This window comes from Rosa rugosa, chromosome 1, assembly GCF_958449725.1.
Source record: "Rosa rugosa chromosome 1, drRosRugo1.1, whole genome shotgun sequence".
In the NCBI taxonomy this organism is placed as follows: Eukaryota; Viridiplantae; Streptophyta; class Magnoliopsida; order Rosales; family Rosaceae; genus Rosa; species Rosa rugosa.
Window position 1 is genome coordinate 30,583,114 of NC_084820.1, and position 144,179 is coordinate 30,727,292.

Below are 144,179 nucleotides of genomic sequence, written 5' to 3' on the forward strand. Positions count from 1 at the left end.
ATTGAAGGAGAGGGCAAAAAAGTCCCAAAAATTAATTTAAAAAAATTAATTGGGTATTAGGGAAATAATCTCTTAGAGTTTTTTGGGTAAACAGGGTTAAAAAACAGTTAGTGGAGCAAGTGGGCAAATTTTAAGTTAAAATTGGGTAAATGAGCATTTCCCTTTTTTTTTTTTTGGATTGGGTCAATAGCCCAACTGGAAATGGACCCAAAACGGGTCAAGTGCAGCAAACGGGTCGTCCAGCCGAGTTGTCGGTGCAGATGAGTGCAGCAAGAAGCAAGTCTAGCCGGAGAGAGTTCCTGCGTCTGGTTCGTCGTCGGCGTCGAACGTGACGTCGGTGTCCGGTTCTCTGATCTGTGTAATCGAAGATCGAGACGGTCAGATTTTGAAAAAGAAGCCGGTGTGGATTTTTCCTATCTCTGAAGCTCCGGTAGGATGCTTCCGATGCTTGACGTTGGGCGGTGGTGCATGCAGGTCTGGGCAGTGGTGCGCAGCAGTGCGCTGGGCAAGGTGCAAGCATAAGGCGCTAGCGAGAGGGTTGGCGGCAGAAAGGAAAAAAAAATTCTCCCTGGCCTGCACAACCTCCAGCAGCCTCAGCCTCTGTTTTTTTTTCCTTTCTGCCGCCAACCCTCTCGCTAGCCTCGCTAGCGCCTTATGCTTGCACCTTGCCCGGCGCACTGCTGCGCACCACCGCCCAGACCGGCATGCACCACCGCCCAACGTCAAGCATCGGAAGCGTCCTACCGGAGCTTCACAGATTAGAAAAATCCACACCGGCTTCTTCTTCGAAATCCGACCGTCTCGATCTTCTATTACACATATCAGAGAACCAGACACTGACGTCATGCTCGACGCAGACGACGAACCGGACGTGTAAAAGTGAATTGAAATTGGTCTACTCATTTCATTTCATAGTCCCTTTATATAGGGATAGAATTACAACAGAAATATCAATTACAATAATGATACTAAATGCTGATTGAGTTGTGATTGTAATTCCTTGATTCCCTCCTCGTCAGTTGCTTTGACGAAGGCACATAATGTGCTTTTCCTTTAACAAATTACTGTTTTTTTTTTTTTATATTTATAGAGGTTATCCCCAATTTTTAATTATTCAATGACATATGTATCCTTATACAAAAATACCGTTAAAGATAGCAAACTAATAAGGAAAAAAAAATTTCTCTACAACGATTTATAATAATGGAAACACATTTACAGTACTTTAATTATTCATTTCCATTTTAGTTCTCATTTTATATTTCTCATTTTCTTTGTTGGGTGGTTCTAGTTAGACCTCCAAATTTGCTATTTGGACCTCTCATACTTAGTACACCTCTACTTTACTTTTTAGAATACTTAAAAAGCTAAGTAGACCTCCTAATTTTTACCAAAACACCCTTGAACATGAGATACAACAATCAATTACTCTACTTTTTATCTCTATCTTCAACCATGAGAAGAATAATGAATCAAAATCACATGATATTCTCTTATGAGTAGGTCTCTCATCTACCAAAATTAATCAGAGGGTTGGTCATCAATCTCGATATGTTTCTGGAATCCCTCTGAATTTGCTAAAAGAAGGATTTCAAGGGTTTTGGGTTTGAAGATCGAGTAATAACTATATCAAATCATTCAATGAATTTAGTTTAAAGAAATTACAAATCAGATTGTTTTGAATTTATTTTTGTATTAAATTATGGACCATGTATAGAAATAATTATTTTTACTTTATTATTTTAGGTAAATTATAAAACTATATGGCAATATAAGGAAATTCTGGAAAAAAAAAACAAAGTAATTTAATTGAATGTTATATTTGGGGAGGTAAGAACTTTTTTTTTTCTTTTCGTTTTGCTCTCTTTGTCCTTATTTGTCTTTTCACACGACTTGACAAAGTCTATTAATAATGGAAAAAAGTTGGAGGTCCAAATAGCAAATTTAGAGGTCCAAATAGCAAATTTGGAGGTCCAACTAGAACCACCCTTCTTTGTTTATAAAAGCTTTTAAAAAAGAAAAAATCAAGAGTAAATGCATTAAAAATTACTTGGCAAATTATATAAAAATAAAACTATGATATAAAGGTGTTTCTCTTGAGGATCATGAAACGGGGATAGAGAGCCCTCATGTAAACTAACCAAATAAGTTTGTGAAGCGGCATATAAGACAAAAATAAATAATAAAAGAAGAGCGTGAACAAATTTAATATTGCAACCTATCTAAATTCCAACATGCAACCATAAACCATAAAAATTAAGCTTTGAAAATTCATAATTAAGCATGAAATAGTAGGCTTAAAAACCCCTGATAAATTTATGTTGATTAGTTACACTATCTTTTTCAATAATTATCTCAGATTTTTTTTTTGAACAATGTCAAGTTTATTTTGTGGTAAATAAATAATTATGGGAGCACTAACTCATCTTTTTTTTTTTTTTGAAAAGGCACTAACTCATCTTTAATGTTCCCAAATTTTTTTTTTTATGAGTAAGGTTAAGTTAGGTATATGAAAGAGGTTTACTCAGCCAATTTTACTTTTTAAAAAGTAAATAGGAGGTGTAAAGAGATGAGAGGTCAAATGAGCAAATATGGAGGTTCTAGTAGAAAAACTCCTCCAAATTCAACGCTATTGAAAGCTAACGAGCAGTATAAAAAAATTATACAAACTACCTAATTAAAACTTGTACACTATTATTGAACCCACCATATTTGACTTTTTCTTTATATTTTGACTAAGAGCATCTTTAGCAGACTCTCTATTTTAGCTCCTTAGCTATTTTAGAGAGTTCTTGATTGGGGTGAGCAATGAGTGCAAAATCACTATTTTCTTGATTTTGTGAGTTGTATGCAATTTTATTGAGCGTTAATAATAAGTGTAAAATCACAATTTTCTTGTTTTTGTGAGTTGTAGGCAGTTTTATTAAATATCAATAATGAGTGCAAGAGATGCAGGCAGTTTCATTGAGGGTGAATAATAAGTGCAAAATCACTATTTTCTTGTTTTTGTGAGTTCTAGAAAATTTTATTGAGGGTCAATAATGAGTGCAAGATCAATATTTTCTTATTTTGAGTTGTAGAAAGTTTTATTGAGGGTTAATATTGAGGGTTAATATTGAGTGCAAGAGCTGTTATTGACGGTCAATAATTTATTTATTTATTGAGGATCATAACCAAAGCCCCAAAATCACCTCTAAATTTGGGTTTCTTCTCATCTTCTTCCTCAATAAAATTTTGATTGACCCTCAATAAAAAAAACAACAAACGATCCATCCAAATTCAAGCCCAGATCCGAGATCATATCCACTATTTTTCATCAGATGCAGCTCCCATATCCCCGTTAATCTCCTTCACCAGAATTGATTCTTGGAGTTGTAGGCTTCTCAACCCTAGACAAATGTTTCTGCACCCCAGTAAAGGAGCCCACAACATGGAATATCAAGTCAAATTCTTACAACATCTTGCTAGGTTTTCAAAGTTCAAAGAAGCAAGAGATCTCCTCCGCCACTCCGAGTGCAATCTTCGGAACCTTTTTTAAAAATATCATAGGGTACCATAACCCAAATTTCCCTCTTGTGGTTGAACAATTTTTCATCCCAATCCAGTGGTTTACCTACAATAGTGGCTACATTGAAAATAGTTTGCTTGACTTCAAAGGTAGGAGGGATGTTGGTTGTTAATGTTAGGATCCGTGGGGGTCTAGTTAACGTTAGAAAAGAGAGAGAGAGAGAGAGAGAGAGAGAGAGTAAGCAAGACACAAGAAGTATAGTGGTTCATCTCCCACTTTGGGGGAGACTACAGTTCATCTCCCACTTTGGGGGAGACTACATCCACTTTAACTTTTTACTATGTGTTTGGGCCTTACGGCCCAACAAAATTACAAGAGTTGTAATAGGATGATTTCTAAGTGGGAGGAGTGGTCCCTTTACATTTTCTTCAATGTGGGACAAGAAGTCCTTCTTCTAGTCTTCAAAGCATGTTGTGAAGGCATATTGACATGGTTGGGAAGTTGGCTTCCCGACAAGCTTTTGAGCACTTCCGACTACCATGGCGTAAGTTGGACATCGGGCTACGGGATGCATATCATGGTTGGGTCTCACCATGGCTTGTGGGCCTCCCAAAGAGGGTGTTACATATGCTTGGTGACATAGTTATTTCTCCATACTAATGGAGGTATCTACGAGTCCCCGAAGTCCCCAAGTAAGAGGAGCTTCTTGGTTGGGGAGTTATAAACATGATGTCATCAAGAATAAGTGACGTCCGGGCGACGCCTAGCCCCTACACGTCCTCGAACTCCGTAAGCAAGAAGGGACTCTTTAACCTGCAAAACAAAGATAGAAGCACGCGCATGTAGAATGCTTGTTGTATTGGGCCACGTATGTGACTTGCACTGATATGCATTAGTATATATGAATGTACGAGGTGCATGATACATGATTATATATATATATGTGAATGGTGCCGAGTATGATCGATTATGAGCTCGAGCATGCACATGGTTGTGTGAGCATACAACAAATGAGCATATGAAGTGTATATGATGCATAAATGTGTGATGTGCGCAAGAAAGTGAACGAGGTGGAGTTGACGAGGTTTCGCCTGTGAGGTGTAAGTTGCATGAGTGTTGTGAAGGCAAAAGTTTGTAACTCATGAACAATGAATATGCAAACGTTTGTGTTAGTTTAGTTTTCGCTCGTATTAATGGAACGTGAAAAGAATTTGATTGTTGCAAACGACAAATGGTAAAAGAATTCAATGTTCCATTAATGTGTATTATGTCAGGGAGACATAAGTGTAAAGCTGAGGAATGCTGGGAAGGCGTGAGCATAAAGCTCAAGGTTGCCCGGAAGGCATGAGTGTGAAGCTCCAGGATGCTGGAAGGGCAAGAGCGTGAAAGCTTGGGGTTGTCGGGAAGGCAAGAGCGTGAAAGCTCGGGGATGCCGAGAAGGCAAGAGCGTGGAGCTCGGGGTTGTCGGGAAGGCAAGAGTGTGAAAGTTTGGGGATGCCCGGAAGGCAAGAGTTTAGCTCGGGGATGCCATAAGGCATTAACGTGTAGCTCGAAGGTGATGTCCTGAGGCATGAGCGTAACCATTGTTAACTAGGCTGGGCTGTATGTATAAGTCCCCAAAGTCCCCAGTGAAGGAGGGTTTTCTTGCGGGGTTGATACCAAAGAGTGGCTTTGTGCTGTATATTGAGCATAATTAGCGCAAGTACGTTGTCAATCTAGAATTTTGTTAGAGCGAACGCTTTTGCCCTTTCGGATGGGCCCCTGCTAAGGCCTCCAAGGAGTCCCCCATTCCTGACTATAGACCTCCATATGGTCAGAAAATTGTTTGATGATGGGAGCTGCGTATAAGCAGTGGGCATTAGGTAGCAAACCTAATCTTTTGATACTCAAGCGTTGGGGGTTAACTGCAGGATCAATGGCTGTCGTGGGTTGCGTTAACCGGTCCCTTTACTCTTTCTCAGAGGAGAAAAGCTTGATTGCAATGCCGCTCAGCGATCATTGTCATTATGAGGAGTTGCCTTACCGCTTGGCGACTGGTCGTGGACCATAGACTCGTGGAGTCTAGACCGGTTTAGGTCTTTTTCCCGTAGGGAGAGTTTGACAAAGTATGGTGCCGAGAGGTTAGACAAAATATTTACATATAGAGTACATGTAAAATTTGCTAATTGTATGAACAATGACAAATAAGCATAGCAAGTAATATTAAGTAGATCTTATGGCCATGTAATATGCATAATAGATAGCGGCAAGTGTAATGGGTGTCCATATAAAATTTTGGGAGTAGCTTCGAGTGAATAGTATGAAGCATTGTGAATTTGGGGCTTAACTAAAGCATGTTGGATATGTTCAAGCAAGTTGGGTTATGGTCGAGCAAGTTGGGTTATGTTCGAGCAAGTTGGGTGTAGTTGAGGGGATAGGCGTTGTGCAAGCATGCAGGGCTTGGACCAAGCAAGTCGTGGTCATGCTCGATACCCAAGCGAGTCGTACCCCAAACAAGTTTAACTAAGTCATAAGTGTCACAATGTTTCAAGCATGACATAGTTTGTTTAAGTGAGTATCACATTAAATTGACTTAAGCATGGCATGTGTATAGCATGTACTTGTAGTAAAGCTGTTGATAACATTTTTGCATTGTTGTAAACATGCTTAAGGATCATGGAGACATTTGAAGCATGGCTTTGAGCATAGTATGTGTACTACTTAAATTGATACAAGTTGGAAGCATGCTTTAAAAGTTATTTGAAACATACAAGGTGTGGCCTTGGCATGACAATAGCTCTAAGTGCAAGAGCATAAAAATGAGATATAGTTACTTATCTTTGTATCGATCGGAGGAATTTCAAGATTGTAAAGATGCAAATACCCAAATCATGTTGGAGTTGTCCAAGCATGATGTTCCATTGTTTTGGAGGTGCCCCTTAGTAAGAGAATAATGATTTCGTTGATTGAAACGATGCTCGTGTCTCCTTAACATAAGATAAGATAAATGATTAGCACCCTATCCATACAATTTAAGGAATCATTTCTCAAATGATTTGTTTGTATATGTATGCCTCAATTACTCCAAACAGTGTGATATTACAGCATAGTAGTTACAAAGAATATGGTATAAATTAAATTGTGACATGCTCTGTGTAAAGCAAAGAATGCCTTTAATTTATTTTTGAATGTGTTTAGTTGCATGGTGAACAATGATAACATGCTGGGTGTAAGTGATTCATTTGATACATTTTGCCCTGTTTACAACAAGTGTAGGCTTATTGCCTGGGGCCTATATGTGGCAAATAATTCATGAGTAGGCTAATCATAGACAATATGTCTTGCTCATTGTTTGAATAGTATGTATGTTGTGCTAAAATGCAATTGTCGCTCCACTAAGAGCATGTTATGAATGTACATGGCATTAATTGACAATTAGAAAGAGGTTGGAGCATCTTGAAGCTAGTTGTAAATATATCCACTAAGTAGCCTAAGTTGTATTTTGCTATTTTTTTTTACTTGCATTACCCTCATTCTGTCTCTACTTGAGAGCAGCTTGCTCTTACATAGAGCTTTTGCACTGTAGCTAGTGCTTCCTTCGTTTCATATATTCCAGATCCCTTTTCGACACTCTATTCTCTTAGTTCTTCTTCAATTTCAAGTTTCCACTCCTTTCCTCTAGAATTCTCCATTTCCTATCCTAATTCCCCCTTCCCCAATGTAATCATTGTTAGGATTACTTGGCTTCACCCGGTTTCATTTTGTAATACCCTTGTTAAATCACAACAACACCTGTTTAACATGCATAATCTCCTTCATCTTTGCCATCTCTAATCAAAACACATGTTCCCTCTTCCTACCACCGCAGTAAACCCATATTAATTTCCTTCTGTTCTTTCTTACGCATGGCCTTCTCTGTCGGATTACATGGTCTTTAAATCTCCTTCTCATGCAGAACGATATTCATCGAAGCGGTTTCAACATATTTTCCACAACATGGTTGCCTCACCACCAAATTCTCCCACCTCAGTCTGATCCCCCCTGCTTCTCCTTCCAAACCCCCTTCAACCTCTATTCCTTTAAATCCAGCTCTTCCTCCTGCTACGGAGGTTCCTGAGGGGGAGCTTTTTATTCAATTTCCACCTCCAGCCCAAGATTAGGTCTGAGATGTTCATTTGGTGGGTGCGATCATTACTGATCGTACGCTTCATGCTCCTTTGGTGATCCGTAATCTCCTATCTGCATGGACTGAGATAAGACAGTTTCGCGTAGAGTTGATAGGCGGGAAGTCTATCTTTGCTATTATAGCTCCTTCTGAGGTTGCTGAGGACCAAATACTGGAGAGAGGTCCCTGGTTCGTTATGGGTTATACTATGTCCATCCCTCCTTGGCCTTTGTTGAGCAGACTGGAGGATTATCTCTTTGCATTTGGTTACTTTTTGGGTGCATGTTCATGGTCTTCAACGTGGTCATATGATGAAGGATGTGGCTCGTATGCTTGGAGCCCAGATTGTTACGGTGGTAGCCGTTGATGATCCTAACTCTCATGTTGGAAATCCAGGGGTACCTGCATGTTCGAGTTCAGGTAGATTCCTGGTATCCTCTATCTCCGGGGTTCTGGTTAGATACTCTCCTACAGAAACAACTTGGGCTGAGTTTCGGTAAGAACGTCTTTCAGATTTTTGTTACCGCTGTGGCAGGTTGGGTCATATCATTAGCACTTGTACTTTCTGTCGTCACCCTTCTTCAGATTAGTTGGGCTCTTGGATGGCGGTTTGCACTCCTCGTCATCTTCCTCCAGATGGTTAGCACAATTGGGATCGTGTCCAGCATCAGAGTTTTGAAAATCGTCGCAGTCGTTATGTGGATCGGCATTACCAGCAGAATGGGACTTATTGTTCTACGTCGTGGTCCTCACACCCTGGTCCTTCTGTTGGTCCAAGTTTGGTTACAAGCAATCCCTTGCTGGCTCCAGGACCCTAATTCTCGCCCATCTGAGGCAGGGCTTCTGGTGTCCATCTGTTTCAGCTGCAGTCGCCACTTCATCAGGGGAGGGTCCCTCCAACACTAAACCCCTTGATAAGGGTAAGGCTAAGGTGGCTGACTGGTCATCCACGTCACCTTCAGAATCACATCCTTTGCCAGTTTCTCCTGACGTGGAGGACATGCAGATGGCGATTTCTCTATCCCTGGCTGATCTAGCAATGCAATCTCAAGGTCAGCAAGATTTTGTTCATGAAAGGGTGGGATCTCAAGCTATGAGTTTGGGCCATTTTCTTCAATTGGGCCATAACCAGGACCCGCTTGCTCTCCAAGCCATCCTGGTCCATCATGAGGTCCTCCTAGACCCAACTATTTTATACCTAACCCACCTGACCCACTCCCTCTCCCCCCATCCCAACCTTATCTTGACCATTTTCTCATTCAGCCAAACTTACTCTATCCTCATCCCATTCACATCCCCACATACCACCCACCCCAACCATTCCTTCCCATTTTACCAGATGTACTGTCGGCTTTACCCACAGTGGCTCCGCCTTTGATTCCTCCTCTGGGATCTTTGGCTCTTCTAGCCACCCAATTCCAACATCTTTAAGAGAGGAAAAGGTTACAGGAGGCTTTACAGGAAAATTCAAGGCAACTGAAACGGCACCGGACTATGATCCCAGATCTGGAGGTTTCTGTTCCTCCTGTTCGGTGTTCTGAAGCAGCAACTAAACCTAGGCGGGGCCGTCCCCCATTAGCTTATGCTTCTGGGAAGGCTACAGGTCGCCGTGGTCATCCCAAGAAGGTTCTGGTTTCTCAAATTGCAGCCACAATTGAAGTAACACCTAATTTACCAACTTTGGTGGGTACAACTTTTGACTCTGTTTCTTCAACTGATATGGAACTATCTGCTTTGGTCCAATCTGATGTTTCTATGGTATTAATTAATCCAGAGACTTCATCCTTTGGTGATCTCAATTCGTCCTCTATCTCCTCTGGTAGTAAGGGTGATGGCATAGGTAGCTGGCCAGGTGCAGCTACATGTTCTGAATGAGGCTCATCTCTTGGAACTGTCAGGGACTAGGGTCGGCCTTGACAGCAAAATCTCTACGAAGACTTTGGAGAAAATACGACCCAAAAGTTGTCTTTCTAATGGAAACACTTCAAAAGGAGCAGACAATTTCCTCTTGGCAACATCAGCTTCGGTTCGATAAGTATTTTGTAGTTAACCTTGTAAATACTAGTTCTGGGGGTTTGGCTCTTTTGTGGAAATCTTCAGTTAATGTGTCTGTTGTAGAATATAACCAGAATGTTATAGACACCTTGGTGTACTTTGCTCAAGAACATTTCAGTTGTAAGATTATCTTGGGTGTATGGAACCCCAGGAGAAAATAAAAAGAAGCTCTTTTGGAGTTATATGAATCGTTATTTCACTACTCAGTCAATTCCTTGGTTTTGTTTCGGTGATTTTAATGATTTGTTGCATGTAAATGAGATATGGGGGGGGGGGGGGGGGGGGGTTCTCCTCATCCTTTGTGGAGAATGACTCTTTTATGTGATTTTGTCCATCACTGTGCTTTGACAGACTTACCAGCTCAAGGTCCTTTTTATACCTGGTATCGGTATCATAATAAGATGGTGGTTCTCAAGGAACGTTTAGATCATTGTTTGGCCAATGTGGAGTGGTGCTCTGCTTTTCCTCATTCACAGGTCTTTACCCTTCCCATAATTGGGTCTGATCACGGTCCTTTGCTTCTGGATTCTAGGCCTAAAGAATCATATATTCTCCAAAGATTTTTCGATTTGAGCATATTTGGACAACTGCGGAATCTTGTGAGCATGTCATAGTGAATGCCTGGCTGGATGCATCTTTAAACATAGCTATGCCAACCTGGATTGCTAATTTGAAGTCATGTAAACAGCCCTTGCTAAGTTGGAGTGAGAAGACTTTTCCTAACTCCCACAAGAAAGTGGAAGATCTCCTGACTACCTTGAATCTTCTACATAACTCCACCTCTCAAATAAGGGCTATTACGTTGGAAATTGAACAACTATGGATTTTAGAGGAAAAGTTTTGGCATCAACGGTCTCGTGTTTCGTGGCTCAAATTGGGAGACAATAACTCCAACTTTTTCCATCAGAGTGCAACACAGCGCCATCAACGTAACAGAATACTTCGTCTTTGTAATGCAGCTGGAGTTTGGATGGAATCTGACATTGAAATTGTTGAGGTGTTCCTCTCATATTTTTAAGAGTTGTTCTCTTCTTCTGGTTCACGAGATTGGTCTGATGTCCTTCGTTTGGTGGATCTTGTTATCACAGTTGAAATGAATGCTTTTCTTCTTTCTGAAGTAAGTCTAGAAGAGATTTGGGCTGTAATTTTTCAGTTGGGGGCTTTAAAATCTCTAGGACCAGATGGCTTTCCTGGAGTTTTCTATAAGAAATATTGGCACATCTTCAACTATCTAATTGTTCGATCTACTTCCTCTTTCTTTTCTACTGCTCACATCCTCCCTGAGTTGAATCAGACTCATATAGCCTTGCTTCGGAAAGTTCAACATCCGGAATATGCTTCTCAGTTCCGACTAATAGGTTTATGTAATTTCTCTTACAAGGTTATTTTGAAGGTGCTTGCCAATCGGCTCAAACCCATCATGCCAGTTATTATTTCTGAAAACCAGTCGGCCTTCGTAACTGGTCGACAAATCCAGGACAATGTTACCATAGCTCATGATATGGTCCATCATCTAAAGCTCCTTCGCACTGTTGGCGGAGCAGCTTTTGGTTTGAAGCTTGATGTTAACAAAGCATATGATTCAGTGGAATGGGATTTTCTAGAAGCGGTTCTTCACAAGTTAGGATTTCATACTCATTGGGTCCTGTTAATAATGACTTGTGTTCGATCTGTTTCTCTTTCGGTCTTGATTAATGGTAAGCCTTCGGCTTTCTTCAATCCAACTCGAGGTCTGAGGCAAGGGGATCCACTTTCCCCTTACCTTTTTCTGTTTGTTAGCGATGTTCTCTCATCCATGATCCAAAATGCATGCCTACTTCGATGGTTATCTCCAGTCCGCATCTCTCAGAATGGTTCTGCAATCAGTCATCTTTTGTTCACCGATGATTCTCTCCTTTTCTTTGAAGCAACCATCTCTAATGCTTTCAATCTTACATATCTTCTAAGAAGCTACAGTGATGCCTCAGGTCAACAAATAAGCTACCCCAAGTCTTCCTTATTCTTCAGTCCTAATACTTCATCTGCATTGCGTACCGTTCTGTTTGCTCAATTTGGGATTGCCTCAGTTGCTAACCTGAGTAAGTATTTGGGATTCCAACTGTCTGGGGACGATCGAAACGTGCTGTATTGGCTTATGTTCGTGACTCAATTTCTCATAAACTTCAAGGGTGGAAACAAAAGATGTTAACTCAAGCGGGAAAAGAAGTTTTAATCAAATTTGTGGCGACAACAATCCCGGCTTACCCGATGACCTGTTTTCGCTTTCCAAAATCCCTTTATGATCAGATTACTTCTGATATTGTTCGCTTTTGGTGGAGCAATAATTCTGCAAAAGGAATCCATTGGAAGAGCTGGCAGATGCTCACTCATCCTAAATTTAAAGGAGGAATCGGTTTCCTTAAGTTGGAAGATTTCGACCAGGCTCTTTTAGCGAGACAAGGATGGAAGATTCTTACCTCTTCGTTAGCGTTATGGGTGCAGCTTCTTAAAAACCGTTATTTCCCTTCTTCATGCTTGGAGGCTACAATCGGGCCTTCTCCTTCGTGCTTGGAGGCTACAATCGGGCCTTCTCCCTCTTGGTTGTGGGCTAGTCTCCTTCATGGTCGTGAGTTGTTAAATCCCAATTGCTTTGAATGGTTGGTAATGGTCTTCAGGTTTCGGTGTGGCATTCAAATTGGATCCCGCAGCTACAGGCTTCCACTTTGACTCCTTTGGTGTCGTCTGACCTCTCTCTTACTGTTTCTTCTCTCATTGATTGCTCTTCTCTTTCATGGAACCTTACCCCTATCCAGGGAGTCTTTTCTCTGCTGCAAGCTCAAGCTATTCAGACAGTTCCTCTAATCAACTCAACAATATCTGATAAGCTTGTTTGGACACTGACTAAGTCTGGGAGTTATACTGTCAAGTCAGGTTATTATGTAGCCTATTTGTCCTCCTTTGGAGGTGTGGTGCCTCATCCTTATAGCTCTCATATTCCAAATTCAGTTTTTTGGGATCGTTTATGGAAATTGCATACCCTTCCTAAAATTAAGAATTTCATTTAATTTGGAGAGCCCTTTCAAATGCTTTGGCCACCAAGGCAAATCTGTTTCTCAGAAAGTTGGCCCATGATCCATTATGTTCTTTTTGTTATAAGGCTCCAGAGACAATTGAGCACATTCTCTTTGTTTGTCCTTGGGTGCAAAAGGCTTGGCGTACCCATCAGATTGGATATCGTCCTCAGCTTCATCATCTCTCCACTTTGGATGCTTGGTTTCAACACCTTACCTTCCCTTCCTCCTCTTTGAAGTCCCAAAGACAAGAACTTCTCACTCATCTTAGTTTCATTTTATGGTATATATGGAAACATCGGTGTAGCTGTGTGTTCACCCATTCCAGCCCAAATTCTAGTATGGTGGCTTCGTTGTCTCATGACGCGGCTGTGGAGTATCTTGCTTCTAGTTTGCCTCATCCTCAGCTTTCTGACGACTCCACTCCTCATTTGCGACCTCCCCCTAAGCCAAAATGGTCTCCTCCACCTCTTCATCACATCAAGATTAACTGTGCAGCATCCTGGTCCGACTCAATTGTCGGGATTGCTTCAGTTGCTCGAAACTGTAATGGAGATGTGATCGGGGGTTCACATCTTTCTGCGTCAGCTCCGTCTTTACTCTATGCTGAAGCTTTGGCTTCCAGTTTAGGTGTCTTTGTGGCTCATAAACTTGTAGCTCTTTCTCTTACTGGTGTTTCCTTTTTGTTCAAATCAGATTCACTCCATCTTGTCCATCTCTTTAAGGATTTCTCTCTATCTTCAGATTGGTTAGTGTCGCCTCTGATAGATCTTATTCGGGATTGGACAGTTGTTTTACCCTCATCAAGCTAGTCTTCGGTCAGCAGATTTGCAAATCAGGCTGCTCAACATCTAGCCTATTTAGCTCGCAAAGGGATGTGTCCAGATGATTGGTATAATCATCCTCCTTCCTCTTTATCTAATATCCTGTATTTAGATGCTGTTTCTGTTTTAAGTTAGTTCTCCTTTCTGTTTCTGTTTCTGTTATTCGGGCATGACTTTTGCTTTGTATTTCGTTGTTCGTGTTTTAATGAATTTAATCTTGTCAAAAAAAAATGCAATTACATATCAATATGTGGCGTTTGCATATAGTCCAAAGATCACGCATAAGAACAATTATGTTAACCAGTTACTCATTATTGCACTATGACTTGGTTAGCCAAGAGAATAAACATGCGTATATTAATCTCAACAATGTATGTATATGTGTCGAGAGTAATAGAAACGGTGCATGCAGTCTATTAGGTATCAAATGTCATTTGTTCATTGGTTATCAGAATTAGCATGTGTGAGGAAGTAAGGGACTTAAATCAATTATTTGATCAGCATATGATCGTAGTAGTGTGAAGAAACTTATCTCTCAAGCCCAGAAGCAGCAATGATAGGAGTGTGAAGTCGGAGAGTTTATTTCGAGAAGAAGATCAGTAGCGTGTGGCTAGTGCCTGAAGAACATCACCTAGATAATTGAAAGGGAGAGACAACTTGCTGGGTCAGAGATGGCTGAGTGGGTCGATGACCATCGGTGGCCTGGAATGATCGATAGACTGTGCCCGGAGGGTGATAACGGGTGATGATTGATGGACCTGTGCCCGGATTATGGTTCAACGAAGAAGGAGAGTGGGTTGTCAAACAAGTCTTTGCAGGATCTTCGAGCGTTTGATGGTGAGTGGTGGCTGACGTTGACGAAGCATACATGCTTGCGTCGGCTGTGCTAGCGTTAGAGCGATTGTGCTTGGAGCTTGGCGCTAGCGCTGCTGTGATTAGAGCTTGGTACTACTCGTAGACGAATTGCCGCTTGTCGGTGGATTTTCTTGTTGGCAGATCTCGTCAAGACTTTGGGCCGCAATGTTGAGGATCTCGTCATGTTTGGTGCTATGTTTCTCGTTGCAATAAAGTTGAAGTCTGAATGCAAAATAAGCCTTCCACTACTCTTGTGCCCAGAGTGATGTTGGCGGGGTGCATTAGCTTGACGGAGCACTCCAAGGAGGATAACGCAAGGCGGGGGAGGTTAGCGGAGCTCTTGTTGTTAACGGAGCAGTGATCGATGACGGAGTTGTGATTGATGACAGATGACGGAGTTTGACGGACCGACACTTGGCGTTGCTTTGCTTGGAGGATGGCGCTGAGTATTATTGAAGGAGTATACGAAGCTTGGAGCTTTGGAGGCCGTCAACCAATATTGATAGAGGAGGCGAAGCTTGGAGTTTTGACGGCCATCATCCGATATTGACGGAGGAGTTTGGTGGTCATCAACCCGTATTGACAGAGTAGAGGAAGTTTTGGCTTCCGTCAAGTTGGTGCATTGTTGCCCTTAAGGGATGATTCTTGGCAGATTCTTTGGTTGGCGGAGGTGCTAGCTTTTGGGCAGCAGGCTGATTGACTGGCATTGCTCTTGTTGTGATTGCTTGAAGCTTGGCCGAGCAGTGGTCGATGACGGAGTTTGATCGATGGCAGGTGATGACCTCGTTAAGTGTGGTAGGCATTGAAGATGATCATAGTTGGCTACTTTGGCTTCGTGGAGCATGACGCTGACTGGAGGGTGAAACTTGTCGTTGACGGGCCAACAACAAAAGAGTAGTTTGACGCCACCAAGAGACTTGGAATAGTTTGATCACTTGATGCCAGCAAGAGACTCATGGGTGTCCAGAGTATATACGGCGGTGGTTCTTGTGTTGGCAATGCGACAAGAAGCAGGGCTGCATCAAATTTTGAGTGTTGGAGCTCGTTAAGTTTGCTCCGTCAATGTAATTTTTTTTTTTTAACAACCAAGACTTGGGCACAAGTTGCCACCAAGAAGTGATTGGGCACAAGTTGCTGCCAAGAAGTGACTGGGCACAAGTTGTCGGGAAAAAGATTGATCAAAGTTGACGATTGCATTGGGAGTTAATGATCATCTAAGATTGTGTGATGACTAAAGAAAACTGATTGCTCACTGAGCGACAGATTAGATAACTGAAAGAAGAAGAGAAAAAATTATTTGAGCTCCGTTAAGCTGACTTAACATATGGTAAGTGACGAAGCCATTGTGAGCTCCAATGTTAACGTTAGGATCCGCTGGGGTCTAGTTAACGTTAGAAAAGAGAGAGAGAGAGAGAGAGAGCAAGACACAAGAAGTATAGTGGTTCATCTCCCACTTTAGGAGAGACTACATCCACTTTAAGCTTTTACTATGTGTTTGGGCCTTGCGGCCCAACAAAATTACAAGAGTTGTAATGGGATGGTTTCTAAGTGGGATGAGTGGTCCCTTTTATAAGGAAGGGAGCCACTCTCCTTTACATTTTCTTCAATGTGGGACAAGAAATCCTTCTTCTAGTCTTCAAAGCATGTTATGAAGGCATATTGACATGGTTGGGAAGTTGGCTTCTCGGCAAGCTCTTGAGCACTTCCGACTACCACAGCGTAGCTTGGACATCGGGCTACGAGATGCATATTGCGGTTAGGTCCCATCATGACTTGTGTCCCCCCCCCCAAAGAGGGTGTTACATATGTTTGGTGACATAGTTATTTCTCCATACTAATGAAGGTATCTACATTGGTAATTCTGACCAAATAGAAGAGATCAGAGAGTCGTACATTATCCATCAGTGTTAAACCACCATACTCCTGAAAGATCATCAGAGCCCTAGCATAATTCCAAGGTCCTCCATGCAGAATTCTGTTCCTATTGCCGTGTTTATAAAACTAGCAGGTCATTTGGCTTCTCCTAAAGCTCAAAGTTTATTTATTTATTTTTAAATCCTACAAAAATGGTGTTGTAGATCTATCACATCCATTTTTTTTGTGAGTTAGAAGGAAGGATTGGGTGCTGACGTCTTTGCGTGGAGCAATTATAATTATATGTAAAATAGTGTAAACCATATGCAACGTTTCCTTTATTTGATAATTGATATTATTGGATTACTAGAAAATAATCTCTACTTTGACAACCTACGATCCTAGAGGTGATTTGAAATTCAAAACACCCACACAAAGCGGGAAATTCTTTTCTCGAAATTACCTCATAATTAAATTAAAAATTGAAATCTTTTTGCAAACTTTCTGTCTCCCACTAAATATATATATATGGTCAGTCTTGTAGACGCTCTCCCAATTTGATATTATTGGATTTGAAAAATGGCGGAGAGGAAGAGCAGCAAGAAGCCCCAAAGCCTCAACGACAGTCACTATCGCCTCCTCCAAGACCTCAGTTCTGCTCCTCCCAAGCCCTCCGGTACTGCAACCCTAAATCCAACTCAATCGCTTTTGCTCTCTCTCTGTTTATTTTTGGGGATTTTCATTTTTTAGGGTTTTTTTTTTTCCTTATGAGGTTTTTGTTTCGTTTGTGGATTTGGATTTGGATGGAATCGCAGAGCAGGGAAAGGCGACTAAGGTGAGGATTGAAGGCGCGCGCCGTCTCTGTAAGATTCGAGTGGCTTCGGATGATGACAATGATCATGGCGAGGGCTTTAATGACGACGACGCGCCCAGTTTCTCCGGGATTGCTGATTTTGAGTCGCCGCCGCAGCCGCAGCCGCAGCCGCAGAGGAGTGAGGTTGGAAATGGCGGTGGAAATGAGATTAGGGGAATTTTAGATGACTTGAGCTCCAGGCTTGAGTTTTTGTCAATCGAGAGGAAGGGAGCCAGAAAATCTAATAAGGTTGAAATTTCGGGGATTTCGAAGGAAGTTGATGGTGTAAAGAAAGAGAAAGTTGAGTATAAGGATGCGGCGCCTTCGTTTTCGATTGCTTCTGACTTGTCTGATTCCTCTGCTGAGACCACTAAGACCGGTGGAAAGGGAGTTGAGAGTGTGGTGGATGAGCATGAAGAGAAAAGTTGTTTTCAATGCAAGTTCGAAGAGGCTGATGATGACAGAGATTGTGTGGTTGTGAGGGCTAAGAAGACAGATAGACAAGTGGAGAGGCGGGGTGGTGGTAGCTATAAAGAGTACTATGATTGTGATGAGGATAACGTGGTTGATGATTCTAGGGATGATTCTGTTCCGGAGGATGATGGTTCTATCACTCTGAGTGGTCTCACATATACTTACAAATTACCTGGGAAGATTGCAAAGATGTTGTTTCCGCATCAGCGCGAAGGCTTGAAGTGGCTATGGGCTCTGCATTGCCAGGGTAAGGGAGGAATCTTAGGAGATGACATGGGCTTGGGTAAAACAATGCAGGTAACGGATGGTTTCCTGGTTATTTTAGTTTGGGAGAATTTTCTGGTATAGTTTCTGAACACTGGTTTATGTCAAATTGCAGATTTGTGGCTATTTAGCTGGATTATTTCATTCACGCTTGATTAAAAGGGTAATGGTTGTGGCTCCTAAAACACTACTTTCTCATTGGATAAAAGAATTATCAGCTGTGGGTCTCTCAGACAAGATAAGAGAGTGAGGCTGCTTGATCTTTTCCTTCATATGTTTTTATAATTATCTATCCAGGAAAATTAACAAAATAGTAATCATCATATACCTGTTCTTTAATGTAGATACTATGGGACATGTACAAAAGCTCGGAAGTATGAGCTTCAGTATGTACTTCAGGTAATTCCCAAGAGTAAACTTTTAATTCTGATTAAGTTATAGTGAATAAGCTGATTTAATTATCAAAGTTTACTTTTAATTCATTTATCTGAAATACATTTTTCTAGGATGTTAAAGCATCCATATGATGTATGCAATCTTAGTTTGACTCTAATTGTTTGTTCTTTAGTATTAGAACTATAGGGAGATTCCCATTTCATTTTCTGGTGCCATCCACATGATATAAGCGATCTTAGTTTGAGTAAAGTTGTAGTATGCGTCTGGCTGCTTCTGTTCTTTATTATTAAAATTATTTTTGGATGCTCATATCATTTCCCCTACTTTGCATTACTTCTCTTGTAGGACAAAGGCATTCTTCTGACGACTTATGATATTGTGCGAGTCAACTCAAAATCTCTAAAAGGGAGTGACTATATTCTCGATGATGGAAGTGAGGATATGATATGGGATTATATGATACTTGATGAGGTAAGAGTGTGTAGGAATTCAGTTTTTCTGTAAATGGCATTTATTAGTTTATGTAATGGAACAATGTGGACTGGTTTACTGTGAAAAATGAATTTAAAGGTCTTTTGTTTAATATCTCTCATATTATAGATCGTTAGTAATTCTTATCAAAACCTCTCCCTCTGACATGTGAGAACAGACACACACACACACACACACACACAATATCCTCACATGTTTATGTGCTCACACATGTCTGTGAGGTTCCTTTATAAGGTCACCACAGTATTTACATCCTTATAAATGTTTTTTATATAATAAACAAATGAACTTCTATTATTCAGCTAATAATTATCAATTGAAGTTTCACAACCAAGTGTTAGGAACCATCCACTTGTCTCAAATAAACACACACACACACACCCCTACTCACACCCATCCATGGATCATTTTTACTTGAAAGGAACTTGGTTGCCTGTTCAAGTGAACAACACTGCATTCTGAAAGATGTGTCAAACAACCCATTGGATTGGTGTAAGAAGAGTAGAACTTGCTGTACTTTAATACGAGAACTTCATGCTACCATGCCCGTGTTATAAAATGTTCATTTTTGTTTGACTGTCCTTTCTGCAATTCCAGGGTCATCTCATAAAGAATCCCAGTACACAAAGAGCCAAAAGTTTGCTAGACATACCCTGTTCACATCGCATTATAGTAAGTGGCACGCCATTGCAAAACAATCTGAAGGTACTGTGTGGTTTTCTTGAAGGCAAATTTTGTATTTCTGGTCCATGATTTTGTGCATTCCAAACAAACCTCCTCATAATTTGTACTTTTCTGTCCTTTTGATTTTCATAATAGGAGTTGTGGGCCTTATTTAACTTCTGTTGCCCTGAGCTACTGGGTGATAAGAACTGGTAAGAATCTTCTTCACACTCTGGTTGTCTTGGGTTAAGTTATGCTTCTGTATGAAACTCTGGATGATGTTCAGGTTCAAGGAAAGATTCGAGTCACGCATTTGTCGTGGAAATGAGAAAAATGCTTCAGATAGGGAGAAGCGTATTGGTTCCACGGTAGCACAGGTAATGATATCATCTATTTTTCAATAAGGTTTGTGCCTCTGATTTTTCAATAAGATTTGTGCCTCTGGTTTGATATAGTTTCTTTCTGGGGTTTGATAATTTATCATTTATGCCTCTTGTATCCAGTCTACAAGCAGCATGGCTGGTGTAGACAGTTATGGATATTCCTTGACTGTCTAATTTTTTTGCTAGCTCAATAGAAATGAGTGCACAACAGCCATCAAGTCTGACACTCTTGAAGGTTTGATATTCTGGTGACAGGAATTAGTGTCAATGGGACTAACTCAAGTTTTAGGTTTAAATTGGTCGAAAGTTATAATCAATCAGTCTTGCTGGTACTCTAGCATTAGGTCTCTTAAATAATAACTCTGATGCCAACTTTGGCTTTAGCTTAAATTATGATCTGGTTTTCAGTGAGGTCCTGAGAATAAATTTTAGAAATAACCAAAGTTTAATTGCAAGGTTGCAACTTCCAAGATGTGAGGTATCTATAGTTGTGTGTGATGGAGTGTCTGTATTTATGTATTGAAATGCAAAGTATTGTTATACTTGTAAATATTTTGAACTGTTGGCTTTTCATAACTCCTTTTGTTATTATGGCTGCAACCTATGTTCTTTATTGCATGACAACGTTATTAATAGAACCTTGGTACTCCTTGTAACAGGAGCTTAGAGACCGTATTCAACCTTTTTTCCTGCGTCGCCTGAAGAATGAGGTGTTTAAGGAGGATAATGACCAAACAAATGCCACACTTTCTAAAAAGAATGAGATCATTGTTTGGCTAAGATTAACCAGCTGTCAGGTTGACAATTTTTTTGAATCTTGTAAAGCAGTTTCACATATTATTACTATGTTTCTCAAGTATAATCTCTTATTTTATGTAGCGGAAACTTTATGAAGCATATTTAAAGAGTGAGCTGGTTCTTTCTGCTTTTGATGGGTCACCATTGGCTGCACTTACGGTACAATTTGTTATTTAGTTCCTTGCTCTTTTGCTGCTTATTTGTTTCCAAAGAGAGTTACTAACTAGTTAACAAACAATAGTTTTTTTTTTTCTTGGTTCAGTTTTAGATCGAATTATCAGTTAAGTATCCTATTCTCAAATCATTCCCATTGTTTGCATATCATACTGAAAAGATAACAAATTGCTCTGGATCTTAAGTCTTATACATTTATTAAACTTTTAGAGTGATAAATAGGGCGGTTGAAATTTTTTAGATCATTTGCAGATCTTTGATTTTCTCACGTAATACTGAAGTCAAGTATATTTAATCACATAAATAATTTATTGATGATCCAACCGAAAATCCAAAAAACAAATGCCTGATTTCTTTCATTTGTTTTCCATTAACAGTTTCAGATTTTATTTTGGTGTTTCATGGGGTAGCTGAATATATTAGAATGAAAATGGATAAGGGTTATAATATGATAACATATGAACTTATTGGAGTAACTTTTGACAAAGTATGGTTTAAATGTTAAACCAGGCTATTCTTAGCTAGGCATGGAACTTCTTGATATTTAAACATTAGTTACCTCTATTTGTACATAGAATTCTTTTTTGTTCCATGTTATTTCTTTTCAAATCTGTACATCTTTTTAGAAATTCTAGAAGAAACAATATGCACTCAATGGAACTATAATGATATTTAGTCAGAGTAAAAGAAAAACGAAATATTGGTTATAGCTTCCTCATTTGTATTTCAACCGGATGATGATCCTTGACTGTTTGATGTGATGCAGATTCTGAAGAAAATATGTGATCATCCACTTCTATTGACAAAGCGAGCTGCTGAAGATGTACTAGAAGAGTTGGATTCATTGCTTAAGCCAGATGATGCTTGTATGGCAGAAAAACTAGCAATGCATATAGCAGATGTTGCTGAGAAAGAGGAGTTTGATGAGAACCATGCAAATCTCTCTTGCAAAATATCTTTTATAATGTCATTGTTGGTATGGATTCTGGGCTCTGATAGATTTGATGCTTTCACTTTTTTATGTAATTCCTTGACATTGTATTAAAATCTGTTCTGTGTCTTTAACAGGATAACTTGATTCCTGAGGGGCATAATGTTCTCATCTTTTCCCAAACTAGAAAGATGCTTAATCTTATTCAGGTTAGTCACTTAAACTTATGTGTTAAAATAATGAAAACTGAATTTCTGGGAGATTTAATTACATGGTCTTCTCGGGGCACTTACTGCTTTACTTGGTTGCAAATCTGGATGACTATGCATGCTGCCTAAGTTCTTACAAAGGTCACCCTGTAATGCATTAACCCTCATTACATGACTTTTGATTAATTTTTCATAATCACATGCTTGCTGGATATATTGTACTATTAAATGAGTTGAATTGGTGCAAAGGAGAACATAGAAATTGTTTAATAAAAAATATTGAAGTTCAAAATGAGGAGGTGTTTGGGATCATAGAAGGAATTAAATAGAACAAAGCCAGAGGAGTCTTCTAAAGTAGTGAATTAGTGACAGGCTTGGATTATTCCTTTACTTAGGGAGTGAAACAGAAATTGCAAGCCTGAGGTTTATGGAGTAGCTTTCAGAGAAGAGACTGAATATGGCCAGTTGTGATTTGCCAAAAGTATCAAACTGTCTGATCATTTGCTATTAGAGAAGCATATCTTTTCATAACCAGTGAATTAAGTTGAGGCAAGGGTCAATTAAACATTGTACATAATTCTAAAAGCTGTTAAGATCAAAGTAGGTTTGTATGCAGTTGTTTTTGAAGCTTTTAAATGATATGTACACTGAATGTGGCCAGTTGTCATTTGCCAAAAGTTATCAACACTATCTGATCATTTGCTATTAGAGAGCATATCTTTTCATAACCAGCGAATTAAGTTGAGACAAGGGTCATTTAAACATTGTACCTAATTCCAAAAGCTGTTAAGATCAAAGTATGTTTGTATGCAGTTGTTTTTGAAGCTTTTAAATGATATGTACGAAAGTAGTTGTTTTGAAATAAAGATATGTAGACAGGAATTATTCATGGATAACCTTTTCTCTACAGGAAACACTAATATCCAGCGGTTACAAGTTCCAACGCATTGATGGTACCACAAAAGCTACTGAAAGAATTAGGATTGTTAATGTAAGTACTCAAAGCAACAAAGTAGGTAAAAATCATCGGTTTGGAATGTAATTTAAATTCATGTTCATTTTTTTTCCTTCTAGGATTTCCAAGAAGGTATTGGGGCTCCCATATTTCTCCTGACTTCTCAAGTTGGTGGTTTGGGTCTTACACTTACAAGAGCTGATCGTGTGATAGTGGTTGATCCTGCTTGGAACCCGAGGTGATATATTGAGACTTATTATTTTAATTCTTTTGTTTCATTTGTTGTTTGATTAAACTCACTGTGTTCAGGATACAAAAGATACTATCCCTATCTGATCTTTTGGGCTGTGGTAATGTTTCCTTATTGGCAATATTGTTTTTTTAAGCCGTAATAAATAATCTCTGGAGCATACAAAAGGAGCCTACTTAATTGAATTGAAGAACAAATTCTTGATACAAGATCAATAAGTACCTTCGGATATTCATCTAATGTTTTTTTTTTTTTTTTTTGGGTTTCTTTTTTAATGTGTCCCATTTACCATATAATTTGTGCGATACCAGTCACTTGAACTTTCAGAATAGTGCGTCTAGGCCTATGATAATTGAGGTTTTTTACTGTTTGACATGTGAATTCTAAAAAACTTGGGAGAGAATTGACAAGTTAGATTAAGACAAAGTGCTTTGTCAAGTTCAGGAAATATTCAGTACAAATATAATTCTTGCTGTTTATACTGCATGATAATGGAGAAATGAAACTGTTTTCACTGTGTTTCCTTTTCTTTTGTCTGAAAAAGCTCTTGCTCATGTTACAACTTACAATGGATAAAACAAAATAATATGTTGCCAGAGATAATATTTTCAAGGTTGCCTTGCTGAATATAACATTACTATTGTTTTTTTTTTGGCCTGAAAGTTAAAGGTTTGATTTACTTGGAACAATGCCTGTTTCTTTTTCATTCCTTGTTTGTGATTTTTCATATGCCTCCATTCTATTCTTTAAATCTGCAATCTTCTGCATATGTTTGGCTGTTATGTATGTGCACTTTCTTTTGAATTTTTAATCCACTATTTACTAGTTCTTTTTTAGTTTAACAATGATATAATGGTCTCATTTGTGGTTCATGCTATGTTTCTTATATTTGCAGTACTGATAGCCAGAGTGTGGATCGTGCATATCGAATTGGGCAGAATAAGGATGTCATTGTATATAGGTTAATGACTTGTGCGACTGTTGAAGAAAAGATATACAGAAAACAGGTGACGGATTGCTTTTTCCCTCTATTTATACTGAGTGGATATATATAGTACTTTCCATTTCTTAGATTATTAACTTTGGGGCCTGGGGTCTCTGTAGATTGCTGCAACTGTAAGTTGTGAAAATTTCAATTTATATCTGATCACTTAAATGCTTTTTGTCTCTGTGTTTGACACAACAAACATTCCTGCCCTTCTGCTTTGCTGTGCTATCTTGGCTGGTTGTTCTGTTTCAGTTTATTCTATAGCATGTGTGGATCCATTCTACTTCATATTTTGAAAAGATTATGTATAACAACATTGGATTAACTCATCAAATTATATGGTTAGATTTACAAAGGAGGGTTGTTTAGAACTGCAACTGAGCAAAAAGAGCAGATTCGGTACTTTAGTCAACAGGTAAATGCTTACAAAGTTGTAATTGGTTCTATAGCTAGTGTAAGGATCCCTACCACTATACAAAGATCGGGTTGTATAATGCTATTTTTTAACTTTTCAGGATCTTCGTGAACTTTTCAGTCTCCCACAACAAGGTTTTGATGTTTCCCTTACTCAGAAGCAGCTAAATGAGGAGCATGATCAACAGCACACAATGTACGGAATCAATAGCTGCCAACATTTGTGATATGTAGCCATGGCATCTTTATGATTAATATCCCCATATATCTATTTCCTAATGTGCATTTTTCAGATTATCTTGTGTTTTGCTACCAGGAAAATAGCAAACGTAGACTAGGTAAACCAATATTAATTCTCTATTGCCTCAAACCTGGGCGGTAATTATTGAAAATGAGGCTATTGTGTATATGGGTATGGTTTTATTATTACGGGTTCATAATGAAAATGAGTTTTCATAGTTTGAACTATATTCATTCAGTTATTTTTCGATTCTACTATTTACTGCAGGGAAGAGTCTTTACAAGCCCATATAGAATTCTTGGAAACTCAAGGGATAGCTGGTGTTAGTAACCACAGTTTACTCTTCTCCAAGACAGCACCACCTCTGCCAGAGGTAGACGCGGAGCAGGAGGAAGTTGAAAGGTGAAGATTTATTTATTCTTTATATTTAGGTGCAAGAGCGTGGTTTGTTTAGAGGATTGGCCTTCTTCGCTCTTGGATGCAGTTACTAATGATTTCATTATAAACTCTAATTCCTGCAACAAAATGATGTAGGGCTTTGTATTTTCAGTTGATAATATTGGGGCATTGTCCTTTATCTGGTTGCCTTTATTTTCTGGGCGCAGGATTAGGCGAACTTTACTTGCGAGAAGCTCAATTTCAAGTTCGGCACCCGAATGTAATGTAAATGGGTAAGAGCTCTATGAATCATGGTATTTCTCAAATTTGTCAACAGCAACAGTGGTTTATATTATTGCATGCGGTGAAACATCTGGTTTGCATTATTGGCAGGGCTGAATATGCTTTCAAGCCTAAGGATGTAATATTAAATAAGAAGATGCCTTCTTCACCAGCTGATGCAGGAAAAATGACAAAATCAGAGATTAAAGAGAACATCAATAGGCTGTCACAAACTCTTGCAAATAAGGTATTCCGAACACATCATCTTCTCTGATTTTCATTTCAGAACTGGTGATCTTGCTACTTTGCTAGCTCAATCATGTTCATAATTGATTATAATGCCCTAATAGTCAGCTAGGGAAACAAAGTGAATAGACTAGAGATATTCTGTAATCCTTAATTGATCCACGATTGTTGTTAATTTTTTTCAAAATTGCTTTGCAGGCTTTAGTTTCAAGATTACCTGATAAGGGACAGAAAATACAGAGGCAAATTTCTGAATTGAATGCTGAGCTTCGTAGACTAGAGAAGGACGTAATTGACTTGGATGATGTGTCTGAGGAGCTTAAAGGAGTGGTGATATAAGACCATGATAATGTTGCTGAAGAAGGAAACAAGCATGGAAAAAGCTAGGCACGCTGTTTTCATTATAATTTTGGTCGAAACTGTCAATTGAAAATATAATGCTGTATATAGTATCAGCTTACTAGCTCGTAGTCTCACTAAAGGAGCAGTGAGCATTTTGTTCTCTGTCCATGTATGTTGAACTTGAAAGCATTTATCAAGATGAGTTTTACTCTGAAAGCCATCTCTTAACCACGCTTTCATCTTTTAAAAGTGCACAGCATATTTGCAGGCAGTAGTCCCCAATCGCAACATATTCACATAAATAATATGTAGACGTCAATGGCAATGGGCATGGAAAAAGAGTTTCCACATTCTCTTGTCTAATAAGGTTTTGACAGATCCACTAGTTCATGGTAGATGTAATCATGTAAATAATTGAAACGAGATGATCTCTGGAATCTCATAAAGTCCATTATTTTCTTTGGAGGTGCTGCAGTACTAGTGCCTTGTCCACTTATGCTAACTTGCTTAACAAGAGAATAGCATCTTTTTTCCGGTAGTCTCCTTCGTGTGTGATCTGTAATGAGATTTCTAAAACAATGGAGCATGTATATGCTTTTGATCATGGACATTGGGTGTGTTTTTGGGTCTAGCTTCGATTGAATTACGTTAATCCTGTCGAAATCAGTAGAGTGCTGGCTAGCTTTTTCTCAGCTTGGATCATGTAAGAAAGGCTAGGAAAGAAGTTGGTGCATGCTAGCTTTTACTCTGGATAATATGAAAGGTAGTTTATTCCATGTACCAGGGACTCCAGGCGTAGAATTCTTCTTCCAAGTAACTAACCAAGAAAAGGTTTCAAACTATGGAGGAATCTTCAACCTCCGAATTATCTGAAGGTCTTGATTACTCTACTACCTATACTTGCAAAGCAAGCAAAATATAAAAACATATCTACCTGGAAGCTCCCATCTTCACAACAATGAAGAGTAGAGTGCCGAGGAAGCTATGTACTGTATGAACCAAAATAAGCTCTCTCTCTGTTGTTTTTTGTTCTATATATCCTAACTTTCTGCGTAAAGCATTGAGAATATTGTTTCTTTAAGAAAATGGTTGTTGTTTTTTGTTCTATATACTCCACTTTCTGCGTAAAGCACGAGAACATTGTTTCTTAAAGAAAATGGCAACAGATGCTTTTAGTCATGGGGATGGTAATACTTTTAAAGAAAGGGAATCGACAAAAGAGAAACAAAGAGGAAAGAAAGTCTAAACACAAAGAAAGGAATCCAACCTTTCCTCATTTCCAATAAAGGTACCTAATGAGCAGTAATCTTAAAGAATTACATTGAAAAAAAAAAAAAAAAAAAAAACCAACCAGCCACCTCAGGGAATTTTAAACGATCCTACCATCCGCAGCTGAAGTAGTTCGTTTAAATCTGTTTTTCTCATGCAATCTCCTGATTTCCAATACCTCTTCATATACAACATACAGAGCGAGGATTACTATGCTCACCTAAACAGAACAACAGTTCTCAGCGCCCCTCCTACATTTTCTCTAATCTAATTTCCTCATGAAGAATAAGAGTTGAGACCTAAGGATGCAATGGAAAACCAGCCTCAGCCGTTTTCCAGTTTGCAATACAACTCTCCTAGTCAAGGAGGAGGTCAAACCTTATGACAACCTCTCTTCCGGGACCTGGTCCAAGAGCATTAAAAATGAACAAATACAGAGGAATTTACAAAAGAACCTTCTAATAGAGCACAATGTGTTCTAATATCAGGATCCCGTCATACCGAAAGTATCGGCTAGTCAAAGCTTGTTGAGCGACTCCATCTACCTTGCAAGTAATCTTCTACTGAGATGCTTTGTTCACCACTACTCGTAGAAAGGGAATCATCTTCCAAGTCTAGCAACGCCATGTTAAGATGGGATTTGATATTTGTAGGAACAGCTTCTCCATCCAGTGCGTCAAGTTCATCTGATGCACTGACTTCTTGCCTTGCCCACCTTGTAATTTCCTCATCACCTTGAAGAAGCTTCAGAACCTGTGATGAACCAGAATCACCAACAAATAAATAAATATGGAAAAAATATATAAAACCAACAAACTGAGTGAGATTCAATTTCAAAATAGAAGCAAAAAGTAAAACTTACAATGCTGATCCCGGGCCGAAGTCCAGGAGCATATCTAAGGCAAAGGTTAGCAGCCAAAACCATTCTCTCAATTTGGTCATGATCATAGTCACTTCCCAGGCTTGGATCTAGCAGTTGGGCAACCTCCCCACCCTTCAGTATTGGCTTTGCCTGGAATCCACCACCATTTATGGACATAAATCAATTAAGTTCAGACTTTTACACAATCACACAATAGTTGTGATGAAACCATATTGGACAGCAAAAACAGAAAATGCGCTTAAGAATTTACAAGAGAAGATTCAGGAAGATTACACACACAAGTAGGACATTACAAGTTTGTACACAGATGGGAGCTTACCCACATCACCAGACTTTCCTGGTCCTTTGCACATTTGCTGTAGATTGGTTGTCTACCAGAAAGAAGCTCAAGGAGTACAACACCAAAGGCATAGACATCAATTTTATCACTAACTTTGCCATGCATGAAGTATTCTGGAGCCAAGTAACTGCCATATGGAGTGTCAGAAAATATCTAAATTTAGTGGGAACATAGATACTAAAGAAGACGTTACACACCCAAATGTTCCAGCAACATCCGTGCAATCAATATGCGTTGACGTCGATGCCAAGCTTGCAAGTCCAAAATCTGAGAGCTGAATATATAGTACAAATGTGATAAGCATAGACACTTCAAATAATTAACCAGAAATACTTAAGTTACGCACAGTACCTGTGGCTCAAAATCATCTGAAAGAAGGATGTTGGAAGACTTTACATCCTTATGGATCACAGGTTCTTCACAGCCATTGTGTAGATAGTTGAGTGCCTCCGCTACACCTAAGGCCACATTATATCTATCCTTCCAACCAAATGAATTCCCATCTTTCTTATTACCTGTATCAGAAATTACCCTTTATGAGTTGAGAAAACTGAAATAGATAAGAAAACTTGTGTTCTTTATTCCAAAGAGATAGACGTGAATAGACTATTATTTACCATGTAGGTTGTCTTCTAAGCTTCCTCTTGAGATAAAATCATACACCAAAACTAAATTGTTGTCGAAACATAATCCATATAGAGAGATTATGTTCTTGTGATTTAAAGTTGTGATGATCTCAACTTCATGAACAAACTCTTTCAATATATCTGCAGATGGCTTCAGGATTTTCACTGCCAACTCCTTCCCGTCTAAAAGATGGCCTCTATAAACATGACTACTGCCACCTTTTCCAACCATGTTCTCTGAATATTGGAATTCAAAAGTTGTTAGAATAACATCCAAACAGAGTCAAGTCAAAACCGGGATCACAAGTTTAGGAAAAGAGACGGACCAGGTAAGAAGTTTGATGTTGCCAACAAAAGTTCCTCGTAGCTAAACAGTCTACAGCTGGATGAATATTTCTTACATAAATCTAAAAATTCTTCAGGAAGGGTCTCCATGCCATGGTTAGGGGTTAGAGGAGGGAAGATTTCATTAGAGCCAAGTGACACAGTTGTACTACTTACTCCATCAGGCATGGAAGAATGATCTCCATCCTGGCTAGAATTACTGTGTTTCTGATCAGGATAAACAACAGCCGAAGTATGGGAACTCAATGGTTTCGACACCCGTACCAAAACAGATGTCTTTTCATCAGATTTCTTCTTGTGTTGCTGTCTTCTTAAAAATCTCCAGCGAAGAATGGACCAACCGGGTTTAAAACAGTGCGGATTTTGAGCCTTGATAGAGTTCATCCTTTGGAATGGAACCAAAGCCAATGAATTGTCCTCATTTCCATCGCCAGGCAACTCAGCCGTCAATTGGGTCCCAGAATTATCCAATAAAACTGAATCCCCTTCACAGTTCTGGCATTTTGTCTTGAGGCTTTTCTTCTTGCATTGATTTAGTTTGACATCTTCAAGAACCTCTACGTTCTTCGGAGATGACTTATGATTAGTATCTGTTCAATGGAAAAGCAAACAAGCTAAATACTCACTTGTACCAAAATCAAATGGTCAAACACTGAACTAAAATAATCAAAACCCAGAAGACGGAAATGAAAACAAGACCTTGTGATTGATGTGCACAGTTATCAGCCTCTTCCCTCTTGAACACAACCTTGCCATTGTCGACAGCGAAAACAGAGAAACTTTTGGGCAATTTCCAGGCACAGTACTTGGCAACAGAAACGGATGATCGAATTCTATGGTGGGTTTTGGAAGTTCCAACAATTAGAGTATCAGCATGAAATGCCTTTGCTTCCCTTACTAAAACTTTTCTGATCGGATTGCCTCTACACACCTTTAGCTTCAGATCAATCTGCCCACAATTCACATGCTCTAAAATCTCAATCCCCAAAAGACCCAAAATTGAAACTAATTGACCACTCACATACATGTCTCAGCACCCACAATTCACAACACACAAAGAAACAAAATTGAAGTCACTGACCTGCTTCAAGCTACAGAAACCTTCATAGGCAGAGAGCACAGAATCGAATGTCTTGACCATCGAGAGCAAACAGGAAGTCTCCTCTGCAAAAAACCCAAAACTCAACAAAAAAAGCCCAAAACTTTCCCATCAATCAATCACAAAAACAATGAGGAAAAATCGAGAGAGCAGACCAGAGGTGGAGTCGAGGACATGAATGGCAATGACATGGTCACCAGGCTCGGCCACTTTGACGAGGGCCCACGTCAGCAGTTCCTTGCTGTGCGAGTCTAGCTTGACACCGACGACCACCGTCTTGCCTGCTTCTCCGGTCATCTCCGGCGTCGTTTCTGTGAAGAAAGGCGGTTACTTTGGGTGCATAGAAGGAGGTAATGGGTAGTGGGAATAATCTGGGTGTGGTTGGGCGGTTGAGGAGGTAATGGGTGTAAAAAAATAAACTGGAAACTGAAAATGGGTGAAGGGTTTTATGCGTTTTTGTTTCTACTTGTATTGGTTAGCAGCTTGAGTCATCTCTTTGGTTTGCTAAGCTATGCTAGGCCTGCCTTGCCTGCCCTTTCACTCTCTCTCTCTCTGTCAAAATGTACGACTACTGCTCCTGACTTTACAGGAGTCACATCTCTCCAATTATTGCATCATTGATAAGCACAAATGACATGACCCCAAATGTTTCCTTTTTGGTGAACCAAAAAAAAAATCAAGAAAAGAAAAAATTTTCTTTTTTTTTGTTGAGAATATAGATATGGAAGCTCTTGAATTTTGATTATCGGTTTCGTTGAAACGGTAAAGCAATAACTCTCTCATAAGCTTCTTTTTTTTTTTTTCAATGACAAGATCTGATTTAGAAAAAAAAAAAAAAGTATGAATGTAGAACAAAATGTAGGCCAAGAATAATCCAACTAAAAATCTCTCATGTGCAGGGTCATCCATGTGCTGGGGACTTTACAACTTCTGTAATTTATTGTGGACTAATTTGTCTAGTCATTTGCGAAGCAATCTTTTAATGAATTTTATTAGGATAAGAGATGTATTCTTTTTCGATTTTGGTATAAACTAAGCTACAACGTGAAATTCATAAAATAATCAAGGTGTAAAATATAAATGGTAGTTTCATTTTTAGACCTCCACTTAAACATCCTCTAAATTTGTAAAATTTTGTTAAATGACTATGAAAAAAGCAAAAATATTACTATATAAGAGCAGATACGTTAGACAATATTGTTCTCCATTTCTCTTTTCCTCTCTCACTCATAAATCAATCTAATATGCCATCAAAGTGAGGAGGTGTGCGGTGTGGAACTGGAAGAATGACGTTGTCAAACCCCGCTTTAGGAAGCTGCCCTGATTCCCTATGAAGCTGCCCTGATTATTGTGTTGTTTGAAGTTTACTTGATGATCTGCCACAAGTAAACTGCTATCTTTTGTTTTGTTAAGAGTTAATCACTATTTCTAAACAAGAACGTTACTGGCCTTTGATGGAGACTTTTCAATTTTCATTTTACATTGTTGAGAAGATCGAAGATTATCTTAGTTTTTGATAGAAAGAGTTAAAAAAATAAATGATTGATTTGGAGAATTAATAGTTTAATAACCGGCATGTTACGATATATACAAAACTAGATTCGTGCATGACTCCATCAACCATTGTATTAACAAGATATTAAACAATATGGATTAACTTCATTTTCAATTTTGACATAATGAGAATGGAGCGGGACGTGAAGCTGGAAAATAAAACTAAAAGAATGACACAAATGACAAAGCAATAAAACAAGTAGAATGGCATGAAGTCATGAATAAAGCTTTGCCTTCTTAATTTTGGACACCATTTTAGTTAAATATTGCATATGTTACTTTGAAGGTCGTTTTTCTTATTTTCCATGATTGAGATTGGATGAGACCATCAACAGTTAGGGAAGGCCAAATTACATTGTATTTGTGGTTGAGCCGTTGAGGCCACTATCACTTGAGTAAACGCTTTCAACTTGTCAAGTCCTCTGTTCTTATTTATTTGGTTTTTGATTTATTTAAAATAGGAGGAAAAAAGGTTGCGTGTTATTTTTGAGTTCATGGAATGAAATTTCGAGCATTATCGGTTTTCTTCTTCCTTTTTTTTTTTTCCCCCAAGACTTTATTATTTAGGTTCAAATTAATATTGTGCAGGCAAGTACTTGGAACTCACTCACATATGAGATAAGTGAAATGGGTGAGATGAGGATGAAAAAAGAAAAGAAAATCCAAATCATTAACATCGGTAACAAAATTAAGATCAAGAAAGTGCTGAAAAGGAATCATATTCACCTGCCATCTCCAGATCTCCTCTACCAAATCAGATACAAATTTAACCTTAAGTTTGTTAGTTGTCATGGTCTAAAGATTTGGGCAGATAATTAGAAAGCTAGCAACGTAAATGATTGAAATTGACAAAAACGGAAAACATATCTCAATTGTTTGAAGGGAAGCAAGTACTCTTACACTAGCTAGATCATTACCTTTTTTATATTTTTTTGAGCCAAAAAAGAAGTTATTTTATGAAGAGAATAGTGATCGCCTACTCAATTGCTATTGAGCATGTTCTATCCACTTGAGAATTCACATGTTTTCACTTTTTTCCTCTAGAAACATAAAAGATGGAGATACTTTAATTGCAAACTCTCATCACCTTATCCATTTAAAAGCAAGACAACATCTCACTTTATTGTCTAAATTTCTATAGTGCTCCAAAATACTGAAATTTTAGAATAAAAAAAACAGCTAAATTGTAAATTATTTACAGTGTACCTCACTCGATAAGCTAACCTCATAGCTTTCGGGTCTCAAAATTCCAAAATTTCTATTAATATTCCATATTTTTTATTCACCTTGGCTTGGAGAAGTGTTGATGAAGAAAATATGATTTCTTGCCATAATGCTATAGCATGACGCCATTTTTGTTTTAAAAAAGTAGAATAGAATACAGGTGCTTGCATTGCTTTTGATTCATGGTCTCCTTATTAAAAGGAGGGAAATGCGACAGCAACTCAACAAGGCATGTTACGTGACGTTTGGGGCCATGTGTTGTTAGCGTCTGTGAATAGAGATTTGTCATTTGTCACTATTCAGAATATTCTCAAACCATTTCTATGTTTCTTTTTGGCTTTTGTGCTTTTGTGAACCCAGACCCAGTTTCCAAGATACTAAAAGAAAAAGTAACAATGTACTTCGAACAAAGGTAAAAATCTATGGAAAAAATGGTGTGTAAATTATTAATATCTGAAGCATGAATATGGGTAAAGTCTTAATTCAACACATAGATAGAATAGTCTCAACTCTCAAACTAATCTATCAATACATGAAGACAATTTTATATCTAAATCAACTAGTTTACTTCATGCATCTATCTTTTTATGTGAAAAGACACTTGCATAATCTAGACTATTTCTCCACGAGGTGTGTTCTCAGTTTATACATATAAAGGAAAATTATTTGCTTCTAGTCATTCTTCTATTATTGGTTGTGGAAAATTATAGAAATTATCTCTAGTGTTTAGTAGTTGTGACATAAACTCTACGAGAGACATACTGCTTTGAATTGTAATACATTGGTCAGGAAGGTTGCCGGAATTTGCATTGCTTGTTGTTTTGCTTTACTTGCTTTGCTTGTAGATAAAAGTATACCAAACTTGTAACCAAAAACAAAAAAAAAAAGAGTATACCAAACTAATTAATGCAATATAAATAATTAACTGAAATTTAGCAATTTTTTTGAAGTTACTCTAGGAAGTGAAAAGAGAAAATGTGCAACTAAAACTGTATTCATGAACAATATCGGAAAGATAGTTTACAACCTGAACCTGTCAAAAGATAGATTACAATATAAACTTGTCAATAACCGAATGTTGAGGATGTTATGTGTTAGAGCAAATCACTCTCCTACATTGATTTCCTCTCCACAATCAAAACTGATTGTGTAACCTCTCCACAATCTATCCTGAAAGTTTGGAAAAAGAGTAGCTGCTAGATGATCAGCCTTCACTAACAAACATAATGCTTAACCCGAAAGCTAAAGAACCACATTTTCTTTATTAATCCACCCTGAATGGTTCATAGAAACAAAAAGTTAGGGAAGTGATGCAGAAATTCAAAATTGAAAAACAGAAACCAGATTTGGAAAAAGCTGTCAAGGGATAAACATTTCAGCTTGTTAGCAGAAATCATTTAGTGTATGCTTAACAGAAAACATTCGGTGGGTGCTCGTGTAGATTAAATCAACAGATCAGACAATAAGAATAAAAGATTTATGTCAAACAAATTAATCTTAGAATAACACCCTCCTCCTGACAAAAGTGAGCTTCAGAAGTGAAGCTAATGTCACAAGGTTACACTACAACTGCAAATAAATTTAACGCCTACCAGCAAATAAAGGATCCATTCATAAAGATCAAAAGATCCATTCAATCTTACAACTCTTAGAACCCCTTTGGAGTTTTGAACATTTTTGCCAGAACTCCACCACCGAGTCTTCCCAGAAATCACTAGTATAAATTGTTACCTTATTCAAAACCTGACCGTGCTTCAACAAGTACTCTGTCACACCAATCTCACCTTTTTGTGGTATGCAAATTCTCTCCAGGCATGACGACAGAAAAATAGGCACAACCTCGGGTGGATACCAGTCATGTATGATGAGCAGCAGGACATTTGATGTTCTACAAATAAAAAAAAGAAAGTTCAATTACATCTTTGAAAATTATATATATTAATCCCATTTTGCATGGATGTATGACAATGTAGTTACATTTTGATAAACACTGCTAATATCTGGAAAAAACTTGTGTATTCGATCAGCAAAGTCATTGCCAATGGGTTTCCGATGATAACCATCCAATTCAACCTTGGCACTGTTAAGGGATTTTGCATTCAAAGAGTTGAAGTAGATAGCTAAACAGTGCCCCTTTAGATCCAAATTTTCAAGATTTGGAACATTAGCCTTGATGAAAATCGTGTACCTGTCTCTGTACAAAAGATAGGCACTCAAACTTGTAAAACCATAGTTACATGCTCACAACATATGCACAACAATCATAAAAGGATTAAGGCTTACCTTCAGCAATAACAGGCATGGATTCCATCTTATGCAACTGCTTAACTCGATCACTGAATGTGGTCTTCTGTTACTTACCAACTTGCTTCTCAATGGACAGAACTTATGCAATAGTCGTGGTAGTAATCAGGGACCAATTCATCTGTATATATATGAGACTTAAACCTCAAGAAGCTTCCCATTAAAGCATTCCTTGTCGGTTTAGGTTTCACTATTAGATTCCTAATGTATCACAACTTATAGCCTTTCTTGTCGACTAAGCAATGGATTACTATCCTTAATGAATTGATACACTACTTCATTAAGTCACTAGTATTGATTCACTGTTTGTATCCATGTTAAACTAGGATTGATATTAAGCTAATCATCAATTACTTTATGATGATATGTGTTATGTCCATATTTGATCTTACAATCTCCCCCTTGGACTCACACATATCATGCTCGATGATTTGCACCAGAGAACATCAAAACCTACTTAACTTACTGAAGTGCGCGCCAGATAACAAACTCAAATCGAAAATCCATTCCAACATGGTCAGATCACAGTTACTTATGTAGAGCAAGAAACAGTATACATTTTAACAAAAATGCAGAGTTTCAAAACCACTAACACAAGCTTCTGCAATCTACATATGTTCAACCAGAAGTGATACAATATATGTTAATGTGTATCAACAAGTAAACATATATTAGGTCCTACTTTATGTTTCTAAAACCAGAAACTCAAGCAAATTCACTGAACACTGATGGCTTAAAAATATTGCTTGAACCTTAACATCATGCTTCACATGATTTAAGCCATCTGATAGCAAGTATAACTTTAAACACAAAATCGATAATTTTCAGAACATTCAACAAAAAACTGCAGCAATAACCAAAATCTGAAAATACCTCAAAATTTATAAATAATAAAATCTGTCATTACAAACAAGTTGTGATAAATAAAGTCAAAAGATCACAACTAAAAATACAAGAACTCAAAAACCTTAGAAATTTAAATTGCTCCAACTAGATTAACTCTCTACTGAACCTAAGCATCTAGATTAGCTAAAACTCCAATGTTGGCTGTATGCTTCTGGAATGCTGCTACTGACAATGCCTTGGTGAAGGGGTCTGCTAGCTGTGAATTCGTGTCAATGCTCAAAACAGCTATCTCACCATGCTTAACCCTTTCTCTAACACTGTAATACTTTAAATCAATGTGTTTAGAATTATTTGATCTTTTACTGTTCTTGCTAAAGAAAACAGCTGCTTCATTATCACAATAAATCACAAGTGTGTCTGCCACAATGTGACTCAACACTTTGGTCTGCATCAAGAAATTCCTGATCCAAAGTCCTTCACACACAGTTTCATATACTGCAATAAATTCAGCTTGCATGGTGGAGGTTGAAACTAGAGTTTGCTTCATGGTTTTCCAAGCAACTGCACCTCCTGCTAGCATGTACACGTATCCACAAGTTGACTTCTTGGAGTCTGGATAGTTCCCTGCGAAATCAGAATCTGAAAATCCAACGAGTTTTAGATCCTCCACTTGCCTATAAACTAGCATGTGACTTTTAGTTTTCTGCAGGTATCTCAACACTTTCTTCCCAGCTACCCAATGTTCATGGCCTGGATTAGATTGAAATCTTGATAAAATCCCTACTGCAAAAGACAAGTCTGGCCTAGTGCAGACTTGTGCATACATGAGACTTCCTACAAGTCTAGCATAAGGCTTTGACTCCATATTTTCTTTCTCAACATCACTTTTGGAACTTTGCTTCTTGGTTAGTTTATCTCCTTTGGGCATGGGGACTTCTCCAGCTGCATACTTCTCCATACCAAATCTCTTCAAAACTTTGGTAATATAATTCTGTTGAGACAAACCAAGTAGTCTCTGTGCTCTATCTCTTTTAATCTCAATGCCTAGTACATAGGATGCTTCTCCTAAGTCTTTCATGTCAAAATTCTTTGACAGAAAGCTCTTGGTGTCTTTAAGCAGTTTAATGTTACTGCTAGCCAAAAGTATATCATCGACATAGAGTACTAGGAAAATAAAATTGTTCCCAACTGTCTTCAAGTAAACACACTCATCAACAAGATTCTCTGTAAATCCAAAAGTAGAAATCACAGAATCAAATTTCTTGTACCACTGTCTAGAAGCTTGTTTAAGGCCATAAATTGATTTTCTTAACCTGCATACTAAGTTTTCACTTCCATCTTGCACAAAACCTTCTGGCTGCTTCATATAAATCACTTCATCTAGTTCACCATTCAAAAATGCTGTCTTAACATCCATTTGGTGTAGCTCCATATCAAAGTGAGCAACTAAAGCCATGATTATTCTAAACGAGTCTTTTGTAGAAACTGGAGAAAAAGTCTCAGTAAAGTTAATGCCCTCCTTCTGTGTAAAAACCCTTGGCAACTAATCTTGCTTTATGTCTCTCTACATTGCCATTTGCATCTCTTTTGGTTTTGAAACCCATTTACAACCTATACGCTTCTGGTTGGGATCAGGTTCAATTAATTCCCAAACCGCATTTTGACTCATGGAATTAATTTCTGCTTCCATTGCTAGCTGCCATCGATGAGATTCACTACTTTCAATGGCCTGGTTAAAAGTAGTTGGATCATTGTCCTCTGCACAGTCCATTTCAATTTCTGCTTCTTGCAGATAAACAATGTAGTCACTATCTTCCCCCCCCCCCCCCCCATAAGTTGGTTTTCTTGCTCTCTGTGATCTTCTAGGCTGAGGATTGTCAGTTACTTGACCAGTGACAGTTACTTGGTCAGTTACTTGACCAGTTACTTGGTCAGTGACATGACTAGTTACAGGTACTTGACTAGTTACATGGTCTACATGTACTCGATCAGTGACTTGGTCAGATACTTGACCAGTTACATGGTCAGTGACTTGTCCAGTGACAGTTACTTGGTCAGTGACATGGTCAGTTGCTTGACTAGTTATAGGTACGTGATCAGTTACTTGGTCAGTTACTCGACCAGTGACTTGATCAGTTACTTCTTGTTCTAAAGGCAATGCTACACTTATATTCTCATCCGACACAATTTCCTCAAAATCTGAGGATATATAAATCCTCAAGGTTTGTATTGTGAACTTTTTCACTTAGAAACTTTACTTGATGTGTTTCAAAAATTCTAAATGGACTGTGCAGAGGACAATGAGATTCACTACTTTCAATGGCCTGGTTAAAAGTAGTTGGATCATTGTCCTCTGCACAGTCCATTTCAATTTCTGCTTCTTGCAGATAAACAATGTAGTCACTATCTTCCCCCCCCCCCCATAAGTTGGTTTTCTTGCTCTCTGTGATCTTCTAGGCTGAGGATTGTCAGTTACTTGGTCAGTTACTTGACCAGTTACTTGGTCAGTGACATGACTAGTTACAGGTACTTGACCAGTTACATGGTCTACATGTACTCGATCAGTGACTTGGTCAGATACTTGACCAGTTACATGGTCAGTGACTTGTCCAGTAACAGTTACTTGGTCAGTGACATGGTCAGTTGCTTGACTAGTTATAGGTACGTGATCAGTTACTTGGTCAGTTACTCGACCAGTGACTTGATCAGTTACTTCTTGTTCTAAAGGCAATGCTACACTTATATTCTCATCCGACACAATTTCCTCAAAATCTGAGGATATATAAATCCTCAAGGTTTGTATTGTGAACTTTTTCACTTAGAAACTTTACTTGATGTGTTTCAAAAATTCTAGGTGAATGATAAACAGAATATAATTTATAGCCTTTAGATTTATCTGGATAACTTATAAAATAGCAACTAACTGTCTTAGGATCAAGTTTATTCAAGCTTGGATTATAAATCCTAGCTTCTGCATGGCATCCCCAAACATGGCAGTGATGAAGACTAGGTTTCCTGCCACACCAAAGCTCAAAAGCAGTATTTTCTATGGCTTTGCTAGGTGTTCTGTTGCAAATATAATTTGCAGTTTTTAAAGCCTCACCCCACAGAAATTTAGGCAAACCTGTTGTACACATCATACATCTAACCATGTTCAAAAGAGTCCTATTCTTTCTCTCTGCAACACCATTCTGTTGTGGGTTATAGGGTGTTGTATATTGAGCTTTAATTCCATTGTCTTGCAAAAACAAGGCAAATGGACCCTTTTGTTGGCCGGATTCAGTGTACTTGCCATAGAAATCACCCCCTCTATCTGATCTTACTGTTTTGATTTTCTTTTCTAGTTGATTTTCTACCTCAGACTTAAAGATTTGAAAGCTTTCAATGCTTGTGCCTTTTCTGAAAGTAGATAAACAGAACTGTATCTAGAAAAATCATCAATAAATGTGATAAAATACACATTCCCACAGATAGTTTGATGCCTAAATGGTCCACATATATCAGTGTGTATGAGTTCTAATAAATTTTGGCTTCTATATGCAGTCTTCTTTCTAGTATTAGTTATTTTTCCCTTAAAGCATTCAACACAGTCTGTTAGATCAGAAAAATCAAGTTCATTTAGGATGTTGTTTTTCACCAAAATTTTCAGTCTCTCTTTTGAAACATGGCCGAGTCTTCCATGCCATAAAAATGCAGACTTTTCATTTAGTTTGGTTCTTTTAACACCTGTTAAAGTGCTAGTACTGTTGGTGTTATTTTCAACAAGTAAAATTTCTTGTTGAGCCATTGAACAATTTAACTGTAAATAATCATTCATAATAACACCAGAATCAATTTGAACAGAATTTTTAGAAATAAGAATTCCATTACTATCCATAACAAGTCTACAACCAGATTTTACTAAAAGAGAAACTGAAACCAAATTCCTTCTCATGGAAGGTACATAAAAAACATTGTCCAGAACTAATAATTTTCCTAATCCTAAATCGAGCTTTAAGGTTCCAATAGCCTTGACTGCCACTCTCATGTCATTGCCTACACACAGGTTCACTTCATCACTTTTTGGGATTCTCCTCCTTATGAATCCCTGCAAAGAATTAGTAATATGAATAGGTGAGCCTGAATCTATCCACCAAGACTGTGGTTCAACATTTATAAGATTAATTTCTAAGGAAAAAAATGTATTAGAAAAAATCTTACCCTTTTTGGCTAACCAGTTCTTATAGCCAGTGCAGTCCTTTTTCATGTGTCCTACTCTTTTGCAAAAGTAGCACTTGAACCTGAATGACCTGTTTTCCTTGGCCACTGCAGCTGTTGAACTCTTAGTTATGGCTTTGGTAGGCTTGAGCTTATTCTGGGGCTTTTTCCTTTTAAGCTTCTTAATGAGGTTAATGGTTGTAGCAGTTTCCTTTTCTTCCTTGATCCTAGATTCCTCATCCACACAGATGGATATTAGTTCATCTAGAGTCCAGTTTCCCTTTTGAGAGTTGTAACTGGTCCTAAGATGACTAAAACTGTTAGGCAAGGAATGTAGTGCATAATGCACTACCTGCTCATCCCTAACCCCCATCAAGAGTTCCCTGAGTCTGCCATTTATATTGATCATCTTCATAATATGCTCTCTAACTCCCCCTGAACCCATGTACTTCAAATCATGAAACTCTTTAGTCAGCCTAGCTGCTTCTGCTTTTTCACTTTCTTTAAACTTAGCACCTATGTGTTCCAGAAAATCTGATGCTAGCTCAGGCTCTTCAATACTTCCCCTGACAGTCTTAGACATAGAGGTTCAAATGAGGTTCTTAGCCATTCTATTGGATCTATGCCACTTCTTGTAAAGATCAGTTTCCTTCTTAGTGCTCTTTTCAGTTAACTCTTCAGGTTTGTCCTCAGTGAAGCAATAGTCTATGTTTTCATGCATTCCCATGTAGTTTTCTACGGAGTCTAGCCAAGCTCTATAATTTGTTCCAGTTAACATCAAGACACTGTTCAAGTTCATGTAAGAGTTACCGAAGGAGCAAAACAAAATTCATGTGAGTTCTCAATTTTGTAAAGAAAATAACTTTAAGTTTTCTGTGTTTTATTTAGCTTTAAGCAATCAAAACAAGAACATACAGAAAACCTAAACAAACCATACTTGCATTCATGTCAGTCCATAACAAAAAACAATGTTAAGCAACACTTTTGAGCAGAAGCATAACATCCTGGAGTTCTTTATCAATATGCCATGTTCAATGAAAACAAGTTAATTATCCAAAGAAATTTATCCACATCTTTAGACAGAAGAAAAATTTCTAAGTATCCGTATTTATTTTCATCAAGCATGCATACTGCTATTTTGTATTCTAAAACCATACTTAACCACTTCTTTGGAAGATAAAACTGAAGCATAGTTTTAAAACACAAAACACAATTTCAGTTTTGTTACTCGATCAGGTACAGTTACTTGGTCAGTTACTTGACCAGTTACACGTACCTGATCAATGTTTTCTGCCAACATCAATGAAGGATGCTTTGTGCATCATAATCACTTATGCCAACAGAAAACCACAAAACATATGAGCTCTTTTACTTTACATTTTATCCAGATTCATCCTTGTAAGAAAATTAAGCTCTTGTATCTGTCAACTTTAACAACGTGTAAACAGAATCTGGGAGATTTTTGTTCTTCATACAATTTTACACAATCACAGATACAATACCATATTATCAATCAATTCAACATGCATATTCAAGCATAACCAAAATTGATTCGATTCCAAGAAACCACAGAACAATCAAGAAATTGTAAATTTCATCCGGTCACCATCTACTCTAGCCTAACGCACGCCGGGAATGCAACTAGGGTTCTTGAGCACAATCAAAAACTTATCATGCTATGAATCGAAATCAATTTCACAGAAAAACCTGTTTTTGCTTTTTCCCCAATTTGCTGCTAAAAAAAATCATAGCGGAAGCGTGAATTTTATAATTAACCAGATGCAGCAGTCGACTTAAGTAACTTACCTTGATCAGGTACCTGACCAGTTACATGGTCAGTTACCTGGTCAGTTACTTACTTGGTCAGGTACCTGATCAGTTACATGACCAGTGACTTGGTCAGTAACCTGATCAGTTACTTGACCCGTAAAGCAAAAACCCTTAAAAAAATTTATGTTTGTTTTGCAAAACCCTAAAACGATTTTTCATATTTGTGAGCCTATGCTCTGATACCAATTGTAAAACCATAGTTACATGCTCACAACATATGCACAACAATCATAAAAGGATTAAGGCTTACCTTCAGCAATAACAGGCATGGATTCCATCTTATGCAACTGCTTAACTCGATCACTGAATGTGGTCTTCTGTTACTTACCAACTTGCTTCTCAATGGACAGAACTTATGCAATAGTCGTGGTAGTAATCAGGGACCAATTCATCTGTATATATATGAGACTTAAACCTCAAGAAGCTTCCCATTAAAGCATTCCTTGTCGGTTTAGGTTTCACTATTAGATTCCTAATGTATCACAACTTATAGCCTTTCTTGTCGACTAAGCAATGGATTACTATCCTTAATGAATTGATACACTACTTCATTAAGTCACTAGTATTGATTCACTGTTTGTATCCATGTTAAACTAGGATTGATATTAAGCTAATCATCAATTACTTTATGATGATATGTGTTATGTCCATATTTGATCTTACAAAACTTAATTTTAATCTTCTAAGTTTAGGTGCAGAGATAGTTATATATGTTCAAAACTGAACCATCAAGTACCCAAGAAGTTCCATATATAATCAAGTCTTCAAGTTCAGGACAAGCAGCAAATAACTTCTCCATCGAGAGAAGTCGTCTGGGACGATCAAGTGTCACATGTAGGTACTTGAGACTAGGAAAATAATTCGAGGTAGGAGCAGTGGCAATGACATTAGGTCCCAGTTTCAGCTTCAAGACAAGCAATGTTTTGCAAACGAAAATGCTCCTAGGTAACTCAAAACAGGCAGAACCAACTCACGCCCGAATTTGGAAACATCAAGGTCAAGTTCAACAACGTCACACCTAGTGGCAATGTTGATCCAAAGATCAATACGGGCAAAAGAATTCTTGAATCCCTTACATTTTAAGGCGGAATTTATGAATATTTGTTGAGCCACGAAAGAAAAGTACTCTATCAACAAACCCAGCAGACCAACCGTGGCGTGATGAAGATACAGATAGGTCTAAATTTGGAACAGAAACCCACGCATTCTTCCATGTATGGGATAAAACACAGGTCTTTACAGCATCTGTTGTTGGCATAAAAGAAAAGTATGTGACTATGAATTACATCCGGCAATGCACTGATCCTATCTTCAATGTATTCTTTGGCACGCTTTGAGTTGGAACCCATTTAATCCCACAAGGAGTTTGGACTTTGGAGTGTGATTGAGAGAGTTGTGGTTTAGATTAAAAAAATATATATATAAAAATTTGATAAAATAATATAAGAAACTTGCTTCATAGCTTCATATATTGCAATTTTTGATCGCCAACAAATGCAATATTATATGTAACAGAACACAGAAGTTATGTAACAGAACACTTGGAATCTAACCTGAAATATTACCTACCTATCTGTCTATCTATATACATAACTCAACGTGAAGATGTCCTCCATGTAATATGATAGGAGGTGCATCAGTTTCCACGGTTTGGGCAAACATTTGCAAAGTGTGATGGATCTCCACAAACAAAACACCTTCTACCAGAATTGGGATCACCAGTTGCGGACACAAAAGTCCCACCAGCAGCATGTCCTGCTCCTGCACCCCGGGCACCTCTGCCGCGGGCACCACTCCCACTGCTAATGTTGGCACGTTGAAAACCTCTTCCGCCATTCCCATTGCTGACGTTATCCTCCCATCTACACACCAGCAAATGAATATAGCTTTCTGTGAAAATGCAGACTTGAAAATTGAACTGAATAATTTCGGACCCAATTTGCAGCACTGAATATAAGGTAAGTCCGTCTAAAGTATTGGAAATCAGAATCAGTAATTCTATTGTAATAGAAGAAAAGTTCAAAAATGGAGGCATTTTCCACCAATATGTTTCATTTGGTCATCTGAGATCTAATCTCAAGTCCTTTCCAGATTTGTTTCCAAGGAAATATAAGTATCTAGAAACACACACTTCTCTGTTGTAATTACAGTTAAATAAATTTTTAGTTAATGTGATGCACATACACAAAGAAGTTGCACTCCTGCGACGGGCATGAGTAGAATTTTCTTCCTCTATTCTGTGTGGTATTAGCAGTTCGTAGAGCACAAGGTGCACCACATGTAGTACATGAGACTGATATTTGCCCTGCTAAAAAAAACACATTATAAGAGAACATATAGTTGGACCAAGTGAGGGTAGAAGAGATTCATAAAAATAAAGAATGCACAGAGTACAACGTAAGGATCAAACAAGACAAATATCATCCGTTGTGCTTCATAAAAGTGAGTACCTTTTGTCTTTGTTTTTCGGTCTTCTTGAAGGAAAGTAAATCTTCATTTCCATAATATTTCACATTCCACATGATATGGTCATACTTAATATAGGGGTAGTGCACAAATAAATTACTATCAAACCCTGGAAGGTATTCCTGAAAACCTATCACTACTATAGGATATCTTGAATGTTCATGTCGACTTAGTTACTGCACACTGGTAATACTCCAAAAACTGGCACACTTTTTAATCTGATAATAGCGCCTAAACATATCATTAGTCAATTTTTTTTTTCTTTTCTAAAATTTCAGAAACTATCATTTTGGTTACAAGTCCACAAATCCATAGAAATGGTAATATAATACCTTTGATAGTACATTATTACCTGCTCCTATCCCCCAGAGGATAAAATTTGTAGAATAAGCCATGCTATACTTCTCAAAATTTTGAAATTAACAAATATATACATAGAAGTTGAGCAATCATACCACTTTGTGCATTCATAGTTCGAGGCCTAACACTTCGATGGCCTGAAGATTGGGAAGGGCAATCGCCTGAAGAATGCCCTGACTGGTGGCAGTATATGCAAGCACCCTGCCTGGTATTACTTCGTGGAACATTGCTGGATGTTGCGGGTCCTCTCCCTCTTGCTGAACATAAAAAATGGTCATTTTGAAAAGAGAAAACAAAAATATGTGTAATATTGTTTAAATTGAAACAATTACTCAAGAAATGCAAACCTGCTGACCGAGAACCAGTTCCGCAGATTTCTATTAACTGTCCAAGAATCTCATCACACCCACCAATACAACCTGTATTTGTGTATGGAATTCCATGTTAGACCAACTATAACTTCCAAAAACTTGAAGAAAGAACATTACTTGGACCAATGAATGATCTGTGGTGTTTGGGTGCACCATCTTGTCTATTGGGTTTAGGACTTTAGGCATATATATGTTGGAATTCTCTAATAAATGGGGTGCACATAAGATGAGATATAGGAGCTAATCTGTTGGATGTCTGAAAATACGGGGCAGAAAGAAAAGGCAGGTAATATATTGAGGCATTCCCCATCTTACTATAGACTTGCACTTACCCAAATGGTTGGTACTATAGTTCGGTGGTATTTCCAGCCGGCGAAATGTAAATTGAATCAAGTAAACAGGACCTATGAAGTCAAGATTACCAAGAAACCTATGAGATTAAACGTGCAGAATTGAGCACAATATTAGTGAACAAAGCATTTAATGAGATTTTTTATTTGAACTTGTGCCAGATGGATGCTTTAAATAAGGTAAAAGAACATGAACCATGCACACCTTTATGTGAGAACTGGGGAAAACATGAACCACTCACACTTTATTAGGAAGATTAGTAGTGGTTAATTAGATGCACTATATGATTTGACAGACTATAAATGATATTTGCCCAAGTATGCTGGGTTAGTTCAGGTGAAACGGTCATAAATAAAGCAAATCCCTCGTTGTGCAAGATACAATGGCTGCACCAAAAATTAGGAATGGTTAACAAAAACCTATAAATCTGTGGATTTGAAAAAGTTGATGAAGGATAAAGGCTTGATGATGAAGGATTAAGGCCAAATCCCACAAACAATGGTGATGCACATTCTGATTGTTTATCACCACCCGATGACCAGATTTTGAAACAACACAACTGCGGTTTGAACTACTATTTTTTGTGCATTCCTTGACAGCTAAAGCTTTTGAGGCCAATAGTTGTCTAACATGGTATATAGCCCTGCTTACAGGAGACCGTGGGGTCGAAACATCCAACCCCATATGAGGAATGTTGTTAGCTTGATATAGATTGTTGGCCCATTGCTTGACAGCTTAAGCTTTTAGGGCCAGTCATCGTCTAATACCAAGGTGCATGTATAGGACACATAATCAGAGTTACACGAACAGATGTGTTTATCAAGTTATTCCTTGTCAGAAGAATATTAGCAATGAATTCAATTTAACAGATATTATAAGAGCTTCTATAGGTTCCTAGTTCAGGGTACAAGTGAAATAACCTGGACAGCCAATGAAATAACATCTAGATGATAGTTGAATTCCACCTAAGTACATCTTCACATATTCGTAGTTAAGCACATATTTGAATAGCATTTATATCATTATTTAGGAAACTTCCGAGCAATACAATAATAGAGAGAAACCTGGAGTGCATGAGTTGCAAACGTTAGTTGTTACAGCTGCTTCTGATACAGATCCAGGGAGCCAGATAGCATTCCTACACTAAAAAGGTGTAGCAAACAAGCATTATAAAATCAAGACCAAAGTGATGCTATAAATATATAGTTTCATACAGTTTCACACTTCCTAATTTTACATAAACGAATAGTAGGAATCTCGAAGAGCAAGAAATTGTTATATATTGCCAACTATGTAGCATGTAAGACTAATTCTATAATTTTAATACATCTTCATCAACTAACTTTAAAGAGGAAGTATTGGGAGCGAAAAGTAAAGATATGTAAAATAAAAACTATGTAGCATCGCTAAACGCATATAAAGATGAATACTAACAATCAAGAAAATGACAAAAAGGATTTGAGGAGGCAAACTAATTGACTCAGGCCGAACAATTGCATAAAACCTGAGATATTGCCAATACATTAGTAGATGTGACATTTCTTTTAGACATTGTAGTTTCCTTTAGTTGTGGACAGATTGTTAAAACCATGCAAAACATTACTAGTTGAAACATACAAAATAAAAAAATGTATCTACTGTAGGCATAAAAATATTGAATTATTCTATAATGCAACAGATACATGTATCATAGGCAAAGAAACAAACCTGAGGATAACCCATGCATCCCACCATAAAATTTCCATCCTGTATAAAGGAAGCATAACAACATTAGAGGGAAAAACAAAACCTTGAAATCTGAACGGATAGTTGTAGATTATAAATAAGCAATATGAAGCTATGAACCCCAAGCCATAAAGGAAATAAAATACTATACAATAAAGCAGAGCCACATAATTGCCACAAGTGGGTAAGAGCACATTCTCCAAAGACCTGTCTGGTTATGCTTGAGATTTCACACAGATGAGGTGCTTTCAATCAATTAGATGTGCAGTATTGGTGTGTAGGTATGACAATCACCAAGTTGTAGTTGAATTTTACGTATGAACTATTACTGATTACTTTCCTACTTGGTATGCCATTGTCTAGCTAATAGAAAATTCTACAGAGAGAAGATAATGCATCAGAATTTTATCCCTGAAATATTTTCTACAGGGAGGAGCTAGCAGAAACCACCCCTGCAGCTAGCGTTTTGGTTCAGAACCAGAAAGCATGGTTTGGACCTTAATGGTGTTATAACTATTTATAAAGGACCCACTGGAAACAGTTTTGAATTAGAGATACTTATATCACATTACCCGATTTTTCCTAAGCACCATATCCGCTTCCTGGCAGTGTCCACATCGTCGAATGAACTCTCCAGATGCATGCTGCTCATCTCCACCAGGTCTATTTGATCTGTATAAAAGGCAATAACACATTATCAAAGCAAAATATATATAGTCAAGAAACAGAAGTAAATTAAATTTACCTCTCAAAGAACACTCCCATGGCTTCAAAAAGTTTGACTTTGTTCAGCCTCGCCTGCAAACATTTCCAGATTTTGTGAGCAGTGTTTACATCCATCGCCAAACCTAAATTTTAATTGTTGAAGCCACCAACATGGTATGAAGTGCGGCAACTCAGCAGTATATGAAGTTGTTGAGATACTTTAATAAGTTCTTTTCGTGGAAATTATTCCACATTAATCTAATGGTTAAATGGATTGGTTTCTGGAAAGCATAAAACAAACTTGGTAGCAGGAATGCTAGCTATGGGCACTTAACAATTTATTTCCACTACAGTTTGTTCAGTAGACAAAACCATGTAGGATGTTGTTATTAACATCTACACCCACCCTCATTTTTCTATTCTTTCAAGTTAATTTCCATAATACCCCCTCGCAAGGAACTGCAAACTATGATAAATTTAATCGAATGAGGTATTACAAACAGTATTATCAATTCAGATCAAAAGAATTAAATTAAAAAAATGAAGAGGGGTATAGATCGACTCTTAGGGTGTGTACTAAAGCGTGATAGTTGTGCCTGTCTGTCAAAGTGCAATATGAATAAGAAAGAAATCAAGACATGAAAAGGTAAACTACAAGCTTACATCAACGAAGCAGCCTTTCATTTGCTGCAAGCAAGTTTCCAAAACTTCAGCTTTGCTCTTATTACCTTCGCTAACTGCTTTCATGTCACGCTCCATAACAGCTCTAAGGTAGGGTTTCCAGAGTTTATACCTAAGGAAAAAGTTCCAGTAAATAATAAAGATTCCCTTAAACCACATGTACAAGAAAGTAGCGTCAAATTAATTGCAAAGACATGCATCAACTAACAAATATTGTTTTTTCCCAGAGGCAAAAGTGCTGAAGTGTATAAGGTTGTTTGTGTTCTGGTTGTATTTATGCTTAACTTGAATGGACTTGTAGAGGGATTCAGGTTTGAGAGCTTTTGGGAGAGAGTAAAGTTTTGGTCTTCATTATTGGCTCTTTATTCCATAATGCTAGATTTGAGGGCAGCTGTAATGTCTATTCAGTGTGTCTTTTTGTTACATACAGAAGCCCATGAATTGGTTGTTCGAGACACTTTATATGGATCTTTGAAGCTTCAGACTTGTAAACATATAACAATAATTAAAAGAAAACATTTGACACATTGTAAAACACAAAACAAAACTTCAGATATGGGGTGTTACAAAATAAACTGTAATCATAGGAACAAGTGCAATAACCAAGTGAGTACAGATGACACATTTTCTGGCTGACGGGAATCAGTGTATCATAAACTGATCTGACAGGGTATCATAATCTCTAAGATGTTCTATCCTGGGTACTTTTAAACAAAACATTGTGTTTAACCTTCTAGTTTATTTTGTAGATTGCATGACTATTATGACCATTATAATATCATAGACTATTTGAAATTCAAGACGAATTCAGGTTACTTACCCCATGTCATCATATCCCATCACCAATGCTTCACCCTGAAAATTATGACATTTATCAGTAGAAGATCAATTTCATTTTCACTTATGATAACAGATAAATTGTATAATATAAGTCCATTTTCCTTAGTTATAGATTTTAAAGTTCACCAATATTTAAAAGAACTCGAAAGAAACATAGTTCCATTTTCAGAACTGGAATACTAAGGATTTGATCGGTGCTCCCATGCTTTGATAATTTTTGTAATGACAATTCTCACCTTACTCGAAATGGCCTAAAATTACAATATTTCAAATAATGAGGGGAAAAACTACACCTATATTCCATGTACTTTGTTATCCATTCTACCCCCCACTCTCAATTCTAATAATATCTAGCTGTCCTTCCTATCAGTTGGACAAGAATTAGGAAACTCAAGAATACCAAAAGAAATAGAGATGAAGGAATAATTAGGAAGAGTTATCAAAGAAGACTAATAAGTAGCAAGCAAATAATATCTCAAAAAGTTATTATAGCCAAAAACAGGTTACCAGATTGGTCGGTGAGAAACGTGTATTTGAGTCCTTGGTTGCATAAAAACGATCAAGCAGTTTTTTAATGTGATCATGCATTGTTGCATCTGTACCAATGCCCTCCTGTAAAATTGATGAAAAAGTTGGGAAATGTTTTATCGATAAAGTATATACATACTGCTGTACTACATATGTTATGCAGTGCAACTGCCTAAGAAAGAAAGATACTATATAGGGGGAAAAAATTAAATCAAAATCTATATTTTATTGACCTTGTCCATACAACCCAGCAAATCAGCTTCACTCAAAAGTGGTGGAGGCCTAGTGACTCCTGAATCAAGAGTCAACGTTGTTGGGATAAACTGCAACATAAATCATTAATGTAATATATATCAAATTTGCTAGCTTATATGCAGTCAACAACATAAAGTAGAAAGAAACCATAAAGCTCAAAACATGAAAAACTCTGAATTTATGAACAATTGGAGTAGGACGGCACACTCTTCAAGGAAGAAAGCTTTATCAAAATAAAGGATCCCAGAAACAAACTCAATTATCCACACCATAATGAAAGCATGATCTCAGGGAGACTTCATAAAGGCAGTTTATCACATTTCCAGTTCCTTTTAACCATTATATGTAAAATAACACTGCCAAGCTTCTGATTTCTTTCTTGATAATTTGGGCAACGCTGGCTTTATCACTTGATCTTGCAGTTTCCCCACACAATTACTATTGAAAGCATTACTAAGAGGTAAGATGGATATAATGATATAAGAATTTGTCTTTCTGACATAAAACAATTAAAGGCTTGTGAAAAGTGACGGAGTAGATCAGATCTACATGAATGTGGGTTGCTACTGCTCTGTTTGTGTTTCAATTTGAATGAATGAGATTATATTATTTCATTTTCCTTCTAAACAAGAAAAATAAAAGGGGAATTTAGATGCATAGCTTAGTTGCATGATCAATAGCAAACCTGTTGTCCACCAGCATATGTTGGTAGCAGTGAACCTCCCCATGATTCAAAGCGATACACATCTAAGTAATTTTTCTGATACAAAAGCAGTAGCAATGGTTCAGATAAAATTTTAAACACTACAATTATTTGCCAACCACATAAACATTATATGTAGTATGTAGTGTCAGACCCTCACAGATAGACAGATACTGCAGCAGTTGTATTGACACAATGAATGCATATCAAAGACATAACATAACAGATAAGATAGCAAGAAGCAACAGAAAGCAATTGAGTCGTATAAAATCTGAAGCACTCGACTTATTTGTCAACGACTTATTTGTCAAGCAGATCAAGACTATAGATTATGTAGTGTCAAACCCACACATAAAGACAGAAGTTAGTATATTGCATGCAGTTGTGCACTTGTATGGACACGGTGGAAGCATATCAAACATACAGCAAGAAAGACAAGAAAGCTAGTCGCAACAATGATGGTACTCAACTTCTCAGTCTAGAGTTGGTACCACCGACACAGATTTACTAGGAAGAAAATAGAAGAGAGAGAACAACAATAAATGAAATAACTTTCATTGGAACTGGACCATTACTTGGGTCCCTGTCTCCAAACTAGTATAAGCTTCAAAGGGCACCAGCATACAATTGAAATTAATTATAGCCTCAAAAAAGGTATTGCCAGCCGAATCACTAGAGAAAAGTTTCCAAAGAATGTAATGGTTACATATTTTCAACATTTGCATCTAATCCATAACACCATTTTGACCACAAATACCATAACACCTAGCCAGCGACCTAAGAAAAATATAAGACTCTTTAGCAATTCAATAAAAATTACCATCACGAATTTGACTCCAAACAGTGAAGGGAGAGCGCATAAGAACACAATGGAAAACTCACCGCCAGTATCACTCTCCCAGATGCAGAGAACATTTCGCCAGCAATATCTATTTCAACAGTAGTTTCAGCCCCTACAGCTGGCTGTGAGACACATGCCAGAAAATGGCGAACAACCAGCTCATACAGTCGCTGAAAACAAAAATGAACATAAAATTTAAGAAAGCAACAAACAGAAAATAGATCTCAACTTATATCAAATGAAACTACAATTGAAGAACATGCAATGACCATTATAACACCATTGAATGCTTAGACTACTTACATTGTGATCTTGACTCCATCCTGATTCTCCAGAAGAAAATTTGGTTGGGTGAATAGGTGGATGGGCCTTGTCATCATGTCCACCACTACTAGGGTTTCTCCAAAGCCCAGAAGCAGGGTCCAACAATCGCTGTGCATATGATCCCCATCCAGGATGCCCTTGTTGTTCTTGTACAATTGCCTACATCAAAGAAATACCGATCCATTACTCACAAAGCTAATAATATATTACTAACATAAGGCAGATAATTAAGATAAAGATTATATGGTGTCAAATATAAGGCATAAATTTATAAACCTCAAGAGCAAAGGCAATAAAAATTGAAAAGTATGCTTATGTGGGACAAAAAAAGTTTATAAAGAAGAAATTACTAACATGCAAATCAGTATTTGGAGAGAAGCCATCGGTCTCTGTGCGAGGATAACTGATGAAACCAGATTGGTAAAGCTCTTCTGCTACCTACAATCAGTAAAAGTGATTCAGTGTACGACCGAGGAAATAATTGAAGACCAACCCAATTAGACATATAATTGAAGATAAAGCTTTAGAAAGTGTAGAACTCCACTCTCCAAAACCAAGTGCTAATATTATGATCCAGGGCATTGTACATTTTAAGGCAAGGCTTAACATTACCATCGAAGGGTATATACTCCAACAATTCCCACCTTCATAGTATGTTCAGAACTCATTCGAAAGTATCTTGACGCACGCTTTTCAAGCTCAATGGTATTCAAAGGATATGGAGGATACTTCAGCTTCTCCTGTTGTCTGACCTTTGTGACCTATAATGTATTAAAAATGTTGAAGCCAAGAGTGCAAGATCTCATATAATTAGCAACATATAGTTATATATAAAGAAATTGAACACAACTTACAGTTGCGGTAGGCTCCTCAACACACATCTCATAGATTATGACAGCACAAGCATGATCAAAAAAATGGCCACGCCTGCAGAAAATAGACCATCATTGAATTCTAAATGGTTTCAGAAGCTAAGAGAAGAACAGTTAATGGTCACAACGCACGCCTTACATCCAACTGAATGTCGCAATTCCTTCATCTGATCTATGTGAACAGTTAATGGTCCAAAATTCCTCGGGCTCATGTGACTGTATCTCCCAATACCGTTCCACAATAAAGCCAAGTGTAGGGAACTGTATTGAAAGGGAGGGGTGAGGCAAATGATAATTGCATAGAATTGAATACTTTTTTAACAGTTAAAAAATGGTCATTTGTGGTAGGGAATCAGTTCAATACCTGACAAGGACCATAACTTAGAACAAGGTTTCTGTCATCCGTAGCAGAATCAATAACAAACGCATCTCTCAGGAGCATAGTCTGAAACCTGGTAAATGAAGCACCAATCCGTAGATCTATTTCCTGTCATAAACTCATAGGAGGTATGTTATATATTGGAGATACAGGAACATGACCATAGCGTGATGAAAACAATGATACTAAGAGGATATGACTGACAGTTGTCCTTCAGTTAGCAATCAACACCAGATGGAAAAGTTTAACATGTTTTTCAGTACCTATGAGTATATAGTTTGATGTATCTTGTAAAGAAAATGAGAATTGACCATAAAGTCACCAAAAATGTCTGGAGATGAAAGGTACTAACTTGCCTAGCATCCACCGCATCAGCAAAGTATTTGTTTGCATTGTCAAGATTTTGCACTGCGCGATGGATATCCCTGAAAACACAATAAGTAAATACTACAGAAGCTGAATCCCAAGAGAAGTGACAATTTGGAATTTCAAGAAAGAAGAAAGTGTATAGAGCGGACCTGTCAATCAATGCTGAGAAACGAGCCCTCTTAATGGTAAGATGACGATTTACAGATGTGCAGACATCTATGACTTCAAATGCAATGTTCTCTCCTTCTCTATCACAGTCAAGCCATAATACAAGCCACTGGCACATCCTAGCTTCCTCCTCTAATGTCCTTTTGATATCCAACTTGTCCTACATTATTTGAAACCCGAGAAAAAAGTAACAATGTCAGTAAAAACACGGCATTGTTGCACAGGCAATTGGAGTTCAACAAACTATGTCATATCCAACAATAAACTTCCTCATAACTCCAAAGCTCATCCGACAGCATAATAAACTGATATTAAGTAATGTTACCAGTACGTCGAGAGTATTTTGATTCCCTACTATTCATGAATTTGTCTCTACCTTTGTTACATTACTCTCAAACAGTCATAACCACATAAAAGTTAACCCTAATGATCAAAAGCACACTAATAAATCTCCTCTTTCAACAATCATGACCAATTGACAGTAAACCTCCGCTGTAATCATCGAAAGCACCCTAGTAAGTCCCGATTTCGAGCCAAAATTGATCAGTCTGTTTCACTAGACATCAGCATTTCCATAATCATGGCAAATAGAGTAGAAATTCCTTATCAAAACCACAAACAACATCAACTCCTTTCGGTTGAAGACGAATAGCCCTACTACATCAAAATTGAATTCACAAACACAGAGAGAGAGAGAGAGAGGACCTCAGGGACGAACTTGCGGACGGGAGCCTGGAAGAGAATGACGGGATCGCAGGAGTGCCACTTGCGGTAGCGGTCTTCGAATTCGAGCTCCATGAGGTGGCCGGTGACGGAGGTGAAGAGCATCTGGCAAGGGCAGCCATTGATGGAGTAGTTGAACTCGTAGATTTTGTTGTAGCGGGATCGGCCTTCTCTCATTCGAAGCCCTTGGCCCCGAGACAGTATGTTCGCCACCGACTTCGCCACCGACGGCTTCTCCGCCACGTTCAGCACCCTCACGCCGCGAGACATCGGCTCTTCTGCTCCGAATGAGTCACCACAAAATTAGAGAGAGAGGGAGGGAAAACTGGATTTTCCCGCCCTTCTAGAAAAAGAAAATCTGAGAGAAAAGGATTTGTCTGTAGGGGTGGGTTCGGTACGGTACCGGATGTTGAAGCCCAATACCACGTACCGTACCAAACTAAGTTGGTACACCAAAAAGCCTACCATTACCGGCCACAGAAGTCGGTATACCAACTTTTCGGTATACCGATATCTCGGTTCGGTTTCGGTTGGTTGGGCCTAGTACCGAGTTTAAAATTGGGCCAGATTTCAGCTAAGGCCCAACTAAAATTTTAAAAGCCCAAACCTGTCAACAAATGAAAAAAATGCAATCCTCACATCAATTTGAAGGGCCAACCTGGAAATGAAAAATAAGCTAAAAACTCTCATAGATCAACTTCACTACTTGAGTTCATCACTTATTCACTCATACATCAACTCCCTTCATCACTCCATAGTTCATACAAATTTTAAGTCAATAATTCACAGTTCACAATTCATCCAAAGTGTGGTACATTTCAAGGTCATCTTCACTGGGATCTTTGCTCCAGGTTTAATGAGGCCTTGATTAGTTGATTCTGCAAATTCAGTTGAGTACCTATAGCTGCAAAAAAGAAGAAGATAGAAACAAAACATACAAACATCAAACATATATATAACAGTTCACAAAAACATTTTCATCATATAACATATAACATTTTCATCATCTAAATTTGCAAAAAGCCAGACCTCTTCCTCCAAACCGACCATTAGGAGCTGCTCCAAAATTACTCCAGGTTTAAGCCTCCCTCGATTAGCAGATTCCACAACCTTTCTCACAAATTCAAAAATTTTGATGCATTACAAAGCAGGAAACGAAAAAAAATAAAAGAACAAGCTTTACCAACAAAAAAAAAGCACATACCCAGAGTTGAGGCTTCACTCATCTGAGAGCTCCTCACATCTCTCCTTCTCCATCAGCCTAAAACAACCGACAGCAAAAAGAGCACATAAAATTAGTAAAACTATTAGAGAATCCATAAACAACCGGGTGCTCAAGCAAAAATCCAAAAGGGTATTCCAATTCACAACACCCACCAAGCAGAATCAAGAAAAACAAATCCTGAATCTAGAATTGAATAAAAAAGATCAAGTCTTTGGATATCAAACTGGTATAAAGGGGACAAAAAAACACAAAAAACCCAGAAAAATGAAACGTATTACTAGCATCTGCATGAGTCAAACAAAGATCTGAGCAGCAGCACTGACCAAAAAGAGAGTACGAGGACATGAATCGAATGTATTGATACTAGATTTTCTGGGTTTGATTCGAATCGAACTTCAAAGGAGAGGTCCAGAGGCGGAGAGTTCTGGGTTTGAATCGAATCGAACTACAAAGGAGAGGTCGAGAGGGCGGAGAGGCGGAGATTTCTGGGTTTGAATCGAAACGAGAGGCAGAGAGAGGGCGGAGCCGCGGAGAGGCGGAGATCGGGAGATGTCTGGGTTCGAGCCTTCGAGGCCTCGTGGGAAAGAGTGGCTGAGGGAAAGAGTGAGGGAACTATATTAGGTTAATAGGTTCTGTACTCTAATCAACGGTTATAATAAGATTTGAAATCAAATCAACGGTTCAGAACGATAGATATAAAATATATTTAAATAAATAAATAATATATATAATATACGGTACGGTACGGTATACCGTATTTATCTGAAAATCAGTACCAGTACCGTACCATTATCTGGAAATCGGTTCGGTACTACCGTACCAAAGTCTCGGTAACCGACATAGTTGGTTACCAACATTGTTGGTTCGGGTGGTAATCGGTTGGTTGGTTTGGATCGGTAGAATTTGCCAGCCCTATTTGTCTGTGTCGACCTCCAAATATAGAAATACATTTCCTAATTATTATTTTTTTTCCTTTGAGAAATATGAATTGCATTAATAAGCAATCTAAATAGTTATATCAGAAATAAGTACACGTGGCTACGTGAGAGCCATTGTACCTCCTCCTCAACTCAAACTTGAAATGCAGGAAACAAAAGCGCATTTTTAGCTAAAGCATATATGCGGCAGCCTGATTACATCTCCTAAGGCTATATGTACATGTAACTTAAGAGACGAAGTGGAAGAGATTTCGCACTTCCTCAACCAAAGCACCTTCAAGTCTTCAACCGACCAATCAATATCTGTTGCATTCAAATCATTAATTACTCCCAAAGCATCCATTTCCATAATGATTTGTGTCTATTGCTTGGACAATAGTCTGAATGCCCAAGACTGCTGCATATAGTTCTGTAGCCTTTACAGAAAACCACCCAGCATCCCTTTTGAAACCGCCCTATGGCCTATGGAATCCAATTCGGCGATTCCATCATGTCGTCCATTCTTTTCTCTCTGTAAGGATAGAACAAGCGTAAATCTATCGTATCTTTTAAGTATCGAAAAATCGTCCTTACACCAATTCAATGGCGTCACGTTGGCGCAGAACTATATCTAGCTAACAAGCTTACAACAAATGAGATATTCGGTCTTGCATTGCGCTAACTACAATAGTACACCTATTGCACTCAGGTAAGGCACTCCTGCCACTAACACGTCTTCGTCATCATCCCTAGGATGAAACGGATCCCTCTTAGGGTGCAGACTATGGACAACCATTGGAGTGCTTACAGGCTTGACTGTATCAAAAATGCCTAAGCATCTATTGACACAGTGCCTAAGTTCTAAATCGAGACAAACACGTGTTCTCCCAAGGTCTTTCATCTCAAACTCGGCTTTCAGGTGTTTAGCGGTTTCCCTAAACTCATCAAGGGTAATTATGTTCATCAACATAAACTGCAACAATTCCAAATTCGAAACTTATCATGGAAACGCACGGGCAACCGGGCATAGTTCATAATTGAGATATCCCTTTTCAATCAAGTAGTCACTCGGTCAGCATTTCAACCTCATTGCAAACGCGCTCCGTAGTCTAGAGCCACTTAATTTGGGTAAATGAAGTTCATTAGGAACCTTCATGTATATTTTCAAATCTAGATCCCCATAAAGATACGTAGTAACTGCATTTATAAGCTGCATGTTCAGTTATTTGAAAACTACCAAACTAAAAAGGTAGCGGAACGTAATAACGTCCGTTACGGGAGAATATATCTCCTTGTAGTCGATTCCAAGGCGTTTGTGAGAAGCCTTACGCCATGAGGCAAGTCTACAATCTCTTTTTTCTCATCACGCTTTCTAACAAAGACCATTTATGTCAACAGGTTTTATGTTAGGAGATGCTGGTATGTTAGGCCCGAAATCGTTACTCTTCGTTAGTGAATCCAATTTAACCTGGATCACATCTTTCTATTTAGGCCAATTTTCTCTACATTGGCATTCTTCAACAGAGCGAGGTTCGATATCATCAGTTTTAAAATCTCTCGCGCTACAAAATACGTGAATACATTATCAAGGATGATGGAGATTTTATCCCACGTCCCATGTACACTAGTATAGTTTGTAGAGATCTCTATATTCTCTGGAATGGGTGTCCCCCAACGATGTCTCTTGGACATAACCATAATCCAAAACATTCTTATGAGACAGATTTTGAGTATCAATGATCAATGGATCAAGTTGTGCCAAACTTGGTCCATCGAACCTATAGGTCGCTCATGCTTCCTAGTGGAACCCACTACCTGTGACACCATCATGCCATCATTCATGGCAGCGGGGCCGTGCTCATTTTGATGCGCTGCGGCTGCGCAATTGGCACAATATGCATAAATACAATATGTCAGACTCACACCCAGTCACTAGCTATAACGTAAAGAAAGGTTGAGTGGTGGTGGGTTGTAGACGAATTAGCAAAGCTGCATGCAATATTGCATAACCACAAGCGGAAATATTAATGGTATGCATTAACAATGTCTGGGCTACCATCATAGTCATTTAATGGTGGCTTTAGCGAGACCATTTGGGTGTGTACATCGGAATATGATGCCCAACGTCAACCTTCAATGATATGCAATAGTTATCGAAAGTCTTCGATGTAAACACTCCAGTATTATTAAGTTGAATTGACTGAATGGGATGATCCAGGTAGTGGGTCAGTAGCCATATGATATGAGCCAGGAGTTTATCATAAGCAACATTACGAATGGATGATAGCGCAGACATATGACCAGCATGTCTACGCGTCAACCAACACCATAAAATATCTAAACGGTCTGCAAGTTGGTTGAATTGGTCCACAGAATCCCCTAGGATTCTATGTAAGAAGGTAATGAGAACTCTTGTGTCATTTGCATAGGACGGTCTAGGTCCTAATTTCTCTAAGGAACAGGCTTTGCGAATCATGCAATGGGCCTTAGAAGCAACCAATAAGGATTTTGGTTGTGCCATGAAGTTGCAGTTGACCTCAGAAGTGGAGGAGGGGAGCATGGCGCCACTTATGGTGTCATGACCATGTGCACGCCGTAGGGGGATGACGGCGGTGCCAGTTTCATACCGGCGGAGGATGATAGCCAAGTAGCGCGGTGGCGGTTCAGATTCTCCTCAAATTAATTTTTGATTCATGCTTCTTTTAGCTCTAAAGAAAAGGATATCCGTGTGAAGTCTTCAACATACAGATCATCATATCATGACTAAGATGTCCCAACCTATCGCGTCAAAGCCTATCTATGTCTGAATCCTAAAGGTCATCTCTTATGACGTTGGATTTGATCATTCGAATGGTGGTTACATATAAACTACTAGAGCGACACATAAATTTCTCTATTATGCATTTACGCCCGCAGTCATTAGAGGTAATGCAAAAGAATTCATTCTCATTTTCTGCATGTTGGCTCGAATATCTCAAAAGCCAATGATTACATCAAAGTTTCTTAACCAAAGAAAATCTAATCCAAATAATCATGATCAAAACTTGACTAATGGTTGTTACTCAATCCTTTTGGTAACTCCAATTAGCCACGACTAGGTAAGGTAATGCGAGAGTTTGGTGGACCTAGACTCACTTGAAAACGCTTATCTCGAATTTAACCTTGCCTAGACATCGCGTTTAATTGAATGGGCCTAATTGTGGAAGAGTTATAACCATTATCTTTATTGATAATTACTGAGGTAAATGCGATTACATAATTTCTTGGAAAATAAAGATTGTCTAATCGAAATTTGCGGCATCCATATTTCCATCGCCAGATTTGAAGTCTTCAATTGCGAGATTGACGTCATTGCGATCTCCCTCTTCTCCTTCAGCTGCGAGATAAGCCTCTTGCTCTCTCTTATCTTTATACACCTTGAATTGTGCAGCTAGTTTTTCACTTGCGTTTACAACACTTAAACCAATGCTCAGAGGATCCACATTTGTAGCATATCTCACTATGATTGACTCCCTTTAATTGAGATGCACATCATGCATGTGAACTACCCCTAGAGGCGTTGCGGCTCTTCCTCTCCCACGCTGGCCAATGTTGCCACGTGGACGTGCATCATTCTGGCGGTTAATTCCTTCCTTTGTAGGGCAGTTATATGGATCCACACGTCCGGATTGATTTTCCTTTACTTTAGGGTTCCGCTCTTTGGGCCCTCCTTTAGGTGCACCACTATAATTCACCTCATGAATGCTCTTACTTCCAACCGGCCTTGAATTAGAGTTCTTCACAAGTATGTTATCATGTTTCTCAGCAATTGACATAGCAATAATAAGTTGATGAAAACTCATGATCCGATTAGCATTATATTCAAGCCTATATTGCTTTGATACCAATAATGCATAAACGGGGATGGTTGGGAGGGTTTTCTCAATAAAATCCTGTTCTATGAGCTCTACTACACAGAATCCCATTGGCAGTGAGGTGATTCTCGACGTCATTCACCCATCGGTGATAACCAACGCCATTTGAATCTAGTTTAGTGAAGTCGAGTTTTTGCATATTCGCATTCGACATTCTAAAAAACAAAGGAGAATGAATTAGTTTTGGAGTATTAAATACTTCCACGACAACTAATATTTTCCAAGAAATTTGGATTAGACCTAAACAATGATGTTTTGAATGGTTGCCGAATTTCGATGCTCGCGAAACTCTTGTTCGTAGCTAATTCAATTTCTCAACGAACCTCTTGTTCGGAGAAGCACGAACCCCCACAGTTCGACTCAATCCCACGTTACAAGAAAGGTGGGAGGTAGAAGAAGGGATATTAGAATCTCCAAATGCACGAAAGCATAAATTTAAATTAAAGCAACAACTTTTAGAAAAGTTTACCTTTTGGGATTGCAGATGCTTTTCGATCCTAAAATAGGATTGTTGTTGAGCTTTAATCCAAGTTTCGTGCAGGTGGGGCAGGTGCTGAGAGGGTAGGCAAAAGCAAATGGGGCAGGGGTGCTGTGCTTGGAAAAGGCGGGTGCGCAGCGAAAGGGTATTTAGGGTTTTTGGGTTTTGGCTTCTTGAAGCTACGGCTAGGGCTCGTGCTGATCACGTATTTAAGGAAAACTAAATTGCAGAGAGAAATAGTATGTAGAGAGAATAGTTGTATCTTTCATTGATAATAGAAGCCTCTATATATAGAGGGTAGGGTACAAGTACAAAACCTGTGAGTACAAGGAATCATATTCTAATCAAGACTAGAAATCTAGCTAGAACAATGTTCTCTTATTACAACAATGGAAAGTAGTCCTAGTTTGGTAAGGCACACATAAATAGAATATCCTTCAACAAGTAAAATATTATACATTTTTTGTATTTCTCATTAAACCTTCTTTTTTTGTTATTTCAAAATTAAATCTTCCATTTTCTCTTTGAAATACGATATATATTTCCTTTCATATTTTTTACAAATCAGTCCCAACGTACACAACACTGGTACTCAGCTGGCATAAGATCTATGTACTAAACCCTAATTCTAGACAAAGTGAATTTATTGTAGAAGACTAGAACCCTCGATCTGTCTCTTGTATAAATAGAATCTAAAGTATTTACCCATTACACTCAGCCAAATTCTTTCGTGATTGTTGTGTGCCTATATTTACTTAAGCTGTTATATTAGTATAAAACGTCAACACTATTGATAATATAGAATGTGCATGGTTTACTCTTATTCTTGATATGTAAGCAGTAAACTAGTTTGTACCTATATATGCTTGCGTTAGTTTATGTTTCTCAAACGAAAGAACAACGAATTATATATCTTATTTCTTTTTCTCATTCGACCTTCTTTTTTTGTTATTTCAGCATTGAATTTTCCATTATCTTGAGAATACGATATATTTCCTTGTATATTTATTTACAAATTAGCCCAAGGTACAAAGAATTTATGGCATAAGATCCACACACTAAACCATAATTTCAAAAAGAGAAAGTCAATTCATTTTAGGAGACTAGAATGGAGTCAAATGTTCAAAGGTCGTGCAACGATCCAAACTGTACTAATAGAACCGATGAAACAAAGATCATGAAAAATGGTGATGGGTGGAGGAAGGTGTTGGAGAACCAAACCAATTTGGACGAACGATTTACCATATGTGTTATGTTTAGAGTTTAAGATTTAATTAACTTAATCAAACCATTATTAAAGTTATCCAATTAAAGAATGAAACCCAAATTTGTTAACATTGCATGTAGGAAACTCCATTCAAGCCTATCATAGGCCTTACTAATATCAAGCTTTAGAGAGGAAAAATCCGCTTCTTGATTGCTCAATTGATGATGAAGTATGCTACCTCCGTTGCTATTAAAGTATTGTCTGATATTAATATCCCTGGAACATAGGCACTTTGCAGAGGAGATATAATTTCTGCCAACCATTTTTTCAATCTGTTTGCTACAAACTTGGAGCTGATTCTAAAGATGACAATGTTTAAAGTGAGTAGCATCTATAGGGTCTTTTATTTTTGGAATAAGGCACAAGTACTGTTTGAAGTTTGAATTCTCCCAAACTTCTCCACCATCTAAAAAATTATGAATAGTAGTACAAACATCCATACTTACCACATGCAAATATTTTTAAAAAAAGAAAGGCGACATACCATCAAGTTAATCTCATCCTCTGGTTAAGGTTTGATTAAATCCTTATTCACACTTGTAGTAACTTTGGTTGGAGTTGTATTCAAGACCTCCAAAATAGCATCAGTGTTAGCATCCTCAGTTGTAAAAATACTTGTGAAGTAACCAGTGAGCAACTATTTCATTTGCTCTGGTTCAATGTGCCAACCCTTGCCTCATGACTGAATCCCTTGATTGTGTTTCTACTTTTTCTCTTGCTCACTCTATGGTGGAAAACGTACGAGCTTCAGTTTCCATCTTTGAGCCAAACAGCTCTCGATCTCTGTCTAAAATACTAGCTTTTCCTATTGAGTAAGCAATTGACTATACTTAACATGGAGTTATCTCTGCTCTTCATATTGCAAAGGAGAGAAAGGCTGTCTCGTTATATCATTCAGCTTCTCTTGTATAACACACATCTCAACTTTCAGCTTGTTAAATTTAATGTGGTGCCAATTCATAAGTTTTTGACCAATACCATTTATCTTGTGCCTCAATTGTTGAATTTCATTACCTGTTAAGAGCAGCTCCCATTCCTTCTGTATGATTGCAGCACATCGTTCACTTCCGTGCCACATCTCCTCAAAATGAAAGAGCTTTTGCACCTTTCTTTTATGCATTCTTTCAGTACGCATCTCTACCAATAAAGGACAATGATCTGATTCGAATGATTCAGGGTTAATACTCTACTGAACGGAAATCTTTATCTTCATTGCAATATTTGGAAACCTCTATCCAACCTTTCCTTGGTGAATTTATTCGACCACGTGAATCTATTGCTGACATATAGCGTATCAATCAGATCATAACTTGCCATTGTTCTCCTAAAACACTCCATAGGCGCTACAACTCGTGGAACCTTTCCAGGCTTATCAGCATGACACATGACTTCATTGAAGTCCCTCGCCATCATCCACGGTAAGGAAAAAGTTGCAGCTAGGGACTCAATCAAAGCATACGTTCTATTTCTTCCTTCACGCACAGTAACACCATAGATTCCACTGAAGCGCCAGATATCCGTGGAGCTTGGAAATCCAATTTCTGTGTCAATGTGATTGGGAGAGTACGTATGCAAGTTGGCATGTGTTTCTGCATTCCATAGCAGGGCGACTCCTTGTGAGTCTTCTTGACGGGCAAAATAGATATTCCCTATAAATTCTAATCGGTTTGTGAGCGAGTCTATATTGTGCTGTTTGGCTAGAATTTCAGCGAGAAATATAAGACAAGACCGCTTTACTTGTACCAGATCAACCAAAGCCCTTTGCGTCTGGTGGTTCACTATACCACGCCAATTCCATACTAATACATTGCCTTAAAGCATGTTCGATAGGCTAAATTGTTGCAGCTGCAAACTCAAGGAGTTGCAAGGAGACAACAACGCTTAGGGTTTTTCAAACTTCAACAACAAGAGTACGTAGATAAACTACGACAGCTGAGAAAAGGCAACCAGACTGTCGCCTATGAGCAAAGATGCAGAAACAAGCACGGCTTGAAAACAACCAAATTGACTAGAGGCTCACTTGTCAAGATAACTTAGTGACCACAGACAACAATCACCTTCGAGATAGAAGTGTTGCGTCGATGTCAAAGTGACCGTTGGAGTCGCGATTACAACGGGCTGAGGCCCGATTTAGGGTTTCCTAAAAAAAAAAAATCTCAGTCGCAGGTTTCTATTAATTTTTTTCATCTAATTCATGTAAAATCGAACTTATTGATTTTATAGACTTCTATATAGAGAAAGCAGATGAAATTAGAACATTCACAGACTAAAATTATCGCGTCAGTTAATGCTCACGCTAATTGATGTATCTCAAACAAAATAAAGTAAAATTATATATATTGTTTATATTTCTCATTAAACTTTTTTTTTTTTTGTTATTTCAGCATTATATCTTCAATTTTTTCTTGGAAGTACGATATATTTCTTTTTATAATTATGTACAAATCAGCTCCAACGTATACAACACTTGGTACTCGGGCAGTCAGACATAAGATTGATGTACTAAGAGCATCTCCAACAGTGTTTGTTATAAACATAGCTAAAAATTGCTAAAAGTTAAATATAGCTATCCAATTTGAGAGTTGTCCTCCAGCAAGGATAGCTATTCTTGAGTTAATTTAAATTTTGAAACGTTGAGGATCTTACGTGAAGTTATTTTCTCTCTCCTCTCTAGCTATATTTAGCTAGAGTTTTTAGCTAAAGCTAAATTTAGCTTTTAAATAGGTATTCTGCTGGAGATAAAACTTATCCCAAAATTTGTTGAATTTCAATTTTTTTTAAAAAAAATAGGTATTCTGTTGGAGATGCCCTACACCCTACACTATACCACAAAGTTAATCAGACGACAGTTCATTAACTGTCGTCTGAATGAAAAAGCTGCTGTTGTCTAGTAGCCTGTCGTCTGATTGACCTCATTCAGACGACAGTTAAAAACTATTGTCTGTTCAAAATTCACACAACACATATAGCTAAGTATGTGTCGTCTGAATATTTCCAAATTAAAATAATTAGGTTTAACTGTTGTCTGTTACAAACTCACACGACAGTTCGTTTATTAACTGTTGAGAAAAGCTATATTACCTCAACAGTTTTAGTAAAACTGTGTTGTGTGTGATGAATCTCAGACAACAGCAACACAACTACATGATGTCTGAAATGAATTTCACACCACACAGTTATAGTGACACTGTTGTCTGAAATGAATCTCCAACAACCGTCATTGTTGTTTTAGTTGTGTCTTATGGAGATCACACAACATCAATTTGTTATTTCTGTCGTCTGAAATGAATCTTAGTCAACATATTATTGTTATATCTGTTGTCTGATTTCAATTTCAGACGACAGTAACTTTATTATACATGTTATCAGAATGGAGATCACACAACATCAATTTGTTATTTCTGTCGTCTGAAATGAATCTTAGTCAACATATTATTGTTATTTCTGTTGTCTGATTTGAATATCAAACGACAGTAACTTTACTATACATGTTACCAGAATGGAGATCACACGACATCAATTTGTTATTTCTGTTGTCTGAAATGAAGTTCAAACAACATGTATTATTTGCTGTTTTTAGATGTGTTGTATGAGTGGATCTCAGACAATGGTTTTGTGAACCCTTCAGTTGTGTGATACGTTTGAAAACTACAGTTATTTGACCTATATATGTTGTCTGAATTAACTTTGCACAATTGTTGCAAATATGAACATTCATATCCTGAACAAATCCAAAATATAACATTGTCATATATCAATGCCATCTGTTCTTACATTGCCAATCCAAAACATTTCCAAAAGTACGTATCCATATCCAGATATGATCAAATCCAGCAATCCTAACCAAAAGTAACCTCAATCTAGCAAGTAATATTGTCTATCTTGTACAATCAAGGAGGTTACCAAAATAAGTCACCAACTACTAGATACGATAGTACTATTTACGCACAGCAACTAAGCCAGCAGTGTGGTCAAGGCAAGCTTTCTCCGTATGCCTTTATTATTATCTCCGCATACCAACCTTCTTGATCCTAATTTTTAAGCAAAGCCCACCTTGATACCCAATCTTGATGAAGAAACAATGCAAAGTGCCTTTCAGTATTTGCATGGCCTGCAATAAAAACGTTGTGCTCTCAAAATGCAGCTACGGGAAGAATGCAGCTCTTTTTTCTGCCCCTTAGTTTGAGATAGGCTTCCACTAAGTCACATTAAAAAGAGCTAAACTGAGAAACAATTTCAATCAGTAAATTTCAGGTCTAATGAAGCAGGCTGAGCTTCATAATCCAATTAATCGTCCAGATTTGAAAGTGGTAAAGAAACAAAGCTTGTAAAAAAATAAATACTCATGTGAATTCAAAATCAACAATAACAAAAAGCCCAATCAAAAACTGCAGCAGATAAAAAGTAAGAAAAACTATAGTTGTGAAAAAGTTTAAATCTTGAATCTTCATCATTGCTTAAGAGACGGAAAGCATAAATTGATGATGCAGTCAAATCAACTGAGCAATACAGATCAATTGAATACACCAAAAACACTCACAGAATTCGATGATGGAGTCAAATCAACTGAGCAATACAGATCAATTGAATACACCAAAAACACTCACAGAATTCGATGATGCAGTCAAATCAACTGTAGCAAGCCAGATCAATTGAATACCTAAGCCGATCAAAGAAATGAACTTGGGCACAATTTAAAGCAATCAAAGGAACCCGGAAAGAGAAAAGGCTGAATTACCTCAACAGTGATTAGAATCAGAAGCTACAGATGACACCTGAGAAAGGAGACCCGATGAAGTACCTCAACAGTGATTAGAATCAGAAGCTACAGACGACAATCTGAGAAAAGCAAGACCCGATTGTTATGCCTATCCAACACTGAGAAAAGCAAGGACGAAAAGCGACTTACTGTTGCTGGCCCCAACTTGCTTACTTGCATTCTACCCAGACAATTCTCAGGTTAGCCCACTTGTGGTCAATCATCACCTTCTGCAAAGCATAGTATGCATCTTTGCATGCCGCAAAAATTTGATCTACAAATGCATTTTTTTTTTTGGTCTGTCAACAACTGAACCAAGTAATGAAAATTGTTAAATGGTGTCTGCCAGAAGTTTTGGTAAGTAGATTAGCAGTGCTCCAGTAAATTAAAAGACAGATCTGCATGAAACTGATATAAATGAACCTCACAGGGCATATAGCAATGCACTATCTTTTCCTTGGGATATATAATAGCAGAGAGGACCCTGGCATACTCAAGACCTTCAGAATTCAGAAAATGCATTAATGGAAGGAATCACCAGTTGAAATGAATATCTGAATTAGCAAAAAGGATTTTGTGGCAAAAAGATGTTCTGCACTTGATTATGATAAAATCCATAGGTGAGTTCAAGGGTGGACTTTTGAATACACAACCAGATATTCAATCATGGCAAAGAGCAGGTAAAATCCTATTGTCAACTAATACAAAAACTAAAGTTTATGGTGAGATATTAATGTTAAAGCAACTTTAGGTGAAAAGAGTTGTTTCATAACTAATTAAGGTTTAGGCCTTTAAAAAGATTGCTTCTGAGGAATTTAGGAGTGTCTCAGATTATCAATAGAAAGAAAGGAAAGGGATAGAGAAATAATGGAAGGAAATAGCTCCAGGAGACTTGTGCATGTTCTTATGGTCCTGATGATCGTGATTTTGGTGACTGAAGTGCAAGCTCAGTCACCTTTCTGCATAATTAAATGTACACTCAAATGTGCAGGTTCTAAAACCAGCCCAATCTGTACTGCAGAATGCTTGAAAAATTGCAAGAAGTTGCTGCCGGAGCCTCTCTACTACTGCAGCCTTGGTTGCACAACTTCCATGTGCACCAACATCAACTCTGGTATATGTGTTACATGCATATCAAATTATTGACCAAGAATTCAAAACCTTAATTAGATAGCAATATACTAATCTATAGCCAAGGAAGTTCTAAATTCTACACAGTATCAAAGAAGGCTAGGGTATGATAGGGGATCAATCTCCACTCATGATAAATTGGTTTCGGTTTGGATGCTATTATTCTACAAAACCATTGGTCCTTCTACCATTTAGCTCTCATATTCAAAATCACAGCTGTTAGATGTTTTTTGCAGATTATGTAGTAACTAACCTACTTAAATGGTCTTTGAGAAACATAACCCAGGATTTGCAGACATGCATATCTTGTGTTCATTGTTTTTTGCATCTTATTTCCTAATTTTCTAATTATGTTAAACTTAAAAGTAGTCTTAAATTGCTGATTTGCACTTGCAGGAGAAGCAGAAGGTTGCGCAGGTTTATGCTCCAAAAAATGCAGCAAATATTATGCTCTCAAGTCTCAACTAGTAGAATTGCATGAGTAAATAGATCACAGAATACAACTGGTATTTGCAACTGCAAAAAGCAACAATCATGTATGATGATTTCATGTGTGCCGATAGACACCTTTGTGTTATATGTATATTGTAACATGAACAAGCGCTGGATCAATTGATAGATATACGCACACAATTCAATGAATTACAAACACACACACACACACACAACATAGGGAATAGAATAATGTTCATACCTGAAGGATCCATGAAGTCAGCAAAATGAACAATCGCCCTCTGCAGATCTCTAAGTATGAACTCCTTGTTTATGGGGAAGGACTGAATGTTCTATTTCAACGTAGAGAATGCAGGGACTAGAGTGCTTGAACACTCGACTATTCCCATAGTAGAAGTCATAAGCAACTCGATCACTTCTATTTACCACACGTTTCATATCAGATAAGTAACCAAAAGTTATCATTAATATATTTCCATAACCACTTGATAGATTTTGCATAAGTGGGTGATAACAATCATATTCCATGTTACTTAAATTATATATTTAATCAATCTCCCACTTGGACAATCACAATAGTTATTGTCCAACCAATTTTTAAGAAAGCCGTGCTATAGAACCTAAAAGTGCCCTTACAATAGTTAAAGAACATATGAAGTTCAGATTAGTACATGCTGCATGATGATAATTTGAATAATTAGATGAGAGGAAGTTTAGATTTTCTAGAAAACTTTGAATATGACTCGAGCGGAGCATTAACCAGACTTTAGCCAGGATTCATCCTATTGCATTGGTCTGACCAGACTGAATAGATATATTGCAGCTACAATATGGAATGCTAATTATTTAATTGCAGTCCTAACTGATGCATTTTTGCTACAAGAGATGTCTAGGTGATGGCTAGCAACCTTGTACATCACATAGGGAACATAACACAAGACCAAAGGTTTCTGATAAAGATGGCTTTTGCTCTCCATAATCACCAAGCGATTGAGAATCAACGGAGTTGCTAGTGCCAGCACTAGGACTACTACCAGTATTGAAATCACTACTGTTACCAGAAAAGTAACTATCAGGGCTCTCATCTTTTCGATCAACATATAACCTTAAACCCCAAATTAAAAAGGTGACTAAAGTACTAAACCCTATAAATGAAATCTAACACACACAATCAAAACAACCCAACCATGGTAGCAAAAGCATATACTTTTCCATACCCAACAACACCAAATCAATAGTAAAGCTCAATAACCCCAACAACACATCAGAATTCTCACTAGAAGCAAGAGGGGCTCAAGTCCAAGACTCAATATATAAGCAAAGAACGAACCTTTACTGAAGAGGAAGGCAAAGAAGTTGTAGGGCTGGCGTAACTGGAAGAAAGCTTTGAGATTTGAGAAGGGAAAGAGTTAAAGACGCGAGAAGCATCAAACCCAGCTAGGAGCAATGAACAGAACTGCAATTAGGTTTTCAATAACAATCAAAATCGCAAAACCCAATTGGAAATTTCAGAAATTGGATAATTAAAGCGTTGAAATTGGACCTTGATTTCCGCCTTAGACAGCTTTCTTGAACTCCAGTTGCTCCTGAGATCGAGTAAGAAAAACCCGCTGAGATCGAACTTGCTTTAATCGTTGCCTGAGATCGGGTAAGAAAAACCCGCTGAGATCGAGTGAGAGCGAGGTGGAGAGGGTGAGGGGGTGAGGGGGATTAAGGGTGAGAGCGATGGTGATTGAGGGTGAGAGCGATGGTGGAGCGAGGGTGAGAGCAATGGTGAGTCGGAGGGAGGCCGAGAGCAATTTGGGAGGGAGAGTTGACCCAAATTTTTAGCTAAGGGAGGGAACTCGGGTTTACTGCTAGGTTTTGGGTGTTTTTTTTTTTTTGGCGGAAAGGTTTTGGGTGTTTTGAGAGGGGGGAAAAAATAAATATAAATTAATGATTTTTTTTTTTTCCCGTTATTCAGACGACAGATATCCTTGTTAGTGTCGTCTGAAATCTCTGAAATTTACGAAATGATCATGTGTTGGATGAGTAGAGATGAGACAACCGATTTAAAAAATCTGTCGTCTGACTTCGTCAGACGACAGCAAAAACTCATGTGTCGTCTGATGAGTGTCGTGTGATTAACTTATTCTTGTAGTGCTAATTCTAGACATAGTCAATTTATGGTAGAAGATTAGAACCTTGTGTTTCTTGTATAAATAGAACCTAACGTATTTTCCCATTACGCTCAGCGAAATTCTTTCATGATTGTTGTGTGCCTATATTTACTTAAGCCGTTATATTAGTAGAAAACGTCTGCACTATTGATAATATAGAATGTGCATAGTTTACTCTTATTCTTGATATGTAAGCAGTAAACTAGTTTGTACCTATATATGCTTGCGTTAGTTTATGTTTCTCAAACGAAAGAACAATGAATTATATGTCTTGTTTCTTTTTCTCATTCAACCTTCTTTTTTTGTTATTTCAGCATTGAATTTTCCATTAGTCTCTTGAGAATACGATATATTTCCTTGTATATTTATTTACAAATTAGCCCAAGGTACAAAGAACCTAGTACTCTGGCATAAGATCTACACACTAAGCCATAATTTCAAAAAGAGAAAGTCAATTCATTTTAGAAGACTAGAACCCTCCATTTCTTGTATAAATAGGACCAAAATATGTGTTGATTATTTGTACTACTCAAATTACTGATTAGGCTTTTGATTTCATAGTATCAGAGAATCATGAATTATTCTTTGGCCTTAGAAGGCCAAGAAGATGTACACGGTCCTGGCACTGCAATGCCTGACGTAGGCTTCAGTAACATCGAATCAATGATCTACCAGATAAACGATGAGGTATTAATTTATAAAACTACTTCATAGTTGTATCCAAATTTACTTATGCATTAGGGATTGATGGCAAATGAGTAACCATGCACATTGACCACTTATCACCTTCCTCCCATCCTCCCCTATAAGGAGAATAGAGGATTAATGGTAACATTTGGGTTACTCATTTATCGATTTTCCATCTCAGTCATTGTTAGGTTTTATTTACGTTTAGATCTAATTGTTATTTTTTTATATATAATTTTACAAAAATGCTTGAGATCCCAAATAATTATACCAAATATCAATACCAAATGATGTGGCAGGTGTCATATCATCAAACTGTTTTTAGCATGTATTCTTATATTTTATTTTTATTCTTTAAAATGGAAAGATCAATAATTAAAAGTTATTGTTGTTTAATTAGAAAAAAAATGTATATGATAATCAACAACAAAAGGAATGAAGAACCCTAAACCAACCCCTTAAATCATGGAGACTTTAACATGCAACTGTAGGAAAAGGCCATCAACCAAAACAGAGTAAATAGAGTAAAAAGTTGTGTATGGCTTAATTCATTAGTTCATTGGCAATTGAATAATGATCTATTATATACTGTTAGCTAGTGGTGGTGGGTTTCATCCTGCTGGAAATAGAGATATGTTGTGATGGAGTGAATGAGAAATGATGATTTTCAATTGATGGCCAGATCCATCTCTACTGGGTTTCAAATGAATTTAATATGAATTCTCATATTGTTAGAGGGAGAAAGAAATAGTTGTACTATTATATATACAGTCTCCCAGATTTGATGTAATTTCTTTGCGCTATTCTCTAGATTTCTTTGCTCTTTTGATTCTGCAGATGTGATTGTTTTGTTTGAGGAAGGGCGATAGCAGATCTGGTTGTTTGGTGAATCACGTTCTTCTTTTTTGCTGATTAATTAGTTTTCTAGATAAAATCAATGAAATTTGCTAGAAATTATTAAATTGAATGTCATGACAAGTAAGACGCCAACTCAAATGCCATGTCATTTGGTATTGCTTTTTGGTATAATTTTTTGGTGTTTGTAGCACTGCTCATAATTTTATGAAACGTTGAACTGCTTAACAATTTGTTTTATAATTTATGCTTTTCAAGAAATCAATCATATAAAAATATTAGGTACTACCCCAATAAGGTCTAAAAAGTTGGAGTTTTTCTCACTTAGAGCGCCCGCTACCTAGGATCCAGGTCCTGGGTTCGAGTCACCATGGGGGTAAGAGTGAAATCATTTGATCCTCTTTAAAAACTAAAAAAAAAAAAAATCTTCTATGTTTTTACATCTCCTATCAAATTTTCAAACACTAAATTTACTCATTAAATAACTTCACTAAAATTCATCAAATAACGTCACTCATATAATTTGCAAACAAACAAATATCTTTATAATAAAAAACTTAGTCATTTCAATGATTTAAATATTTTTTTAATTGCTAGCTCTTTTTTTTTTTTTTACAAATATAATGGATAGACTTAGATTTAGGTCATAATATAATTTATTTTGTTCTCTCTGACTAATATGCGTTCAACATATATATCCATTTTTATATACATGATCTTAATCATATTTTTAATTTTTGTTAACTATATATGAATGCTTTAAAGAGTATGTAGTGAAATTGCAAAATGAAAATAGATAAGGAAAATAATAAAGAATGCAATCTAATATTATTGAATTGGAAAGTCTAGAAAAAATAAAAATAACATTTTTGGGTATAATTATTGTCCTTAGTCATTTTATAGTAGGTTATAAATGTCATTTAATAATTCATAATAGAATGAGATCAAGTTAGTGGATTTAAATGTCCCAATAGAAACACATACTCAAAAAGTTGTTGGATGTTCTTAGGTATATGTCTATGGTTCTAATCTTTTCTTCTATAGTATTTTATTTTCTTATGATTGGTACGTGTTTTTTTTTTTTTTGTTTATTAAATATTTTTCATAGTCTACATCATCTCAATTGTGTGTTTTTCTATTTTCACTCATTTTATGGCTAAAGAACTTAAAACTAATTTCGGTTAATTACCCATCTACTGCAGAGACGAGGGTGCATGTTTCCAAAACCTACTCTTATCGGCGAAAATATTAACCTTCATAGTTTCAGTTATGATCCCTCCACTGAAGACTACAAAGTAATATGGGGATATAGTGATCATTAATTTGAAAACTGTGATTGAGGTCTATGCACTAAAGAGGAATGCATGGAGGACTTATATAGACCTCGAGTGTGTCAATTTAAGCATGCAAGACCTGCATGGGTGCTATTTAAATGGAGGCATACATTGGATCAAGCTTAGCTTCATGAGGTCCAGCATCATAACTCATGACTTAGCAGAGAACAAGGTTCAAGGAGACATTGCCATTACCATATTGTGAGTTTGGTGGCTGTTAGAAACTTAAGATTAACTAAATCATAACCATATAGTTATGAACCTATACTAAGACATAGCATATATGTAAGGAAGATCAATGTACATCATCAGATTTTTTTGTATTTTGAGTTGGGATTGAAGGTACTATATCGATTATATATCTGCATGCAGAATATATGAACATCGATCAGCATATAAACATAACAAACGTACTTGATGCACTTGCATTGTCCATAACTGCCTTCTTCTGAATCCACCTTAATATTCTCTTAGTAATGAGACTAATTTGATGAGAAAAACTAATGTTTCAAAAAGGACTGGTTTGACACACACACACATATATATAGAAACCCTGCAAATCAATTTCATCCATAAAGAAACTGTTGCTTTGCTTAACTATTTATTCAAACCTCTAACTACTTAACTGTAACTTGGATTTTTGAATTCAAAATTTAGATAAGCTTATCCAAATGTATATAATTAAAATGACAGCTTATACTTTGTTTAAAACGCAGATCATCATCAATATATATTTACATATATACAATATATAACTCCTAAACACTGTCTAGTTCTTCATGTTGTGGTAACTTGCTTACAGTGGTAACTATGAACTTACCTCCTTGGGAACGGGAACTACTAGAAACTGTCTTTTTGTACATTATGGACCCGATACTTTCAATCCTAACATATGGGTGATGAAGGAATTCGGGGTCAGGATATTATACATACATCTAAAGCTGGATCCACTGTTATACTGTTCATTTAACAGTAAAATTCCGATTCTGCCCTTGGTAAATACATCTAAAGCTGGGTTGCACTGTTACACTGTTCATCCTGAATTGTCGCTTTTGCCCTCGCTTGAAATTGTTTTTGCATTTAAAGCAAATTATACAACCGTTGATTTCCTCCTCCTTCGACCGTTCTGCAACCATCTTCATCAGTTATCAAGAAAGATCGAGAGAGAGAGAGAGAGATCGGTTGTCGTCGCCGCGTGAATCCGGTAATTCTATCCTCTAATTTTCAGCGGTGAACACGCCTGAGTTGTTCGGGGCTCGGTTTTTATGTGCTTTTGTTGTCTTTGAATTGATTTGGGTGTCCGTGTTTTAGGGGTGTTCGAGTGGTTGATTTGAAGGGGTTAAAGGTGAGGCTTCGAGTGTGGCTTTTAATTAATGTTGATTTCGAGTGTTTTTGGGTGTTTTCTTTGTTCTAGAGTGGTGATAATTGTTTGGTCCTGTGTCATCTTTTATCAACACTCAATGCCAGAGAACCTCGATCAAAGGCTGAAACGAACAAATTAAAACAGTCCCTTAAATTTTCAAAGCCTTCATCTTGAAACGAAATAGGACCAAAGTCCACAGAGAAATAATATGTGATGCGATTATATATGTTGAATGCAAAATTAATTATGAGATTGAGTTGGGTGGTTTAAAATGCAGAGCAGTCGGTTGAAATTGAGAAGGATGTGGTGAGGGAGAGATATATAGTGTTAATTAATTGGAATCACCTGAATTGAAGATGAGATGATCATGAGAGGAGAAGAGTCGAATTGTTGGATGGGTGCGTCGAGAATTGGGAGCTGAGAGCAGAGCAGAGAAATGGAGATGATGGAGAGGGAGAGCGACGTGTGCCTAAAATACGAGGGAAATGGGCCAAATGGCTACTCACCATAACACCACCATATATATACCCGTCTCTCCCCTCTGTCTCTCTCCTTTCTACTCACCAGTAATTAATTCATTTTCATCTTTCTCTTCGTTTTTATTTTTTCATTTTCCTCACGTAGTCTCTCGAAAAATTGCATTTATATGCAATCATTCCAATTTTTTTTTTTTTTTTTGCTTATTTGATTGCGATACTTTACTGATATACTAACTTACGGTTGATTGACGAGCCAAATATGAATGAATAAGGGTACGATGTGATGAGGGAAACTGAGATTACTACCAAATATGCTACCTTTGATATGAATCATATCCAAGTATTCAACCTAAACACTTTTTCAATCTCTTCAGCTGAGAACAAAAGACAACAGAAAGAACCATGAGCAGAGAATCATCAATAATACTACTGCTTCAAGCATGTTTCAGTTGAACTTGATTTTGTACAGTTTACACTGCAGAGGTAAAATTACAACCAAGAACTAATTGATCCAAGCCAGCCAGGAATTTAATTCATTCTTCCAAGCTATACTTGATAAATCTGTTTGAATATCAGCTGATATATCATTTATTTTTAATTCATTCTTCCAAGCTATACTTGATAAATCTGTTTGAATATTAGCTGATATGTCATTTATTTAACTCTTCATTTCTATTTCCTCTATTTCTGTCAATTTGTTGATTACTGTTATTGGATAGAACGATTTAATTGCCCATGATATCTAATGTCCAGACTTTATTTGTAGCTGGACACTTTATTTACAGGGCATACATAGGATCTATACAAATCTTGCGACGCAAACAGCTTTATTTCCCAACAATCTGCTGCAGAAAAGTTCTCCAGGTATGGTATTCAAGTTGTAAACATTTCGTTTACACAGTTTATCTGCCATATTTCATATACAATTTTGCATCTTTAATTCTAGATTTGATGTAGTATTTCGGATTTTGATGAACTTTCGGAGCAAGGTTTGGGTTTGTTTCGGAAAAGCTTGCTGCTAGAATTTTGATCGACTTCGGGAGAAACATTTCAATTGGTATGTGTTTGATTTGGGTTCTTTTAAAATTGTCCAAAATTCTGGTCTTCAGTAAGTTTTTTGTAGTTGAATGAATTAAAATGTGAATGAAGCTGATTTCGGTTTAAGCTTTGGTTTGAATGAACAAGAAAGTGATGATGGTTTTGTTATCAAAATTGATTGAACCACAAAATGGTGCCTGCCAATGGTAGACATTATTGAACTGTTTTTCTGAATGACTGATTTAATTTTGTTTGTATCTGGTTTCTTGAATTACATTGCCCAAACCTTTTTTTTTTTTTTTTCCTATGTTATTTTTGTTAAAAGAAAAAGTGATTGGTATATTTTTACGGTAGAATTAAGGCTTAGAATGATACAACTCTAAAAATAAGAAAGAAGAAGAAGAACGAAGTAACTTTGATATCCCTCCTGATATCGAAATGAAAATATGAATTAAGATTAATATTTACTTTGTCATTGAATACCAGTTGTTCTCTCTGCTTCTCCATATCCCTCCTAAACTTTTAATCTACTTTAGGTAACATATCTATGCATATGGTTCAGGGGCTTGACAAAGAACACTACCTCACATATTGCAGGGACATTTTGAAACTCATGTTTTGAAAATCATTTTTTTTTTAATGAAGGAATCTACTTTCTGCTAATTCCTTTTAGTAATAAGAAAGTAATACGTATTAGCTTTGTATGAATATAACTGGTTTCCAACACATTCAGTAATAATGGCAGTGCTAAATCTTATGGACTGAAAAATAATGTTTTGTTATACCATGATCTTCAGTTGTGTTACATTGAGACAGAAAAATTTAAGATGGAATTTGTGAACTTTGTGCATGTTAATTAAACATCATTGCATAACTTATTTTTCTTCTTTCTTGGTTCTTGCAGAAGCCGCTTAACCTCAAAATGGAAGAGAGATTGCAGTAGTCATATATTTCCTCGCTGACTGGAAAGTCAAAATCATCTCTTTGCATGGATTTTCAAAGCACTCAAATCTTTCAAATGAGCAAATTCTCGACTGGATATTGAGGTTGCTCTTCTCTGGTCATGAAACTTCATCAGTATCCATAGCTTTAGTCATATATTTCGTGTCTGACTCTCCTAATACAATTGAACAATAACATACAACGATTTTTCCGCAGCAACGCGCGGGCACGTTTTCTAGTCTTGGACTAGAGTCTGACATATTCTTTGAGAGGTTATATATATGTTCAGACCATGGATATATATGGTGAACATAATCTGAAGCCTTTGTGCATTTTGGACAGTGTGATATTTTGATGGCTTATGATGCAAAATGCTTAGTATTATATAATATCAAAGCAAAGACATTTCAAAAAATTATTCAAGAGGACAAATATGATTCTCCAATCGAAATTTATTGACGAGGAGACTCTAGTTTCACAAGTAGCAGTGCTGGAGTTGGAGGATATGTGATGCCAACATTATCTCAATTCCATCTAATATGGTCAAGTTATTTGGAATCAATGTTATTCCTTCTGTTGTCCATATGTATTGATATTATCATATCATATTAGGTAACAAAATTATTGCTTTCAATTAAAATGCTATGTACTCATGAAGAATAGAATTATATATTTGATCCAGTAAATTTAGTAATATCCAGAGGTCGTGTAAGGATGCAAAACTCAGAACTGCATGCATAAGTTTTACTTGTCACTTTAGCGAAATGGAGTCAAATGTTCAAAGGTCGTGCAATGATCCAAACTGTACTAATAGAACCGATGAAACAAAGATCATGAAAAATGGTGATGGGTGGAGGAAGGTGTTGGAGAACCAAACCAATTAGGGTAGACGATTTACGTTTAGAGTATAAGATTTATTTAACTTAATCAAACCATTATTAAAGTTATATAATTTAAGAATGAAACCCAAGTTTGTTAACATTGCATGTAGTAAACTCCATTCAAGACACTAACTTACCCTTTGAAAAATGAATAATGGCATAAGAGTTAGCGGTGTTATTGACGGCATGTACCAAAAGTTTGTCAGATTTTTAACCCTAGGCACCATTGTAATGTTTTGTATAATAATTTCACTTTAATTCTCGATCAGTGGCCTATACCTTATGTACTGTTCTCCCAAATAATAACTTCAGAAATGACTTTATAAGCAACATTACAGAGACTAATAGGTCTATAATGATTTACTGTTTCTGGAGCTTCTGTTTTAGGGATTATTAAAACAATATTAGTTCTATTTGTAAGACTAAGATCAATTTTGTTCGTAAAGAATTCAAAAACCAATTGAAAGAATGAATTGTTAACCTGATTCCAGAAAGAGTGATAAAAAATGGCATGAATGCCATCAGGACCCGCCAGGGGCCTTCAAAGCTCCAATGCTATAAAACTACATTATAAACTGTAGTGAAAGTAACAGGGCCAAAAATAGAGATATTATCATTTTTAGTGATACAAGGGCTAATATAGGAGATTTTATTCATTAAACGGAGTTGTAACGAGAAAATTGTTATGTTTTCACATGAAGGGTAAATTAGTCATTTTGATCTAAGCCTATTAATAAACCTCAGCCTTGGAACCAAGTGCATACCACGCACGGGTTTAGGGTTTAAGGAGAAAAGAACGAAGCCGCGACCTCCATTCCTACCCACCGCGAACCGACGTCGCCGGCGCCATTTACGGCCATTTTGGAGAAATCCCAAGGTATAAAAGTTGTTCCTTACCTCATGGGCTTTCTTTTGAGTATAAAATTGCATTTAGATTTTGAGATTTTGAAAATGGATATTTCGGCCACCGCAGCTCCGCCGACTCAGGCGGCCTCTTCATTACACTCCCTAGAGATGTGTTGGTACTAGCCCAACTTGAAATTATTGATTTTTGTCGGTTGATTGATGATGTAGGAAAGTCGAGATTGTATTGTGCAGGAAAAAAAAAAAAAAAAATCCCCAAAAGAATTGGAAAGTGAAATTCTTTGTATTGGTATTTGCATATAAAGTTGTAGGTAATTTAGCACTGGTGAAACAGTTGTATAAGTATTTGGTTGGGAATTTGGGTTTGAAACAGAGAAGAAAGAATATTGGGTGTTACATGAATCATGATGTCTGCATTTCTTATTTATATGAACATGAAACAATTTTGGGGTGATGCTTGAGCCGCGATGGATGTATTGGTTGTTAGGGTTTATCACTTTTGATTTTCAAAGTTTGGATGTGAGTGAAGTTTTGGTTTGGGAAGTGCACTGAATGAGAGATATAAAGCGAATCAGATAAAGAAAATTTGATTTGATGTTTCTATATTTTTTTGTTTTGTTTTGCTGTTGAGTAATTATGTTATGCACTTGTTTCTGATGGTTAATTTTCTAACTTGTTTTATGTTTATCTGTCAGTCTTTCATAGATTCTTGTTGAGGCTTGCTTCTGATTTATAACAACAAACTGAGAGCAACAAATCCCTGTAACCATGGTTTGTTTTTTATTTTTTTATTTTATCTCTCTCTCTCTCTGTGTTTATATTTATCTTATTTATGATGAAATTTAATATTGTTTGTTATTTGTGGAATTCAGCCGCAGGGAGATTATATAGATCTTCACAGGAAGCGATATGGGTACAGACCTGACCACTTTGAGCGCAAGCGCAAGAAGGAGGCTCGTGAGGTCCACAAACGCTCTGAAATTGCGCAAAAGGTCAGTTCTATTTATTTTCCCCCTACTGTCTTGAGAAATTAAAATAAAATAAAAGTTTGTTCTTATTATGTTTCTTACTAGTTTTGTAATGAAACAGGCTCTGGGTATTAAGGGCAAGATGTTTGCCAAGAAACGCTATGCAGAAAAGGCTCTAATGAAGAAAACGTGAGTTCGTTTTCTGGGTTTTAGTCTAATTTAATTGAGCCTTTTTGTTTGTTTCTTCATAGTTCTGCTCTGAGGATTGTTCTCTTAAAACTTTGCTCGTAGCTCGGAAGTTTTCTATTATTAGTTAATATGTTTAGCATATAGTTAATGATTTTGAGATTCTTCTTTTGTGGTTATTGATACGGTTCTTTTTTCTACCCTAGACTGTTAATATGTTCTTCTCGACTCGAAAGTATTATATATTCATGTAACAATGATTACTTGACAATTATTAATTTGTTGTGTGATCATACGCAATACGAAGTTAGGATCATATGTACAAGTTTATACGATTATCAGGTAGGTTGTTGTTGTATTGGTAGCTTACTCTGTAGGGTGTGTTTACTATTACTGTTTATTGAGCTAGTCATTATAGTGGCCTGTATTTCACAATTAAATATTGTTTGTGAATGTTGACAGATTGGCTATGCACGAGGAGTCATCAACTAGACACAAGGTTGATGATGATGTTCATGAAGGAGCTGTTCCAACATATCTGTTGGATCGTGACAATACAACACGAGCAAAGGTATGGTGAACAGCCATTATATAGAATGATTAAGATAGCTTTTCATGGATAGTATCTGACTTTATGCTGTAAATAGACTCTTAGCAATTCCATCAAGCAAAAACGGAAAGAGAAAGCTGGGAAATGGGAAGTCCCTCTGCCTAAGGTAATACAAGTGCAACTCTCGGACTCTGTACACTAATGTGTGAATTAATAATTATCTGACCGAGTCGTATATTTTCCAGGTAAGGCCTGTGGCTGAAGATGAGATGTTTAAAGTGCTTAGAACGGGCAAACGCAAGAGTAAGAACTTCATTCTCGCTATCACTACCCAAGTTTGAAGTTAGCTTCCCATTGATAAAGTTTGAGGTCAATTGGTGGTTTATACCCAGTCATTATTTAGGCTTATGTTTTAGTATTTTCCAGACAACCTGATAAAATTGTTGTTCGTTCATATATTTTCATGCTACGCTTGTAAAGCTTTTGAGCAAGTATATTTGATGTAATTCTGTTGCTTTCATTCTTGGTAGCTTATATTTTGGTTCTTCTGTTCAGCTAAGCAATGGAAGAGGATGATCACAAAAGCCACATTTGTGGGACCTGGTTTTACAAGGAAACCTCCCAAGTATGAGCGGTTTATCCGGCCCAGTGGGTTGCGATTCACTAAAGCTCACGTGACACACCCTGAACTCAAATGTACTTTTAACCTTGAGATCATTGGTGTGAAGAAAAACCCTAATGGTCAAATGTACACCTCTCTTGGTGTCTTGACCAAGGGAACCATCATTGAGGTATGTATCTCATTCTTGTGTGATGAGTCGTGACATTTATAATTTCAACATCATGATGTCTCAAGCTGTTTTGTGTGTGTTTATCTCTGAATTTCAGGTGAATGTAAGTGAACTTGGTCTAGTCACACCTAATGGGAAAGTTGTATGGGGTGAGTTCAAAACATGCCTGTGCTTGGCTTTCTGTTCGATTTCGAATTAATTTTGTCATTGTACTCCCCCTCTTTTAAATTAGGGTGCGTTTAGATTTTTAACATGTGTGGTTGTACTCATCTTTGCTGTCGGATGCAGGGAAATATGCTCAGGTGACGAATAATCCAGAGAACGATGGATGTGTAAATGCAGTTCTGCTTGTCTAAGAGGATTAACTGTCAAGCTTCGAGGGCACTCTTCAGATCTTGCATCGCACGTCTCTGCCTTATCATGCAATAGCCAACTAGCCCTTACCCCAAATTTTGGGAACCAAAAATATGGCTGTAATGTGAAGCGGATCATACAATTTTGGCTTTTATCATGCAATAACCAACATTTGGCTAATTCATAGTACACATCTTTGTTCAATTGTATTTCCATACTCTTAGTCAACTTTGGTCACTTTCATTAACTTCATTATTCTTTAGGCCACCTAATATTTTTTTTTATTCCTCATAAAGCCACCAAGAAATAAGAAATATCAATATTTATAACAAATGTCATTGCATTTTTAATCTTCATTATTTATATAAATGTCACTGTCAAAACAATAGGGTGAATGAGCTTGTTCACCAAAGTGGTGATTGGTGAAACACGCCTGCATATTTCCATGCAGGTTCAATAGTTATCACCTGCATATTAGTGTCATTGAAACAAGACTACGAAATTCGGATAAAAGTAGAGACTAGGCGAATTATAATCTGTTAGAGCAACTCCAACAGCTTCCCTATAATTTCTGTATTATAGGGAAACAAAAGTCAAAGCTTTAGCCTCTTTTTCTTCTCCAACTCCAACAGATTACCTATTTTACAATAATCTCTAAAATCTCCATATTCTTTCTTAAAATTTTAGAGTTTGCTGTAAATATAGGGAATTTGGTTTTCTCTTTCCTCACTTTCCCTAAAATATGGATAGTTATAGGGAATCTGTTGGAGCAAAAGAGGCTTATTTTTCCCTAAAGTAGAGAAAAATCAAAATATAGAGAATCTGTTGGAGTTGCTCTTAGATGATGAAAGTCCACATTTTGATGATTTCAGAAAGGATTCTTTTGTTTTATAAAAATTTATTATATTTGAATCATTTGTTTGAGAGAGCTTCCATTTCTTTTCTGTTTGTCATTTCAGTTTTCTTGCTGAAAGGCCGTATTGCACACGGAGGCCTACCAAATTAGCAAGTTCAATACTACGGAACTTGGTGTTTCTCACCCTCTGGTAATTGCTCAGTTATCAGTAATATGATTCGTCTTCGTAGACATTGCTGCAGAAATAGTTGCATACTCAGAAACCTCGATAACAAGCTCTTTTATGAAAGCGCGCCCTTTTCATCTAGCGAAAATTTTGAGAAGGGTACATCAACTTAAGGCGACCATGCATTTCTACACACAAAATTACAAATTATAAACTTTAGTACACGAACTTCTAACCCCGACCAATTATTTGTACATGCCGTGACTAACATCGTTAGTTAATGTGCCACCTAGCATAATTTGGTCTGTTTACATTTGTACTCCGGGCACCTAGCTCTCTCTCTCTCTCACCTGCATTGAAGAACGAGTTTTGTTAAATCCAGAACCAATCTCTTCCCTTTACCGCTACTCGAATCCATGCTCAGATTCCGACTTGCAGCGGCGAAGTGGGCAAATCCAAATCCGACACCATTACTTCACTCATAATTGAATCAAACTCAGCTTGGAAGCAATGGAAGACGAAATGTCCACCATCCGAGACCGACCCAGTTCCATTAATCCTCTCAAATCGCATCTCAATCTATTCAAGAAAAAAAGTGTCTCAGATTGATTGAGATATTGATCGAAAATGCCGATGATCACAAAAGCGTCAGCGATTGAGAAGATATAGGTTCGCTTTCTAACGGTGTGGGTGTACAAGGAATGGTGCGGTGGGGATTTCTCGATGCATTTCTGAGCTAGGGCTCTGATTTCGGGATTTTTTGCAATCTTGCCGATCTTTTGGGCAAAAGATTCCGGGCTCCAATTCGGAATCATTGATCGTTCGAGAAAAGCTCAGGACTTGACGATCGAATCGGAAATTCTAGGGCTCGAAAAATTGGGGTTATTTTATTATTATTATTATTATTATTATTATTATTATTTTATCTAGAATCTGAGCATTTTGAATTGGGATATTTGGTAAGGAAATTGATGTTGGGAATTTAGGCATCTGATTCAGGGAAAACAAGGGTTGTAAATCGGGGTTGCTGTGTCGATGTGATTTGGTTTATAGTGATCAGCGTTTGACTGCTGGGAGGATGTGATCGAGTTCATCTTTTCTGGGCAAGAGTTTTCTGGGTTTGGGTTTGGGTTTATCTTTTCTAGGTAAAAACCCTATTCTACCCTTCATTATATGGATAATGGCATACGCCTTGACAGGGTTATTGACGTCATATATAAAAAGTTGATCGGATTTATAAGTTCGTGTACTAAAGTTTAGAATTTGTAACTTTATGTATAGAAATTCATAGTGGGCCTAATTTCATGTACTGTTTCTAAAATTTTCCCTTTCTAAAAATAATCATTTGGAGGTGGCTGAATACACTGATGCAGATTGGATTGGATGTATCACTAAGAAGATCAACCTCAGGATACTTCACTTTTGTGGGAGGTAATCTCGTAACATAGAGAAATAAGAAGTAGAAAGTGGTAGCTAGATCAAGTGTAGGGGCTAAATATCGTGGGATGGCCCATGGTGTGTGTAAGATGTTATGACTCCAAAATTTAATGAAGGATTTGGGCTTCAAACTAAAATATGTCATGGCCTTATATTGTGACAATAAAGCAGCCATTGATATACCATACAATCCAGTTCAACATGACAGAACCAAACATGTTGAAGTGGATAGGCATTTCATCAAGGAGAAGTTAGAGTCTGAGATCATTGACATGCCACATGTAAGAACTCAAGATCAATTGGCTGACATTCTGAAGAAAGTTGTCTCTAGTAAAATATTCCACACCTCACTGGACAAGTTGGGTATTCGAGACATCTATTCCCCAGCTTAAGGGGGTGTTGCTGAGCTGTTTCAATTAGGATTAATATTTGATCGATTATACATTGGTTGATTTGTAATGATAGGATAAGATTGATTATTTTGTAATGATAGTTGATTGAATTGCAATCATAGGACTATTAGTATAGGTGTTAAATATTTTCCTTCTGTGTACAATATGTAATCCTATTTAAACCTCAGTATGAGATGAATAGAAACATACAGAAATTTACCCACTATCTATCAAAGGAAGCTGAAGACGAATTGAAAAAAACATGGAGAAAACTAAAAGACGATTGTCATCCCAATAGTATGTCTGTAAAAAAATGAAAATTTGGAAGAATTTCAGCGAAGCTCAAACTGAGAAATTTTGAAAAACGACCATTTTTGGGTCTTTAAAATGATTTATAACCTTATTTTATAATTTAGTTGAAAGATAACCATATGATAGTATAGAATGTCTTTATTACCCTTAATGAACCACTCACTTCTCTACCCTCTACCTCTTCCTTTTCTATCGTTCCTGCTTCTATTTTACCACGACAACCAATTTCTCTTATAGTCAAAAACCTAAACACTATCTTACTGATTTGGAACACAATCAAAAGTTCAAAACTGTTGTGTGTTCAAGGTATGTACATCAATAATCTCTTTGTTTTTCTTTTCAAGAATTGGGTTATAATTTCGTGGTCAAATAAAGGTCCAACGCTTGCTATTTTAATTATGTTCTTGAAGATTTAGGGTTTAATTTAGGGTCCTTCAAGAGTTCTAGGATTGAGTATTCCTTGTAAGAAAGCCTTGAAACAGTAATAAGTAGTCAGTTTGGGATTAACCTAGTTCTTAGTAGAGGTTGACCTCTATTCACCAAAACAAGATACTTTGATATTTAAGCTTGCTTTTTGGTAATGCTTTTTGCCTGTGACTTGGGGATTTGCCTTAACCCACCATTCCCAAATGTTGAAATTTGGGAATGGTGGGTGGGTTAGAGATAGGTGTCAGCAAATTAGGGAGTGAGTTATGCTTCATGTTTCTATATTTTATTTTATCAAATTAGGTGTCAGCAAATATGCAAAAGGTATCAGTATTGGATGTGAATTACTCAGTACCCATGAACCATAGCTCCTTACATTTTCTCATGTTTCAACATTGTACCTTCTGGACTCTCCCATTACGGAACCAGAGTGTTTTGTTGGTGACTTTTGTATTCTCCCCTGTTTGAAGTCACACCACGTATTTTGAGTGTATGTTCCTTAATTGGAATATAAAAGCCTTGTAAAGCAATTTATAAGCTTGGGCCTATCCCACCATTCCCAGTTTGGAACGATCTATTTGTTTGTCTTATCTTTTTTCTCCATCTGTGGATCTGCTCAATCATTTTCGGTATGCTTTCTTGTTTCAGTTGCTAACGCGCTATGTGTATTCTAGAATAGAACATCCTTAATTGATCCTCAGGTGTTAGCTTCTGATTTTGTCAACAAGACTGATGCTTTTGTTTTGCTCTCAACAAGAATAATCTGACTGCTATCCCACCTTTTTAGCTTCAGAATACAAATTTTGTACTTTTCTTGTCATAATAGTTTTGGCATTAGTGTAGTTATTCTGATTTTGTCAAAAGACGTGTGTTTTTCATCTTAATAACAATTTATGCAAGTCCCCCTAAGTTGTCTGCACTTATACAGTAACAAAGTTTGGTTTGTTTCTTTCTGAAGGGAGAACAGGCAAGTTATGCCTCCACAATCAAAGAACTATCAACCATTGAACTTATGTAAATTTATTGATGCACATTCTGACAGCTGATAGTTTTGAAACAAGATTAGCTAAACAATAAAATTAAAAAGATTACTCAGTGTATTGAAAGATTAAAAGTAAGAATACCTGCATAAAGTCAGTTTTATGGTTAAACCCAATGCAGCATACCTATATGGTTTGTGGCAAACTGAAGTTCAATCTTATCTTTGGAAAGCAAGAATGGGGGTCGCCATAATTCCTGCATTGTTACTTGTTATTCAGATGCTTACGGTAAGTAGTGTCTGGGACTACGTTTAGCTATAACTACTTGAGTCCAATATTCTACGTTTGCATTCCTTTATGTTTAAGAGTCCTAATAATTGATGGTTGCGGTCTTAGAGGAAGAAGCTAATCATGATTGTGGATTGCCAATATAAAGATATATTTGATTGTAATCGGAGGATGCTAGACTTGTTACTTATTGATCATGTTATCTAGGTTTCCTATTACCAGTCTAGTTATGCTTTCTAGTTTACTACTTTTCATTATATTCTCTTTGAAGATCATGATCTTACGAGTTTTGTCCTCGTAATTTGATTTATATTCCTAGTAATTTGATTTTATGAGAATTGATTTCTCTGGACTCATGCTTACTTGTAGTTTGATCTTCTAATATATGCAATCACTGAAGAGACAATGGTTAGAGTACAGCTATTAGTTTTAACTTTCACACTTGGATGAAAGTTTCTGTATCAATCCTCTATTTACATTGTTACATGCTTGCATGTCGTTCTGCATAAAAATCTATGCAGACATTGTTGATTGAGTCAAATAGGACGTGCAACTATCTGAACTGATATTGATGATCTCCCTCCTTGTTGGGGATATTTGATTTAACAAATATATATATGCATTGTTGTTCCAGAATATATATTTAGTGATAACTTGTCTGGTTAATAATTGTTGCCTTCACGCTTCCTTGTGTTTCTGTATTGAACAACAGTTTAAGGATCTAGCCTAGAAGATTTATGTCTCCCTATAGTCTGCTTGTTTAATAGCCTCCACTTCGTATGGTTTAAGTCTACACTTCATATAGCCTTGCTGTTGTTATTTTTATAATTTTATTCTGTCTGATGCCTTGCTTCTGTTTATTCCATAAAGCATCATTGATATATATTTGTATTAACGCTAGACTACTATCATGGTCACTTTCTTTCTTTTTTCTTTCTTTCAGATAATGAATCGGTTCATGGTTGTTCTTTATTACGGTGGGAAATGGGTGAACTCCCAATATACAAGTGATCAATCGAAATCAATGTTAGTCTCAAACAATGTTACCTACCAAGAGCTTGTGAAGGAATTATATCATCGGATTGGTATTAGTCCAAATCAATGTAGAATGAAATTGCATTATCAATATAAGAACAGCTTAGGGGTGTGCAACACAATGGAGATAGTTGACAACGAAGATGTAGCTAGTTGGGTGTCTGACAGCCTCTCAGTGCAACCTAACAAGATTCCATTATACATTACTCTGGAACGCAGCTTATCAAGATCTGTAAGTGGAAGTAATCAAGGCATGAATAGTAGACCTAACCCATCTTTTCAGTATGATGATGTTGTCTCAACAATGTTCTCTACTGAGCTTGAAGATCAGAGTCCAATTGCATTGAGTTCCCCGCATGAGCCAATAGTAGTAAACTCTGGGTTGGATAATGGTGATAATGTCTCATACGAAAATAGAGAGGAAGATGAGTTTCCACATGCCAATTGGGATAATGAGAGTCCAATGGACGATGTAGAAATTGAAACTGAGCAACCTACGAATGCTAACTCTACTCCATCATCTTCTTATCTTAGCAAGAGAAGGCGCATAGAAGACTATGAGAATGTTGCATTTGTGGACACCAATGAAGATATTTTGGTAGGTCAGTTATATCCGAGTAAGAAAGCCTTGAAACAACATTTGGGCATGCTCGCAATAAGAAAGAATTACGAGTTTAAAGTGAACAAATCAGCTAGTGATCGGTTTGAAGTTAGGTGTGTGGATCATACCTGTAAGTGGCGACTCCGTGCAATAAAGCTACAAGACTTGGCCTATTTTGAAGTAAGAAAGTTTCATAATGAACATTCTTGTTCGTTGGATATTATTCATCGTGATCATCGACAAGCAAGCAGCTCCCTAATTGGTATCTTTGTCAAGTCAAAGTTTGAGGGAGGAACCTCGCGTATATACAGACCTAGAGATATCATTGATGATGCGCGTGTCCAACTTGGAGTTAATATGGGCTATAATAAAGCTTGGAGGGCAAGAGAAGCAGCACTAGAAATTGCAAGGGGATCACCAGAGGAATCATTTGCTATACTTCCAACATATTGTGCTATGTTAGAGCGCAAAAATCAAGGTACAATAACACACATAGAAACTGATGAACATAATCACTTTCTATACTTTTTCATGGCAATTGGAGCCTCAATTAGAGGATTTCGTGATTCTATGAGGCCCGTGATCGCTATAGATGGTACATTTTTGAAAGGAAAGTACTTTGGAACCATGTTTGTGGCTGCATGCCAAGATGGAGAGAATCAAATATATCCTTTGGCATTTGGGGTGGTAGACTCGGAAAATGATGCCTCATGGTCATGGTTTTTGACAAAATTGAGAGGGGCCATTGGAGTTGTAGAGAACTTGGTTTTTATATCTGATCGACATGGAAGCATTGCCAAAGCTGTGGATAATGTTTTTCCTGAAGCACATCATGGAGCCTGCATCTTTCATATAGCTAACAACCTGCAATCAAAGTTTGGCAAAAAAATGAAGATCCTCAAGTTATATTACACAGCAGCAAAGAAGTACCAAGTATCCGAGTTCAATACATTGATGGATGACATTCGAAAAATAAAAGATGGAGAAGTCTGTAAATATCTTGAAGACATTGGGTGTCATAAGTGGGCACGAGCTCATTTTATGGGGTACAGATACAACATGATGACATCCAACATTGTTGAATCTATGAACTCGAAGCTTAAAGATGCTAGAAAACTACCAATTACTGCTTTAGTGGATCACCTAAGAGAGGTGCTTCAACAATGGTTTGTTGAACGACGTGATGCAGCAAGCTCCCTTAATACACACTTAACCAAATAGGCAGAAGACAAAGTGCGCAAAAACAACAATAGTGGTTTGCATATGCGGGTATGTATTCTAAAAATTAGTGTCATAATATTTGTACTTGTTATACTATATTATTTGATTTTCGATTCGGAAACATGCTAACTTTGGTTTCATTATACATTAGGTGTCTCCAATTGATCTCTATGCATTTCAAATACATGATCAAAGTCAATAATTTACAGTGGACTTAAATAATATGACTTGTACATGTCGAGAGTTTGATCTTGATCGACTTCCTTGTGCCCATGCAACTGTTGCTTGTAGAACTAAAGGAATATCAGTGTATAGCATGTGCTCCCAATTTTACACAGCCAATGCACTTATGTTAGCGTATGCGGAGCCTATTTGGCCAGTTGGGAATAAAAGTGAGTGGGATGTGCCTGAAGACGTTCAGAACAAAATTGTCTTACCACCAATAAGACAAGTAGTACCTGGAAGACGTAAGACTGTACGAATTCCATCTGTAGGAGAAGATGCAATTAGAAAAAAGTGTACAAGATGCGGTGGAGGAGGTCATAACCGTGCAACTTGCCAAAATCCAATTCCACTTGTTTGATGGAATGCGATCTTCCTATTAATGTTGTGTTTTAAATTACAACACTTTAATTCTATGTACTTAAGTTTCAACGCTGTAATTTTTTCTATATGCTGCATTTTACTTCTTCACTAAGCTTGACATTAAGAAGTCATTTAGTCTCTGGAACCTTGTACATTGCTACTGTTGGGTTTTTTTTTTTTTTTGGCTATTCAAACAAAGTATGAAAATGATATTTCCTTTTTCAATTAAAGCAAAGCAGAGCAATTGTATTCCATGGGTCAAAGCAAAAATATAGCAGATTGGTTTGTGTAGGTCAATAATATGTAAATTAGAGGAGAAAAATTTCAGAGTTTAAAAGTTCAAAATCTTCTGCTCACCGAATGAGAAAAGATTTCTTAAAAATTTTCAAGTTTTTGTTCCAGGAATTTGATAAGGGTTTAGATGACTTTTTACCTTCTCAAATGGTCATTTTTCAACTAAATTAAACAACAAGGTTATAAACCATTTTGAAGACCCAAAAAGGGTCATTTATCAAAATTTCTCCTGTAAACTCTACATTATCATCTTCATTTTCAAAGCTGTTAATTTTCAAATCAAACCTGGGTTTTTTAACTGTGATTGACTGATTGTCAACTAGAAGAGCATATATCAGTAAACTTTGATGTGACTAAATGACATCTCAATCTTTTATGGCCACTTTCAGTTTTTCAACACAAACATGGACCGTGTTGGGCAAGTAAACCTGTAATACTATTGATATAGTCCACATCTCACTATCTTATCTGGTCACTTTCAGTAACATTCAAATTTTAAGTGAATATTTTCAACCATGAACACAATTAATATTGAGAAAAAGAATTGAACTTGTGAAGGAAGCAAAGCAGTGTATGATAGTTTCATTTTGAGAAAGACGCAGATTACATGCAAAGAAATCATCTGACAGGTAAATTCTGGTCCAAAAAATAAAATAAAAAAGTAATTGAAACCCAGTAAATATCACCCATGACTTTTCTCCCCCAACCCTTCAACTAAAACCAATCAATCTCTACATGAAGGAATCATATCACCCATTATCATCATCATCATCATGACAAATAGCTGGAATACGTAAGAACTTGATGTACAAGAATGAAACAACTCAGAAATTTACAATAGAAACAATTCAGTACAAGAGTCAAGGGAAGACCCAACAACCGCCATTTACGGCTTTCCTTTTTCTTCTTCATTTTTGGTTGTGAAATGGGATAATTGACCCAGTTTCTCTATAATGATTGGCATCCACAAGTAACATCTCATAATTACCTGAGTTTTAATCTCATATGGCAGTAAATATAGAAACAAATTAAGAATTGTGGGTATGGACAAGTGGTGCAGTGATAACTCAAAAGCTAAGGTGGTCTGAAATGACTCAACAATGTATATCAAATTTTGTCATGATAAATCTAAAGAACCAATTTCAAAGTTTGAAATTATTTTAAGGAAAAACTATCACATGGTCAGGACTTAATTATTGTATAACATACAAAATTGTCAATATGAAAAATACAAAATTGTCAATAAAAAGACCTTCATATACTACTTACCCCAATAAAAGTAGGTTGTTTTCTACATAAAAAGAGAACCCTCAATACGTATAAGAACCCTTGAGAATGACCAAAAGGCATTGCATTGTGATGTAACAATTTGCTAGCACTTATCGGCCTTCAATCATTGTAATGCTAGCTTCATTTTTGGAGAAATTAATATTCTCAGAGTGTGGTCGAGGATGATAAGCTAGGTTTTGGATAGTGAATACAGGCAGCTTAGGTTGTGGACCATTTTTCTCACTGCTTAACATCAAAGCTATATCCGCCATGGTTGGCCTATCCACAACATTGTCTTGTACACACAGAAGCCCGATATGCACGCATTTCAATACTTCCGATGAGGAATATGAATCACCCAACATTTCATCTACTAACTCCAATCCCTTGTCTTCATTCCACAAGTTCCATGCCTGTAAAGGTTCATATATATGGTTTAAGCTATATGAAAGAAGCTGCTCATGGGTTCACATTTTACATTAGAAGTTAAAGTATGAACTTACATAGGCTAGAAAGCCTAGCTGTTGGTCATATAAATAGAAGCCGGTATTCTTCTTGCTGCTAATAATCTCCAAGACCAATACCCCGAAGCTATAGACATCAGATTTTTCAGAAAACAGCCCTTTCAGGGCATACTCCGGAGACATATAGCCACTGCATGGCAAACTAATTAGTAGGTAACAATTAACAATGTTGGAGATTAGGAAGAAGTGATTCTTACCGTGTTCCAACCACTTTCTGTGTATTTTCAAGATTTTGTGTTCCTTCAACTATGCGAGCCAATCCAAAATCTGAAATTTTTGGATTCATTTTCTCATCCAAGAGAATGTTGCTGACCTTCAAATCCCTATGTATCACCTTCACATACGAATCATGATGGAGATAAAGAAGCCCTCTAACAACACCCTGAATAATATTAAAGCGTATCGCCCAATCAAGCACTGCTCTCTTCCTCGTATCTGATCAAATAATCAATACGCCTACTTAGAGTGTAATCAGTAATGGTTTTCATAAATCATGACTCCCATGCATGAAACAATGAAATATCATGAGATTGCTACCCTTTCAAAACTTGGTTAAAACCAGATTTCTAGCCTTCTTTAATTGCTATGAAATGTAGACACAGTTGTATGAAAAATAGTAGTGAATGCATCATAGAGATATGAAGTGAACACACAGCAGAGAGTATATCGTACAGACACATTACCATCTCCAACGGAGTGGTCTTTTTCCATGTCGAAGCCCAATGTCTACTTTTGACTGTCCAAATTCCTCTCCAACCCATATGCCATTGACAATTTGAGGCTTTCCGTCAAATTTGACAGCCCAAACCTCATCTATCTTTTTTTTTTTTGTTAGATATTATTATCTCTCTCTCTTCTCCCTCTTCCTTTTCCCATTTCCTTCTTAGTTCTCACACAACATCAAAATCCCCAAAATTCCTGATTAATCAAGAACATCAAAATCCATGATTAATCAAAAAAGTTATCTTCTACTATCTTCTTTCGTCGACCTCATTCTCCACATCTGGGTCCTCAGCATCTCCATCATCACCTGCTCAATTTACCAATCGGATGAATGATTTTGCAACAGCAATTTTGGATTGAGGGGCAGCACCCACAACGAAATCAAGACCAAGACCAACAATACCAGGGTCTCAAGGAACTCTTCGGCATAAGCCTGAGCGAATTGATTCTTGAAAATGTCAGGGTTGAATAGGGTAGAAGAAGATCCGCTTGACAACGATGAAAAATCCATCATTGCTCACTGAAAATCGTCTTCGACTCTCTTTCTCGATTTGCCTCACCCTCTTTGTTAAGCCTCTACAACCCTACAGTCCTACACAACTCCTATCGCTGCTCTCTTTCCATGGCTTCTTGAAGAGAAGAGATACAGAAGGAAAGAGATAGAGAAGAAAGAGAAAGTTGGTTTTATTTTATTTTATATAACATATTCTGAAAAAGAAAAATAATAAAATAATATTTCAATTTGACATCTCTATTGGAGTATAAGAGCATCTTTAGCAAACTCTCTATTTTGACTCTTTAGCTATTTTGGAGAGCATGTTTAGTTTTTTTTTTTATATATTTTAGCAGCTGCACCAGACTCCTAAATGGCTCTCTATTATAACTTTTAGCTATCTCGCTCGTAAATATAGAGAGCGAGATGATACTTTCTATAATTTAAAACATTCATTTGATTACAAACAGCAAAGATACTTTATTGAAATAAGAAGATAGGTAAAGATGAGTTTTGCACTGGATGAGTTTTGCATTGCAATTGAACATAAAACACTAATAAAACTAACCGAATAGAAAAGTATCCAAGCTTTTGTTTGGCATGAACTCGTAAATCAGTAACTTCTCATCCTCTTTAATGCAGCAACCCATGATCCTAACAAGATTTTTATGTTGAAGATTGGAGATCAACAACATCTCATTCTTGAACTCTTCAATGCCTTGTCCTGAGCTACTAGATAGTCTTTTTACAGCTATTTCCTTCCCATCTTGTAGCATACCCTATACAAGGTCCTCAAGTTAATCATGGTGTTCATGTTTGTATTCTTTTACCTCTTACAATGTTGTATTACCCGCAAGTAAACAAATAATACCTTATAAACAGGACCAAAGCCTCCTTGCCCGAGTTTGTTTGTAATGCTGAAATTGTTTGTAGCAGTTAATATGGTATCAAAATCATAGATCAATAGCTCTGATGGATCGTGCTTTCCAATATATTCTCGAAGAGTGTCCCTAGAAGTTGGAATCCATTCTGTTCATTCAAAGGCAAGCTTTGTTAATTTGCAAGTATAAACGTCAAACACCAAGCCAGAATAAAACAACAAAAGTTATGGACAGGGGCGAATCTAGGATGTATATTTGGGGTGGGCTGAAGATTTTTTTTTTTTTTTCCTATCAATAATGCTTTTAAGAATTTTGAGACTAAATTGTAAAGGAATATTAATAGAAATTGATGTAACTAAAGAAAAGAAGAGAGTAGAAATTGGGAAACATGGGGAAAAATAGGCAATTCTAAGAAATCAATAATGCTTTTAAGAATTTTGAGACTAAATTGTAAAGGAATATTAATAGAAATTGATGTAACTAAAGAAAAGAAGAGAGTAGAAATTGGGAAACAGGGGGAAAAATAGGCAATTCTAAGAAATACTAATAAAACATATTGTAACAAAAGAAAAAAGAAAAAAGAGAAAATGGGAGAAAAAAAGGGGAAGAGGTAAAAAAAAAAGGAACAAAAGAAGAAATTGACAAAACAGCAAAGAAGGCAAAGACGTATATTGGGAAACAAGCAAGTGACCTTGCCAACTGAACCAAAAACTACTATGTGGGGTCCTGGCACATTATAACTACGAAATATTGAACAAATTTTGGGTTGGGCTATACATAGATACGCCCTGGTTATGGATATCAACCAGTATATTATACATGCTCTTATACAGTTCTGCAGGTAAGTTATTATGATTTGATTAGTAGTCTAGTACTTCGCATAGATACTGATAAATGTGCTAATGCATCAGAATAATTGATCTCCTCCTTCTCATTCTCTTACCCTTTCGGTTAGCTCGCAACCTGTGTAAACCGAACACTATGGCAACCAAGATAATAATTAAACCAATAGTTGTAAGGCAGGCAATCAACTTAATTGGCTTTCCTTCACCTGCAATTTAATTTACAACATGGAAAAGAAAACATCAGAAAAAGATAAGATATTGCTAACTACAGCTTTGCAAGCGTTGTTATCAATTACCTAGTTCTCTGCGTGCTAGGCGAATATAAATATCAACTCCCACCTTGGAAAATCTCTGTATATCAATAAGGTCTTCGAACCAGACTAGACACCCAATATGATCAACAAGTGCATAAGCCAGGCATGAACAATTATTTAGGCACTGTATCTTGCAGTCATTGAACTTGTCTTCAAGATCCAAAGATGGAATATACTGATGATAATCTGGTACTTTCGCCCGTATGATCTTCCAAAACCCATCGTCATTATCATCTTTTTTTCCTTGCAATGGTACTGACTTCTTATTTGTTTGTCTGTCACAGAACAATTCGGTTTTCCTTACACACCCACTGGTCCAGTCTCCTTTGCTCCATTCCGGCCTGGTGTGACTTTGGTACAAACCCTTTCAAACACTTGCAGATTGGAGATTCAGAAATGCTGCAAATCCCATAAGGCCCACATGTTCCATAGATGTCACATCGATTCTTTGGTGCCTCGCAGATGAGTGACCAGTTCCCACCATTTTCTGAATACATAAGCTTCACCTTTCCCTGTGAAGAGAGTTCTATATATCCGAGAGTTTTCTCAGGTAAGTTATAATAGTAATACTTTGTTCCCTGCTCCGCATTTTCATCTAGTTTAAATCCACTAAGATATCGATCACCATCCATATCTGGCATGCCGATGAACCTTGATTTATCCCAAGGCCCACTTCTCCAGAAGGGAATTGATCGATTAATCCAAACGATCCGTTGTGCTGGCATATCAGTTCGCCGTCCGCATCCATCTGTATATATCCCACTAGATGGATCACTCTCACTTTTCCAGGCAGTCAAGAAAAAACTTTTTCCATTTTTAATATCGTATCCCAACATCATGTTTGGTAGCAGAGTGTCACCAAGATGATGAAAGCTCTGCCATATTGATTCACCAGCTCCGATAACATCTTTGACAACAAAGTTTCCATCGTCTGAAAGAACTGCAGCAACTGAACTAGTATTAGATGATGAAACCCGTATAGTATCATTGGTTGACCACACAGAATTCTGTTTCCCATCTACAAGCTCCAGACTCCCATTACTGCTAATTCTCAAACTAGCGAGGGTGTCTATAAGAGCAAGAGGCTTATCTCTATTAGCCACCCATACCACTTTACGTGGAAATATATTCTTGTGCCATATCCCCACATACTTGTTACCAGATCTATGAGGACTGAAGAAACCCAGTTCGAATATTAGGCCAGGAGAGACTAGAGTTTGTCCCTCGAATAATGGATGTGAAGGAGTTATGTTATTTAGTACTTCAGCGCCATACTGTGACGGAAGCAAACTGAAGATGAATGAGAAAAACAAAGTACCACTACCCAGTTGCATCCCTACCCCAATATGTTTCCCAGAAGAACAATGTTCATTATTTTCTGTTTCACATAAATAGCTCTGCTACTAAAAGTAGAAAAGCACATAGGCCACACAGAACTAGGCGTACGTAGACCAGGTAATGTTAAAAGTTGTATGATAGTTCTGCCAGTGCTTTCAAAAGCCATGACAAACAAACTTGAAGACTTAAGCTCCTTCTTGGAAATATACAATTCAACAATGCATGGTCCAGCAAAACCTACTGCAATATATAATAACCCTGATAAGCATCAAGTTGACAGTTTTCTTCAAACTTGGTGAGCTGCTTTATTATTGTTTTCAGTAACATTAAACTTAGTGAGTTGCTGTAACATTTTTTTATTTGTTTTCAGTAACATTCAAACTTGGTGAGCTGCTGTAACATTGTTTTCAACCATGGACACAACCAATGATTTAAAAGGCGCGCCTGAGGCTAGCTTTGTGGCGTAAAAGGCGTGAGGTGTTGAGAAAATTGAGTGTGTTTTGCTGCCGAGGCGACCAAACGCCAAAGGCGTTGATCAAGGCGTGTCGCAAGGCGTCGAAAGCGAACGCCCATAAACTTCCTTTTTTATTTTTTTATTTTTTTTTTAACACCAAAACGACATTGATTTGTTCTATTTTCGTTGAATTTGGCATATTCACTCTGCCTTGAAATGTGTTTCCCTGTTTGTTTATCAAAACTATATATATTTCATGCTTTTGATGGGGAGGGTGCCTTTCATTATCTAGAGTACTGGTTTGGATTCAAATACACTTGAGAGAACACCCTTCAGTAACCTGTTCGATATCACTTGGTTTTAATAAAACTGGGATATCATGCTTTATAATCAGTTCACTTCATTAGAGGCATTCTCCGCTCAATATATTGAAATTCCTTTTTCAATACCAACTACCAAGTGAACAAGTTTGATGGCAGCTTGACCAAGGTCTAGCCTTTTAAAGCCTGCCTAGGTTACTTGTGGTGGAATATGGGGGAAGTAACATGTATTCACATAAACAGTCACTCAGTTTATGTGAATACATGTTACTTCCCCCATAGCAGTCACTCAGTTTCAATTTGTTAAGTTTTTGTTGATGTTAGTCATTTGAAATTAACCTTCACTATTACGTTTTGATGTTCTGAACTTCTGATGATACTATAATAGTTTACAGCTAATTAATTGCTCTAAGAGTAACAGAATCAAAGAGCTAATGTTCTGCTAGATGTTGGTTTGGTAATTGAATGGTAGAATGTTAATTGGATCATTGAATGTTCTACATAGTTTCAATTGAATGGTAATTGAACCATTGAATGTTTGATATTAAATCATATGAATGTTTTGATATGGAAATATTGGTGCCGACTGCCGAGTTCTATGCAATGCAATTTAATCGTTCATACATAAGGCTTACGCCTCACGCCTCACGCCTCAAGGCGAACGCCTTACTGAGGCTCTCCCTAAAACGCTTCGGCTACGCCTTATCCTTTTAAAACATTGGACACAATTAACATTGAGTTAAAGTTCGAACTTTAAGCTAAGGAAGCAAAGCAGTGTATCATATTTTCATCCTGAGAGATGTTACAATTTGAGAAAAAAAATTTGAGTCAGCAGCTTCTACTTTGTATTTGTACAAAAAATATCAAAACACAACTTGGATGATTTGATTAATTTACAGTAGTAAACTGAAGTATGGACAGATGAACTAGAAACTCAGCAAACTTACGTGCTTGAGATTTTCTGATCTGTCTTGCTTTTTACATCAGCAATAACCTTCCTCCATATATTTACTACATTAAAAATTACTTTGAATACAAAATATCTAGCTATTTGAGTGGAGCAAATAGTAGAACAAGAGGCTGCAAAATATCAGAAGCAGCGACCAATACAATAGCTAGTATTTCAACTATATTAGTCCAACCTGAAGAGCATGGATGCTCGTTCATATAGTTTGAATCCCATTAATATTACTCTCGAGGCCAATACACTAGTTGACTCAAGCCCACTTTGACACGGTACCAAAGTTGCTTCCAATGGATTTGGAGGTATTTATGAGCGGTTTTCAACTTTTCATTGCATAAGTTTTACTCATCCCCATCACGATCTCTTAGAAGGAGAGAGTAATGGATTAGAATCCAGTAGAAAACCAACTCTTAATCAAGCCCAATTTCAAAGGTCTGTATCCCAGTTGTTGCCTAGATTTACACCCGAAGAACTTTGGTGATGTTATAACTAAGCAAGACGATCCTCTTGTGTCTTTAGAGTTGTTCAATTGGGCATCGCAACAGTCACGTACGGTTCAAACATGATGTCAACACTCATCACATTACGATAAAGAAACTGGGTGTAGCTAGGATGTACGAATAGATGGATGACGTTGTCAACCAAGTGCTTGCTATATCTCACATGCATGGGTTCTGAGGCGCTTTTCAATTCCATTATCTACTCACAGAAGCTCGGAAGTTGACTAGAGCTGTCAATAATTCAATATATTTAAACACATGAAGAGTAGTAGAAACATAAACTGTAGGCCTTCGGTTAGGACAGACTTATCAGTGGCTGTCGGTCACCCATTCTATGAACACCGTCATTTAGGTGGCTCAATTTACAAGCTAAAAGAAACTAATAATTAACTTGAAAAATGTGGAAAATTCTTTGGTACCTTAAGTGTTTGCCATACCCTCATTTTATTAAATATTTTGGACCATTGGATATATTACTATATCCAATGGTTCAAAATATTTAACAAATTGGTAACTTGTTTATCCCTTAGCCTTTCTAATTTTTTTGGTAACACAAATTACTAATTGAATTGAAAATAATAAAGATAGTGCAAACAATAAAACCAATTAATGTTTGATTATCAATTGACAATTGACAATTATGATTTTTCCTTTTTCAAAAAAAATTAAAAGAACCTAGCCTTCTATCCTAGGTTCACCGAATTACTTTTAGTTTTTTTTTTTTTGATCAAATAAGAACTTCATTAATAATGAACTACTTACAACGAGTTTTTGACGACATCTCTGACTCAGAAATGACCACTAGACTTCCCACTGGAAACCTATATACTGACTCTAAACTTGCACTGCAACTGTATGACAAAGACAACAAGCGCAGGAGCAGTAAATCCTTGACATCTCACATCTCGTCCAGCCAGTAAGAACTCTAAAACTAGACAACTCACTTGTGTCGACACTAACTCACCAACCAGAGTCCTCCTGACCAGCTTTTGATCGACCAAGCCAACACTCGTTGTGACCTAAACTCGACCAAAAGGATTGTCGGACATTCAAACCTAGGACTAAAACACCAACACCATCACCTCCCTATTGTCAACACCATCCATCCACCACTGCTCCAAAACGCCAACTCCTCCAACCCAATCCCAGACAGGAAGGACCCACTAGAAGGCCAAGGATGATTGTCTATGCCAGACTTTTCGCCACCGCTGCTGACCCAACTCCAGAACAGGAACGACCCCCAAGACTGCGAAAAGAAAATTGTCTCTGCCACACCTTTAGTAGCGACATATTACCAACAATAAAATAAAACCAAACCCTAAACTAACAAACAAACCAAAAAACAAACCCTAAATTAAAACTGGAACAAAAAACTAGAGAGCCCAGTCCTGGCCCAAAAAGATGGACCAAACCCGAGCTTTGACCCAAGAGAGAGGACGACCCCAAGAAGCTTGCCATGCCTCGCATCCCCGCCCCAACCTCCGTCGCCAGACCACCGCACCACACCGCATTCGCAGGACCGCCGACTTGAACCCACTGCCTTTCCAGACGAACCATGAATAATCACCGCCCCAAGCAGACGAACCCAATCCCAGGCCGGATCCAAGGGTTCCAACCCAGAACGGATTGATCCGATTGGCAGAAAGCTGTACCTCCAAGCCATGCCACCACCAACCAACCTCCGAACGGTACGACAACATGGCACCACAAGCATGTCACCGTCAGACCTCCGATCCCCCAACACCGAACTAGTCCGCCGCTGAAACCATCGAATGGTGAAACCAAGCCTGAGAACTACTGTGATCTCCCCCTTCCCCATTGCAGCAACTAAAGCCCGTCCGACGACGGCGCTAGGGCTCGCCGCCGGACAGGGATGGAACGCGAGAGAGAGAGAGAGTTTTTAGGGTTAGGTCTAGAATCAATCCTAAACTATTTTGCTACTTTTAGTTACGGATTAAATTATGTTTAGTCCCTGTACTATGACCATTTTTTCGTTTCAGTCCCTGACATTCTCAATTAATCTGAAAAGTCCCTAACGTCAAAATTTCCGTCTGATTGGTCCCTCCCGCGTCAAATTAGGAGTTGGTCTTATGTGAAATGTCCAATATACCCCTTTGTTATTTCTTTTTCCTTTTTAATTTCTTTTTCTCCTTTTATTTTTATTTTTTCTTTTTAATTTCTTTTTCTCCTTTTTTTTTCTTTTTTCTTTTTTATTTTTAATTTCTTTTTTTCCTTTTTTTATTTTTTCTTTTTAATATCCTTTTTGCTTTTTCTTCTTTTTTTCTTGTTCCTTTTTAATTTTTTTTTCCTTTTTAATTTCTTTTTTGCTTTTTCTTCTTTTTTTCTTGTTCCTTTTTAATTTCTTTTTTTCCTTTTTTTTTCTTTTCATTTTGCCTACTTTCTCCTTCCTCAACCCACCAATCACATTCCGATCAAACTCCACAACCCATCTGTTTCTCTCCCCAAATTGAAACCAAACCCAACAAAGACCTAGCTTGGCGATGCAGAGATGGACATCGAGCAAAAGCAAGAGGCTAGGAGCTGATCGATCACTTCTTCACCTTCTCTGAAGCCATCTCCCTCTGTTGGGATCCACCCTCGCCTCTATCATCGCCAACGCCATCTCCCAAACACAAGCAGATCCCAATCAGCTCGGAAATTCGCCGCTAAACCACTCCCCTTTTGTTTTCACAGCCTACTTCTCTCTCTCCCACTCAAATCTCACTTTCTCTCTCCACATCAAGCCTCAATCTGGAAACTTTTCACTGAAAACTACCATTTTTTCAGACCCTGAGGTTTTTGGGTCTTGCTCAAAATGGTGAATTGGATTTTGGGTCTGGTTGAAATGATGGTTTTTGATGGTCAAGTTGACCAAAACCAGAAGTGAAGAAGAAGAATAGTGATGGAAAAGGAAAATGGCCGCCGGCGTGGAGAATAATAATTGGGGTTTCGGGTCGATCTGGATTGGTTCGCCGACGTGGCGCTACTGATGCAGCAGGATACGATGGTCATTAAAAAAAAAAAAAAAAAGGAAAAAAGAAATTAAAAAGGAAAAAAGAAAAAAGAAAAACAAAAAAACAAAAAGGCAAAAAAAAAAAGGGCCGCCGGCATGGAGAACAAGAATTGGGGTTTCGGGTCGATCTGGATTGGTTCGCCGATGTGGCGCTACCGATGCAGCAGGATACGATGGTCATTAAAAAGGAAAAAAAAAATTAAAAAGGAAAAATAAAAAATAAAAAAGCAAAAAAGAAATTAAAACGGAAAAAGAAAAAAGAAAAAAAGAAAAAAAATAAATTAAAAAGGAAAAAGAAAAAAAAAGGAGAAAAAGAAATTAAAAAGGAAAAAGAAATAACAGAGGGGTATATTGGACATTTCATCTAATTTGACGCGGGAGGGATCAATCAGACTGAAATTTTGACGTTAGGGACTTTTCAGATTAATTGAGAATGTCAGGGACTGAAACGAAAAAATTGTCATAGTACAGGGACTAAATAGAATTTAATCCTTTAGTTAAATAGTCTATATTACTAATTAATTTTATTAGTAGTGAATTAATGCTTGATTAATGCTTGTTATTAATGGACAATTACACAATTGAAAATTACGTTTTTTCCTTATTAAAAACAAAAACTTTCTCACCTAAGTTCGCAAAATTAGTATTAGTTAAGTAATCTTTATTACCAATTAATTATATCATTAGTAGTTTCCTTAACCAAATATAATTCTTTTTACATGCATTTTACTACAATGACAACAATTAGTGTAAAAATAAATAATATTTGTTTTAAATGTAGTTAAATGAGAACCTACTTTAGGACTTATTTACTCAAATGAGAATCTACTTTACTCTAATGAGAACCTATTACAATTACCACTTTTAGGACTTAATTACTCAAATGAGAATCTATTTTTCTCTAACGAAGACCTTATTTACTTTAATGAGATTTTTTTTTCTAATTACCACATGTGTCCTCAAAGTGGTTAATTACATGAGTCCTCAAAGTGGTAAATATTATATAAAATAGAACATGTATGAATCTTTATGTTTTTATCATTAGTGAAATTATTACTACAATGACTACACATATTATCACAACCCACAACACTTGATATAAAAGCGGTAACTTTTGTTCTATTTGTAGTAATTACTCCACCTAAACTAAAGTACATTATAGACAATTTAACAAGTATGACAACAAATTTGTTGTCAGAGTGGTAAATCTTTATGTTTTTATCATTAATGAAATGATTACTACAATAACTACACATTTTACCACAATCACAACAATTGATGTAAAAGCGGTAACTTTTGTCCTATTTATAGTAATTACTCAACCTAAACTAATGTACTAATTTATGGACAATTTAACAAGTGCAACAACAAATTTGTTGTCAAAGTGGTAAATCTTTATATTTTTATCATTAATGGAATAATTACTCAATGACTACATATTTTACCATAACTCGCAACTATTGGTGTAAAAGCGGTAACGTTTGTTCTGATTGTAGTAATTACTTCAAAAACTATACCATTTACAAGATTACCAACCATTTTACAATTCCGACAACATTTGTGTTGTGAACATGGTAAAATTAAAATTAGACCAAAAGATATGTAACAACTCAGTATTGTAAGGAGCTTCTCCACTTGATAATCAAGGTTCTAAATTTGATAAAAGTTGTCCAAATATGATATTTAAATCTTTGACCACTCAATTACAATAACCACAACAACTGTTGTCATAAGTCGTAATTGTAGTTCAACTATGTGTAATTTATTATTTTGACAATACTTGTTACATGATTTTTAACAATGTTACATATCAAGAAAGAGTGTGTTGTTAATATGGTAAATTTTACTTTTTAAAATGACACATGTCGATATTTAATTGGGTAACCTGTTGACCAGTTCAGTAGGTTTCCACTATATTAATTTACTAAAAGTAAAAAAAATAAGGGTATGGCAAACACCAAGGTACCCAAGACGACCCCGAAAAATGTTAGCCATCAGATCCAAACATGCAAAGTGTGTGTTGCGCGCTACTGCTCTTAAAATAGCTTTTCTAGCTTTTTCCTTTTGGCCTATGGCTGCACTAAAATTTCTTGTCAGAGACGTGTTACATTAAAAGCTTTTTATCTTTTGCTTATGATGTTATTAGCACCGGCCTGTGCTTATATTTTCTTGCAGGAAACTGGGGACTTTGAGAACTGGATGACTATGGAATTCTATTCTAGAAGCATTATTGAGAACTGGATGACTATGGAATTCTATTGTAGAAGCATTAATGCAGCTATCTACCATATTCATCAAACATGATCAAGTTGTTTCACCAATTACCATGCAGTTCATGTTCTGTACAGGATCTTCATCAAGAGGGTTTACCTGCGGAGTCCTTTGGTTGGCTCTGTTGGTTCTTGGCTCGTTGAGTCTCTTACTGATCGTGTTCGAGATTTGCCTTATAGTTAATTAATCTTTAAAAACATTTATGTACAAAAATGAGAAGGAATCTTTGCCATGTACTTTTACCTGCTGTATTTCTTTTTACAGATGTCTTGGTATAGTCTATTGAAATTTCAACTATAAATCATCAAGAAATAAAAATGGAGCTGAAGAGATCACATTTGGGAAAGAGCTAGTTCTTTCTGAAGGTTCAGGAAAAGATTTTCCTAATCGATCATTTTGTCACCAATAGAAATGAAAGCAAATCTACTAATTCATGGAGATGTCAAGGCCATATGAACATTATACGTACGCTTCAATTTCCTGCAAGATATCTAACTTGGGTTAATATTTCCTTTTGAGTTTCAATCCAAACAGTACAAAACTACCAACTTAGATGCAAACAAGGTGCAAAAATACCACCTATGGTGGTGAAGAATATTTAATCATAACAAACAGACCATCTAAACTTTGAATGGTATTGCACGTCTCAAAACTTGACAGAATACAGTCCATGCCTAGCCTTGTGTCCTGAGACTTCTCTTTTCCTAGATACTTGACTGAGAAAATCTACGTCGTAGAATTTCTAGAATATCTTCCATTTTTCCAGCAGAACCATGGAATAATAAAGCACATCTCCCATCTCTGAGGCAGTACATGACTTATCCTCATTCTCCTCTAGTGTTAGACATAGCTCATCTGCCTCTTCCCTAGAGTGAGAAAAGAAAACGCTCAACTGGTGAAAATACCGAAGATAGATCCATCAATTGGTGAAAATACAGAAGACAGATGTCATTAGTGTTTCAGCTGTCTCGGAAGGGGTTCGATCCAGCTAAATCACGAGATATTCTGGTCTGCTACTATCGCTATCGGTCTCGCTTATCTGTAAAACAAACAAAGGTCTGAGGGAAGACCAGGTGTGCCGGCCTTCAACTCTCCGATGCCTAAGTCAGTATCGTTATAGATAATAATAATGGAAAGCGATAATAAACAGTTACCTCTTTGGGTTGTTGGAGATGACCTTAATGTAGCAGATTTGTGGGAGCTTGGTTCCGTTTCTTTCTGTGTGGGATGATCGGGGTTCCCGATATCACCCCAAGGGGTATCGGGACCCTCAACTGGGGGCTTTCCTTACTTCTGTATTGGCGCCGATACGAGTCTCGTGCCTCCGATACTTGTGCCTAGGAGGTATATGCATACCAACAATTAGCATAGTGTTCCAAGTTTATACACATAAATTGCCAGCATGCATATTTCTTCTCTAATTCCTTTAATAACTAATTGATTTATTGAATGAATTTTGAGCAGAAAGAATATACAATGATTACAAGTCACACAACCTCATACCTGATTTTTAAAAGCATTAATTTCAGTTTACCCCTCTGAGGTTTGGGGGTGTCATCATTTCACCCCCTCTACTTTCAATTTTGAATTTTTACCCCCCAAACTTTCCAATTTCAATCACCCGTGTCCAATTTCTCATATTCTGTCCAAATTGGACGTTAACTCTGACGGTCGGACCCACCTTGAGGGCTGAAATGGTCATTTCAAGATAAAAAAATAAAAAACTCCTTTTTTTTCTTTTTTTCTTCTGTTTCTTCGTTTTATTATTATTATTATTATTATTTTATTTTGTCTTCAACCTATACACCACAAGTTATAATAGGTTTATAAAAATAAAAAAAATACTCGAGGTGGTTGAAAACCGCTCGCTGGTCTACGATATTTGTGATATATCTCCGATAAAGTGAAGAATTTTAGGATATATCCCCAATAAAGTGAAGAAATATATGTAAAAAATAATTTTACACTTTATCTGTAAATAAATATCTGTATATCTCCAATAAAGTGAAGAAATATCTATTATCATTTTTGGTCTACGATATTTGTGATATATCTCCAATAAAGTGAAGAATTTTAGGATATATCCCCAATAAAATGAAGAAATATCTGTAAAAAAATAATTTTACACTTTATCTGTAAATAAATATCTGTAAAAAATGATTTTACACACTCGCTGGTCTACGATATTTGTGATATATCTCCAATAAAGTGAAGAATTTTAGGATATATCCCCAATAAAGTGAAGAAATATCTGTAAAAAATGATTTTACATCTGTATATCCCCAATAAAGTGAAGAAATATCTGTGTAAAATCATTTTTTACAGATATTTATTTACATATAAAGTGTAAAATTATTTTTTTACAGATATTTCTTCATTTTATTGGGGATATATCCTAAAATTCTTCACTTTATCAGAGATATATCACAAATATCATAGACCAGCGAGTGTATAAAATCATTTTTTACAGATATTTATTTACAGATAAAGTGTAAAATTATTTTTTACAGATATTTCTTCACTTTATTGGGGATATATCCTAAAATTCTTCACTTTATCAGAGATATATCACAAATATCGTAGACCAGCGAGTGTGTAAAATCATTTTTTACAGATATTTATTTACAGATAAATTGTAAAATTATTTTTTACAAATATTTCTTCACTTTATCGGAGATATATCACAAATATCGTAGACTAGCGAGCGGCTTTCAACCACCTAAAGTATTTTTTTGTTTTTATAAACCTATTATAACTTGTGGTGTATAGGTTGAAGACAAAATTAAAAAAAAAAAAAACGAAAAAACAGAAGAAAAAAAGAAGAAGGAATTTTAAATATTTTTTTTTAAATCTTGAAATGACCATTTTAGCCCTCAATGTGCAATGATTACAAGTCACACAACCTCATACCTGATTTTGAACACAACAATTTCTCATCAAGTAGTAGTCGTCTAGTCCACGAGGGCTTTCCAGTTTGTGGGACTTCTAGTTCTCCTTTTTGCTTTGCAATTGTAGATTCTAAGGAGTTCAGAGTGGTCAGCCGGAATTTATCTCCTCCAATCTGTCACAAATTTTCTGAATCACTCACAAAATATAGTGTAATTTGACCCAAGTAACGAAAAACAATAGAAAACACAGTAATCTTATTCTAACTGTTTAAGGGTAGAAACCTGTTGATCTGGTAACAAATTAATCACCGAGGTGTAATAGCAAGTCTCTGCTCCTGTAATGATAGGATAAGATAACTGAGTTGTTGGAACAGTTTGGGGACTCTATGCATGTCTTCAACTATTCAACTGCATGTCACTGATCATCAGGTAACTTGCATTGTGAACCACAACCTCTTTTGACATGACATTTTTAATGGGATATCTGCCGTGTTCTACGCATCATATACTATGCTAGTTTCCATTTTTTTGGGTTCATTTGGGAAGAAATTGCGATTAATTGGGGTTAGCTTAGGCAGTGAAGGAGGGTTGGAAATTAGGTTACAATTAGGCTAAGATAAGAGTTTGATTCTCCTTCAATATAACTAGAAAAAAATAAATTGCAATTAATTGGGATTTGCTTAGGCGGTGAAGGAGGATTAGGAATTAGGTTACAATTAGGCTAAGATAAGAGTTTGATTCTCACAGAGTAAACTTTGTTTACATGTAAAGAAAAAAAATTCTTAAAACCAAATTCCGTCCGACGACTTGCAAGAGAGCGAAACCCTAGAGAGTGCCGCCTCTGCAGTTTCAAGAGAAAACCAAATTTCGTCCGACGACACGCCCTCTTGGCATCGTCGTCGGATGGGTCAGAGTGGACTCCATGTCCGGTAGTGGTTGTTCCTGGAATAATCTCAGTCAAAGGGAAGGCTGTGTGATGGTGGCTGCACTGACCAAATCGTGAGGAGGCTCAGTCAGGTTCAGTGGTTAGCAGGGAAGGCTGGTGTCGTTCTCCTCAAGAGTAGAGTTGAGGTTGCCTGGATGCGGTGAACGATTCAATGCGGTTCAGATCGGATCGGAGTGCTCCGATCTTGTTTGGGTCGGTTGAAGCCGTCCTGTGGAGGAGGCCGGTTGGATGGGGCGGCGACTTGCTGTCATGAAGGGGTGGAGGAACAGTCGGCGTGTGCTCGGTGCGGCGGGTATGTCGTCGATGGTGGATTGTCGGAGATTAGGCATGCGAGATGGCAACGCGGTCACTCAAGCAATAACTTTTTTGGCTTGGGCGGGATGGTTTGTGAGGGTGAGTGTTGCTGAGCTGTTCCAATTAGGATTAATATTTGATTGATTATAGATTGATAGATTTGTAATGATATGATAAGATTGATTGATTTGTAATGATAGGTGATTAAATTGCAATCATAGGACTATTAATATAGGTGTTAAATGTTTTCCTTCTGTGTACAGTCTGTAATCCTATTTAAACCTCAGTATGAGATGAATAGAAAAATACAGAAATTTACCCAATATCTATCAAAGGAAGCTGAAGACGAATTGAACAAAACATGGAGAAAAGTAAAAGACGATTGTCATCCCAATAGTATATATGTCTGTAAAAACAATGAAAATTTGGAAGAATTTTAGCGAAGCTCTGTACACTCTACATTATCATCTTCATTTTCAAAGCTATTAATTTCAAATCAAACCTGAGTTTTTTAACTGTGATTGACTGATTGTCAACTAGAAGAGCATATATCAGTAAACTTTGATGTGACTAAATGACATCTCAGTATCTTTTTTGGCCACTTGTAGTTTTTCAACAAACAAGGACCGTGTTGGGCAAGTAAACCTGTAACATCATTGATATAGTCCATATCTCACTATCTTATCTGGTCACTTTCAGTAACATTCAAACTTTAAGTGAATAAAAAGTGAATATTTTCAACCATGAACACAATCAACATTGAGAAAAAGAATTGAACTTTTGAAGGAAGCAAAGCAGTGTATGATAGTTTCATTTTGAGAGAGATGCAAATTACATGCAAAGAAATCATCTGACAGGTAAATTCTGGTCCAAAAAATAAAATAAAAAAGTAATTGAAACCCAGTAAATATCACCCATGACTTTTCTCCCCCAACCCTTCAACTAAAACCAATCAATCTCTACATTAAGGAATCATATCACCCATCATCATCATCATCATGATGACAAATAGCTGGAATATGTAAGAACTTGATGTACAAGAATGAAACAACTCAGAAATTTACAATAGAAACAATTCAGTACAAGAGTCAAGGGAAGACTCAACAACCGCCATTTACGGCTTTCCTTTTTCTTCTTCATTTTTGGTTGTGAAATGGGACAATTGACCCAGTTTCTCTATAATGATCGATTGGCATCTACAAGTAACATCTCATAATTACCTGAGTTTTAATCTCATATGGCAGTAAATATAGAAACAAAGAATTGTGGGTATGTGCAGTGATAACTCAAAAGCTAAGGTGGTCTGAAATGACTCAATAATGTATATCAAATTTTGTCATGATAAATCTAAAGGAACCAATTTCAAAGATTGAAATTCTTTTGAGGAAAAACTATCACATGGTCAAGACTTAATTATTGTATACAAATTTGTAAATACAAAAATGTCAATATGAAAAGACCTTCATATACTACTTACCCCAATAAAAACAGGTTGTTTTCTACACCAAAAAGAAAACCCTCAATATGTATAAGAACCCTTGAGAATGACCAAAAGGCATTGCATTGTGATGTAACAATTTGCTAGCAATTATCGACCTTCAATCATTGTAATGCTAGCTTCATTTTTGGAGGAATTAATACTCTCAGAGTGTGGTCGAGGATGATAAGCTGAGTTTTGGATAGTGAATACAGGCAGCTTAGGTTGTGGACCATCTTTCTCACTGCTTAACATCAAAGCTATATCTGCCATGGTTGGCCTATCCACAACATTGTCTTGTACACACAGAAGCCCGATATGCACGCATTTCAATACTTCCGATGAGGAATATGAATCACCCAACATTTCATCTACTAACTCCAATCCCTTGTCTTCATTCCACAAGTTCCATGCCTATAAAGGTTCATATATATGGTTTAAGCTATATGAAAGAAGCTGCCCATGAGTTCACATTTTACATTAGAAGTTAAAGTATGAACTTACATAGGCTAGAAAGCCTAGCTGTTGGTCATATAAAGAGAAGTTGGTATTCTTCTTGCTGCTAATAATCTCCAAAACCAATACCCCGAAGCTATAGACATAAGATTTTTCAGAAAACAGCCCTCCCATGGCATACTCTGGAGACATATAGCCACTGCATGGCAAACTAATTAGTAGGTAACAATTAACTATGTTGGAGATTAGGAAGGAAATGATTCTTACCGTGTTCCAACAACTTTATGTGTATTTTCAAGATTTTGTGTTCCTTCAACTATGCGAGCCAATCCAAAATCTGAAATTTTTGGATTCATTTTCTCATCCAAGAGAATGTTGCTGACTTTCAAATCCCTATGTATCACCTTCACATACGAATCATGATGGAGATAAAGAAGCCCTCTAACAATACCCTGAATAATATTAAAGCGTGTTGCCCAATCAAGCACTGCTCTCTTCCTTGTATCTGATCAAATAATCAATGCACCTACTTAGAGTGTAATAAGTAATGGTTTTTCATAAATCATGACTCCCATGCATGCAACAATGAAATATCATGAGATTGCTACCCTTTCAAAACTTGGTTAAAACCAGATTTCTAGCCCTCTTTAATTGCTCTAAAATGTAGACACAGTTGTATGAAAAGTAGTAATGAATGTATCAAAGAGATATGAACACACAGCAGAGAGCATATCGTACAAACACATTCAATATCTAATAGTTCTATGCATTATATATGACTGGCATAAACTGAAAGTAGTGAATGGATTATTTGTCTCGAGTAATTTATATTCATACCTAGCTTATGTTAGTATGCAGTTGTGATTCCAGAATCCAAGTTATGCTGAGGTTCAATTCTTCAGACGTTTCTAATTTATCTTTTTCTTGTTAAATAAGTAAAGATAAGTGAGTAACTTACTTTTCAAAGTAATTTTCATGGTTGCCCCAAGTTTGACATTTACAAACAGCAAAGATACTTTCATTGGAATAAGAAGATAGGTGAAGATGAGTTATGCACTGGATGAGTTTTGCACTGCAATTGAACATAAAACACTAATAAAACTAACCAAATAGAAAAGTATCCAAGCTCTTGTTTGGCATGAACTCGTAAATCAGTAACTTCTCATCCTGTTTAATGCAGCAACCCATGATCCTAACAAGATTTTTATGTTGAAGATTGGAGATCAACAACATCTCATTCTTGAACTCTTCAATGCCTTGTCCTGAGCTACTAGATAGTCTTTTTACAGCTATTTCCTTCCCATCTTGTAGCATACCCTATACGAGGTCCTCAAGTTAATCATGGTGTTCATGTTTGTATTCTTTTACCTGTAACAATGATGTATTACCCGCAAGTAAAAAAATAGGTACCTTATAAACAGGACCAAATCCTCCTTGCCCGATTTGTTTGTATTGCTGAAATTGTGTGTAGCAGTTGATATGTTATCAAAATCATAGATCAATAGCTCTGATGGATCGTGCTTTCCAATATATTCTCGAAGAGTGTCCCTAGAAGTTGGAACCGATTCTGTTCATTCAAAGTCAAGCTTTGTTAATTTGCAAGTATAAACGTCAAACACCAAGTCAGAATAAAACAACAAAAGTTATGGATATCAACCAGTATATAACTACACATGCTCTTATACAGTTCTGCAGGGAAGTTATTATGATTTGATTAGTAGTCTAGTACTTCGTAGAGATACTAATAAATGTACTAATGCATCAGACTAATTGATCTCCTCTTTCTCATTCTCTTACCCTTTCGGTTAGCTCGCAACCTGTGTAAACCGAACACTATGGCAACCAAGATAATAATTAAACCAATAGCTGTAAGGCAGGCAATCAACTTAATTGAATTTCCTTCACCTGCATGCAATTTAATTTACAACATGAAAAAGAAAACATAAGAAAAAGATAAGAATCATAAGATATTGCTAACTACAGTTTTGCAAGCATTGTTATCAATTACCTAGTTCTCTGCGTGCTAGGCGAATATAAATATCAACTCCCCCATTGGAAAATTTCTGTATATCAGTAAGGTCTTTGTTCCAGACTAGACACCCAATATTATTAACAGGTGCATAAGCCAGGCACGAACAATTATTCAGGCACTGTATCTTGCAGTCATTGAACTTGTCTTCAAGATCCAAAGATGTAATATACTGATGATAATCTGGTACTTTAGCCCGTATGATCTTCCAAAAACCATCATCATTATCATCTTTTTTTCCTTGCAATGGTACTGACTTCTTATTTGTTTGTCTGTCACAGAACAATTCGGTTTTCCTTACACACCCACTGGTCCAGTCTCCTTTGCTCCATTCCTGGTGTGACTTTGGTACAAACCCTTTCAAACACTTGCAGATTGGAGATTCAGAAATGCTGCAAATCCCATAAGGCCCACATGTTCCATAGATGTCACATCGATTCTTTTGTGCCTCGCAGTTGAGTGACCAGTTCCTACCATTTTCTGAATACATAAGCTTCAACTTTCCCTGTGAAGAGAGGTCTAAATATCCGAGAGTTTGCTCAGGTAAGTTGTAAGAGTAATACTTTGTTCCCTGTTCCACATTTTCATCTACTTTAAATCCATTAAGATATTGATCATCCATATTTGGCATGCCGATGAACTTTGATTTATCCCATGACCCACTTCTCCAGAAGGGAATTGATCGATTAATCCAAATGATCAATTGTGCTGGCATATCTGTTCGCCTTCCGAGTTCAGTTGTATATATCCCACTAGATGGATCACTCTCACTTTTCCAGGCAGTCAAGAAAAAGCTTTTTCCATTTTTAATATCGAATCCCAACATCATGTTTGGTAGCAAAGTGTCACCAGGATGATGAAAGCTCTGCCATATTGATTCACCAGCTCCGATAACCTCTTTGACAACAAAGTTTCCATCGTCTGAAAGAACTGCAGCAACTGAACTAGTATTAGATGATGAAACCTGTATAGTATCATTGGTTGACCACACAGAATTCTGCTTCCCATCTACAAGCTCCAGACTCCCATTGCTGCTAATTCTCAAACTAGCGAGGGTGTCTATAAGAGCAAGAGGCTTATTCCTGTTAGCCACCCATACCACTTTACGTGGGAATCTATCCTTGTGCCATATTCCCACATACTTGTTACCAAATCTATTAGGACTGAAGAAACCCAATTCGAATATTAGGCCAGGAGAGACTAGAGTTTGTCCCTCGAATAATGGATGTGAAAGAGTTATGTTATTTAATACTTCAGCACCATACTGTGACGAAAGCAAACTGAAGATGAATGAGAAAAACAAAGTACCACTACCCAGTTGCATCCCTACCCCAATATGTTTCCCAGAAGAGAAAAATGTTAATTATTTTCTGTTTCACAAAAATAGCTCTGCTACTGAAAGTAGAAAAGCACATAGGCCACACAGAATTAAGCGTACGTAGACCAGGTCATGTTGAAAGTTCTATGATAGTTCTGCCAATGCCATGACAAACAAATTTGAAGACTAAAGCTCCTTGGAAAACCAACTCTTAATCAAGCCCAATTTCAAAGGTCTGTATCCCAGTTGTTGCCTTGATTTATACCTGAAGAACTTTGCGATGTTATAACTAAGCAAGACGATCCTCTTATGTGTTTAGAGTTGTTCAATTGGGCATCGCCACAGTGGCGGTTCAAACATGATGTTAACTTGCCACATTACGATAAAGAAACTGGGTGTAGCTAAGATCGATGTACGAAGAGATGGATGACGTTGTCTTGCAACCAAGTGCATGCTTGCTATATTTAAACACATGGGTTCTGAGGCGCTTTTCAATTCCATCATCTACTTTTTCACAGAAGCTCGGAAGTTGACTAGAGCTGTCAATATATTTAAACACATGAAGAATAGTATAAACATTAACTGTAGGCCTTCGGTTAGGACAGACTGATGACTGATCAGTGGCTGTCGGTCACCCATTCTATTCTATGAACACCGTCATTAAGGTATGTGGTTCAATTTACTAGCTAAAAGTAACTAATAATTAACTTGAAAAATGTTAGGCACCAGATCCAAGCATGCATAGTGTGTGTGTTGCGCTCCTGCTCTTAAAATAGCTTTTCAAGCCTTTTCCTTTTGGCCTATTGCTGCACTAAAATTTCTTGTCAGAGACGTGTTACACTAAAAGCTTTTTATCTTTTGCTTATGATGTTATTAGCACTGGCCTGTGCTTATATTTTCTTGCTCTTTTGTTGGTTTTAATTATTCATAGGAAACTGGGGACTTTGAGAACTGGATGACGACCAGGGAATTTGATTCTAGCAGCAGTGAAGCACTAATGCAGCTATCTACCATATTCACCAAACATGATCAAGTTGTTTCACCAATTACCATGCAGTTCATGTTCTGTACAGGATCTTCATCAAGAGGGTTTACCTGCGGAGTCCTTTGGTTGGCTCTGTTGGTTCTTGGCTCGTTGAGTCTCTTACTGATCGTGTTCGAGATTTGCCTTATAGTTAATTAATCTGCAAAAACATTTATGTACAAAAATGAGAAGGAATCTTTGCCATGTACTTTTACCTCATGTATTTCTTTTTACAGATGTCTTGGTATAGTCTATTGAAATTTCAACTATAAATCATCAAGAAATAAAAATGGAGCTGAAGAGATCACATTTGGGAAAGAGCTAGTTCTTTCTGAAGGTTCAGGAAAAGATTTTCCTAATCGATCATTTTGTCACCAATAGAAATGAAAGCAAATCTACTAATTCATGGAGATGTCAAGGCCATATGAACATTATACGTACGCTTCAATTTCCTGCAAGATATCTAACTTGGGTTAATATTTCCTTTTGAGTTTCAATCCAAACAGTACAAAACTACCAACTTAGATGCAAACAAGGTGCAAAAATACCACCTATGGTGGTGAAGAATATTTAATCATAACAAACAGACCATCTAAACTTTGAATGGTATTGCACGTCTCAAAACTTGACAGAATACAGTCCATGCCTAGCCTTGTGTCCTGAGACTTCTCTTTTCCTAGATACCTGACTGAGAAAATCTACGTCGTAGAATTTCTAGAACATCTTCCATTTTTCCATCTCTAAGGGCCAGCAGAACCATGGAATAATAAAGCACATCTCCCATCTCTGAGGCAGTACTTGGCTTATCCTCATTCTCCTCTAGTGTTAGACATAGCTCATCTGCCTCTTCCCTAGAGTGAGAAAAGAAAACTCTCAACTGGTGAAAATACAGAAGATAGATCCATCAATTTGTGAAAATACAGAATACAGATGTTATTAGCATAGTGTTCCAAGTTTACACACATAAATTGCCAGCATGCATATTACTTCTCTAATTCCTTTAATAACTAATAGATTTATTGAATGAATTTTGAGTAGAAAGAATATGCAATGATTACAAGTCACACAACCTCATACCTGATTTTAAAAACAACAATTTCTCATCAAGTAGTAGTCGTCTAGTCCACGAGGGCGCGGCTTTCCAGTTTGTGGGACTTCTAGTTCTCCTTTTCACTTTGCAATTGTAGATTCTAAAGAGTTCAGAGTTGTCAGCTGGAATTTATCTCCTCCAATCTGTCACAAATTTTCTGAATCACTACAAAACATAGTGTAATTTGACCCAAGTAATGAAAAACAATAGAAAACACAGTAATCTTATTCTAATTGTTTAAGGGTAGAAACCTGTTGATCTTGTAACAAATCAATCACCGAGGTGTAATAGCAAGTCTCTGCTCCTGTGTGGCAACTGGCAAGTAGCTAGGGCCATCAGGCTTCCCTAGGTATATAATCTGAGTAAAAGGTATACAACCAAGTCAAGGTAATAAATCCGAGCACAAATATCACAGTGAACAACATCAGATAGAGAATGTTATGGCATATACCTGACAAAGATTAACAAGGCATACACCCTACCATAAACAAGACAATTGCTCTTTAGACCTTGTTCACTGTGATTTACACCCTACCATATCACAGTGAACAAGGCATAGACCTGACACAAATGACAATCATTTAATTTATGGGATTACTACGTAAATAGGAACCTTTGATTGAAGAAAAAGGTCCCTGTTGAAGTTGTTGGTGGAAGCATGAACAAGACAATTGCTCTTTCTTTTGAATTCAGTCTACCATGATAAAGTGGAGAAGATATGGAAAGTTGAGACCGCGAAGAAGCTCTGACCGATTGCAAACAGTGAAACTGTGAACTTGCCATTCATATGAACCTTCCTGTGACAATGTAAGCAAGATGAAATTATTCTGACCAAAAAAAAAAAGTAATAATAATAAGAGAAACAAAAAGAGAGAAGAGCAATATTCATATCCAGAACGGATACCTACAAAATCAAAGAAATACGCTAGAGGCACTCAAAAATCAGAGGAAATGAGGGGGAGAAAAAATAATGTCTGCCAATAATCAGATAAAGCCATGATAATAATGATAGGGATGTCCTAAATAAGTTACCATATATCAAATGTTGATGTCTAAATCTTGTAAATAAAAGAAGGGTTTCACCCAGAAATTGGACATGAAAATGTAAGAACTAACAACAGATTATAGACTGACCTAACACCTGATTAATCTGGTCTCTTATATATGTAGTACTGAATCGACATTAAAAAATAAACAAAATTCCACACAGGTTGATGCTGGAGATCGAGGCAAAGACAGGGCACCCTTGATAGGTCTCTTGAAAGACATGTACTAAATTCTGTTATTTTGTCGTGATTCTACTACACTATATAGTGAAGCAAGAGTAAGTTTTTGTTACATGAACCAGATTGAATAAGTCAATCATGCATCACCGACTAGTTGTCATATTATCTGGTTCGAGTCCATGTAAAACTCGTATAATTAAAAAGGACTTGACTAAACCCCTTCCTCTTATACTGAAACACATGCATTTTTCCCATATTTTCTGTCAAATGCTAGTTAAACACACAAAACCACCATGGTAGTATATCTGAAGTTGTAGACTAAACCAACAAATCAGAAGTTGTATACTTTACAGAGGTTAATTACATCCAAAATGCATAGACACCAATCAAAAAAAGCTATATAGCATTGAAATTGAGTCTACCATGGAAAGCAAAGCAAAACCCATTAGAGTGAGGGGGAGAGCCAATGATAAGATGCCGCGTGTTAAAACTAAGGGTATTTTGGGACAATTGCTGGGGGGTATTTTGGGTATTGGCACTAACCCAATTCATAATTGGTGCGCTTCTTCTTCTTCTTCTCCGTCTCGCCGAAAAGTTGCAGAGCCCTCTCCACCGCCGTTTCGCCGGCTCCGGTTACTCTCTCTTTCTCTCGCTTTTTTATCATAATCACACCATTCCAAATTGGTCTCTGTGCAACTCACTACTATTGTGGAAATTTGTTCAGTGATATCAAGGAGCAGATTTCGCGAGAGACACAGAGGCGATCGCTATCTTTTTTTCAATCCAATCGATCGCAGTAGTGAAAGAAAATGGCCACAAAATCGCAGATATTTACAGGATTGACAATGGCGTCAACAACGCCCGCGTCTTCATTCCAAGCCTCTTCTTCTTCATCATCATCATCCTCCACCAGTCTCTCTATGGTCAGGAGACCTCTCGCGGCCTCCTTCTTTAATGGTGGAGGTATGCATGCGCCTTTTGCTTTTCTCATTCTTCTGACTCTCTGTGTTGGTGTGTGTGTTTGTTTTCAATTCCGTTTTACAGTAGAAGAAAAGTTCAAATATTTTTGTATGTTATGATACTTGTAATTTGCTCGGCAAATGAGCCGAGAATTTTTTGCTAAGCATAGTAGAATTGATTTTTTTTTTTTTTTTTTATCAAGCTTCAACTTTGATTTTAGTCTTTTTGCCACTATTATCATCTACTAGTGGGGAATGGGGAGATGAATAGATTTTCGGATTCGGTTGACAATTTCTGCCTTTTTTTGGAGATTGTCTTCTACTCATAATGTGTCAGTTGCTCCTCTTACTCTTTTTAAGGGTTGGAGTTTTCATGTTTGGAGGTCTACTGTTGAGAATGTTTCCTTGAATCCGCTGCGGTTGACAGTAGAGTTTGGTAACTGAATCTTCTGAAACATTTTCACCTTAGTCCTATTGTAATTGGATGATTAATGAACACGATATCCTTCTTTCAGTCCATCCAACTTGATTTGGAAGGCCAAGGTACCCGGTAAGGTGTAAGTATAGTAGCTTAAATAATTGCTCATAGAGCGTCGATAATTTAAATGAAGACCCCGGTATGTGTTTTGTGGTGTTATATGTGAAATTGTGCAGCTGAAACTTAATTGCCTTAATATTACTCTTAGCGGCATAAGCTTTTTGAAGAGGCGAGATTTCACTTGGGTCATTTTGGGTCTCGTGTTTCTCTGTTTCTTAAAAGCATTTCTTTGTTGGAGGAATTAAAGCAGAAGTCTGCGAAATTACAGTTTTTTGGCTGGTCTTATTTGAACGAAATGCTAGAACTTTTGAGGAGGCAGAACAAATGATTACTTAGTGAAAAACAGTGAGCTTTGGGAATTTTTGTGGGTATCAATGAAAGTGGGGTTCGGAGACATTTATTCTACTTGTGGAATTAGCTTTGCTGTTGTATTCCTGTTTACTTCTGCTCAGCATTGCTGTGGCCTCCCCCTCCTCTCCTTGTTTCTTATAAAGAATTTAATGCTTTTACTATTTTTTTTTGTTTTGTTTTTGTTTATTTTCTACTTTTTTCTTTTTTCTACTTTCTGGCATAGCATGTAGGCTAGTCACAAAGAAGTTAAATAAAAAATCTCCAGATAATCAAGTTCTTGTTCTCTGATTGTAGGGGACCTTACTTATTTGTAATATGGTACCCTTACTTTACTTTACTGCATGTACTAATTTTTCGGAAAGACAAGCATTGGCTATGTTTCTGAAATAACTGACTCTATTTTAGTCCTTTAATTCTGAAAAAGTGTGACAGTAGTCTAGATTAATTGTCAGAACTGTTTTACTTAAGTCAGCTTGGTAGGACTAGTTTAATAGATTTGTTGTTAGGAATATCAACTTTAGGGGAGGAACATATTTCCTTGTCAGGCTGGCATCATTTTACATGTCTTAAAATCAGCTACAAGTAGGTTATCTCCTGTCTCACGTTTATTTATTTATTTTTCAGCGGGAGCTCTGAGAGTTGAAGTGATTAGGGTCGCTCCTTCCTATAAGAGACATAAGTTTAGACAACGTGGAGGTGCTCTTGGTGCCCGTATGAACCTTTTTGATCGGTTTGCTAGAGTTTTGAAGGTGGCATCTTGTAAAGAGATTGTCAAGCCTGTATTCACATAATAAGAATGTGATGTTCTTTAAAAACTAGTTGTGCATTTCCTTATACAAGTTTTACTGATTGGCAGTCATATGCAAATGCAATCATAAGTTCCTTTGAAGATCCTGAGAAAATCTTGGAGCAAGCAGTCCTTGAAATGAATGATGACTTGACGAAGATGCGTCAGGCCACAGCACAAGTAATGCTATTTTCCAAAAATTTTCCTTTGTATTTTTAGTAATTTTTGGAAATCCCCACAATCTCCATTTTGTTTTCCTCTTCTATGTTATTTTGTAATTACCCATCTTCTTTTACTAGTTATCTATATTTACTTTTTATCTTCTCTCTGTTATCTTTTTATATTAGTTTGTCTGTTTAACTTCTTTGTTCCATGTCATTTTGAATTCCTTAGCACTGAACCTTGATGTTTTATAATTTCTGTACCTTTCTGGTGTTTAATTTCTTTATTGTATATATGCTTTTATGTTAATTAGAACTGACCATCGCTCTCTCTGTTTTCCATCTGAAGGTATTGGCATCTCAAAAACGGTTGGAAAATAAGTATAAAGCTGCGCAACAAGCTTCTGAGGAATGGTAATGTAGATGGGATCAATGTCTTATGCTCCTAGTATTGTGAGTAATTTTAAATTCATGGTTTTTATTTACTGTAGGTACCGAAAAGCACAATTAGCTCTTAAAAAAGGAGAGGAGGATCTTGCACGTGAAGCTCTGAAGAGGCGTAAATCTTTTGCGGCAAGTTTAATGAATCTTATAAGTTTTTTATTTTTCACTTGTTTGCTTAGTTTTTTTTTTCATGTTTTTAATTTTGAGAAATCTGCGCCATTCAACATTGTTCCTGCGCGAGCATATATTTGAAATGTTTAGCTCAAGTTGACATGAAAAGAATTGCCAAATTCATTGATCAGCATGAATCCAGTTCTCCTTCCTGTCAAACTAGTTTTTGCCACATCAGGCTGCCAAAGGTTTATTGTATAAATGAATTATTCTGTCTTCATTTGTTTTTCAGGATAATGCTAATTCTTTGAAGACTCAACTTGATCAACAAAAAGGTGTTGTTGATAATCTTGTCTCTAATACAAAGGTAAGCTAGCTCATATTATTTTCAGATCATGGAATTCTTTGGTGACCAGCTCTATTTATTATTAAAGTTGTTGTGTTAATCACATTATATGGAAGAACAAAAATGTTGGCTTGCATATGCATTTTTCATCATTTTTGCATGTTTGACTATAAAGCTTAGCATCTGATGGTAAGCTTGAAAATCAAATTTGCTATATTGGTCGAATTGGAGTTTTTTATTTTATTTTTTATTATGTCACTTCTCAGGAAATGGTGTTATGAACTAATTGTGTCATAGTTTGAGGAAAAACTAAAACAGGGGAAATTTTTTTTAAGAAAGATATATGTTTAATAGAGACATTTCTTAATAAAAGAAAAACGTTTTGTAGTAGATATGACTATCTTATCTGATTTTATCATTTACTACTTAGGAATGATAAAACTCTATAATAATAAGAAGACTCAAGTCTTGTGGGAAATAAGCAAGTTTTTTCTTATGTTTATAGAAACCTGGCCACAAGAGCAAGTAGTGATGTTTGTTGGGTTTTTATCAAAATTAGGTTTTGTACTATTGTTAGCATATATAAGAACAACTGTTAGTAGTGCTTGCTGTGTCTGCAAATGTGGTCAAAAACTGGCAGTAACTATTTCTGATAACTATAATCATGTAGATATGATTCATATGAATGCAATAGTTACTATTGTATACATTTTGTGTAGCTTTTAGAGAACAAGATACAAGAAGCAAGGTCGAAAAAAGATACCCTCAAAGCACGTGCTCAGTCTGCAAAGTATGTTTATACTATCATTTCTTACTCTCCTCATCTACATAGTTAATCTCCATTTTCTTAATAAAAAGAGATAAGGTCAAGGGACTGTTGGTATCCTTAATATTGCTGTTAATGGCCACTATTCTATTGTTTCAGGACTGCTAATAAAGTGAGTGAGATGGTGGGGAATGTTAATACAAGTAGTGCCCTTTCCGCTTTTGAAAAGATGGAAGAGAAAGGTAAGGCAGTTGTCTGTTTGGAACCACTTTATGATTCTAGTCAAGCTCACTTTGGTCTATCAAAAACTTCATATGTCCATTACATACTAATCTTTAGATTAAATATCACCTTTTTCGTTGAATTTATGCTGTTGTAGTTTTGTTGCTGCAGTTAGTTAAAGCGTGTTTTGATGCAATAATGTGTTTTAGAAAATATAGTAAACTATTCATTGGTACAATATGCACATGCTTCTGGAGTCCAATTATGTGTGACCAAAGAGGGGTTGACTCTTTTAAAAATCATAATTACTGCAGAAGTAGGCTGATGACTATGTTCAGTATGTTGTCTTCCATTATCTTAGGTTTTGGTTGAAATATTTGAGTCAATGTGGATGTTTCAGTCTAATCACATTGTGGGCTTACTTTTGTACATGTTTTTGTTATAATAGTAAAATTATTTGTACCTATCAGAATAGCTATTCGATTAATCAGCTGAATTAAGGGGTAATAATGTCTTGCTTCCCTGGCTTATCAGTGAAGTTACTTGTATTGTGTCTCTGCTGTGTACAACTTCTGTTTGCACAAAATTGATTGACTTTAACCTTTATATCGGTTGCATGTAAATAGTCTATCATTAATTGGTGAAAATCTGCAGAGTATACCAAATCAAGATATGTTATATGTTATATATAACATTATATAACATATATATACACACACTTCTGTTTGCACAAAATTGATTGTCTTTAACCTTTATGTCGGTTGCATGTAAATAGTCTATCATTAATTGGTGAAAATCTGCAGAGTATAACATATGTTATATGTTACACACACACACACACACACACACACTCCTGTGCATGCATATTAATTTTTGAATTCTTTTTCATATTTATAGTCTTAACACTGGAATCCCAAGCAGAAGCTCTTGGCCAGTTAACTACAGATGATCTAGAAGGAAAGGTAAAGACTCATTCTCTTTGCTTCTTTTTTCATGGTTTGATCTTGTGGATCTATAATTCTAAGACGTCTTTCTAATGGTAAGAGAGTTTACACATTTTAAGAAAAATGTTGTAGAAGCAAGTCAAAGATGAAAGATCAATAAAGGTTCTAGCTGTATAAAGCATATACAATAGTGGGTTTTTTTTTTTTTTTTTTGGATAAGAAGATAAGAAAAAAATATTTATTAACATAGCAAAATATATAGTAGTGGACAAGGCATCCAAAGAGTTAAACTAGAGAGAACCTGATGCCAGAGCAAAGCCAAGTACTGTACTCTGTCCTACAAGTGATCTATCTACTCACCCCTAGCTCCCTCTTCTCTCATTTATTCCATTCACACCACCCAACAGATTGCCATCATAGATTCACCGCCCAACACCATTTATTTTTACTTTCCTCCAAAGAATTATACCTCTTGACAAAATTACACAATAAGGTCCTACAAGAAGCTCACATTCGCATCTGAGATTAGCCTTCATAGATGGTTTCTGCTAGAAGGAGATTGCAATCGGGCAATGAATGAGTACCTGACCTGCAGTTTCAGCAGCATCTTCATCTTTACAAATCACAAATTAACGTTGTGTTTTGTGTGTGTGTGTTGGGGGGGGGGGGGGGGGGGGGGGGGGTTGGGGAGGTTGCTTCTTCTTCTCTTAACCATATCACAAGAATTCGTCCTCTCATGAGCTAGCACCCGTACCGTAGGAGGTACTTCAGCCTTCCTGTTGCAAGAGAAGACTGAAGAAGTAAAGAGACGAGTTATTCAATATTTCTAGTATGACTTGCAAGAGAACCTGATGCCCTGACTTCCAAACTCTACAATCCAGCCTATATGGATGGACATGCAAGTGGATAGGAACATAAAATTGGGTTGCATATAGAAATACATATTACATAAGTAGCTTGCATATTACACACACATACTCATATAGGAATAGTCAGAGCCATGATTAGCAACCATGTGGGTTGGGATTGAACCCCCTTTTAAAATTGCCAAGCTACTAGATTTTAGGGTCCGGTAGGAGGCCTAGTTTTGAGCCCTGGTCCAATAAGCAGGTTTGGGGAATTTCTGGGTGTGTGTTTATGAAGCACTTTGGGAGTTTTTAGGAGTTTCAGTTTTTTTTTTTTTTTTTTTTTTGTCAAGGTTTCAGTTTTGCATTGCATGTGGGCTGGGGAATAAATCAACTTGAACAACTAGACAACCTCAGTTGAAGGGAAGTTGTTGTGGTGGAAAAAGAGACAGTGGGACCTCGCAGCCCGTCTCTCATTTTTTAAGGAGGAATGGCATTTGGGTGAAAACATAGGTTGAAATGCACTCTAAGCCCAAATGATCTCTTCTAAGGGTTAGAAATAGACATGAGGAAGTACTGCACAAGTTGAACTTCCACAACCCAAAAATTTTGTTGGGTTATGTTTCATGAATGGCATCATTTACTATGCTTTTACAACAGACACTTGTGATTGGTGAATTAGGTTTATTCGTTAAACCAAGACTGGAGATATGATTCATGAGGAGTGAATTCATTTAATTTTGTACGTTTTGTATCTTCATTGCTAAATACTCGGAGTAGAATGGTCGCTGAAGAGGATTTGGTTTCAAAATATGGTGGTTTATGGAATGGGGGGAACCTGGATACCTTCTCTTTGGTTTTTATTTTTTATTTTGTATGTTTAAATTTTTTTTTTTTTTTTTTTAGATGTATGCAGGATCCCAATGACTGGTCAGTTGTAACGTTATTTTTAAATTGGTCAAAGTGGGATGCATCCATAATGAGAACTGGAGATCACATATGTATTCAGCTGGGTTTGCTTAGAAACCATTCCCAATGATGTTACAACCCCTACAAAAATTAGAGCCCTCCCCTTCTTCTGCTGTACTTGATCCTCTTAACCCTAATCACATTACATGTAATGTTGCATTCCAAGATAAGTTCTCGCACACGAGTTATTGCAATGTGTTGATCCAATAGGATCGCTTGTTGTAGATCATGAACTTTCTATTGTCAAGTCATTCATGCAAATTAAGTTGCACACTGTTTAGCTACCTAATTGATAACAGTGGGTTTATCATTTTTACCTACTTATGATTGTATGCTGAAATTAGAATTCTTACCATTTATTAACCTATACCAAAAATGCAGTTTGCAATGCTAGAGAGCTCTTCTGTTGATGATGATCTTGCAAACTTGAAGAAAGAACTGTCTGGTAGTTCAAAGGTACACTTTATCATCAAGAACATATATTACTGAAAAACAGCAATCTCTGAAACTTATATTTGATGCCTGTTATTCTGGTATTTACTGAGTTTCTTGGACTTGATTGACCGGATATAACTAGTTCTGGGTATCATACTTTATTTGGTTGGCCAAGAAACATAATGTGAAGTTGTGGAAGTTTCTCTAAGCAATTAAAAGTGATACAAGCATTGCATCATTTTCATTGATGTCTTCTCAACAACCAGGGTCTTTGAACTTTTCTTTCCTTTGTTTTGCCCTACAGAAAGGAGAGCTTCCGGCTGGAAGAACTGTTGCTCCATCGAACAAGGCATATCCATTTAAGGATTCTGAGATTGAGATGGAGCTTAATGAATTAAGACGGAAAGCCAAGGACTTCTAGGTTCTGCTTTACAGGCACATTTTGAATTATTTAAACGCAAATATGAAGTTGGTACCATATAAATAATTGGTTAACGTTTGTATAGTGGAAGGCCTACAGATTAACAGTGTACAGTAGACAGCGTTTCATGCTCCAATTGTAATCTACATCTACAGCAAAAAGCTAGCATTTTTTTTATTTCCACAGCGTAATAGTTGAAGGCCTACATTTTTTAATCTTTGGCATCTCTTATGAGTTGTATCCTTGTAAAAACTCAATCTACAATGATTGGCTTACACAATCGAGTCACATGGTTCGCTTTCTTTGATGGTGAGGATAGGTGTGGCGAGTTGACCGCATCTCCTACTCCTGTTTTTGTATATGCTTTTATACACGATATGATGTTGATATAAGTTGTGGTAGCATCCTTGTAGCTTCCTAAAAACAATTTGGACCTTTCTTGCTTTGTCCATTCAAAAACAAGAACCTGAAGATCAATGGGTTTGAATTGACTATACTCCAAGCTCTGGACGGAATTGATAATCATTTAAGTTGATCTGATTCCCGAAATGACCAAAGCCAATCTTTGTTCTCTAGCGTTTGGCATGAGCAATTGAGGTCGTATGAGTAAATTCATTCACACCCAGTTTTAGAACTTTGGGTCAAAAACAAGATGATCAACAAAGAACTGCTATTTCCGTATCAGAAAATCAAAGAACAGTTATTTCACCATACTATAAAGCACTACTTGTGCGCTAGCCACTAACAACCTCTCCACTTCAATCTTTTCCCACTTCTATTGCCCATTCAATCATTTCCCACTTTTTTCTTTCTCTGAAGATATCGAAACCCATAAGGTTTGAAACTAGGATGAACTCCCACAGGATGAGTAGCCTATTGTTCATTATAACAGTCCAAGCCATCTCCACTCATTTTGCTCAGGTTCAAGCCACCAGACTGCCACCGATGGACTTCGCTGGTGCTAATCATTTGGGGACATACTCCTCCCCACCGTCTTTGGTCTATGAGAAGGCCAAGTACTCCATGGAATGCTGGCTTCAACGTCTAGCTTCAGGACAAAGCCCCGGAGGGCCTGGTCACTAGCTAACAAGGTGTTTAATCAAATTCCAAGCTACCAAAAAATGGTTTCCTTGGATGATTTTATTTTGGAGGATGAGATGCAGTGCAACCTTCTTATATCATATCAAAGTATTGTAAAATGACTGCTTTCATTTTTATATAATGAATTTATTAAAAATACCTTACATATGATTTCTTTCACTCGTATAATGGCAGGAGTTCTTGGGTTCCATACATGGCCACTTAAAAGCTATGCTCTTACATACTTAATATCCCAAAAAGCAAAAGGAAACTACATAAATCATACAAACACAAGGTCAATGTCACCTTAATGTCATCGGAGTCCTTGTACAAATTCAGAACACTTGTCATGCACAACATGAGCTCATATGTACGCCTTCTCACCCAGCCATCATCAGCATCTGAGATGTTCCTAGCCTTGTCTTTCTCTTGCTACATCCCAGCCTTCTGTTTTCAACTAAAACGGGGGTGCAGTATATGCCGCTTTCTACGCGTTCCAAATGTCTGTTGGTGTTTTAATATCTTGTTACCTGCAAGAAAACACATATGTGACTCTCACCTCAAAAGAGCATTCATTCAAGACATTAGAGTTACAGAAAGGAAATAACTGTATGGTTGCATAACGTGATATTACAGAAGTATTAAAAAAACAAAAAAAAACAAAAAGGGGGGAAATAATCTTTGGGACCAAGACCTCTTTATTTGTCTCTGTCCATACATCAATCCAACAAAATTATCTAAACCATGAGAAGCCTCTTGGAATACCCCTCACTCATCTCTCTTGGTGCCTCCCTCTTTGACCTCTGTTTTTCTATTTATAAATAATCAAAACATCTCAAACTTACCAGTTGCACGAAATATTCTCTCTCAATATCTCCTCCTTGCTCAAATTATTAGTAAAATAAAAAACTAAGTTTTATTTCTTTTTCTTTTTCCTTTTCTTTTTTGTTTTCTGCAGTTCTCAACAAAGACTAATAATCCTAATGAAATTTAACACTCCTCATATCTAATAGAGTTTTTGCAGTATTACCTTATGGCTTTTCGTAATTGCACTTCCTGCTTACCAGCAAGGCCTCATCTATAGTTTTCACCTAAGGCGTCAGATTGCTCCTCCCTGTTTACACAGTTAAGCAAACAGTATAAGCAAGGAAATGATAATTAACTATTTACGCGAGTGGAGAAGATGAGCAATATTATAAGCATGTCCAGGAAAAGGATACCTTGCTGAAGCCCAAGTAGTTGAGGTGTTGGGGAACTCAGCAAACACGTTTGAGTAAGACTTGGTCAAATACGAAAAGTTACCAATTGGAGGAAGCGCAGGCACCCTTTCACCTTTTCTCAAAAGTTCTTGCAAGTTAATCCTCTGCAAAGTCAAGACTGCCCTAGACTCCTTCCAAATGAAGGCAAGGTGACCATCTTGAAATACAAAGAGGGAACCCGGTTTCGAGCCTGGGTATCTAAAACCATAACCATTTGCAATACCCTCCCCTTTCAAAGCATGCTTTATGTTCACATTTAGGGAATCTACATCAGTATCCCAAGGGAATGGATCCGTTGAAGGTTCATCTATGTTCACTATGAACATTGCTGAGCCATTAGGATGCAGAACGTAGTGCGTACCCTCTAAAATTTTGGTTGCAATCAGATGTTGTTGCCCCTGGCACTCCTCATAAGAAAGTAAAAGAAAGAAGAGAGCCTTTCCAGGCTTATCTTTGGTGGGCTTCCCAGGAGGCCAACCAAAAGTCCCTCCCCATAAACCAGCATACTCTTGATCGGCAGTTGGGATCCGCAAGGGCAATTTGTAAATGGCAAATCGACTATCATGCATGTTTGGCCATGCTCGATAAGAAGATAACTTCACAGTGGAAGCATGTAAACTCAGTCCTATTGTATCACCTGAACTCAGAAACTCAGGAAGGGATGCATACTTATTCTCACTGCTGGAAGAACTATTCTTTGAATTGCCATTGATTGAGATTGACTTTCCCAGTATTTGATTGAGACTATCCTTAAAGTACCTGCCAAGAGATTTCTTCCTGGGGCTTTGTCTGTGACCAGCGTCTTCGTTAATAGTATTATGAAAATCACTTGTTCGATCAAGACTCTTTCTGAACTCACTCAATTGCAGCTGAGTACGATCACATTGCAGTTGACTACTTGCCTTCGAATCCATGTGACCTTCACCAAGCTTGCACATTTGAAGTAGCATTGATCTTCGTTCAGATAAGAGCACTATATCCTTCTGAAAGTTCTCCTCATCGTCCCTCAACTGAGGAAAGACTGGACCAATTGCTACATCAGGAACCTTTAGACGAATTTGGCTTGTAACAACATCCAGCAATTTTCTTCTGTCACTGAATGCTAATCGACTGAAGGGCACCAGTGTTTCACCCTGTCCAAACACCCTCTGTGACCTTGAGAGTCCACTATTTGACCTACAAATATTCTTTGACAGCTCCTGATCTGGACAGTGAACAAAGCTGTTGCTATGCAATAACGATTTACCCCCATTTTTTGGTTGTCTAGGCTCAATCTCAAGCAACAACACATTACATGACCTGCCAACCGGTTTCACTAAACCAGGATACACATAGTTACATCCCTTCTCCCTTCCATGCAGAAAAAATGCTGTCGAACCATCAAAATCACCAATAATTTCAAATACAGGAGCCCACAGAATAGGGCCATCTTCAATCCCTAAAGGGCCAAGCTCTTGAGGTATTACGCGGCACCCAACAACAGAAACAAAACCAGGCATGACATAGACTACATTCCCAAGCTCCGGATTCTGGTGAACCCATATTCCCATAAGTGGCTGAACACTAAACAGAAAGCGGCAGAGCGCCTTGTAAGATGAGACGGCCTTTCGCCACTCAATGAGGTCTTGGAGAGGGACAATTCCAACCTGTTCACATTGAGTAAGCCAGACCTTTTCACAGTCCACAAGTGCATACAAATTCCGGCAGCATAGCCCCAGATTACATATGTCCTTAAGTGACAGGAAACATGTGATAACGGAAAACACATCATCTGACAGAGCCAGAAGCAAGCTCGAGCCACAGGACTCAGCTGATGACATGAGTATCAGGATTCCACTAACAATCAAGAAATTCCATATAGAGCTACAGCAAATCTATGCTTATATATGAACAATCCTCACAGTTCACAACACACACACACACACAATTCTGAATCTCACAAATGAAGCAAAAGCAAGCAAATCAACAGACACAAATTCCTGCAAAACCCTCTCCTTCTGAATCAAAAAGATGCAAAAGGGTTTACAGATCAGACCTGGAACCGAATTGGGTCTGGCTCAAACTCTTCAATTCTTGCAGCAGACGACCAAATACCAATTGGGTCTTCCCCAGACCTCGACGACTCATCGCAAATGAATCAAAGCTGAGTGCTTTCCTCAGTGGGGCTTAATGGGTATAATTTGGGTCGAGGGGCAGGCAGCCAACGTTGAATTGAGAGCTTAAAGTGTAAGCCAACTCTGAAAAGTAAACAATATTTTCAGCGATTCTTTGACTGGGCACTGTGTGGAATGTTACAGTTTAATTATTTCGTGTCATGATGATGAGCTAATGGTAGAGTAAAACACCCCACTTCGACAGTTTCTAGGACACGTGGAGAGTGCATATGCATTCCGTGATTCTGGGGCGATTCTGCTTTTTTGCTTTTTCGTTTTTGAGGAAAATAATTATAAAAAAAAAAACATAAAACTCAAAGAAAGAAAGAAAAAGAGTTGATGGAGCAAAATAAAAAGTAGAGTGAGGGGCCTTTGGGCAGCTTAGCATGGAATTCTATGTCTAGTATTCGAGTCTCAACTTTCACCAATTTGTGGTCAGCAGATTTGAGGGGTCTTCGGATTCGTGTGCTAGCTATAGAAGATTAGTCTAGCTTTGCTGTGATACCCTTGTGGACCTCAGTCTGAATATTGACCGGTATGTGTGTTACTAACTTGGTAGCTTAACCGAGGTGGCTTGCTATCTTAACTCCGATAAAAAAAATAAAAATAAAAAAGTGATGGAGTGATGGACATTGTAGAGATGCAGACTTTATCGTATCTGAATTTTCGATTTTGTTTTAAAATATTAGCAAATTATCCATTATCTATAAACTTAGTCCAACTTTTACCATGTAGAAGCTCAATTTTGAGGAAATCCATGGGGTATATTCAATTATCCATGTGCAAAACCCAAGTTCGGGCAGCTTAAGATTCATTTCTTTTCAAGATTTTATGTTAAATTAATATTATTAAAGGACATGTTTGCCGTTCGAATTCAGTTTGGTAGTTCTGGTTTCTTCTTCATTTGCAACGGAGTTTTGATTCTTTTCGTATCTGAATCGAACCAATTCTATCTTGAGAAATTTTATTCACACACCTCTAAATACTAAATACACATCCTTTTTTTCACTCACCTAGCATCACATTTTATGGGTAAGTTAAATTACCAAAAGAGATATTTATATTAACAATAAAGAAACATAGTTGGAATTAAGAAATATATGCAGATGGATATCATGAATTTGATGGATATATAGCATCACATTTTATGGGTAAGTTAAATTACCAAAAGAGATTTTTTTTTTCCAAGTCTACCGCAGATGGATATCATGAATTTGATTCTCAATAATTTAGCATGCATGGAATCGAGTCTTCTTATCAATCTAGTTTCAAAAATGTATTAACTATCCAAATGATATGGACAAACAAGAGCAAGTGAAAACCATTGAAAAATTCCTCAAGAACTCTTGTGATGTGTTGTTTTGTTTCGCTCCAATTTCATCATCATTGACTTGATGCATAAACTCTGGCAAACATACAAATCGTGTCAAAATAGGGAAGTATTAAGCCCAAAATTATCGTACCACGGGGATTAGTGGCTAACCCACAATCCTTGGATAGTCGGAACTAGAGTCACTAAGCAAATAAAGGAAAAAGAAAAAAAGAAAATAAATAAAAAGGCTATTCTAAGGCACCAAGCCTTAGCAATGCTCGGCTTTAGTTTTCACCAAAGCTTAATCAAAACTAAGAGCCTAGTGGTGGATATGCACAAATGAGTCGAAAATTGTAGGAAGTTTTGAATTGTAAATTAACTAAATAAAACGCAACCGAAAAGTAAACTAAACAACTAATTAACGAACTAGAAAATTAAATTTGGGTTTTCAAATTAATGGGAACATGGAAGTGTCGGGTGATTCACACTAACTATCTTGCAAACATTGATGCCAATTTCACAAATGCATGGATTTCCTATATGTGTCGAGTCCCGTATCTAGTACCGGTTAAGGCTACTAAACCAATTATCCTTTCGATGTATTGACTATGCCGGTTAAGGCCACAATCAACTCTCTAATTTGGGCATTACGCCGGTTAAGGCCGCAATATCCAAAATTAGAGGCCTAGAGAGCAAGATAATAGAGACCCAAGCAAGCTTAGCTACAATTAAGGTAGCTAATGGTTACCACACTTAAATCCTAGATGCAACAAGATCGACCAATAAGTTGTCAATTTATCGATCTACATACTCATCACAATTGCCCACAACATAATTTCAAAGGGTGACAAAGCCTAGAAACATGCTTCTAAGGACCAATAAATTCGGATTTAAAGCATACACAATGGAAATTGCATTTATTAAAAGTAAAGCATCAATATTTATATAAGATGAGTTAGGACTTCACAATCCTAACTCCCAAAATTGAACTACTCACTATCCATAGTCAAATATATCATCAATAGCAAATAAAATTATGGAATAGATAATAAGGAAGAGAGGGGAGAGTTAGCTTGGTCACTTCTAGCTATGAGCTAGTATGAACCAAGTAATTTCTTCACCCAACTACCCAAAATAGAGGTGTGGTGCTCTTGATGATGATTCTTTGAAGCTTGAGTGAGAAATCCTCCAAATAGCCAAAAGAAAATTAAACAAAATAAGAAAAATGGAAGGGAAGCAGGGAGAGGGCAGCAGCCCTCCCCAAAGTTGCTGGGCGGCACCTCTGTTGTTGTCTAGGTTAGAGACTTAAAGCAAGTTTACCCGTTGGGTCACCAGGTCACCAACTATTCACTACTTTTTAGTGTTAATTTCACCCTCTGGGTCACGAGCACAATGTATTTCGTGCCCTGGGTCACCCTGTACAGTGTTCTGGGTCACCATGGTGACCTGCACAGTGTATTTCGTGCCCTGGGTCACATGCACAGTGTATTTCGTGACCCAGAGAATGAAAATATACACTAAAAAACAGTGAATAGTAGGTGACCTGGTGACCCAACGGGTGAACTTGCTCTTAGAGGCATAGAGATCCCTTAAATAGCTCGTGGTCTGCGGCTTTGATTGAACATGGGGAGACCGTATGCCACGTGTCATAATCACACTGGTTGAATGATGCAAGGATAATGCCACGTGCTGCTGTGCATTTTGGCAGTAGAAGAAAGAATGAAATGCTGCAGTCCCTCTTTGCATAATTGAAGCACAATGATTAATTATACTGCTGCCATGTGTCACCAAAATACATGATTTTGGACTCTCTCAATTCAGCCAACGTGCAACCCATAATTAACCTTAATTAACCACTAGCTAATTAAGACTAATGGTTAATTAAGGATGCTTTGACCTAGAGTTGACCACCTCAACCTTCATTGAAATCTCCACCTTGCTACGATGATTTTGCACATTTTGCTTTTAATTGACGTGACTCCGCTTATTTTTTATAAAATAGATAAAATTAGATTAATTACATTATAATTGACTTGAGGATTCGCTTATTTCTAGTGTTTAAGTAGCGATTACGTACATAAAAATGCACGTAATCACACCCCCACACTTAAACTTTGCTTGTCCCCAAGCAAACTAAATGAGATCTAATCCGAAAATCTACCAACTCAAACATAAGTAAAATGCGGTATTAGCCTTTCCAACCATAACCCTCGGAGAACTAATTATGTACATGACCATGAAGTAGATGCAAGCACAACATAAGATTTTTGAATTTGTAAGGCAATTAAGATGCACATGTAAGAAATGCTCAAGTATATGTATGTGATATCCATGTATTAAATCAATTCATCATAATCAAATAGGCACATAGAAGACCCGATATAACCCACTAAACTCACATAGGTTCATTAAATATTACCGCTCAAGTGTTTAGGGGCTATATGTGTTTCACTCAAAAGCAATTTCACAACACGCACCGCCATATGCTTGCTCTTCGATCTCATCTCCGTTGGGTAGCTCACAACATTCAAGATCAAGAAGTTTTTTATTTGGTTGTAATGGGGCTAATGATAAGTGGCTAATAGAAGTGAAGGATAGGGAAAAACAAAGTCCATAGAAATCAGTGAAGCAACTCTCTTTTGTAGAGATATATGACTTTTGCTTTCAAATGCTAAGTCACTCACTCTAATCCCGATGTCCAACCCACACTACACTATACTATAAACAAAAATAATACTAGTTTTTTTTTTCTTTCTATTTTTCTCTTTTTTTCTTTCATTTTCTTCTCTCTCTTTTTTTTTTTTTTTTTTTTTGAAACTTTCCTTTCTAAACAAAATCGCTCACCCCCACACTTATTCTTTTGTAACCTCACACTTTTGGACTTTTTCTTTCTTTTGAAGCACTCAAACATAAAATCATTCTCTCGAATCGCTTCACCAACTACCGTGGAAGGGTAGGATAAAAGTGTTTAGGCTAGGTAGGAATTTGTGGTGGTAATGAACAAAAAGGCTAAATATATACATAGGCTCAAAGTGGCAATCTAGTGGTAAATCTCAATAATTGGCATATGAATATTGTCTTGGTCAAGTCCTCAATGACAAGCAATTCCTCATTGGCATTTGAGTATGTTCAACCCAACAAGTGAAAAGCGATTAAAACATTCTTTGGATGCCTTTGTATTAACTTTAGTGGTGACCATGTGATTTACTGAAACTCTCACATTGAGTCATTGAGGAATTGATGCTAAGTCTTCTAGTGTAATATGCCATTCTTTGGGTCTCGTTTTTTTTTTTCAACTGCACCAATGCAATAGGTAGTCTCTCTTGTATAAGAAAAAAAATAGGTAGTCTCTTATCAGATATTTATCTCAATTTATTTCAGCAAAAAAAAAAAAACAAAAGGATATGTATTTAATGAAAAGATATTGTGTATTGTGAATGAGGATAGTTTAGGAAGTTTGGGGTTGTGTTTCTAGTTTGTTAAAATATTAAAATAAAAAAGTTAATAAATTATGTATTAAGTAAGAGATGTGTATCTATCATTTAGCAATGTGTGAATAAAATTTCTCTTCTATCTTCATGGAGAATCAGCCCCATAATTCGTATCCAAACAACTATTCAAGTAATCAGCCTCTCTTCATTTTAAATTTGATTATACTACATATAATTTGCGTTTTGCTTAGATTTGGTCTCATTGATCTACTTGTTGTGTTTTGCTTTGAAAACTTGTAAATGTTTCCATTTGATGAGTTCCATGCAATTTTGAATATCTTGTCATTATTCTTGCGTTTGATGTACATTTGATCTAATTAGAAATTTAAAATTCTTCCTAAGCATTTGTTTCAGCAAACTCGATTTAGATTTTGCTGTTTGAAGTTCTAAATCTTTTGTAACCTTTTATTTTTATCAGTAAAATTTTGGGGTAGGATCGGATGTGGAGTTAGTCATATTATTGGGAAGAGTGCAATGAAGTCCTCTAGTGGTAATGCTACTTTGTCCGTGTTCTCTTCTCATATTCCAAAAAGTATCACAACCTCGTTGTTTTCCCATCTAGCCAAATCATCTTTTCCAGTAAAAGCTCAAATGCTTGTTACCATCCGATCCTTGGAAGAACCTGAATTTGAGGAGGAAGCTCCTGATTCTTTTGTTTTGGTTAAAAGAGTAAGAGCAAGTGTTGAGTCTCCTTGTCCCAAGAAACTCAATTTGTCCTTGGCAATCCGACAACTAACAATGGAAACATGCTTTGGAGTGGGCGATCACATGGAGTGAAGTGGTCAGATCTGGAGTGGGCGAGGACGGTGTGGCCCTGATGAACAAGGGTTTTGGTGAAGAATTGGCAGAAGATGCAGAAGCTGATGATGGGGATCTTGAGATCATTACATGAGGATTGGTAAGGGGTGGTGAGCAAGGTTTTGTAGTCAAAGAATTGGGCGGTGTCTAGGGATTCGATTTTAAGGGAACGGCGGCGAATTGGGAGATGGAATAAGGGTGAAAGCGAATATGAAACCCTTAAATAAAACCCTTGAATGCTATTGAGAGTAAGACTGTAAGAGTGAGAGTGAGAGGGATTGAGGGTGTAAATAGAAGGGAAATGGGGCTAATTTTTTTAGTGAAGGGAGGGAGAACCTAAAGTAGATAGGGTTTGGATGGATAAATTAAATAATTTTTTTTTTTTTTGGATGTTTTAGTTTTTAGGACAACAACAACATTTGTTTTAATTGTTGTCCGAAATTTTGTAGATTTCAGCTTTATGACTATGTATTGGTTGAGGGGAAAAGACACGACATGTTTAAAAAACATGTCGTTTGATTAACTCAGACAACAGAAAAATTTGATGTGTTGTCTAATAATTGTTGTCCGAAATTTTGTAGATTTCAGCTTTATGACTATGTATTGGTTGAGGGGAAAAGACACGACATGTTTAAAAAAGGATTAAATACTTGTTACTCCTCAAACTTTTCCCTGAAAAACAGTTTAGTCCCTCGCCTTTCAAATTAAACTGGATAGTCCTTATTCTCTTTAATTCTCACACAACAGGTCCAAAACAGGTTTAAAATGACTATTATACCCCTGAGATCCTTTTTTTTAGTTTTTTTTCTCTTTTTTAAATTTCTCTCTCTCTTTTTTTTTTCTGGTTCTCTCTCTCCCTCTCCAAGTTCGTATATGACCTCGAGTTTATCCACTTGATCCACCTCCGTCGTCGTCCCCACTAAGATCAGCCACCTCTCCTCCTCCTCATCCTCCACCACTCCCACCAATAAGCCCTGCCAGAACTGCAGTTTCCCAACCGAAAACGGCGCTGTGACGCCACGCCATCGGCCGCCGGAGCTCGACCTGGAGCTTCTGTGATGAGTCATACACCTCACTCAAGGACCTCGTCCCCTCCTCCTCCTCCTCCTCCTTCGTGGCGGTCCAGTCCCCGATGCCCAACTTAACCACCAACTCCGGCTACGAGATCTCCATCTGTAGCCGCATCGTCAAGCGAGTCGCCTGGGCCTATCTCCAGTCCGTGTCCTCCACTTGCGGTCGACACTTGCTCCGCCGCCGGAGCATTGCCACGGTTTTGAGCCATGGTTGATCGAGAATAGGGTAGGTGGATTCCAAATACGCCTCTCTCTCCTCGAGTTTTCTCTCTCTGCTGTGTCTTTCCTTGATATGAATTCGATGAACCCATGGAAATTTTTTGGGCCTGAGACAGATGTGAAAGGAGTGAGGGAGTACGAGTGGTGAATTATAATCGGGCAAGAGAAGAGTTGCAGCGATTGTATTGTTGCAGGTGATGAGTCTCCACGAAGAAGAAGGTTTGGGTGCCCAGAGAAAATTCTGGGTACCTGCGTGTTGGCGTGTTGACCATTTTCCGGTGTCGCTGGATGATGCGGAGGCAGGACCAGACTCGTCGGAGGCCGGTGAGTACAGTAGTGGTGGAGGTGAGCTGCATGGTAGTGTGAGAGACCAGTCATGGAGGAGAGAGAAAATCTCAGTTCCACTTTCTCTCTCCTCAAAATTTTCTGTCAAATTGAAACCCAGCAACTTAATTGCTTGATTTTCATGTGAAGGAGATAAAATCAAGAAGGCTAGGAGACATGAAGAAGATGAGTTGCAGGAGTAGTTAGGTCTTGTCATGAAGGCCATGGCAGAGGATCCTGAATCCCAAAGAGAGATAGAGAGGAGAGAGAGAGAGAGAGAGAGAGAACCAGAAAAAAAAAAAAAAGAAAAAAAAAAGAGAGAGAAATTTAAAAAAGAGAAAAAAACTAAAAAAAAGGATCTCAAGGGTATAATAGTCATTTTAAACCTGTTTTGGACCTGTTGTGTGAGAATTAAAGAGAATAAGGACTATCCAGTTTAATTTGAAAGGCGAGGGACTAAACTGTTTTTCAGGGAAAAGTTTGAGGAGTAACAAGTATTTAATCCTTTAAAAAACATGTCGTCTGATTAACTCAGACAATAGAAAAATTTAATGTAGTGTGATTCACTTTTTCTAGTAGTGGTAGCTGTTTTAGGGTTAGTTGAAACCACATCTCTTGAAGTGAGCGATGTCTCAGCCTCCCATCACCAAATGTTGGACTCTTTCTCTCGGTAGTAAGAACAAGAAGTGTAGGATCCCAACGAAACAAGGCTTGGGATCTTTGCATCTCACATACCTTGATGTTGGTGTTGCAACTCCTAGTTGTAGTTATAAGAGCAAGGAGAAAACGTGATTTTTTTTTCCTTTAGTTTTATTTTGCCTACTTTGATGATGTATGTCGTCTGAGAAGTTTTATCTAGGAGCTTTCATTTGCACCACAATTGAGTGTCTAGACTTTTGAAAGTGCTATAGCTAGATTTAATTTTTCTAATGTATATCATTCTTGTAGGGTCCTTTTTATCTTCAAATAAACGAGATAGTAGGAAATAATGGGCCATGTTGGGCTGTTGTCTTTTTTAGTTTTATGTTACTTTATGTTTTTCTAATAAATTTTCGTTAGTTTTCTGGTGGATTTTGTCCTAGTTTAGTGTTTAGTCTAGTTATCTAGTCTGTTCTAACCGAAGTTCTTCTACGAGTCTTCTTAGAAAGTGTTACCTATGTCTCATACCACAATTGCATGCTCGGCCGGAGTAGGTAACAACCTATATTTTCCTTCAAAGGCGAAGTACCTTTGCTAGTTATAGACTTTGCGCTCTAATGCTTATGGAGTAGTTCTGTACCAAGCCTACAATGCATGTGTCATGTATTGGTGTATATACTATTTCGACCGTTTTCATTGTTTCTTTAATATAATGAACCGTTTCACCCAAAAAAGAAGAAGAGAGTTGTACGTTCTGAACTTCGATAATCAATGATATTATTTAAGGGGAATGAAATTCACACTTCCTATTTTTCAATTCACAAATCACAAATCACACTCCATGTTTCATTTTTTTAGTAATTTAAATTTTGTACTTAGTAATTTAAATTTGTCTTTTTAAGAGTTTCAACCAAAAAAGGAAAGAAATAGTGTGAATTTCATAAAGAAAAGTTAAATTATTCAATTTTACATAAAGAAAAGTTATTTTATTTCCAAAATTTGTTTCAATATTTTGTCTTCACTAGAAAAAGATAAATAATGTATGTATTTTCAAAAATGTTGGTGTAATCAAAATAAGGGAAAATTTTAGGAACACTACATGAAGTTAGGCCCACTATGCATTTCTGTACACGAAGTTACAAATTATGAACTTTAGTATACGAATTTATAAACCCGACCAACTTTTTATACAGGACATCAATAACCCCGTCAATGCGTATGCCATTATCCATATAATGAAGGGTAGAATAGGGTTTTCACCTAGAAGAGATAAACCCCAAACCCAAACCCAGAAGACTCTTGCCCAGATCTTTGCGTTTTCGATCAAGACCTCAATCAATCTGAGGCGCTTTTGCCTTTTCTTTTTTGATCCAAAATCATAACATATTCCATTCCCATATCTCCATTCTAATAACAATACAAAGTAGAGCTAATCTCAATTTCAAACACAACCATAGTCGAAATTCACCACTAACCGAAACAGGCAGTACACCCAATTTGCGAGGATTACCCAAAAGAAGAAATTTTTGATTTGAGGTTATGAATAGCTCAATTTCAGCTAACAGAAATCGTGTGCAAGCATAAACTTGCAGCCACTGTGCACTGTGAAAGTCAAGCAAAGCCATTCCCAATTCTCTCCTTCAGTCCGAAGTGCAGTAAGGACCCGAGCATCAATTCTTGAATTCTGGGATGAGAATCAACATCGGGAACAAGTCCAGAAGCTCCGGAATGGCTGCCGTGAACAGTAATCTCCACAGTATTGTCGCTGGACGACGGAGAACCATCTGGGTCGCCGTCGCGGGTCTTCAGGTCGACGATCTGGATAGATTGAGATGCGATTTCGAGAGGGTTAATGGAACTGGGTCAGTCTAGGATGGTGGAGATTTCTTCTTCCATTGCTTCCAAGCTGAGTTTGATTTAATTATGAAGGAAGTAATGGCGTCGGATTTGGATTATTTGCCCACTTCGCCGCCGGCAAGTCGGGGTAAAGGGAAGAGATTGGTTCTGGATTTGAAAAACTTGTTTTTCAATGCAGGTGAGAGAGAGCTTTGCAAAAAAAAAAATGCAGGTGAGAGAGAGAGAGAGTGATGGGTGCCCAGAGTAAGGGAGAGAGACAAAGGTAGGTGCCCAGAATACAAATGTAAAGAGACCAAATTACCCCTGAAATTATGCTAGGTGCCACATTGACTAACGGCGTTAGTCACGGCATGTACAAATAATTGATCGGGATTAGAAGTTCGTGTACTAAATTTCATAATTTGTAACTTCGTGTACAGAAATGCATAGTGGGCATAACTTCATGTACTGTTTCTAAAATTTCCCCTAAAAAAAAAAAAAAAACATGTGGTTTTTGTGAAAGCGCATCTTTTCAGCGCGTGATTTTAACGCGTCTCACACAAATATATAAAATGAACAAAGACCCTATGTTTCTCAAATTTTCAGATTGTTTCTGTTTCTCATCATTCTGCTATTTACTCTCATCATAAAGCTCTCCCGAGAGTGATTGCACGGGTGGGTTGCTTAGTAGTTTGATTCCCGATCGTTACGCTGATTAGAGTAGCTTGGTTGGGAAAAGGGAATTCTGGTGGAAATGTGTAGCCATTGATAACAATTGTAGACAATCCTTGATGGTTGGGACCGAGATTTGGGTATTGGGAATGGTAGGTATGATCGGAGGTGGTAACAGGTGGGGGGTAAAATGGGTCTGGAGAGCTTGACGGGTAGAGAGGCGAAGATGGAACCATATAAACTGGTTTTGCATACTGGGTGATGTTCGTTTCCAAATTCCAGTAGTATAAGCGCCCAGTAGCACCATCGATTACCCCTTTACATGGTGGAGGGAGGGAGGGATCATTGGGAGCAAACCACACCTCGCCCAAATTGGATCGAGGGCTCTGATACCAAATGTTAGGATCAGAATCCATAAAAGGAATTGAAACAGGAAATTAAACGAAATTAAAAGGAAATAATTAAACAAGATTCATTCATCGATTACTTCTTACAATAGAGGAAGGTTGCCTAATATAGCTCTATTTGCTATAACCCTAGATACCCGTTTCACAAGATGACCCGACCAGGTGTAGAGCCTAAGATAGAAATGCAGCCCATTCAGGTAAATTAACACACTAGCCCAAGACCACATGTAATTATAGTAGAGGGGTCCTAACAGAGTTACTGACCCTTGAACCGGCTCTACCTCTCTCTAAATCATATGACCCATGAAACAGAAGAAAAATTAATTTATTTTCAGAAAATTTGTTTCATTGTAAATGAAAATCCACGTATAGTTTGATTTTACTAGAAAAAAAAAACAAAAAAGATGTAACTATTTTTTAAAAAAAATTATAAGGAAAGAAAAACACGTTGGTTTTACCCAAAAGAAAAAGAAGAAAACAAGCTGTTTTGAGGAAAGCTTAGGGCCTGTCCGGTAATGTTTTTAAAAATGATTTTTCAAAAACCGATTTTGAAAATGAAAACGAGAAAACAAGATTGGATTTTTGAGATCCGAAAATGTGTCCGGTAGTTTATTCCATAAACAATTTTCAAAAATGCGTCCGATACTACTGTATGAAAATACAAAAAACAATGAAAATGTATTCGGTTGTAGTATTTTTAAAATCTCAATTTTCAATATTGAGTATAGAACTCAATTTTCGTTCTCTGCATGTATATAAAAAAATAAAGAAAACATCACAAGTAATTAATATAAAAGGATTTTTGATGAAGACTATTGGTGATGGAAGAAGAGAGCAACGAGAGAAGATGGCGACTGGAGATGAGAGAGAGACCTGAGAAGAAGAGAGCGACGTGAGAATATGGAAGAGAGCACGTTCTTTTTTTTCTTTGTTTTGGAAAATATATCTCCGTGTTTTTCTAAAATATGAGAATGAAAAGGTGAAAACGTCTATTTGTCGTTTTCCTGTTTTACGAGTAAAATAAAAAATCATTTTCAATTTTTATTTTCTACATCTTTGAAAACAGACCAACGAACGCATTTTCAAGCCATTTTCATTTTATAAAATGAAAAGAATGACTTGAAAACTTTACCGAACGCCACCTTATCTTTTCAGCGCGTGGTTTTAATGCGCCTCACACAAATGTATAAAATGAACGGAGATCCTATGTTTCTCAGTTCTTCAGATTATTTTCGTTTCTCATCGCTCTACTATTGCTCTTATCGTAAAGCTTTCCCAAGCGTGATTGCACAGGTGGATTGTTTAGTAGTTTGATTCCCGAGCGTTACGCTGATTAGAGTGAGTTACTCACCCTTAAACCGGCTCTACCTCTTTCTAGTTAGTGTGACCCTTGAAGCGGAAGAAAAATTATTTTATTTTCAGAAAATTTGTTCCAATGTAAACGAAAATCAATTTATATTTTGTTTTTACTAGAAAAAACATAAAAGATGTAACTATTTAAAAAAAAAAGTTTATAAGCAAAGAAAAAGCACGTTGGTTTCCCCCAAAAGAAAACGAAGAAAACGAGTCATTATGAGGAAAGCGCATCCGTTTAGCGCGTGGTTTTAACGCGTCTCACACAAATTAATTAAAATGAATGGAGACCCTATTTCTTAGTTCTTCAAATTGTTTTCATTTCTCATTGCTTTGGTATTTTCTCTCATCGTAAAGCTTTCCCGAGCGTGATTGCCCGGGTGAGTTATTGACCCTTGAACCGACTCTACCTCTCTCTAGACGGAAGAAAAATTATTTTATTTTCAGAAAATTTGTTTCAATGTAAACAAAAATCCACGTATACTTTGTTTTTACCAAAAAAGCATAAAAGATGTGGCACTCGCGGTGCCGCTGGGAGTTCGATCGATGAGTCAAAAGCGCGGAAGTTCCAAGGAGTTCTCTCCAACTATTCAGACCCTTTGGGGTGCGATCAGAGTGGTTGATTCACAACATTTGAATCCTAAGACCCATGAAGCTTCAATTCCATTTATTGGTACTCTCTCGTCATCTATTCACCCTGCTGTTTTTGTTGCTACTGGCAGGAGAAATTTTTGGGCTTTGGATCATACACAGAATGATGAACTTCCTTACGAGGCTTTTCATTTTTTCAATGACAATGCTCACCACATACACATGGTGGTTCAAGCCTTTCTCACAAGGAGACCGCCGCATCCTTCTAAAACTATCCCCGCACTTCCTCCTCTTGATAACCCGTGATTGCATTAGCAACCCTATACAGGGCCCCTTATCTCGGCCCCCAACAAAATTGTTCAGTATACTAGTCCAAAACTATTAGTTAGGCAATTTATTATGATGTTGGCGTTGCAGCTTCAGGAAAACATGTCCTAGCCTTTTTTACACTACCTGGGCCTCCCGATGCACCCCTTGGTGGAAAAATGATTTTGAAAGTAAAAAAATTTGAGAAAGTGGCTAACATTCTTCTGGTTGGTTTATTAAGAAAGTCTTCTCCTAGCTAAGAATTTGATAATAAGTTTGAAAGAGCTTATAATCCTCTATATTGAAGAAGGATGTCAAAAA

At 37.1% G+C, this 144,179-nt stretch overlaps 7 protein-coding genes, 2 long non-coding RNA genes and 3 pseudogenes across 54 annotated transcripts; 5 read left to right on the forward strand and 7 right to left on the reverse strand.

Moving 5' to 3' along the window:
• The first annotated feature begins 16,745 nt into the window (after positions 1–16,745).
• Positions 16,746–26,254, forward strand: LOC133724608 (protein CHROMATIN REMODELING 24). Its single transcript, XM_062151369.1, has 21 exons — positions 16,746–16,966; positions 17,106–17,914; positions 17,997–18,127; positions 18,226–18,280; positions 18,623–18,748; positions 19,367–19,474; positions 19,589–19,644; positions 19,719–19,809; positions 20,475–20,612; positions 20,695–20,772; positions 21,554–21,763; positions 21,856–21,927; positions 22,838–22,918; positions 23,002–23,120; positions 24,028–24,139; positions 24,467–24,535; positions 24,636–24,730; positions 25,043–25,177; positions 25,381–25,446; positions 25,547–25,682; positions 25,880–26,254. Exons 1-21 carry the CDS (start codon positions 16,870–16,872, stop codon positions 26,018–26,020), a joined length of 2,925 nt encoding a protein of 974 aa, XP_062007353.1. The 5' UTR covers positions 16,746–16,869; the 3' UTR covers positions 26,021–26,254.
• Positions 26,255–27,266: 1,012 nt separating this feature from the next.
• On the reverse strand, positions 27,267–31,112 carry LOC133724609 (protein kinase STUNTED). Its single transcript, XM_062151370.1, has 10 exons — positions 30,741–31,112; positions 30,568–30,650; positions 30,186–30,435; positions 29,468–30,076; positions 29,133–29,378; positions 28,867–29,030; positions 28,713–28,789; positions 28,495–28,642; positions 28,155–28,304; positions 27,267–28,045 (listed from the first exon to the last, which is right to left on the reverse strand). The coding sequence occupies exons 1-10, from the start codon at positions 30,880–30,882 to the stop codon at positions 27,806–27,808; spliced, it is 2,109 nt and encodes a 702-aa protein (XP_062007354.1). The 5' UTR covers positions 30,883–31,112; the 3' UTR covers positions 27,267–27,805.
• Positions 31,113–43,983: 12,871 nt separating this feature from the next.
• LOC133724611 (DNA topoisomerase 3-alpha) lies at positions 43,984–55,581 on the reverse strand. 2 transcript variants are annotated; one of them, XM_062151371.1, is made up of 24 exons: positions 55,184–55,581; positions 54,460–54,638; positions 54,294–54,366; positions 53,927–54,049; positions 53,702–53,823; positions 53,545–53,617; positions 53,335–53,451; positions 53,045–53,128; positions 52,670–52,849; positions 52,408–52,536; positions 51,508–51,582; positions 50,801–50,890; positions 50,547–50,651; positions 50,020–50,054; positions 49,182–49,311; positions 48,559–48,611; positions 48,386–48,485; positions 47,796–47,834; positions 47,153–47,231; positions 46,070–46,141; positions 45,714–45,785; positions 45,462–45,623; positions 44,725–44,848; positions 43,984–44,402 (listed from the first exon to the last, which is right to left on the reverse strand). In XM_062151371.1, the coding sequence occupies exons 1-24, from the start codon at positions 55,469–55,471 to the stop codon at positions 44,177–44,179; spliced, it is 2,730 nt and encodes a 909-aa protein (XP_062007355.1). In that variant the 5' UTR covers positions 55,472–55,581; the 3' UTR covers positions 43,984–44,176. The 2 variants fall into 2 exon arrangements, with proteins under 2 accessions (XP_062007355.1, XP_062007356.1); XM_062151372.1 differs by having other exon boundaries at positions 44,725–44,845; positions 55,184–55,580.
• Positions 55,582–66,721: 11,140 nt separating this feature from the next.
• LOC133724612 (uncharacterized) lies at positions 66,722–71,222 on the reverse strand. 15 transcript variants are annotated; one of them, XR_009853830.1, is made up of 4 exons: positions 70,889–71,221; positions 70,676–70,801; positions 67,912–69,760; positions 66,722–67,841 (listed from the first exon to the last, which is right to left on the reverse strand). It is a non-coding gene; the product is annotated as an uncharacterized LOC133724612 (long non-coding RNA). The 15 variants fall into 15 exon arrangements; XR_009853822.1 differs by having other exon boundaries at positions 67,912–69,763; XR_009853827.1 differs by having other exon boundaries at positions 67,912–68,261; positions 69,587–70,801.
• Positions 71,223–75,307: 4,085 nt separating this feature from the next.
• Positions 75,308–78,431, forward strand: LOC133724613 (uncharacterized). Of its 29 annotated transcripts, XR_009853853.1 has the most exons (6): positions 75,308–75,584; positions 75,692–75,725; positions 76,597–76,705; positions 76,989–77,086; positions 77,169–77,279; positions 78,165–78,431. XR_009853853.1 is itself a non-coding variant. In XM_062151375.1 (4 exons), exons 1-4 carry the CDS (start codon positions 76,229–76,231, stop codon positions 78,173–78,175), a joined length of 312 nt encoding a protein of 103 aa, XP_062007359.1. In that variant the 5' UTR covers positions 75,591–76,228; the 3' UTR covers positions 78,176–78,431. The 29 variants fall into 29 exon arrangements, 2 of the variants coding, with proteins under 2 accessions (XP_062007359.1, XP_062007358.1); XR_009853839.1 differs by having other exon boundaries at positions 76,021–77,086; XR_009853846.1 differs by having other exon boundaries at positions 76,597–77,086.
• A 1,392-nt stretch (positions 78,432–79,823) lies between these two features.
• On the forward strand, positions 79,824–83,009 carry LOC133735152 (uncharacterized). Its single transcript, XM_062162570.1, has 10 exons — positions 79,824–79,960; positions 80,643–80,718; positions 80,820–80,939; positions 81,037–81,104; positions 81,564–81,672; positions 81,749–81,817; positions 81,897–81,954; positions 82,207–82,442; positions 82,540–82,591; positions 82,731–83,009. Exons 2-10 carry the CDS (start codon positions 80,716–80,718, stop codon positions 82,796–82,798), a joined length of 783 nt encoding a protein of 260 aa, XP_062018554.1. The 5' UTR covers positions 79,824–79,960; positions 80,643–80,715; the 3' UTR covers positions 82,799–83,009.
• A 9,665-nt stretch (positions 83,010–92,674) lies between these two features.
• LOC133735163 (G-type lectin S-receptor-like serine/threonine-protein kinase At1g61500) lies at positions 92,675–98,086 on the reverse strand (annotated as a pseudogene).
• On the forward strand, positions 96,493–98,484 carry LOC133735169 (uncharacterized). Its single transcript, XR_009858801.1, has 3 exons — positions 96,493–96,627; positions 96,723–96,988; positions 98,147–98,484. It is a non-coding gene; the product is annotated as an uncharacterized LOC133735169 (long non-coding RNA).
• Positions 98,485–110,981: 12,497 nt separating this feature from the next.
• LOC133725983 (G-type lectin S-receptor-like serine/threonine-protein kinase At1g61500) lies at positions 110,982–114,712 on the reverse strand (annotated as a pseudogene).
• Positions 114,713–116,239: 1,527 nt separating this feature from the next.
• Positions 116,240–117,603, reverse strand: LOC133725991 (histidine biosynthesis bifunctional protein hisIE, chloroplastic-like; annotated as a pseudogene).
• A 972-nt stretch (positions 117,604–118,575) lies between these two features.
• Positions 118,576–126,647, forward strand: LOC133724616 (membrane-associated 30 kDa protein, chloroplastic-like). Of its 3 annotated transcripts, XM_062151378.1 has the most exons (12): positions 118,576–118,678; positions 118,771–119,009; positions 120,519–120,643; positions 120,751–120,861; positions 121,192–121,256; positions 121,334–121,415; positions 121,690–121,764; positions 122,463–122,533; positions 122,669–122,751; positions 123,629–123,693; positions 125,871–125,945; positions 126,229–126,647. In XM_062151378.1, the coding sequence occupies exons 2-12, from the start codon at positions 118,856–118,858 to the stop codon at positions 126,343–126,345; spliced, it is 1,023 nt and encodes a 340-aa protein (XP_062007362.1). In that variant the 5' UTR covers positions 118,576–118,678; positions 118,771–118,855; the 3' UTR covers positions 126,346–126,647. The 3 variants fall into 3 exon arrangements, with proteins under 3 accessions (XP_062007362.1, XP_062007364.1, XP_062007363.1); XM_062151380.1 differs by lacking the exons at positions 125,871–125,945; positions 126,229–126,647 and adding an exon at positions 125,427–125,844; XM_062151379.1 differs by lacking the exon at positions 118,576–118,678 and having other exon boundaries at positions 118,695–119,009.
• Positions 126,648–127,534: 887 nt separating this feature from the next.
• On the reverse strand, positions 127,535–130,960 carry LOC133724615 (F-box protein At5g39450). The gene is made up of 3 exons (XM_062151377.1): positions 128,646–130,960; positions 128,456–128,539; positions 127,535–127,955 (listed from the first exon to the last, which is right to left on the reverse strand). The coding sequence occupies exons 1-2, from the start codon at positions 130,502–130,504 to the stop codon at positions 128,500–128,502; spliced, it is 1,899 nt and encodes a 632-aa protein (XP_062007361.1). The 5' UTR covers positions 130,505–130,960; the 3' UTR covers positions 127,535–127,955; positions 128,456–128,499.
• Positions 130,961–144,179: the final 13,219 nt, after the last annotated feature.

Excerpts from the sequence above, each read along its gene's own strand:
- LOC133724608 (XM_062151369.1), top strand. The coding sequence starts at position 16,870 with ATGGCGGAGAGGAAGAGCAGCAAGAAGCCCCAAAGCCTCAACGACAGT. Across the intron at positions 19,645-19,718 it reads CTACTGGGTGATAAGAACTG|GTTCAAGGAAAGATTCGAGT; the intron begins GTAAGAATCTTC and ends GATGATGTTCAG. Across the intron at positions 24,731-25,042 it reads CATGATCAACAGCACACAAT|GGAAGAGTCTTTACAAGCCC; the intron begins GTACGGAATCAA and ends TATTTACTGCAG.
- LOC133724609 (XM_062151370.1), bottom strand. The coding sequence starts at position 30,882 with ATGACCGGAGAAGCAGGCAAGACGGTGGTCGTCGGTGTCAAGCTAGAC. Across the intron at positions 30,077-30,185 it reads CTGTGCACATCAATCACAAG|ATACTAATCATAAGTCATCT; the intron begins GTCTTGTTTTCA and ends TCCATTGAACAG. Across the intron at positions 29,379-29,467 it reads AACATCAAACTTCTTACCTG|AGAACATGGTTGGAAAAGGT; the intron begins GTCCGTCTCTTT and ends TCCAATATTCAG.
- LOC133724611 (XM_062151371.1), bottom strand. The coding sequence starts at position 55,471 with ATGTCTCGCGGCGTGAGGGTGCTGAACGTGGCGGAGAAGCCGTCGGTG. Across the intron at positions 47,835-48,385 it reads TGGTGCTTAGGAAAAATCGG|GATGGAAATTTTATGGTGGG; the intron begins GTAATGTGATAT and ends TCCTTTATACAG. Across the intron at positions 46,142-47,152 it reads TTGCAACTCATGCACTCCAG|GTCCTGTTTACTTGATTCAA; the intron begins GTTTCTCTCTAT and ends TTGACTTCATAG.
- LOC133724613 (XM_062151374.1), top strand. The coding sequence starts at position 76,229 with ATGGGCCAAATGGCTACTCACCATAACACCACCATATATATACCCGTC. Across the intron at positions 76,310-76,596 it reads TCTCTCCTTTCTACTCACCA|CTGAGAACAAAAGACAACAG; the intron begins GTAATTAATTCA and ends CAATCTCTTCAG. Across the intron at positions 76,706-76,988 it reads GTACAGTTTACACTGCAGAG|CTGGACACTTTATTTACAGG; the intron begins GTAAAATTACAA and ends CTTTATTTGTAG.
- LOC133735152 (XM_062162570.1), top strand. Across the intron at positions 81,105-81,563 it reads AAGGCTCTAATGAAGAAAAC|ATTGGCTATGCACGAGGAGT; the intron begins GTGAGTTCGTTT and ends GAATGTTGACAG. Across the intron at positions 81,673-81,748 it reads ACAATACAACACGAGCAAAG|ACTCTTAGCAATTCCATCAA; the intron begins GTATGGTGAACA and ends TGCTGTAAATAG.
- LOC133724616 (XM_062151378.1), top strand. The coding sequence starts at position 118,856 with ATGGCCACAAAATCGCAGATATTTACAGGATTGACAATGGCGTCAACA. Across the intron at positions 120,644-120,750 it reads GGTTTGCTAGAGTTTTGAAG|TCATATGCAAATGCAATCAT; the intron begins GTGGCATCTTGT and ends ACTGATTGGCAG. Across the intron at positions 122,534-122,668 it reads GCACGTGCTCAGTCTGCAAA|GACTGCTAATAAAGTGAGTG; the intron begins GTATGTTTATAC and ends CTATTGTTTCAG.
- LOC133724615 (XM_062151377.1), bottom strand. The coding sequence starts at position 130,504 with ATGTCATCAGCTGAGTCCTGTGGCTCGAGCTTGCTTCTGGCTCTGTCA. Across the intron at positions 128,540-128,645 it reads ACTACTTGGGCTTCAGCAAG|GGAGGAGCAATCTGACGCCT; the intron begins GTATCCTTTTCC and ends CTGTGTAAACAG.